The following is a 131,420-nucleotide window of genomic DNA, read 5'->3' on the forward strand; positions in this document are numbered from 1 at the left end:
TCTCGCCTTATATTTGATCAAATATACTGGTGAGGGCGGCCTCGGCCAGACAGGTGGCGCAGGAAAGGCGATGGGATTGTGGTTTTACGAGACCTGGGCCTACACGATCATCCTTAGTGTCGTATATGGCGCTGTTGTCGGCTGGACTGCAAACCAGCTACTTCACTGGGCAGAAGAGCGGAGGTTCGTCGACCGCGAAAGCTTCCTTGTCTTTGCCATCGCGCTTGCTCTGTTCATTCTCGGAACGTGCGGGATGATTGGGACTGACGACGTCCTTGCGTGTTTTATTGCTGGAAATGCTTTCACGTGGGACGATTGGTTCCGTCTAGAGACTTTGGATGACTCGCTTCAGCCTACAATCGACATGCTTCTCAACTTGTCGGTATTCCTGTGGTATGGGGCCACATGCCCCTGGGAGTTGTTCCTCAACAATAACGTCATTCCCCTCTACCGCCTCGTCTTCCTTGGGATACTGATCTTGGCTTTCAGACGCCTCCCAGTTGTCTTCGCCATGCACAAATTCATCCACCAGATTGATGAAAAGCGACAGGCAGTTTTCGTCGGCTTCTTCGGGCCCATCGGCGTCTCGGCCATCTTTTATCTCTACATCGGACGGGAATTTCTACACGAGATATCTACTGGCGATGCTGAGAGACCAGACGCCGAATCGCTTGCGGAAACGCTAAATGTCGTCGTCTGGTTCCTTGTAATTTGCAGCATCGTAAGTTGCACTTAACCCACTCAACCCTTATCACCCCCATTAACACCTTTAGGTCGTCCACGGAATCAGCATCCCCCTTGGAAAACTAGGCTTTTACCTCCCCCGTACCATATCCAACGCCCTCGACTCCACGCGCGAGTCCGAGATCGAAGACATCGAGGAGCCACGCTGCTTCCAGCTCCGTCGCCGCAACCGAAACCGCAGAGAGCGGAACCACCCGGGCCAGATCTCTGCGCCACGGGATGCCGTACTGAATCGTGGGACTGTGATTCCTGCATTTAAGGACGATACTGCGCCGTCAAGTGGGAGGAGTACGGTTATTGGGAGGGAGAATGTAGCAATTAAGTTTGCTGGAGATTCGATTACGAGGGTGGGGTGAGGAGTGGGCGTGGTTCTGATGCTGGGTATTCGTTTATGGAAGGTGCCTGATATTGATAAGAGGCTCTTGCTCGAATGTTTTACTCCCTGGAGGATTTAGGTTGGAAAGCTTTACAGGTAAAGTGCCATTGTCTATAGGAGGGTCACTTTGAACGAGACTATAACGGTGGGAATATGCATGGGGGTCAAAAGCTGCGTGTGGAACCATGGAGGAGCAGTTGGTTCTAACAAAGTATACTATCACGGCCATCTGTTGGGGGATTTACCTTGGCCAATACTAATCGCATGCCGTGGTCAGTAATTGTTTCTTAGCAGCTATAACTCGAGCAGGGCGAGGCACTTCATCCATATAGACACTTTAAACCGGTCTTGCGAAATACCCCGTACTCATCGTCTCAGAAATAGATTTGACTTATTGGAACGTATTGATTGCAATCACGTAGAAATATAGGACAGTCTATATCTATCTATCTACTAATTTCTACAGTTACGTGCCGGCAATTCTCTCATTGGCTTTAAGCTATCATATCCATGCTGCATAATCTCTCGGAATAGTTGTTTGATGACTGTTTGCATCCATCCAGTTGATACTGACGTGGAAGCTTTCATCTGTTGGTGACCGAAGGAGTGCTGTGTGCGGCCCTAAGCTTCATTGGGATATAACTACATATTCTAGCTGCAGAATAGGTAAGTGCAGAACTTGTGGGGGAAACAGGCAGATATTGGCGAATGGGTTTGATATGTGTCTTCGACGGCCAAGGGTCGTTTCGCGCAGCGTCAATTGGTAGAATGCGGCTGCCTGCATTCCTATGCATGAGTACGCCGGTTCTGGGCATCCGAACGGGCGACTTTTGCAACATAGTACTTTACTGGATTCGTTTTGTTGCCCTGCTGCGTAGATCAATTCAGCCTCGCCATTAATGCGGGGACACGTAGGACTAAATCCCAAGTGCATGGTCAGGCTCAAAATGTGTCGCCCATAGCTATTGAATCATCTGACTTCTGCGTCTAGGCAGACGCTCCCCCACATCCAACCTCTCGGTGATGGTGCGACGAATGGCCAATAGAGTTTCTCGATGGTACACCCTTGAATATCTTTTTGGTCCATCATCGTCACTGTCCGGGATGCTTTTTATTGGTGAAGATGTAAGGGTTGGCAACTGAGCCGTCTTATCTCGCCGATGCAATGCAATACGACATCGAATTACTCGAGAGATTATGGCTCAACCAGTGGCATAGAGGCACGTTCTAAAACCTGCAAGCCTTGATTTATTATAGGTGAAAATTGAATGGGGGTAGCCGAGGCTTTATTGAGGCACACTGCTTCCATCAAGAGATTACAGGCGGCCTCGTTATAAATCAGATGATGTTCTGTTCCGTTATCAAACTAAATGATCAAATGAGCCATTGGTCATGAAGCTTTATTTCCTCAAATTCTTCTCGCTGAGAATGCACGCTTGCAATTCCCAAACAAGCTCGTAACTTATTAGCTATCAGTTATTGCCTTATGTCACGGAGTCAAGATCTGGCCAGGGCGCTAAGAACAGAGAAAACCCGTAGAGAAGCCCCATTGACGTCTGGCATTAGCAGCTTCAAACGGAATTTCTCGAAAACTATTAGAATTGGTAGAACTCGCAGCCAACAGGACGACACAATTTTAAGAATGGTATGAAATTGGTAATTCTAAGTCGCATTGGGAATTTGATCTAATTGTCATTGATGATAGTCTACTTCGCAAAGTAAACAACGTACAAAGCGAAACAAACCAGCCATGGACGACGAGCTACCGAGGACCAACGGACACACCGGTAGCCAGTCTAATAACGCTCCTTCGGTTTCCCAGCCCGAGACGGACCTCAGCCCTCTAGCTCAAGAGCTTCGCGGGGCGTCTGAGCAGTTGTCAAATATCCAAAACGCCATTAGAGCCATAAGTGCATCGTGCATCCAACATGCAGACCATATTACTCAGATTCCGGAGTGGAGAGAGAGATATGAGAACCTACGGAAGGAAGTCGAGAACAAAGACATAACGATTGCAGATCAACAGACTACCCTCAACGTCCTCAATAAGATGGCTTCCGAGAAAGATAAAGCTGCCGAAAGGGATGTTGAGGACTTTTTAGCAAAGAAGAAGAGTCTGGAACAAGATCAAGTAGAACTCGATCAGCAAAAGCGAGCAGCCGCTGAGGCGCTAAAGGAAAAGGAGTCGAAATTGAAAGCCGAAGTTATCAAAACAATTTCGCGGCGAGCGGAAGAACAGGATAAGAAGTTCCATGCCCAAATGAAAGCCCTAGAAATTGACATGGAAAAGCAGAAGAAAGACCAAGAGGAAGAACTTGGAAATTTAAAAGCAAAAACCAAAAAGGACGCTAAAACGATTACTGAGCTGAAAGCACAGATTGACGAGCTGCGACTTCAATCGAAAAAAGAGGTTGAGAGGTATGAGGATGAGAAAAGACTGAAGGAAGTATACAAACAGGACATAGAAGGACTTGAGGAGAAGTTGAAGGATCTACAGGAAGAATTTTCGTTGAACAGCGAACCTATCGAATATTAGTAAGTCAAACCTTAACTGATACTTTGCAAGGTAATGCAACTCACAAGAAAAATAGCCAAGGCGAATTCCTCAATATCTCACGCGCAATACAGGACATTTCTGTCCGATATCTAGCTAGAGACTTAAACAAAGAGGTATTCCACCTTTTACCGTTCTATATCTCTAACTGACAAACATAAAGGAAGTTGTAAGCTTGCCTGGTGCAATTTCTGTCGCTGACTCGACATTTTCCGATGTCCCCTTCTCGAATACCGATACTTCAAAGCAGCTTAGAATTGCCCATGGCCAGCGGGTAGTTGCAGACGCTATATGCAATATAGTCTGGCAACCATTTTCTTCCGATATAACGTCAGAAGATTCAAAATTATCTAAGCTTCTTCAAGACATAGGAGGCGCAGTTGGTACCGGTCGTTCCGCAGATGTCTGGAGAGCAGTCACAATGCGTGCACTAAAATCCACATCCATTGCTCATACACAGCCACAGCACAGTCCGTCCCAAACATTGAGCGCGGTACCTGCTATCAAGAGCAGGGAAGACAAACTTATGGAACTCGTTTTATCTGTTCTTGGCCCATTACTAGACCCGTCAGATTTGCTTCAGTTCAAAGCCAACCTTCTACAGATCACCAAACAAGCAATTTCCGTCTGGACCACTGCTCAAGCCGACGAACGAACGTTCACTGTCAATCCAAAACTTAACCAAGGGAACAAACGTGACTGGAAGATCGCGGCCCTTAATTATGCCGCGTTATATTCTGACGGTGGCAGCCAAGTAGTAGGTCCAAGGAGGCGAAATGCAACGAGCGTTTTCACCTTATTTCCAATCATCAGTGCTACGAAGCGGGTCCAGGCTCAGAAAGCAGGTCATGGACCACCTGGTAGTTGGCCCGACCAAGACCAGCAGCAAGTTCTAAATCCAGAAGTTACACTCATCCATGATGGTCTTGGCCTTCCGCAGGAGTCAGATATAGTTCGGGAGGGGATATCGGAAAGGGAAGAATTTATAAAGATGAGGTTGGCACACGAAGAATTATGGGACCAGAAAATTGCCCAGAAAGTCGCCGAGAAAGGTCCCAGTAGAAACAACTCTACGGCTGGTACTATATCTGGACCGCCGAGCCATCATAAGACCGGCAATTGAGGGAAAGGAAAACAATGCACCAGTAGCAGTGGACTTGGTATCGGAGATCCGAAATAGTATTCTTGCTGGTTTTTCATAGGAGTTTGGTAGTATATCAAAATATTATATGTTCAAAGACAATATGGTTCCATTTATTATATTAATGGACATGTTATGATGACTTTGTTGCTTACGATATATGTCGGGAGGAGGCTCTAGGAGAACCGGAGAGCCCTTCTGCGATGCCAAACTACAGCTTCGGATGATTCTTATCCGCTTCTGTCTCAATTCCAATCTCAGTGGTGCACAAAATAAACGTATCCCTCAAGCTCCCTACCCTATACTTCCGATTGACAGCCTGATAATCCTCGCTGGCCAACATGTTTGCAAAATGCCAAATGCTGGGATAGTGTGCTAGAGCGACCTCATCCCACCCCTCCCCACCGTCACCGTCCTGACGCACCACAGTCCCCACGATCTTTGCAGTCCCGCCCCTCCGCAAGCCTACCGACTTCGCGAACTCGGCGCCATACTTCAGATAATCTCCCTTCTTTCCTTCCTTGAAAGCGAGAAGGTTGAGCATTGATACGGCGCCTTTCCCTTCCTGGGCGCTAAATATAGAGATCCACTCTCTCAACTCAGGGCTCAATTCGAGGTTCTGGGAGGAGCTTGCAGTGCGCGGCTTAGTTAATGAGCCGATCAATTCTGGCACGTCACCTGCTTTAGGGTGGAGCAATTGGGCATTCTTGGCCTCAAAATTTTGGAGAAGGCGAGAAGGACTGTAGAGTTTGATTAGTCTGCAATTCTCAGGGTTCGATGAGAGGTCAGGGTGCATACACTCCGGCATGGACAATCCATTGGTGCTGAACCAATGTCTGCAGGTCCGAAGGAAGAGGATCGGAATTAGGGAGGGTCAGAAGCAGATCCCAATGTATATTTTGTGCGAGTAGTTTATCTGTAGAAGTCGAATTTGGCAGGATGATCCAGCGCACGACCCTTCCTATCGTGAGTGGGGTGGTGGAAGAAGATGAAACGGCGGAGAGGAATTGGGGTATTGGCACTGCGAGAGAGAGAAGGAGGACAGTGCAGACTGGCATTTTGAAGATTTATTTTCTTTATAATTCAATGTGATCTTTACAGGTACAGGTCATGTCGAATGAGGGGCAACGATGGATATCAGGATTGGGCCTCGGCTTGATAGGCGCCGCTTAGTCATCCATAATCGAGAGAGTTAATAGTGAGTTCTACTATACGGACCCCGGTGTCCGAATACTAAGCGAACGACATCGCAGACACCCCCTGGATTTGTAATCAGTTATGTAAGCAACCCCTAGTAAACCGCTCTTGCAACCCTAGAATCTTAACTATATGACATTATATAGGCGAGGCCCGAATGATTGGCTGTCAATTGGCGTAATTCGGGATTGGCTGGCTTAGGTTTACGACCCACCTATTACTACCCTAGGTTTAGCGTCTACATTACTGCTTTAGACCTACGGTCCGTAAGGCTTCGTAATGCTTTGTGTGCTGAGTTTTCCTTAGGGTTATTACCGTTATACCCCTATCCGTAATACCCCTGTCCGTAATCTGTAATCTATAGTAATCCATAACTTCTGTAACTGCTATATTTCCATAGTGCTACTTGGTTTAAGGGTCTAATGAGTTCGTCACCTGCTATTCGGTGTGTGCACTGCTGTTTATACCAGGACCCGTCGCTCTTCCGTACTAATCAGCTAGGTCGCCGCTATACTACTTGCACTTTATGCTCTACCTGTTATGATATCAAGTGCGCCTTGCAGCTCGAGTGGGGCTTCAGGGGTGTGGGGAGCTTTCCGGGGTTGGAGCGAAGTTTTCAGTTGTGGAGTGAATTCTCAGAAGAGGCCGAGGTTGTAGGCGACAAGGCCGCCCCCAGTGTAGTCCCCCCAGAAGACAACAGCATTAAGGCCCTTCGGCCAGTCCTTCCACTCCTTGTGGGCGCGCAGGTCCTCAGAGCTACCGATCTGCCGGTTGACGACGGTGCCGTGCCATGCGCCCCCGAGCCGGTGCTGGCTAGGGCCGAGGTGGCGGTCGACGCGGCTGTAGAGGCAGTAGAGCTCGGGGCTGAGGAGGCGTAGCTGGTGGCCTAGCCAGCGGTACAGCTTGTCGTTAGCCTGGAGGAAGGCCTCGCTATGGGGCAGCTGCTTCTGGTACTCGCTACTCATCATGAGGTCCGGGGAGGAGTCGGCCCATAGGGCGAAGTGGGAGCACTCGAAGTGGCCGCGCCTCTGGCACTGTACGCTCTTTGGGGGTAGCTGCTCGCTCGAGCTGGCTAGGGTAGCGATGAGGTTGAGGGGGACGCGGAACTTGTAGGCTAGGATGCGTCCGTGGGGGTCGAGGACGAGGTGCGTCTGGGGGGTCGAGGGGATGGAGTGGTAGGAAACCAAGGCCTTAGGGTCGGGGGCTGGCAGGTCATAGCCCTTCATATCAGCCTTAAGCTGGCGCCAGGTCCGCTCGGCAGTGATGATGTCGCAGCCCTCATTGAACTTATACCACCGCTTTAGAGCCCTATGGGCGAACTGGCGGCGACTCTGGCCTAGTGGGAGCTTCGCGTCCCGAAAGGCTCCTGTCTGCAGTAGGTGGTTGAGCCGGGACTCATGCTGGTCCTTATCCATGATCCACGACATGATGTTGCTTGGTTGTTTCTTACTTGGTTGTTTGTTGGTAGTAGGGGGTTCCCTGTATAAGATATCTTGGGGGGCCCGGCCCTTTTTCCGGGACCATTGGAGAGGATTAATCGTACAGTCCAATCTCGCCAAGACGATGTCCGATTAGTCGATAACACTGCTAAGCCGATATTTTTTTCAACGTACGAACTTGTCTAAATATTGTAGATACATCTGATGATTTAAATGCTGAAGAGTTAGAATAATTTAATTAATTAATTGTTAAGATATTTTATAATTTTGTACGATGCCAAGAAAAATATGACGGGTCGCTTGTGAACTACGTTTAACAAAATCACAATATTCACAATCATGCACATATTGCTTAGCAGTTACTAAGAGGTCTTATAAAAATATTTGATAAATCGGCCGCTATTTCATTATCCTAAGCTGTTAACTAAAATACTTATAAACCTTTCATTTTATCATTCATTATAAGTGATAAAGTGCATGATCGACATAAATTGATGCACTAGCGTAGAGGGCAGTGGTACGGGCAAGGCTACCAACTGTATTTCAGCCTTGTCTTGGCATCACCCTAGCGTGGCGGCCTCCGATTGAACGAATAATAATTTGGTGGGCAACGAGTTGTTTCCATATTTATATCAGCCATCTCAGTCGCTACTGCCGCCACAAATCGATCGCTCCTTCTGTTTGAATTTGTAGGATTATTTGTATAGTTAGTATAGGGACGGAGGATAAGATGGACCGCGATCGTGGTCGTGATAGAAGGTTTGTCCTTCCTACATCTCATTGTTTGCCCCCTTCTTCAGTGTTTCGGCATGGACATGATCCTCAACTACGACGACGACTACGACGGCTACGACGACCAAGAAGTTGAAGGCGGTGAAGATGGTGAAGTCTTCGAAGTTGCCAGAGTCCAGCGATCAGTCAAGGAATTCAAAACTCGCAGTTTCTCGGAGCACATTGCGAACGAGATGGGATTGAAGGCTGAAAGAGGCGCATTAAAGAGACACCATGGAAGCTCTGCCACACCGCCTTCGCGAATCTGTATCATTGGAAAGCCGCAGTTGCCTGCTATATCTACATCAGGCGACGATACGGCTGTAGATCACGATAAAGGATGTGGTGTTGGTGAACGTGGAACCACTCAGACCTCATTTTCGCAAGCTGGCACACAGATCCCACAACCCGGCCTCGCCAACCAGACCCAACCCGAAAATACCACGATAAACTCAGTCTCCCAGCTTTCTCAGACCATACCCGAAACCAATACCGTGCCAGACAAAGGAGAGATGATGCCATGCCTCCCAGCGAAACCAAGCTTCCCCAATATACCAGCTCCTCCAACGATGCCAAATCTTCCGAGCCACCCAGCAGCCCGAGTGGGCAGCGACCTGATAGTCATCCTGCCACCCCGTCGACAGCAAGCGCTGAGCCGACGCCAAGCCCTAGGAGTGCCTACCAGAGTGTCTATCGACCGCTACCGCCCAGCACAATCACTAACAGGCCTCCGCAGATACGCCCCTCGTGGCGATGGCGAGGTAACGAAGATGGGCGCTGGGGAGTCGTACCGCCCTTCTGTGCGTCCGCGCTCCCCGCGATCCAACACCTCGCGATTCGATAGAGACCGGGATCGCTCGCCGCGGCGCGAGAGGCCGAGGAGCCCACAAGCATCGGATGCGTATATTCCCGGTGGCAGAGATAGGTCACCGCTGAGACGGCGGTCGAGGTCACCGGGTGCGTATCGCTCGAGGGATAGAACACCCCCACGAGATGTGCAGAATTGGAGAGATAGAGAGAGGGCGAGAAGTCCGCAGCGTCCGAGGGGCCCAGTGCGACCGAGGAGTCCGCAGCGGATGAGGAGCCCAGTGAGGCCAAGGAGTCCACTTAGGGCCATGAGTCCTGCCAGAGCAAGGAGTCCTATGCGGCCGCGAAGTCCTGGGAGACCTAGAAGTCCAGTGAGACGATTTTCGCCAAGACGAGGTGATGATAGACGCCCCAGGTCACTGCCAAGGAGGTCAGATTTAGACGAAAGGGATATTAGGTGAGTTTTACCATGTTGTGGTTTTTTTCCCCTTACAGTACAATCTCGGATCGTGTTCTATACTAGTTGTTTAGCTGTAAATTCGCGTCACGAGACCTCTTTGTTAATTCTTTGTTTGCTCCCACCATACCTTTACCTTTTCTATATTTCCAATTCTTAACAACCTCCCACAACCCTAAACATTACACAAACTGGAATAATTTCTGACAATGGGTTACAATCGTTATAGACGCAGGTCGCGGTCTCCATTTGACAACCGTGGCCCATTACGAGCTCGATCACCTATCTCAAGAAGATCTCCACCAGCAGGACCAAGGGGAGGTGGATGGCGACCAAGGTCTCGTAGCCCACCGCGCCGTGACGACCGCGTCGCAGTTGGCCAGATGTCGCTCACTTGGAGACGACCGCGATCGCCATCACCTTCGGGAGATAGATCTTCAAGGAGAAACTCTGAACACAGCACACGGCGCCCATCACCAAGACCTAGCTACCGCCCAGCGCCACCTGTGGATGACCTTCAGAGTATGCGTTCACCCTTTCCACGAGACAGGTCTCCGCGCCGGGACTCCACGCGATCTACGCCACGGGAACGATCGCCAGCACGCGCAGCGTCTCCGATGGTGAGATCCTCAGCGGTACAGGGTAGATCACCAGTTCGACTTGCACAACCCTTCAGAGCGCCTACTGGCCCAAGCGCCAACCGCAACTTCAGCGCTCCAATTCGGTCGCCGTCTGCATCTGGCCAATCTACACCGCTGTCGATGCCTGCGCCTAGTCGCCCCGAGGGTACGGCAGCGGTGGCACCACCATCGGGACCTCGCAACTTCAATCCCTCTCCTGCGCGTGGAGGGTTTCTCCCAAGAGGCGGCAGAGGCTCCTTCAGTGACCGCCGCCCAGAGCCAGGATGGGGAGGTGTACACAACAACAGGCCACCCCCTGTGCAATCCCCGACATTGCCCGCCACAACACCATCTGCGACCCCAGCCATTCCTACCGGCCCAAGAGTAAGCTCCTCAGGTAGCGATTGGAAGACGACTGCACCTCCATCCCGGTCCTCTTCCATCTCCTCGGGCCCCTTCCACGGCCACAACACCAAGATCTTCACACCTTCTCTTCCACGCGTCCACCCCGCCATCGCGAACCTTCCTCCCATAATCCCTGGTGGAAAGATTGACCCGACTTACTCGCCCGTACCGAAGGAGCTTGAGGCGCGCATCCGCAAGACCGATGAGGATCTCGAGCGCATGGGTGAAGATTTGAATGCGAAGGAGGAGAAGTTGCGGAAGGGTCTGGCACAATGGGATCGTCTGGCGAGGGAGTCTGCGAGTATGGGTCTCAAGGCGGAACTGAGCGAGAGGCATGTTCGGATGTTGGCTGGGGAGGGGGTTGGCGGGGCAGCATTTTAGGGGAGGTTACTGGTGTGGATTGTGCCTGGCCCATGATATTACCGGGACTCAGATTGGGGGTATGGATGTAATTCTAGGTGATTTGAGCGGGACATGGCGTTTAGTTTACTATGTGGACTGTCATGGCCTGGGAAGTTTACACTTTGCTGATTGGGCTTGGGGAGTAACGGAAGGGAGGCAGGTTGCAGTATAATAATGGACTCTAGAAGCGCAAAATACACTTGATGACGACAAAGTGAAATATTGTTCAGTTGACGACGCGTATATCTATAAACTTTTCGCTGTGGTAGTTACTGGATATCAAATGCCTGACGCCTCCCCACTAGCGCCACAATCCCCTGCCCCGCCTCACGTCAGCGCGTTCACGGCAACGCCACAACATCCATGCAGGTCACAGTTGCCTGTGGCTGAACCGTTTTATGTCCTCTACGTCTCTCTCTCCCCGCTGAAACTGTGTCGACGAGTTCACTCAACAAGTTCACCGCCATCCAGCATACAATTGCTACGTCGCTATTGCTTCTACATACGATATTTTGAGTTTTGGAGTACGCTGGATTGGTATATGGCTTGCGGCGCGACAGATTGCTCTGGAAACGACGAGCGCTAACGGGAAGGCTGGGACGGGGCTATCGCCACCTCAGGGTCCAGGGCGCTGCTGCGAGGGTGCCGGTTGTGGAGAGGGATTGAGAGCGACGCGGAGGACCTGAGGTGGTTCTGAAGCTCGGATCTGGCTCAATCGACGACACGGCGGCGACATGGTGAGTCGCAAGCAGGAGCCTGATGAGGGCGTGCCGACGGGTGGGGGCGGAAATACCGCTGGGGCGCCACAGACACAACGCACTCAGGGAGGTGGCGAGGGAGCCGGGAGTGAGAGGAGGGAGCAAGGGGGAGGCCCAGCATGGAATGAGATACCGGAATCGCTACGATCTGGGCCGCGGGGAGGGGCAGAGTCAATGAACCCGTTTGCGAGAGCTCAGAATACTGGGAATCCGCCGGCTTCGGGGTCGGCGGCGGAGGTAAATCCGTGGGTTGGCGAGGAGGAGAAGGGTGGGCCTGGTTCCAGCGTGCCAGACGCCAATGCTCCAGGACCCAGGGCGCCGGATGCCAGTGCGCCAGGTGCCAGTGGTCCTTCGCCACCCAGCCAACATCAAGGTGAGGGCCATTGGGGCTCGACTAGAGTGCGATTGAGTTTATAGCCATATACTGACTTCTCATAGATTCCAATGTGACTGATCAATTCCAGAACCTCAACATTGCGGACCAGAGTACAAATTCTTGGGAAGGCCCGGTTGAACAAAAGTCGACTGCGGAAGAAAAACCACAGCCAAATGCGCAACCTGTACCACCGTCGTTTGGCAAGGAATATTCTGGCAATGATGCCTGGTCGTCGGTGCCACCGCCGACAAGGGCACCTCCACCTGTCAATGTGGACGATACAAACGAGTCCTCGAACTGGGATGATGACCAGATGGATTTGTTCCGCACTCCAGCTGGAAACCGAGTGGTGACGGAGGAAGCAGAAAGTGCGTCGGAGGAAGCTCCAGGAGAATCATCTAGGCAGGACGCTGGACCTGCCCCTGTTGTGCCACAAAAAGAGCCGATGCGCGAGGATGGCGGGTCCGAGCCTACAGGCGCGGGGGAGCAGCAGAGCGGCGTTATTGATGCTGCAGGACATGAGGCCTCATCACAGAGACCCATTCCTCCTCGGCCACCGAACCTGCCACCGCGAAATATTGGAGATTCCGAAGAGGCAACAACAAGCCACGATGAAAACAGTGGAGGCGAAGCGAATGCACCCCCACCGCGCCAAGACGTCAGGAATAGTGAGGAAAAGAGCAAGGAGACATACGCGATCAGGAATATCACCTGGTTCGATGTAAGAGCGAGGGAGAACCCGCGGATCACACCGGTACTAATGCAGAATGCGAATGGACCGTGCCCACTGTTAGCTCTCGTGAATGCACTTACGATATCTACGCCCCAAAATCTGGCTACACCGTTGATTGAGACGCTCCGGACGCGGGAGCAGATCAGCCTCGAGCTGCTGCTCACTGCTGTTCTTGACGACCTTATGTCAGAACAACGTGAGGATGGGACAGAAGAGCTTCCGGATATAACAGATCTTTATACGTTCCTCATCACCCTCCATACCGGGATGAACGTTAACCCAAGTTTTTTCGCACCAGCCGCTACAAACTTGGCGAACGACCCAAGACGCTCAATGTCCCACATACATCCCTCGGAGCGCGAAGATATGATCCCGGGAACCTTTGAGCAGACGCGCGAGATAATGCTATACGGCACTTTCCTGATCCCGCTCATCCACGGCTGGCTCCCCGAGCCCGGATCTGATGCTCAGGCAGCTCTCGCGCGCTCGGCGCGCACCTATGAGGACGCACAACACCTCATGTTTCGCGAGGAAGATCTGGAGATGAAGTTCATCGGCGAAGGCCTTACGTTGGAGGAGCAAACGACGCTCGACGACATTATGACTATAAAGACCTTCTTATCCTCCTCTGGTACACAGCTCACAAACTCTGGACTAGAGACTATTCGCAAAGCGCTAGCACCTGGATCTGTTGCTATCCTATTTCGAAATGACCACTTTAGCACGCTTTATAAGAACCCCCAGAACGATGAGCTAATGCACCTCGTTACGGACATGGGGTTAGCTGGCCATGATGAGATTGTGTGGGAGTCGCTGCCTGACATCAATGGGCAGCATTGCGCGTTTTACTCTGGAGATTTCAGACCCGTTGGCGGTGACACACAGTCGCGACAGGCAGCAAGCGATGGGGATAGCCGCCTGGGGGGCTCAGAAGCTTCGACCGATACCAATGCGGCTCCATCTGGTAGACATCGGCGTGTGGCATCCTCCTCAGCCGAACAAGAGGACCACGACCTCGCACTAGCGATCCAACTGCAAGAAGAAGAAAACGAGCGCCATGAAGAAGAGATAGCCCGACGGAGACGCGAGAGCGGGAACACCCAGAAACAGCAGGGTAAATCATCCCGCGCCCGCAACACTAGCAGCAACGACATTCGCTTATCACGTTCTGATGGCGCTGGCAGCAGCGGGCCGCGCGGCGGAAACGCTGGCGGCTCATCACAATCCCAAGCAGCCCCAGCCGAATTTCCGCTCGAATCTCCGCCCCTGCAGACGTCCAACCTGCCCTCATCGCCAGACGAAACCTTGCCGAGCTATGAGCACGCGGCGACGCAGCCGGCGTTTGATCCGCCTCCGCACCATCCCGCGCACCCCAATGTGAGTCCGGAGGTTGGACGGAGGCTACGAGGCCTGTCGGCGACTGCGAGACAGGCGGAGAGAATTAGGCTGGCGCAGGCTCGGCCACAGCCACGGGTTCAACCTCTCGGGGGGGGGGGAATCGAAGGCAGAATCAGGAGGGGCGGGGGAGAGGAAAGGACAGGGATTGTGTTGTTATGTGAGGGAGGGTAGTTGACGCGGTTGAAATGATAGCAGGGAAGGTGGTGAACAAAGTAGTGACGAGGATATGAAAATGGGAAACGCAGCGTTAAGCTTCTGAGAGGCATGGTTATTGGGGCTTTTGTTGTTTTGGCGAGCAAGCGGTAATAAAGGACGCTTCTTTCGTTTGGCAGGGTGATTGAATATGCATTATGGAGGATAGATTAAGTAGGAGTATAAATTAATTCTTCCTCGGCTCGAACAAAAATGCTGAAACTATTTCGATGGTTTTGTACGTCAATAGATTGTGAAATTCTCTTCTAAGAAATATTATCCCCTTTCCGATTATTCTATCCGCCATCCATATGAGAAATTACTCCCTTCTTTTCAACTCTCCTAGAAGCACCATATATACACCCCTACACCCCAACCAAACTTTCTCATCGCATTTATACATCAATATTCTCGTCCCCCCACTAACCCCCTACCACCCCTCTAAACAGTATCTGTTGAAGGAGGAGGTTGCTCAGACTGATTGGTTAGGCGTGTGGCTCGCCAACCGAATCGGGTTGCGGACCACCCACAAATAGTTCCGTAGATAGCTTCACTCAGAACAACAACAATACAAAAAACATATATTCAAGTGAACTGTTGTTCAACTCAACGTGATAACTATGCCGCTGCAGATACAGATACACCACTGATCTCAACAGGTTATGAGCCCGGCTATCGCAAAAGCCAAAAAAGTTATCATATTCAGAGAAGTGCTCATTACAGCACATACAATCTGAATTCGTGGACAAGCGCTAACATACAGCACATACACTCCACGAAAACCTCAAGACGAACTTGCAGCCTCTAGCAGATGATCGATTCAACTCAGCAAGAAGAGGCAGAAGAAGATCAATTCTACAATCTAGGAAGCCCCAGATCGAATTCATCATCCATCATCCAACTCTCACAAACTCGAAATTCCTTATCCAAACACACAAGACCTTTCACAATGGGTGAAGGCAATGGAGGTCGGAATAACCTCCCAGAGAACATGAAACTCCGAGGAGAGGAGAATTACATACAATGGAAAACTGCGATGGAGGACCTCGCGGATGCCAACGACCTTGTCCGTTTCGTACACCCAAAAGGCAAAGCTCCTCCACAAGCAGATGAGTTCGATGAGAAGGTGGACATTGAGAAACTCGCCACATGGAAAGCGTGGAAAGCAGGAGACGCATCGATGAAACTCATCATCCAAACTAATGTGAAGAAAACACCATCACAGCTGCTTGCAGGTTGCAAGTCAGCACGCGAAATGTGGGTGATCTTACAGTCTCAATATGAAGGAACTGGCGCATCTCAACTTCAATGCAATTGAAACATACACCAAGATCAAGTACGAAGACTACGCAAACCTTGAACAATTCATCATTGGGTTCAAGAAAGCAATTGAGAAGCTCGCCAACCTCGAGATCTCTCCACCAGATGCGTGGCATCCAATTCTCTTCATCATGGCACTTTCAGATGCATGGCCAATCTGGGCAGAACGCCAGCGCTCGAATACCCGTAGTGAAGTAACAAAGCTCACACTCTCCGTGCTTATTGAGGATATTACGGATGAAGCTCGCAAGAAGGACAAGAAAGCAGATGGAAGCATACACTACAATGGCAAACCACCTACGAAGGGCAAACCAAATTCGAAATTCAAAGACAGTGCAAAAGGGAAGAGTGGAAAGATGTGCAAGAACTGCGAAAATCCAAACGCAAGGCATGAACCCGAAAACTGCTTCGTTACAAACAAGAAGCTCCGTCACGAATGGGAACAACGGACTGGAAAGAAGTTCATGCCATTTAAACCGTCAAACTCAAGTAGCAAATCAAACAAGCTAAAGAAGGCAAAGAATGACAACTCATCAGATGAAGAAGATGAATATCGTCAATTTGGCAAGAACACCACCACATACATTTGTGTTCAACTCAACCACTCAAGGTCGTCAATTCAAAATGGCACATTATTTGACACTGGAGCAGAGACACATATCGCCAGCTCAATCGAGGAATTCAACAGTGGCTCATACGAAACCTCATTGACTCTTCCATCCATTGACACAGCAAGTGGCATTACCAAGCCACTTGGCCAAGGCGAAAGAACATTGCAATGCGCAACAGATGATGGAGGCATTCACACCCTACACCTTACCAAAGTTCAATATCTTCCAAACTGCGGAATGAACATCTTTGGAGCTCGAAAGCTCTTAGGAAGGGGTGAATTGCATATTATGGACAAGAACTTGGTTGTAAACAAGAAAGGTATTCCAATGTTCCGTTTCGATGAGAATATGATGATAATTGAAGCATCACCTCGAGCCTATGCATTCCCAGCAACTACTCACAAAAATGAGAAGAATCCTCCACACTCAATTCGACTCTGGCATCGCAGATTTGGACATCTTGGCCTCGCGAATGTACAGAAGACCTCGAAAATGGTGAGAGGCATGGCGATCTCTGACGAGGAAGACCTTACGCCACAAGAACAAGAAGATGAAGCTCTCCAATTGTGCGATCCATGCGAGAGAGGAAAGGCGAAGAAACACATTCGCAAGCAAGCTGTAACTCGAAACTTGCAACCGTTCGATGAAGTTCACATTGACGTGGTCATGATCACGCCAGAAGGAATTGGAAAAAAGAAATATGCAACTATCTTTACAGAAAAGGCAACAACTGTTCGATGGGCATACTTTCATCGCGCGAAGAATGAGGCATATGATGCACTCATCAAATATCAGAAGATGGTCAACACACAATTTGGCAAGATCATCAAGAAATGGAGAATGGATGGAGGAAAGGAATACAGTCCAAAGAAGCTCACTGAACTTGCAGAAGAACTTGGGCAAATCATCGAAATGACAACTCCTTACAACCCAGAGCAGGATGGCACATCAGAGCGGTCAATTGGCATTATCTGCGAGCGTACGCGGACTGCGATGATCGACATGGCTATTCCACAGTTCCTCTGGCCTCTCATGCCCACTATCACAGCGAGGAGAACTCGAAAGGTTTATATCCCAAAACCTGAGTTCAACAGGGTCACCCGCAACCAAACCCGGGAGCGACCACAACAGCCATATCAACCACAACAGCCACCGCAAGCTATGGAGCTCACTCAACAGTCACAGAACCAGAATTCGAGCTCAGCATTCATTGCAGCATTCACAGCTGGAGCACATACATCTATCTACGATGATCCAAGTACAATTGAAGAAGCAAAGCAGCAAGCAGACTGGCCAGAATGGCAAGCCGCCATCCAAAAGGAATACCGAAACCTCAAACACAAGGGCACTTGGAAGCTTATGCAGCGAACTCAACTACCATCACACGCGAAAGTGCTACCAGGAAAGCTAGTCCTCAAAACCAAGAGAGACAAGAATGGCTCTATCATGAAGCGCAAAGCGAGATGGGTTGCAAAAGGTTTTAGACAGAAACAGGGAACTGATTTTGATCAGACATATGCTGGAGTGTGCAAGACAACAACATGGAAACTCGCAATCGCAATCGCAGCATTTTTCGGACTTGAAATTGAGCAAGTGGATGTGGTTGGAGCCTTCCTGTCATACTGACATTCGTTGCACTCAGTTTGCTATCAAACTCAAGAGCAAACTTAGAAATCTCCTCCTCAAACCTACAAGTCACCATACATATCTTGGCTTATCACACCAACAACAGAAGCAATACTACTCAACGATTGCTGCAAACTCTTCTACTACATCTGTTTATGCTACATACATCACGGCATATCATTTGGACACTCATTGAACAAGTTATTAAGAAAATCTCCTCCTTAAGGGGGTGGGCCAATACTACCACATGGCATATCTCTACCAACTAGAGGCCTAGGAACATGAACGATAGCTCTAGAAGCTTCTACAACCCTCTATGATTCATTACACGTCATCGCTCCTTAGTTACCCACAAGATTGGTTAAGTTATGACATAATTTGTCTATAGGTACTCTGACCTTGGACCTCCTTTTCACTTCCTATAGGCTAGGAACCCAAGAGATGGTTCTATGGGATTCTCTTACGTTCACTACATGATTAGCAAGCTAGTTGTGGGTCGCACTTGATTTCTAATACATTTACCAAGCCTGGTTAGTCATGGAAAGTCATGGAAAATGAGAGAACTACACTCCTTTGGCATAAATAGGATTGCCCTTTCCTTAAGAAAGGGCAAGCAGGCAATACAGTAAATCGACTAGCACATACTTCTACGTCTTTTCCAAGCTTCCAAGCATTGATCTTGTTATTCTCTGTTTTTGAAAAGTCAGTGAGGTGCTAACCTCTGACTTACCCCTGAGTTCTCAGACTCAACATTTGTTGCAACTTGTCTAAACCACTTCACCACATCATACACCTGATTGCTGCGTTGTGGAATAGTCTAAGCTACAACCCTTTGGCTCTGTTTCCTAAGACAGTGTGTTGTCTTAGTAAATTCATCCCTTCCTTGGGTGGCTAGATTCTCATATCTGGTGCACCCACCATTACACCTTGCCTGCTTCAAGCTTCAACTATTTCTATAGCAGCACTTCGATACTACAATGGAGGACGACCAAGCTCCTACAACTACTGCTGAACAGCAGATGCAACAACTGTTTGCCTTTATACAAACTATAGCAAACAAACTTGAGAATTTGGAAAACACCTTTCAAGCCAACACTTCAGCAACACAATCTTCAACTCAGACACATCATACAGAGCTTCCCACAGCTCCTCTGGCTATTTCGAGTACCCCAGGTGCACTTCCTAAAGTGCAAACACCAGATTTATACCATGGAGACAGGAGGAAGTTGAAGGGATTTCTTATGCAACTGGACATCTACTTCACCCTCAGGCCTCATCAGTTCACCTCAGACATTCAGAAGATCTATTTCGCTGCCAGCTACCTCCGTGGATCTGCATTCAACTTCTTTGAGCCATATCTTAGAAGACTTAGTGGCAACAACCAAAATACCACTACACCTTTGATTACCTCTTATGACCAGTTTCAAGAGGAACTTACCAGGACCTTTGGAGACATCAACGAAACTGCTACAGCAGAAAGAGAGCTACAGAAGCTATGTCAAAAGACCTCTGCTGCTCAGTATACAACAGAATTTAGGAGAATCACTTCTCACTTGACTTGGAATGAAGAAGCCTTAGTCTTCACTTACTACCAAGGGCTCAAGAGCTCTATTAAGGATGAACTCAGCAAAGAAGAACGCCCTACAACACTTCAAACGCTTATAGAGAAAGCTGTCAGACTTGATGATAGGCTTTTTGGAAGAAGAAAGGAGAAGAACCAAGACTGGCATCCAACAAGAAATTTCAACAATTACACCTCTACACCAACTGCTAAGGACTCAGCACCTGAACCTATGGACTTAGACGCCTCTATAAAGAGATCTACAGCAAATCCAGCACCTCAGCCTACAGGATACCCTCAAAAACTGAAAAGGGGTAAACTTACCCCTCAAGAAAGAAAACACAGAATGGACAACAACCTTTGTTTATACTGTGGCAAAGGGGGACACAGAATTCAGGAGTGCTATTCAGCACGGGGGAGTGCTGATTCAAAACATATAGCAGCCTCAGACACAGTCACAACTGCTATTCCTGAAAAACTTGAAAAATCCCTAGCAGGCACAACTTCAACTGAGACTATAACTTCTCCCCTAGACAACAAAGATGTGTCGATGGTGCTTTCTCAGAGTCTCACACACCTGTTAATCCCTATTCAACTCCATTTCAAACAACAGGTGTTGTCTACAAGGGCTATGATAGACTCAGGGGCAACAGGCAACTTTATATCTCAAGACCTCATCTTGACACACCAGTTACCTACAATTCCCAAACGCACTCCAGAGTTGCTCCGAGTCATTGATGGAACTCCTATCAGTTCAGGTTCCATTACCTGCAACACCCCAGTACTCAAACTTGAGATTCCCCTAGGAAAATCAACATTTTCAGACACCATCTCTTTAGATGTTATACCAATGAAGTACCCAGTTATCCTAGGTCTTCCATGGCTTCAAAGGCATGATCCAACTATCAATTGGAAGCATTTATCGCTTGGGTTTAGCTCAAATCCTGAGCTCAATACTGAAAAAACCCTTCAAGCCTCAGTTACCCCTATTCAGGTCCAAGACTCAAACTTGTCCCAGATCAAGGATTTTGACCAAACTATGGACGATATATCATCTCTGATATGGGTTAAACCTTTCCAACCTGTCCTGGAGATAGCAGCTACTTCAGATTTGGAGAAATCATCTCAGGAGGTCATTTTGCCTTTAGCATACCAAGACTACCAACATCTTTTTGACAAGGCAAAGGCATCAATTCTGCCAAAGCACCAGCCTTATGACCATGAGATACCACTCGCAGAAGGCTCAATGCCTCCCTACGGCCCTATCTACTCTCTATCTGAATTAGAGCTGAAAACTCTCAGAGAATACCTAGATGAGAACCTTAGTTCTGGCTTTATCAGACCTTCTTCCTCACCAGCAGGAGCTCCCATTCTCTTTGTCAAGAAGAAAGATGGCTCCTTGCGTCTCTGTGTTGATTATAGGGGCCTTAATGCAGTCACTGTTAAAAACAGATATGCTTTACCCCTTATCCCTGAGCTCATAGATAGGCTCTCTTCAGCAAGGATCTTTACCAAGTTATATCTCAGGGGAGCTTATAACCTGATACGCATCAAGGAAGGTGATGAGTGGAAGACAGCATTCAGAACACGCTATGGTCATTTTGAATACCAGGTAATGCCTTTTGGGCTTGCCAATGCACCTGCTTCTTTCCAAGCTCTCATGAATGATATTCTAAGACCTTACTTGGATATCTTTGTTGTTGTCTACTTAGACGACATTCTTATATACTCTTTAGACACTCAAGAGCATGTTCTACATGTTAGACAAGTCTTAGAGAAGCTATCTCAAGCACAACTCTTTTGCAAACTTGAGAAATGTCTTTTCCATATGTCTCAAGTTGATTTCTTGGGACATAGAATTTCAACAGAAGGCATTCAGATGGACCCTGAAAAGACAAAAGCAGTACAAACGTGGCCTATTCCTTCCAGCATTAAAGAGGTTCAGTCTTTCCTTGGGTTTGCCAACTATTACAGGAGGTTTATACCAAGATATACATCCTTGGCTTTACCCCTTACTCAATTACTTCACAAGGACACTTTGTATCACTGGGATAAGACACAGCAAGATGCTTTCGATGCTCTTAAAGGAGAATTTAAAGAAGGGAAAATGTTACTACACTTTAACCCCTTGAAACCTGCCACTCTTGAGACAGATGCCTCAGATTTTGCTATTTCTGGAATCTTATACCAAGCTCCAAAAGACAAACAAGAAGAGCTACAGCCTGTGGCATTTTACTCAAGAAAGCTATCAGCAGCTGAACAAAACTATCCCATTACAGACAAGGAACTGCTTGCCATAGTATGTTCTCTAAAGCATTGGAGATGCTACCTTGAAGGGGCAAACTATCCTATCACTATTTACAGTGACCATTCAAACCTCTTGACCTTTACAACCACTAAACAGCTCAATAGACGACAAGCAAGGTGGTCTGAACAACTAGGAGGTTTTGACTTTGTTATAAAACATGTCTCAGGGGCCAAGAATCAAAGAGCAGATCTCCTCTCAAGAAGACATGACTACCAAGATTCTGCTAAAACTAGCAATACAAAGGCTCTGCTAGACTCAGCAAAGCTTATAGCAGCATCTTTAAGCAACCCTAGTACTACAGAGGACTTAGGGGTAAACTTATCCCCTCAAGACCAAGTTGCCCCCATTACCTCTTCTCAGGAACCAGAGACCTTTAAAGACTATACACCCTCAGCAACACTTCTTAAAGCATTCAAAGATGCTTACAACCATGATCCCTTTGCGAAAAGAACTTTGGAATACCTCCAGAAGAAAGGTTCCTCTCTTGAGAAAGTTGGACTACAGAATTTCTCAAAAAATCAGCATGGACTTCTCTTATTCAAGAACTATATCTATGTCCCAAGGGATAAACGATTACAGCTACACCTCCTACAGCAGTTCCATGATGCTCCAGCTGCAGGGCACTTTGGCTTTGCAAAAACTTATGAACTTCTAACAAGAAAGTTCTACTGGCCTAGTCTAAGGACTACTCTTCAAGACTATATATCTTCTTGCACTACTTGCAACTTGAACAAACCTACACGGCAAAAGCCCTATGGCCTCTTGCAGCCTCTACCTATACCAGAACGCCCATGGGACTCCATATCCATTGACTTTATAGTCAAGTTGCCTCCTTCTATCCCAAAAGGGGGTGCTACCCCTTATGACTCTATCCTTGTGGTGGTAGAAAGGCTCACAAAAATGGCACACTTTGAGCCTTGCAATGAGACTATCACAGCTTCTGAACTTGCGTGGCTATTCCTCAAGGTGGTCTTTAAATATCATGGAATTCCTGGACACTGGATCTCAGATAGGGGAGCAGTTTTCACTTCAAACTTTTTTAAGGAGTTCTCTAAACTCTTAAACATGGAACAACGCTTCTCTACAGCTTATCACCCTCAAACAGATGGCCAGACAGAGAGAGTCAACTCTGTACTTGAACAATATCTAAGAATTTATACAAACTATGCTCAAGACAACTGGGCAGATCTTCTCCATCTTGCAGAATTTGCTTACAACAACACGGTCTCTAACACCACAAAAGAGACACCTTTCTATGCAAACTATGGTTATCACCCTAGGTTTGAAGTGGCAGAACTGAATTGTCCTGAAAATTTCAAAAACCCTTCTGCTACTGAAAGAATCATCTACCTTAAGGGCCTCCAGGACTATCTCAAGGTTCAAATACAGCGTGCACAAGACGAGCAGGCTCAGGCCTTTAACAGGGGGGTGGTTGCACCACAATTCAAAGTTGGTGATCAAGTCTTTTTGTCTAGAAGACATATCACAACTACTAGACCTTCAGACAAACTTGATACTAAAAGACTTGGACCTTTTAAGATCACAAGGACTATTGGCAAGAATGCTTTCGAGCTTGCATTACCACCTACTTGGACTATCCATAATGTCTTCCATGCATCTCTCTTGTCTAAGGCACAAGAAAGTTCCTTAAGACCACTTCAGTCTCCTCCACCTCCTGTTCTGATCTTGGATCAACCAGAATATGAAGTAGAGTCTATCCTTGACAAAAAGACACTTAGAGGTCAGGACTGCTTCCTCGTTAAGTGGAAAGGCTATCCTACAAGTGACAACACTTGGGAGCCTAAGAGAAATCTAAAAAATGCATCTAAGCTCATTCTAGAATTTCTTTCTAAGAAAGCCAACTGGCTAAAGGGCAAGCAGACAGCCAACAAACGTCCTTAAAAGGGGGATCATGTCATACTGACATTCGTTGCACTCAGTTTGCTATCAAACTCAAGAGCAAACTTAGAAATCTCCTCCTCAAACCTACAAGTCACCATACATATCTTGGCTTATCACACCAACAACAGAAGCAATACTACTCAACGATTGCTGCAAACTCTTCTACTACATCTGTTTATGCTACATACATCACGGCATATCATTTGGACACTCATTGAACAAGTTATTAAGAAAATCTCCTCCTTAAGGGGGTGGGCCAATACTACCACATGGCATATCTCTACCAACTAGAGGCCTAGGAACATGAACGATAGCTCTAGAAGCTTCTACAACCCTCTATGATTCATTACACGTCATCGCTCCTTAGTTACCCACAAGATTGGTTAAGTTATGACATAATTTGTCTATAGGTACTCTGACCTTGGACCTCCTTTTCACTTCCTATAGGCTAGGAACCCAAGAGATGGTTCTATGGGATTCTCTTACGTTCACTACATGATTAGCAAGCTAGTTGTGGGTCGCACTTGATTTCTAATACATTTACCAAGCCTGGTTAGTCATGGAAAGTCATGGAAAATGAGAGAACTACACTCCTTTGGCATAAATAGGATTGCCCTTTCCTTAAGAAAGGGCAAGCAGGCAATACAGTAAATCGACTAGCACATACTTCTACGTCTTTTCCAAGCTTCCAAGCATTGATCTTGTTATTCTCTGTTTTTGAAAAGTCAGTGAGGTGCTAACCTCTGACTTACCCCTGAGTTCTCAGACTCAACATTTGTTGCAACTTGTCTAAACCACTTCACCACATCATACACCTGATTGCTGCGTTGTGGAATAGTCTAAGCTACAACCCTTTGGCTCTGTTTCCTAAGACAGTGTGTTGTCTTAGTAAATTCATCCCTTCCTTGGGTGGCTAGATTCTCATATCTGGTGCACCCACCATTACACTTCCTCAATTCTGATACGGACACAGAAATCTTCATGGATGTTCCACCAGACTGGGAAGTCAATGGCAGCATACTGGAAAATGCGCCAAATTGGATGTGCCATCTACAGAAAGCACTTTACGGATTGAAGCAAGCACCTCGACTTTGGCAAAGAGAGCTTGCAAAGGCACTTCATGGACTTGGATTCACTGCATGCGCAAGCGATTACAGCGTTTATTGCAATCAGAAGACAGGAATCCTCATCGTCACATATGTGGATGATATGCTGATCATTAGCAAACAAATCACAACAATCCAAGGGCTGAAGAAGGAGCTGATGCGAAAATTCGAAATTGAAGACCTTGGGCCAGCAGCATACTTTGTAGGGGTGAGGATCACACGCAACAGAGAGGCAGGAACAATTTCCCTCTGTCAAGATGCATACATCACAAAGATTCTGCACCGCTATGGCATGGAGAATTGCAAGGCAGTGGACACACCTGTGGCTACAGGAGCTGCAGAAGTCATGATCCCATTTAAAGACTCGACCAGATATCTCATATGGAGTCTCTGTTCTGTCCAGATTCCTCACTAATCCTTCGCCAGCTCACATGAAAGCAGCAGATCGAATCCTTCACTACTTACAAGGCACAAAGATGCTTGGAATCGAATATGGCATGCAAGGCGATACGCAGCTCCATGGATACTGTGACTCAGACTATGCAAGCGATAAAGCAAACCGTAAATCGGTCCTTGGAAATGCCTTCTTCTTCGCCGGAGGTGTGATTTCACACACTTCAAAGCGACAACAGACCGTGGCACAATCGACCACAGAAGCAGAGTACTACGCACTCGCAAAGGCGGTGTCAGAAGCACTATGGCTACAACAGATCATGAAGCAGATGATGTACACAGGAAATGACATTCAAGCTACGAAGATCTATGGAGACAACCAAGGCTCATTGAGCTTGGCCGAAAACCCCAAATTCCACCAGAGAACCAAGCATATCGATGTCAAGCACCACTTCATTCGGGAGCACATTGAAAATGGGTCAATTGACCTCTGGTATGTGGAAACAGCCAACATGGTAGCAGATGGATTGACCAAGCCGCTACCCGCCACACAACATGAGAAGTTCATACAGCAGCTTCAGATGAAGGTGATCACGGCCTAGGAAATGGGAATGGCCTCAATTCAGTCATGCAAAGGGGTGTGTTGAAGGAGGAGGTTGCTCAGACTGATTGGTTAGGCGTGTGGCTCGCCAACCGAATCGGGTTGCGGACCACCCACAAATAGTTCCGTAGATAGCTTCACTCAGAACAACAACAATACAAAAAACATATATTCAAGTGAACTGTTGTTCAACTCAACGTGATAACTATGCCGCTGCAGATACAGATACACCACTGATCTCAACAGTATCTCTCTCCCACCACCCTCCCTCCCCCTCACCCCCCAAAAGCAAAACACCCCCCCAAACTAACTGTAAAAAACATCAACAGCAAACAAGCAACTCCCGTCCACCACCCCTCCACCCTGGCCCTAACCCCTCTCTTCCTCACCACCCCCCCCATCCCCGCCTCCAGATCCCTAGAATCCCCCAGCGGAACCGATTTCAGGTCCGCGTCTGCGGCGACCGCGGCCGCGGCGGCGAAGGAGGTTACGTTGTGGAGGTGTGTGTTGGATGGGTGGGATGGGCTGGTGGTTGTGGTTGTGGTGGTGGTCGGGATGGCGAGGGGGAGGGAGGTGGTGGTGTTGGGGCGGAAGGCGGGGTTCCAGACTGCGTGGGGGTGGAGGGGGGTGGACATTGTGTGAGAGGATTGACTGTGGTTTTGGATGTTGGCGGTGGTGTTGGTTCTTTGAGGGGATTTTGGGGGGTTTAGGGGGATTGGGAGGTGGCGTGATGTTGGGGGTGAGGGGTGGTGATGGCGTCGGTTTTACGTAGTTATGGTGACGCGAGTGGGATGGACCCTTTGAAGTGGCTTTCTATATCCTGTTTAGACTAGTGACCCTGTTAAATGTTAATCTGCTGCCTGTTTTGTTTGTTGTCTCTTGCAAAATGCAACGAGTATCAATTCTCAAAATGAGAGATGGCGAGATTCTTGAGTGGAACGATTTGTGCTGCTAAGGGGCATACCATCAGGACATCCCTACGGCAGCGTTGTAAATTCGCACAGAGTAGACATAAACTGCGGGATTCGGCGGACGATCCACGCCCCATTGATGCAATTAATTATCTCCAACCATAATGGTACACTATCCCAACACCCCACCCCATTACCTCGCGCTCCTCCTCTCTTCATCCCTCTTCTGCCTCTTCCGACTCTCCTTCTCAATCATCTCGCTCAAATCCTCCTCAGTCCCCCACTTCCCACTCCCCTGCACACCCGCGACATCCTGCTCGCGCCTCGCGCTCTCATATCTCCTGCGCAGCTCCTCCGGCCCCGCCTCCAGCGCCTCAGGATCAATAGCCATCTCCACATCTCCCGGCTTCTTGCGCTTGCGCTGGTCCTCCTCGCCGAGCACGGGGACGTTAGGTGGTGGGCGATTGATCGAGGAGACGTCGTAGGCACGCTCGCCGCCGAAGAATCCCTCGGCGCGGATGGCGCGCTCGGGGATGACGGTGTATGCGGTGCGCGGGCCGGTGTACTCCTCGGTCTCGGTGCCCTTGCGGGATTTGCGTAGGTCGAAGGCGCCGCCTGCGTCGATCTCGCTGGGGTACTCGGAGGGGACGGCGGAGGCCATGCCGCCGGGGGTTTCGAGGCCGGTGGTGTCTTCTTCCTCCCCCTCCTCTTCTTCTTCCTCGGACTCTTCCTCTTCCTCCTCTTCTTCTGGTGCTTGCAGTTCGCCCCAGAGTGTGCGCTCGATGGGTTCACCGGCTTGGTTGTTGACTTGCGGTTGGAGCACGCCGAAGATGTCGCCGCCGTATAGAGGGCGGTTGAACTCGTCGACGGGAGGCTTGCCGTATCCACCGGGATGGAAGCCCCAGGCTCCACCTGGTGGAGGAGGTGCGTTCAGGCCGGGAATTTTTAGGGACGGGTAGGATGGTGGAGGACCGAAACGCTGTTGGTTGATGAGCCATGGCGGTGGTGCACCTGGTGGAATATTGAGTGCCTCTTTCAGCTCCTCCGATAACTCTCCAGGGCGCAGATGCCTGAGGTTCGTCTCGTACTCTTTGCCCTCGTAGTATACCTCGCCGTACCGTGTCAGTTCCGGCTTCGTCTGGTGGCGGAAGAACGCCTCGTATAGTTTTTGATAGTCGATGTCGAGCTTGCCCATTTTCGGCTGGACGCGCTCGCGCTGCTTCGACTTGAGAGAGGCGTCGGCTGCCTTCTCGAGAACGGCGTCGCGCATCTCGGCAATGCCCGTCTCTTGGATGAATTTGGGGAGGGCGAACGGTGGCTTCTCAACACCACGCTTCGAGGAGAGGTATTCGCGCTTCAGCGACCAATGTGTGGGAACTGGGACAACGTTGCGGTAGGATTTGATGTGGACGAGTAGTCGAGGGTCGGGGGCTGAGGTGTCTGTCCAGTCGACCAGTTCTGGCTTGTTGACAAGCGCTTTTAGCTCTGCGACGGACAGCTTGTTTTGCGCCTTGCGCGCCCTCTTCGATATCTTCGGCTCAACCTCTTCCTCCTCGTCTGGGATCTCCTCGTCATCAGAGTAGTAGATCTCGCCCTTGTCTCCATTGGCCTTCTCGTCGGCGTCCTCTCCCTCCTTGTTCACCTGGAAGCGGTCGATGATGGCCTTGAACATCTCATAATTCGGGTCATCTTCGGAGATGTCGAGTGCTGAGATTTCAATCTGTGAGATGTCTTCGTCGTCTGCCTTGACTGGTGTTGGTTGTTCGTCCGTCTTCAGTGGTGGCGCGGGAGATGCCTCTGGTTCTGGTGTTGGCTCGACCTTGACTGCTGTGTCCTTGGCTGTGTCAGCTGTAGTCGTCAATGCGGACGTACTGCCAATGCTCACCTCTGCCTTCTTCTGCTCCTTCTTCTTCGCCCTCCTCATCTGGTTCTTGGTCATCTTCGGCGCCATCTTGGACGCTGAGGGCATCGCGCCCGGGGGTGCCGTGTGAGGGATACTGGTGCGCTTTTTGTGCACTATGCTGTCTGCACTATGCTGTCTGCTGTATGCTGCTGTATCCTTCAATGCCCTGCTAGGAAACAATGTGTTGATATACAGGCGTGTGGTGGTGCAGTAGATGCTATTCTGTTGGGTATATAGCTGTCTTTCTCGATATTTGACAATTCGATATTCACGCGGCTGTCTCGACGCCAGTCCCTAACCAGCCTAGCGCCTATAATCAACTTAGTTCGTTCTAGCGTGCCAAGTCAAACATTCCATCATTTAAGCGCTAAGCGCTAAGCCATCCGCCAAGCCATTCGCCAAGCAATTTGATTAAATGTCTACTTGGGTGCATGTACTTCGCTGGTTGTACTCCGTACTTCTTGTACTTCTTGTACTTCTCGTCCCTCGTACTCATCCGGAACTCGGACTCTGAATGGTCCGTGGTCGTATAACTCCAGCTAACTGGATATTTGTCCCGCCGTTTGCGTGGATATCCCGATATATTGACAATTCTTCAGCTTCTTCACCTCTCACAACGTCTACACACGTCTACAACCCCCCGTTATCTTCTTCAGTTAACACTCACTGTCGCTGCCAATAATAACAGCTCTCGAAGAATGAACCACTGACGATAATGCCATCCTAAGCTTTCTCCAACCCTCCCAGCTTTCTCAGCTCGCTTCAATCCCCCCCCTTGACTGTCGCAATGCCGCACTCGACATCCCCTCCACTACAATTACGGCGAGAGAGGTCCTTGAGCCACGCCATCGCACCCAAACCTGTTGCTGAGGTGCGTATATCGATGGAGAAGTTTCCCGACATGGACCCTTCGTTTCTCGGGGGACAGGATGACCAAATCCCTGAGCCGCCGAGAGCGAATGGGACACTCAATGGGGTAACACCATCGCCCTTCGAAAGGTGGCAGACACGCAGAGAACCCATACCGCCGAGCTGGACTGGCAAGGCGGCATATCATCCCACGGGGAGAGTACACGGCAGACAGAAGAGCTTGACAGACGCCTTCAGAACTATCCGCTCGAGGAAGGGCAGCGTTACTGCAAATGCCCACGAGATTGCGGGCGCTCTGAAGGCGCCCGTGTCACCAAAGCTCATTGTAGGCCTCCAATTGCTATCCCCAGACCTTGCTGTACGCTGATAATCGTAGACACTCTGCATAGTTTGGTACTTCTCCTCTGCCCTGACGAACACCTCCTCAAAGACCATCTTGATGGCCTTCCCGAAACCCGCGACCCTCACACTAATACAATTCGGTTTCGTCTCGTCGTATTGCCTCCTTTTCTCGGCGCTGGCCGACAGCTTCCCCGCCATGAAGAATACCATCCCCGCTCTCAGGTTTGGCATCAGACCACCGACTCGCGACGTCATCGTCACCACATTGCCGCTCGCACTCTTCCAAATCGGCGGACATCTCCTCTCCTCCTCCGCTACACAACGAATCCCCGTCTCGCTCGTACATACCATTAAGGGCCTCTCACCCCTATTTACCGTGTTTGCATACCGTATCGTCTTCGATATCCGATACCCCCTTACCACATACCTCTCTCTCATCCCGCTCACCCTGGGTGTGATGCTCGCCTGCTCTGCCTCCTTTAAGGGCAACTTCATCGGCATACTCTACGCTTTCTTAGCGGCTATAATATTTGTCACGCAGAACATATTTTCGAAACGCCTCTTCAACGAGGCCGCCAAGGCCGAAGCAGACGGCCAGCACCAGCAGTCGCGGCGGCTGGATAAACTAAATCTACTATGCTACTCGTCAGGGCTAGCCTTTCTCCTTACAGCGCCGCTATGGCTGTTCTCGGAGGGATTCTCTCTCATCTCTGACTTCCTGCACGACGGAGCGCTCGACCTGGAAAACACCTCGTCGCCTGCCGCTTTAGACCACGGCCGTCTCACACTAGAGTTCATCTTCAACGGCACCTTTCACTTTGGGCAGAACATCATCGCCTTCGTCCTACTATCTATGGTCTCACCAGTGACCTACTCCGTAGCCTCGCTAATCAAGCGTGTCTTCGTCGTTGTCATCGCCATTATCTGGTTCCAAAACGCCACAACCCCCATCCAAGGCTTTGGCATCGCCCTCACATTCTTTGGGCTATACCTGTACGACCGCACCGGACACAGCAACAAAGCTGACCGCAAAGCGCGACTGCTGGATATCAAGGAGGAGGCGCTACTGCCGATCCGTGAGCTGAGCGGGGATGTCGAGGCCGCTGCATCGGTGGAGCCGCAGTCGGTGTCGAGCGCGAGTAATCCGTATGTGAACGGGTATAAAGTCACGCTGGAAGGAAACCGGTTGCGCAGCGATAGCGAGAGCGTGAGAGGGGGGCCTGGGGGAGCGGGGCCGCCATGGGTTCCGCCTGTAACGAGGCCAGAGGAGCGGTGGCCGAGGCAGGATGTGAAGGCCTTGTGAGGGTGGGCATGGATTATGGTTATATGATGAGCATGGGAGGGGTTTATAGATGGCGTTCTTTGGATCTGGATCTGGGTGTGCTGCACTGTACACTGTACGTACATAGAGAGTATGAGTGGAGCAGGAGCAGGAGCAGGAGTAGGGTAGGGGGGGGATGGACGAGGACTGCCTGTCTGTCTGTGTATAGATTGATGTAATACCTCAGTTTGATAGACTGGCGTGCGGGGGCTAGTGTATGTGTGACTCCAATTCCTGTGCACGGTTTATATATTGTTTATTATAGATATACATGTAACGTACATGTATAGCGAAAGCGCCAAACAAGCGAAAGCGCCAAAATGATGCGGTGACCAAACCCCCCAACTAAATGTTAAATTCCTCAACAACAAAACATGCCCCATAAAAACGATGAAAGCCAATTAGTGCTAGCTATCCAGGCTATGCAAAGCGACCCAAAGTTACGCCTTCGAGTTGCTGCTAGGATCTATTCTGTGGACCACCGCAAGCTAGGTCGTCGTCTAGAAGGTGTACCTTCACGACGCGATATCCAAGCCAACTCACGGAAATTAACTAACCTAGAGGAGTCCGTCCTTGTTCAGTATATACTCGACCTAGCTGCCAAAGGGTTTCCTCCTCGGCTGTCTGTTGTTGAAGATATGGCAAGTCGACTACTTGCAACACGCGACGCGTCACGCGTTGGGTCGCGTTGGGCTTCAAACTTTGTTAAGCGGCGTGTAGAGCTCCAGACACGCTTTCAGCGCAAATACGACTACCAGAGGGCTAAGTGCGAAGATCCAGAAGTTATTAATGGCTGGTTTGAGCTTGTGCGTAACACAATTGCGAAATATGGTATCGATGAAGCAGATATCTACAACTTTGATGAGACTGGGTTTATGATGGGCGTTATCTCAACTGCTATGGTTGTAACAAGCTCAGACGGGCGGGCAAAAGCAAAGAAGGTACAGCCTGGTAATCGGGAATGGGTTACAGTAATCCAAGGCGTTAGTTCTCAAGGTTGGGCAGTACCACCATTTATCATTGTTGCAGGCAAAAACCACCTTACATCTTGGTATGAGAATAGTGGATTTTCAAGCGATTGGGTGATTTCTGTTACTGAAAATGGCTGGACTACAAACGAGAGAGGCATGGATTGGATTCAGCACTTTGAGAAGCATACAAAGGCCCGGAGTGTTGGTGGTTATCGCTTGTTAGTCCTTGATGGTCATGAGAGCCACCACTCAGATGAGTTTGAGGAGTACTGCAAGGAACACAACATTATTACGCTTTGTATGCCTGCTCACTCTTCTCATCTACTCCAGCCACTTGATGTTGGCTGTTTCGGCCCGTTAAAGCAGGCCTATGGTCGGCAAATTGAAGATATGATTGTAATGGTGGGTGCACCAGATATGAGAATCTAGCCACCCAAGGAAGGGATGAATTTACTAAGACAACACACTGTCTTAGGAAACAGAGCCAAAGGGTTGTAGCTTAGACTATTCCACAACGCAGCAATCAGGTGTATGATGTGGTGAAGTGGTTTAGACAAGTTGCAACAAATGTTGAGTCTGAGAACTCAGGGGTAAGTCAGAGGTTAGCACCTCACTGACTTTTCAAAAACAGAGAATAACAAGATCAATGCTTGGAAGCTTGGAAAAGACGTAGAAGTATGTGCTAGTCGATTTACTGTATTGCCTGCTTGCCCTTTCTTAAGGAAAGGGCAATCCTATTTATGCCAAAGGAGTGTAGTTCTCTCATTTTCCATGACTTTCCATGACTAACCAGGCTTGGTAAATGTATTAGAAATCAAGTGCGACCCACAACTAGCTTGCTAATCATGTAGTGAACGTAAGAGAATCCCATAGAACCATCTCTTGGGTTCCTAGCCTATAGGAAGTGAAAAGGAGGTCCAAGGTCAGAGTACCTATAGACAAATTATGTCATAACTTAACCAATCTTGTGGGTAACTAAGGAGCGATGACGTGTAATGAATCATAGAGGGTTGTAGAAGCTTCTAGAGCTATCGTTCATGTTCCTAGGCCTCTAGTTGGTAGAGATATGCCATGTGGTAGTATTGGCCCACCCCCTTAAGGAGGAGATTTTCTTAATAACTTGTTCAATGAGTGTCCAAATGATATGCCGTGATGTATGTAGCATAAACAGATGTAGTAGAAGAGTTTGCAGCAATCGTTGAGTAGTATTGCTTCTGTTGTTGGTGTGATAAGCCAAGATATGTATGGTGACTTGTAGGTTTGAGGAGGAGATTTCTAAGTTTGCTCTTGAGTTTGATAGCAAACTGAGTGCAACGAATGTCAGTATGACAATGATGCAGGCTCATATTTCTCATATTACAAAGGATGACTTCTTTCCTGCCTTCCACGCTGCATTTAACACTACAATGACGGAAAGTAACATTCGAGGCGGGTTCCGAGGGGCAGGGCTTCTTCCATTTGACCCTGAGAGAGTGATATCTACACTTGATCTTAAGTTAAGGACACCAACGCCTCCAAGCTCCCGCCCAGGTACTGCTCAACCTTGGGTTTCTCAGACACCAAACAACCCAATTGAAGCTATGTCACAGTCTACATTTATTAAAACTCAGATTTCACGCCATCAAAATAGCTCTCCAACCTCAATCTATGCAGCTGTTGACCAGTTTACAAAGGGTGCATCGCAAATAATGCATCAATTAGCACTGCTAAAGGGAGAGAACCAAAACCTACGACAGGCAAATGAAGTACTAAGCAAGCGCCGGAGAGCTAGGAAAACACGACTACAGCAAGGAGGATCACTTAGTCAACAAGGGGCGCAAGAGCTACAGGATGAGAGGGATGTTGTGCAGCAGGTAGAGCAGGAAATAAGGGCAAGCCGTGGTCGGAAGCCAAGGGAAGAAACCCGTGCCCGTCGCTGTGGCAAGTGTGGAGAGACTGGGCACAATGCGCGCACGTGTCAGATTGTAATAGACACCTCTGAGGAAGAGGACTCCGAGTAGTTTCAATTGATTTCTAATGTTGTGGTAGATTTATCGCAATGTTTGTCGTGAGGGTAGATAATTTTGGCGCTTTCGCTTGTTTGGCGCTTTCGCTATACATGTACGTTACGTTACGTATATATATATGCAATAGTATATGATAAACTCGGCAGCGATCTCAGCGGCGGCAGATCTTCACGCCGATGGCATCTTCTCTCCATGTTCCTGGCGGCGGCTGGCGGCCGACGGCACGGAACACCCTGGTTTGGGACTAGCGTGGGTGTAAGTACTAGCGGTACTTTGGTTGGTTGTACTTGGTGGGTGGGCGTGATGAGGCTGCGACGGCCTGGACGCCCATTTTCGGTGTGGTGAGTCGTATCTTTGGAAGTCACGTTTAGCTTTTTCATAAGGCCAAACTGTACTTCCTGTCTACCTCTGTCCTACCTTTCTCCAGTACAACAAAGAACAAAGAACACAAGTACCGCCCGTCTAAAGTACGGTACTTCAACCTTCCCTTCCCTTCCCTTCGGCCTCTTCACATATACCCTGGATACCAAATATCCTCTTCAGCCTCACTTTCTCCTCATTCAGCGCATAATACACGGGCCGCATACTGTCACTTTGCCTCTTGTCCTTCTATCTACATATCGTAGCTTTGCATATCGACTCTGCTGCTGCTCCTGCTCCTGCCGCTAGCTACTGTCGCCATTGATCCTCGTCGATCTCCCGAATCCCCGCGCTTGCACATGAGGCGCGGCGACGTATTGTCGATGGGTTGAGCGCCTGACGACAATACCAACTGGGCCTATTGTCGCCGCCACGGCCACGGCCTATCTTCAACACTTGCCGACGCGGGCAATTGGCGACAATAGGACTTTACCTGGCCATTCACACCCACCCTCCTACCACCGACTCATATATAAGGACGCACCTTCCCTGCGCACCTCGTCCTGTTGCGGAGATCGCGCAGTCTCAAGGACGCCTTCAATTACACATGGATCAATTGCAAAGCTCAACGCTCCTCCAGCCACCACCGCAGTCGACCACCAGACCAACACCAGCCACGAAGCTGCATGAGCTCCCCAACACAAACATGAGCGACGCCAGGACTCCCAACGGCGACTCCAACATCTCCCCCACGATGGAAGCTATCAACGGCGCGATCGACAGACTCAAGAGCAAGTTCCTACCACCGATACCGCACCTCCTCTACGTCCCAACCAGCGATCCATACCGCGGCTCGCGCCCGTGGGAAACGCACCGCAACTCACCCTTCGAAGCCTACGAATACGACGACCTGCAGTACATGACGCTCGTCACCGGCGACAATCGCGGCGTTGCTCGCCCGCGCGGCGGCTGGGAGGACGAGATCAACTCGCGCTCGCCGTATAATGTGTCGCGTTCGCGCAGCGGCACGGCCACGCCGCAGCAGGGCGAGCGGGGCGGTGCGAAGCCGCGGAGTAGGATCACGCTCGCTGATTATAGGAGCGGGAAGCGCGTGCCGAAACCTTCGTCTGAGTCGCAGCAGCCTGCTGGCGAGTCGAGTAGGGACAAAGATAATGTGAAGGTGGCTATTAAGTCGGAGCCAGCGAAGGCTGCGCAGAATGGAGCCGTACAGTATGTGATCGGGGATCTGATATGTTTGTCGCATTTGTATGCTAATTAGTATTTTTAGTTCCTCAGATGGTAGGCGCTCTGGTGCTGTCAAGAACGAAGATGCGCCCAGGCCAAGCGACTCGCGCCTGCCTCAATCGAAGCCCGCTGCTCCCCAAGCCAAGGATAATGATCGCCATGCGCCTCCACCAAAGGCAAGGGAGCAACAAAACACAACTCCTAAACCTACATCAATGAAGCAAGGAATGTCACGCCCACTCCCTCATAAACCGGCAGAGTCGAACCATGCGCCCAAGAGGCCGCTCGAAAAGCCCGAGCAGTCGCAGCCGGAGAAGCGCCTAAAGGTTGAGCCAAAACATACGCCGAGTGGAGCTGCGAAGGGACATCAGAGGAATACGTCTGATCCCCTGTCCAGACTCTTTGGGACGGCTCCGAAGTCGAAACCCTCAAATCCGAAGCAGTCGCAGCCGACGAGCGTTGACAATACTCAAACAACGAGGGTGGATGATAAGAAGGCTCCGGAGCGTGGGCCTGCGTCCGGGAGCAAGGCGAAGGATACACAATCTGCCACGAGAGTCCCTGAAATGCCTAAGCTTTTGTCGCCGCTGCCGGAATACCTTACGAGTCCGACCCTGGTTAGTTTCAGCTCGGGACATGGAGTTGAGAAGTCGAGCAATAATGGCCGCCATAGCCCTTCAACTATGAAGGCGGAATCTTCATCAGCAAAGAGAAAGGAACAGAGTAAGAAAACATCGCCTTTCCGTTTGCCGGAACTGCTCCCGAGGGAACTACCGCCTAATGTCGAGGAATTACTGGCCAAGAGCAAACAACCGCCGACCAGGAAACTCGATACTGTCCAAGCTCGCCATGAGAAGAGTCGCAACCCTGATACTCCCGGCGTGGCGAGAAAGGCACCCAAACTTAGTGCGGCAGAGAAGCGACGTGCATCTAAAGCTTCTGACACTTCTCCTCCTGAGATCACCTATGAGCCGTCACGGCAAACCGTCAAGCTGAAGTACAAGAAGAGCATGACAAAAGACATACAGCGCATCCTCAAAATGAAGCCAATGCCAAACAGAGCCGTACTTGAATTGGCTGACGGCATCGTTCCCGAGAAGCCGGCCGTATCAAAGGCGAGGGCAGCCGAGAGCAAACGGCCGCGCCCCGTACCCGATGAGCAACCCGAGCTATCGATAAAGCGAGCGAAGGTCCCTGCGAAAATCGACTCCGATAAAGCTGCCACTGGTCAATTACTCCCGCCGTTTAAATCCCCAGGCCAGCCTCCGACTTCTGGAAAGAAGCTTCCGAGCGCGAGCAAAGTTACACCAAAGAAGGGTGACGCCATGAAGAGCGTTGCGATGCGTCGCGTCGACTCTGCGGATGACAACACCCTCACCCCGAAGACGGGCGCCACCTCTACGCCCGCCAGCATGGAGAAGCCGAGGCAGAACGGCGGCGACAAATCCGCAGAGGTGGACCGCTGCCGTGCTGCGAACATGAAGTACTCCGAGATGGGAAAGACGCTCAAGCGCAAGCGCGACGTGTACATCCACTCCAAGGAGAACCAACTGGCGACCCTCGCAGGGGCGGAATCACTACTGGCATACCTCGTCGCCTTCGACGCCTTCGACACCCAGTACCGCAAGATGGGGCGACCCAACACAGGCGACAACTGGCTCTCCCTGTTCCCGCTACTGCAGGCGAACCACGACCACGGGAAGATGCACCTACATCTGGACATTGTGATCCTTTTGATCGGCGGGGTAGCGACGAACGCGCTACTGGCCGTGCACAATCAGCGCTTTGCGAAGGAGACGCCGAGTAATTCCCCCGACTACTTGAGGTTCCGCGACGCGATGAGCGAGAATATCCGCCGTAGCCGGGAGTTCTGGGCGCAGTACCATATGGCGTGCGAGGAGGTTGCGTCGAGGGAGCCGGAGGCTGTGCGCGAGGGAGGGGGGATGGCATTTGTGTGTGCGCCGGGTGGGCAGGCGTTACCGGTTAAGACGGTGAAGGTGGAGGCGGCGAGGATGCTGAGGGAGTATGTTAAGAAGCATAAGTTGGAGTGGGAGATGCAGGTTGACTTTTAGGGAGGGGGTATGGCAGCTGGGGCGAAACTGTTTTATGGACGGCGTTGGCGAGAAAAATGGAGGGGCGAATTTGGAGGACGGAGGGGGGGTAAATAAAGATTGACGGATGATGGCGTTTTTTTTATGGTGGTGAGTTTATATTTTAACGATACCCGATATACCCCGGACAGAGGAGGATTTCGACGGCGAAGATGAAGGGGTTGATTGACTTTTGGCGGCGAGTGGACTTGGTAGGTTGTGGTGGTGATGGGGGACGACGAGGATGAGATGATAATATGTGAACTGAGGAGGATGGGTGGATTGCATGTCTAGCACGGTGGAGGTGTAGAGCATGAAATACGTACGTATTTTGAGCCTTGCGTGCTGTAGAGCGACCATAGAAGCAAATGGCCATTGAATTAATTACTTCGTCTTCATGGTCATGGTGTAGTGTTCCTCAGAGTTGCATCTCGAGACCGTGCCTGACTGTCCACATTTGACGACCTAAGATAGCCAGTATAGCCGTATATTCCACCATCTACCTATTCTTCGTGCGTATTAATTCCCAAAATACCCTCATCATCAGTAACTCCCCATAAACCGTTGATAGACAGACGGGCTGCTATCACGTGCACACCCGCCATCCCCTGAATGCTTGGCGCGTCGCCGCGACCCGCGTCCACGGCTGTGGAATTTCCTCAGCCTCGCCTACACGCGTCTACACCAGCGACGAGGCCAAACAGACCAGGCTTAATCACCACGCAGCGAAAGCACCAACGATACGATTACAATACAGGGCAGGCAGGCACAGCGGAGTGTGATTATATTTTTAGTAGCGGGGTTGGAAAAGATGTCTACCTTTGCGCTACCGCGCGAGGCGCTGGGGAGGTTGGCGGAGGAGATGCCGGAGAGGTCGAAGCAGATCGCTGCGCTGGGGGCGCTGGTGGGTGTGAGTTCCCCTCCTTCTTGTGGTGTTTGGTGTATAATTGGGGATATGAGCTGACCGATGTAGCCGCTCTGTGCGCAGCCGAGGAATATAGTAGTCTACGGCCTCGCAGCAACGGGGAAGAGTGCCGTCGTCGGCGGTGTGCTGGGCGCATTGTCGACGGGTGAGGTGTCTGGGGGGAATGGGTTGAGGTACGCGATTGTGAGGAGTAAGGAGTGTATTACTGGACGACATCTACTGGAGCGGACAGTGTGTGCGGTGGCTGCCGCGGTAGATTGGGAAGAGGGCGCAGGCCGGTGCGAGAACCTCGCGCAGTTGGCTGTATTGCTTGGGAAGATGCTAGAGGGCCGTAAGGGACGGTTCGTGCTAGTATTCGATGGTGTGGATAAGCAGAGGGATGCGCCGCCGACGTTGGTGCCTGCGCTGGCGAGGTTGGGGGAGGTGGTGAGTTTTCTTTCCCTACTCTGGGGGGGCAGTTGAGGGCGGAGCTGACGTGTGAAGAACGCGAATCTGACGACGGTTTTTGTGGTTACGTCGCCGAGACCGCATTTTTTGCATAATCCGGGGGCGCCGCATGTACATTTTCCAAGCTATACGAAGGCGGAGGCTGTGGCTATCGTCTCGCGGTCTGTGCCGTCGATATATCCTTCCTCGCCTTTAGAACCGACGTCCGTATCCGACGGCGATAACGTGGCAATCGAGGGCGGAGATAACAACGTAGGTGCCCGCCCAACAGCAAAAGAGACAGCAGATCTCTATTCCCGCTTCCTCTCCGCCGTCTGGGATACCTTCGGCAAGTACGCTGGACGCGACATCCTCTCCTTTCGTCGCATTGCGCTCACACTCTGGCCGCGCTTCACCGCTCCAATACGGGCTGGCGTCTACGGCCCAAGAGAGTTTCAGCGACTTCTCACATCTCAACGCCCCCTCTTCCGAGACGAATCCGTCCTCCTCCCCTCCGTCGTCACCACATCCCTCGCTCTCTCACCATCCACCACCCCCTCACAACCCCAACTCCCCACTCCCACAATAAGCAAACCAGCCGCCACCTCCCTCGCAACCAAACACGCCCTCACCACCCCACCCCTCCCCTATACATCCCGCATCCTCCTAATAGCCGCCTACCTCGCCTCCTACACCCCCGCCCGCCTCGACCCCCTCCTCTTCGCCAAGTCCTCCGCCCCCACCAAGAAGCGCCGCAAGAACCTCGGCGGCGCCGCCACAAAGCCCCGTCCCGGGACCGCGGCGCGGCGGAAGCTAAATCGCAAGCTTCTCGGGCCGCAGGCATTCGTGATGGAGAGGTGTCTTGCGATTTTCTGGGCGCTGAGGGAGGAGGCGAATGGGGCGGGGAGGGCGGAGACGGGGGGGGCGGATATTTTGGCTGCGGTGGCGGCGTTGGGGAGTCTGAGGTTGTTGGGGAAGACGAGTAGGGTTGCGGATCCGTTGGAGGGGGGGTGTAAGTGGAAGGTTAATGTTGGGTGGGAGGTTGTGAGGGTGGTGGGGAGGAGTGTGGGGATTGAAGTTGAGGAGTGGATTATTGAGTAGATGAGGGAGGATAGGGATTGAGGGCTTATGGAAGTGCTCCGTTATACTCCAACTCAGTGCAGAGTTGTTGGTGGTAGCCCATGGACAGGCAATGGTGGGAAAAGCACCTAAATAATAAACTACAGATACTAGTGCCACTTAAAGGCTAAGGGACAGAGAGACTGTGTATCACGGCCACCAAGAGGGTTAGAACAACCGACAAAGATTATTGTTGTTTAGGTTATTTACAGGAACTGCAAATAAAACATAATTAGACTGTTAATATCTTAGAAGCTCTCAAATATAGCTATCAATTCTCAATTATTTTAGGCGGGCAGTAGTACGAGCAAATCGCCACACCATGCCATTTCCTATCCCAGCCATATAGATGAAAGCAACTTTAATACAGCCCAATACCTTCTCATGCCCCGTATAGCCATCCACCTTGGTATCATAAAATCATTCCCCCTCAAACGCCTATAATACAGAAAATCTCCCTCGGATACAAGTAGCGCCACGCTTCCCCAACAGAAGGTACAAAAACAAAGCAAACCCGTCGTCGTTGCAATCAAGCAGAAAGATCCATTCGATCCAGCTGAGTTTCGACGTTCAGTCCCAACCCCTCGGCAGCACAGTCACGGCAGTACCAGGGTTTACCCCGTGGTGGCGGGTCCGGGACACAGCGGCGGTGGAAGGTTCTTGCTATACAGTACTGGTGGTATGTTAGTAGTGAACAAAAGAGATGCAGGACGGCCACAAATTAGGTTCTTACTTCAGCTGCGCACATCACTGATCCACCAGGCATTGCGTAGCCGCCACACTCACACTCGCCTAAAGCTCGAACATTGCGTGGTCGGGGCGGGTTGAGTGGGTCGGGTGTGATCACGAATGGTGCGGATGCGCGTTTTACATGTGCTGCGGCTTCTTTTCCCTTTCCCTTATTATGAGGATCTGTTTGGGATCCTGACGACAGGTTATCAGCAACAGCTGCATCTGGCATGTCCTCATCAGAAAGGTAGGCACTCTCCATCGTCTCTAGGTAGGTGAGAATATTCTCGCGGATCTTCAGAGTGATCTTCTCCGTCCATTGTAGTTCCTGGAGGTGCTTCTTGGCCCACTGGAAGCGCTGAATTTCCTCGAAGAACCACGCGGTATTATCTCCTATGAAGGAGAGCATTAGTTGCTCTAGGGATTTTGTCTCATCTGGAGCCGCCTTGAAGTCCTTTTCAAAGCCGTTGAAAAAGCGGACATACTCGGACTCGGCCTCAGTAGTCGGAAGTGGAAGATTTGACTTGTAAAAAATGTTGTCCAATGCCGGTATATCTCGTCTCGAAGTACGGCCGTAGTAGCCAAGGAAGAGTCGAAGCATAGCGACGGGTTCACCGTTCGATACGTGCGCGCTGCGACCGCTTCGTAAAGTCTTTGAGACACGGAGGAACTTTTCAAGAGATTTTGGTTTGCTATCTTTCACGTACCTATCCCACGGCTCTATCAATGCCCGCTCTTCGCGCGCTATTGCAGATAATTTGCTGGCCTGTCTTGCTTTTCGAGGAGAGATGCGCTCGGTCTGAAACATCTCTAGGCATTCCCATAGACACTCATCTTCGATCCTGCCACTCATTTTGAGGGTAGTAAGATGTTTCAGTAGTTCTTTCTTGCGGCATTGTTCCTCGTCGAACCACTGACGGTTAACCTTGATAAACTCCTTGAGAATCTCGGGCATAAATATCTTCGACGTTGATTTCTGGCCAAATATGAAAGGGTCCCAGCGATTTATGAACTCCTTCTCTGCGGGGGTCATGTCACTGATATTGTTAATCAATTCCTCCTGTTTTCTGATCCGCCAGTCGTGACAGACAGTCGATGGTGGCAGTGGTTCTCCAGGTTTGAGCATCCTTTTCGTAGCGATATCATATAGTGGCTTCGCAGTTTTGGGGACAACAAGCTTGGGCGTTCCATCGTCGTCATCTTCGTCAACAATGACGCTGCGGGAGTTCTGAACTCGAGTCCGTTTTCGTGGCTCAATGGGCTCATCAGAATCAGATACGGCATCCGGCGTTGTATTTGGTGAACTTGTCTTCGATTGAGGCTCGGAGACAGAAGCTGATATAGAAGGGTCTCGTGCAGGTAGTTGCCTAGGGTTGGAAAGGTTTTGCGCAAAAGGTGGCTTAGGTGTCGGAAGGGGATTGGTTGCGATGCTATCTGAGGATGAAAGGTCGTCTTCAAAGTCAAAGATACTCCTCATGATTGCGACTTCTGGCACTTTGTTGACTGTTGCATCTGGGTCAACTGATGGAGCATTATTGACCGGTGAACCGACGCTGACTGGAGTGTTGACTTGAGATAGAGTTGTTGGTGCTTTGTTGACTTGTGCATCTGTGCCAACTGATGTAGCGTTATTAACTGGTGAACCAACGCTGACTGGTGAATTACAGCGGATCTGAATGTCGACCTTGGGCAGTATTGTTGATTCTCCATGAGAAACTGTGATAACAAAATCTTTTTTGTCACTTGTTGATTTCGTGAGGGTGAATTTAAATTGAGTGTGACTTGCACGGAGATGGTGCTGGAGAGCTTTGACTGAACGAAGTTTGGCGAGGCAAATACCACAAGAATAGTCGTTCATTCTAGACTCTGAAGGCACATAGGCAGGCGTTTGGTCGCCAAGTTCAATTTTCCACACAAAATTTGGCTTGGAGGACGTTTGTAGTTTCTTGCTCTCCGGTTGAGTAACCTCTGGCGTCTCCCATTTGGCATCAAGCGCGAGCTGGTATTGTGTCGTTTGACGATCAGGTCCAAGTTTGATTTTCAGAGGCATTTTCATAGATAGTGACTCCAAAGGTAGCAACTCCGTCTTCGTGACCATTTTTAGATCCCTTTTGTTAGAAATACCATGCCTCAGCTGCTTGCCAATAGGGCTACCCTGAGAAATCTCACAGTCAAGTCCCAATGGAGGCCATGGTCCTATGCGAACAGTTGAAAAACTGACATGGCAAAAGTACTTCTCTGCCAGGCCATATTCTCCCTCGTCGAGAGGCTCATCAGAATCATCTTCCGAATCTGATATCTCGCTAGGCGAATCGACTGAGGGCCCCTTTAACTTTTCGGCGGGGGGCTTGGGAACATAGAGCTCCCTAATAGGAACTACGAACGATCGAGGTAGGTTAATCTCGGTTTCTGGATGCCCTGTTGCTGGGTTCCAGGCCGTGCGTATCTCGCCTTCTTGGGAGATGTGGAGAAGTTCTTCGTGGATATCTGTCAAAGTCCCATTCTGGCACTCGCTCGTGGGATGGTATATCTGCATAGAACAGCGGGCCTTTACCGGGACACCATCTAGACGACGAGGGATAAGAGATTCATGCTTGTCTCCATACTTGTCCAAGATACCGCTGAAAGTAATTGCGAGTGAGTGTGGCTCTTCAAGCCTATCGGGGGCAGGGTGATCTTTCTGAGCAAGCTTGCTCTCCTTCAGTTTCTTGGCCAAGTCCAAGCCAACAATTCCTATCCGCTGCCGCTTCGACGCCCGTGGGTTCTCCCGACTCGCCAGCCGTTTGGGGTTCTGAGGCGACTCCTGACGTGAAACAAGTGATCCCATGTCACGATTGGATTTATCCAGGTTCGCTGCATCTATGCAGTCCATGGCTCATCAGGAGTGCTGCTTTGCATGACAAACATTGGCACTGCAAGGCTGGCGGATGAAATTGATGTAAACAAACCCAGCAGTGAGTGCGCGCCCCTCGATCTGACCACTCAATCCTTGGAGAAGCCTCCGAGTCGATCAATATAAGCTGTTCTTGGCCTCACTCTTGGCCTTGGCATGTAGTCTCGTTGATGCTTGAATATGAAAACGTGATTTTGTCGCGAGATGGGGGAGGTGGCAGTGGCTTGAACGTCGTCTAAACTGTCAACCCACAGCCTCACGCGCGGCCATATTTCACCCCCCAAGGCTACGAACCGGGCTTGGAGGAATTCTATACTAAGTTAAGTAAAATAAAGGCTCTTAATCACTTGGGGCTATATCATCTAAGCTGGTTACTTCAAAATAAAGCAAAGACAATAATTTCTATTAACTTGGCTTAAATACTAGTATTAATCACCGCCAGGCGGCACGAGTAAAACGTCCACAGAGTTGTGGCCTTAATCTAAAGGCCACAATTTATAGTTATCCAGCCTTGCTGTGCACTAACACCCAAACGACGTGAGGCTGACAATTTTCTTTTTGGCCCGCAAGAAATCCAGCCTTCCAGCCTTCCAGCCTTCCAAGCCAACCAGCATATAATATTGTATGCTCAACTACACATATTAGGACATTTTTATATGCTCGTTGAACTTGCGAGTGTATTTGAAATGTACTCCTATGTTCAACCGGACGCGTGGGTTTGCTTACGGCTGCCCTCCGATACCCTCAAAGTTGTCCAAGTGACCCCAAATACGTGAGTGTCTACGATTGGAGTGAGCGCATCACACGTCAACCTCGCTGTGTCGCCGTCTAGAAGCTGATTCCGGGTAGCACTATCTCCCTAGGAAAATACGGTGCTTTCCAGAGCAACCTCATCCTCGGCCGTCCTTACCACCTAACCTACGAAATCCAAGACCGCAAAGAGGCCTCGGCACCGTCACTACGCGTTGTCCCTGCTTCGGAGATACACGCTGACACTATCGCTGAAGAGGAGGCAGCACAAAACCCCACATCGGACTCTATAACACTGGGCGGCGATGGCGTGCAGTTTGAGCTTGTCAGTGAGACGGGCGAGGTTGTCATGCGCTCCAATCGCGAGACCATCGACAACGCAGCGCGACAGACAATGACTATGGAGGAGATTGAAATCCTCAAACGCGACGGCACAGATGCTGGCAAAGACCTCATTGCGAAACTCATGCTGTCGCATACAGCGCTTGACGAGAAGACCGCCTTCAGTTTAGCCAAGTATAAGCTGCTTAAGACTAAAAAATACCTGCGGCAGTTCACCGTACTCCCGCTCGACGTCCCAATGCTGACGCATTGGCTGGTCGACCAAAAGGATGCAGCAAGGATATTGGAGATACGCAACGAAGTCCTGGCGTTAGTAGGATGCTGGGCAAATGTCCACTTCTCAGGCGACCCATACGGACTACCCACGCCGGCCCTATCACCCACTGTTCCTGGCCAGGGCCGCTGGCTCGTTGTCGACGAAATAGGCGGTCTCCTTGTCGCCTCTATGGCTGAGAGGATGGGGATACTCCATGCACCACCGCCGTCAGCAAACCCACCGACACCCGCTACAACCACCACTTCCAAAGACGCAGATGAAGACGACGAATCTTCCCCACACGACTACCTCTCTCGTCCGCCATCTGGTTCAAATACCATAACCCTCATCCACGCCAACGCCCAACCCAATATGTCCCTCCTCAAATACTTCGACCACAACCCTGACACCCCATCGCCCTCGCACCCCCTCACCACCCACCTCCACACCATCTCCTGGCTGCAGCTCCTCGACCCCAACGCCGACACCACCTACAGCACACCACTACCCTCTCTCGCCCCCGCCGAGTTATCCACCCTCAAATCCGGCAAGCGCGGGCAGTACTACAAGAAGCGCCGGCGCCTCGCACGCGTCTCCGCCATCGTGGACTCCACCCGTGCCGGCTCCTTTGACGGCCTCGCCATCGCAGCATACATGGATCCTCTCACCATCCTCCCGCATCTCATTCCTCTCCTGCGCGGCGGTGCTCCCGTCGCCATCTACTCGCCTAACGTGGAGCCGCTGACCCGTCTCGCGGATTGCTATAGCACGAGTCGTCGCGCGGCCTTTGTGGCTGCGCCACCCGCAGAGGGTGACTTGACGAATTGGCCCGGAAACGAGGATTTCCCGCTCAACCCGACGTTGCTGCTCGGAGTTGGTGTGCAGACGTCGAGAGTGAGGGAGTGGCAGGTTCTTCCGGGGCGGACGCATCCGCTCATGACGAGTAGAGGTGGAGCAGAGGGGTATTTATTTACAGGTACGCGGGTGATTCCTGTGGAGGGCAAAGTTGAGGCGCGCGGGAATTACAAGAGGAGGAAGACGGATGGGGGGAAGTCGGGAGAGGTGAGCTCCGTACAGACTCCAGCGGTGCAGACACCAGATGTTATAGAGCAGAACATAGACGATGTAGTCATGGGACAGGATGTAGATATATAATAGCTCTCCTACTGAGAACAATTGCATCGATCTATCCGCACAATCGTGTTCCGGTCACGAAATTTAATTTGCTTTTGACGCCTCAAATCAGTTTCAACCGCCAGTTGCACCTTTACCCCGTCCTCTTCATCGTTCAACCTAGCGCTGTATTCTTTCTCTGCCCCGTCGCGACGTAACGCACATCATAGGCTCTTCCCCATAAACTTCCTCTTCGTAAAGCTTAGCCACCATTTACTTGGCCTATCAGACCCATCTTCATAGATCCTTGCCAGTAGCCTCTGTGCCAGCTCCTGGCGGACTTGCATCAGGTATTGTTTCAGGACTTCGGCATCTTGGCGGGAGGCAGGTGCTTCAAACATCTATGTTTTGTCAGTACTGTCGTATACTGTGGCAGAGAGAAGTGACAAGGGAGAAAGCATACCTGGTTCAAAGGGAAGCCTGGGTCGCCTGGGATGGAGAAGTTGGTATCGAGCGCAATGTTCTGGACTTCCTTCTGTGCTTCCCTAGATGACGATAACAATTAGCAATTGGTCCAATCCAGGCACCCACGAGCACACGAGCAAACCCTCGCCTGCCCCCCAAACCCCAAACGGAAACCAACATACCTAGCACTCATCGCCGGCCTGATCTTCCCCAAACACTCGCTCACCCACAAAATCCCATATACAAGCAGACGATCCGCATATCCCTGGATCTCAAAGTTTCGAAAGAACGTGTTGGCGCGGAACAGGCCGAGCACCTCGTCCAGCGCATCATAGGACTCGCTATCTGGCTCTGGCGACTCGGAGGCCGCGAGGGAGGGCTCGGCGGGGAGAGCGAATGCTGGGCCGCGGGTGCGCGTGCGGAGGGGGAGGAGGGGGAAGTTGCCGATTAGGCGGGGGGAGGGCTCAGAGTTGAAGATGGAGTTGTAGGCCTGTGGTGAGGGCGGGTGTCAGCAGGGTGGGTGTGCGGGGGGGGACCTGGGGGATTGTAGTAGATGGAGAAAGGCAGAGGTGCGTGGTGTGATGGGATTGAAGAGCTTCAATGGGGATATTGCTTACCGGCATCGTGGTGGTTTGTTGATGCGCATGCGTGTGTGTCGAGGTGGGAGGTTGGACCCAGGTTGGTGGGGTATGCTCGTCGTCATCTGTCGGCGGCTGGACCCGCTATGTATCCGAGAGTATGAAAGGCAAGAGCCGCGCGCATAATGGCAACCTGTTCTAAGTAAGGTACGAGAAGGTCACAATTAATAGAATCTAGTAAAATAACGCGGTTGGCACATAATATGCTTTTCATATACACGTTAGTCGTGCACTTATCGTATTAATGATACTATTTACAATTATTACCGCCTGAAATCCCGCTCATCCATATGTCGTCTCTGCTCCATCTGTCTCCTGTCCTCCATCATCCTCCTCTCATCCAACTGCCTCCTCTCTTCTAGCTGCATCCGCTCATCCAACTGTCTACGGTCATCCAGCTGTCTTCTCTCATCCAATTGTCGTCGCTCATCCATTTCTCTCCTCTCATCCATCATCCTTCTCCCCTCCATCAACCTCCTCTCCTCCATCAACCTCCTCTCCTCCATCAACCTCCTCTCCTCCAAGTCCCGCTGATACGCCTCTTCCGTCCTCCGATCGATCACCGGACCAGGCCCACCATACCCATCCCTCATCGGCTGTCGTCTAAGCATCGCCTCCTCATCCTGCCTCTGCTGTTGCAGAGTCAACCTGTCCGGCTGTGGCTGTTGTGGAGGCGGCGGTGCATACGGACCCGGGTGTCGGTCATACGAAACCGGCGTATACGACCTTTGCGCAGCTGGTGCCGGGCTAGGTTGTTGAGCACGATGGGGCGGCAGTTGGCCATACGAGTGCTGAGCAGCTTGTGGCGGCATCTGCTGGGCTTGCGCGCTGTGTTGTCCAAGGGGAGAGGCTCGGGTTTGAGACGACGGAGGTGGTTGGCTGATATAGCGCGGAGGCTGAAGAGAGTGTTGCTGGGGCGCCTGTTGCTGGTATGGAGGCGACATAGCTGGTCCTGGATGTTGGGTAGTGCTGTAAGCGGACTGTTGCGGGCCCTGCGTTGACGTTGGAGGGGGTCCTTGTTGCTGTCGGGCATCAAAACTACCGTGTCTAGATCCGTGATGGGATGTATGAGAGTATCCCATACTGGGAGATGCGGAACGATGGCTGGATGTACCAAACGCCATTTGACGATGGCTTGGGTGCTGAGGTGGTTGAGATTGCTGGGGGGGCTGCTGGGGTTGTTGAGGCTGGTAAGGAATTGGCGTCTGTGGCGAGCTAGCTGGAGGCTGCTGGTGCTGCTGGTGCTGCTGTTGCTGTTGCATCATGTATTGCTGGTGGGCATAATACTCGCGGTCAGGCGCAGTTGAATCTAACGGGGAGCCAGCATGTTGCCTTGACTGTGACTGGTTTTGATTTGAGCTAATAGGAGAGTATGCCATGTCATTGTGTCTGATAGCTGGTGCTTGTGACGTGCTAGGAGGGCGTGTTGACTGAGGTGCTGCTTTTCCGCGAATATCAGTCAACGACGACTCTCGTCGAAGGTGCGTTGGTGGTGGCCCTGCTTGACGCGGTTGATACAGCGGCTGATGCGGAGGGTGTGTCGGAGAGGGCTTCATTGCCGACTGTAGTTCCGGAGCAAGTTTTGAAGCCACTGGTTCGCTTGGTTCATCGTTAAGTAATGACATAATGCTGGATGTTTTCCGGACAGTCTCTTGTTGACGAATAGCCGCAACAGGCTGTGGCTGTGGCGGAGGTGCTGATGGAGGCTGCTGGTGGACTGGAGGAGAATGTTGATGGGTTGGTGGTGCAATTGGGGCACCTCGAGACGTCACTGGCGATGCTAATGAAGATGGAGTCGATGGTCCTGTGCTAGCTTTCAAATCACCAAGTGCATTTCGTGATGGCTGGAAATTTCGTGGCGGGTATTGGCCAATATTTGCACGTCTACTATCCTCAGCGCGAACAGGTGACATTGCTTCGGTACGTGGATGCATCGGAGGGCCACGTTGCTGGTGCTGTGGTAATTGTTGGGGGTACTGTTCGAACTGAGTCGTACCTGGCACATCGGTTTCTTGCTTCATCCTGTACTGTTGCTGGCGGGCCTGCAGGCGTTGCTCCTCTTCCAAGCGTAGAGCTTGCTGCCTTTCGGCCTGGGCTTCTTGTGCAACCAGGTGGGATCGCGATGTGGTTCTAGCTTGATCGGAAGCAGGAATTGGCTGAGGAGACGGATTTGAAGTAGATGATGCTCGTACAATAGGTCTGTTGGTGTCGCTGTTGAAATAACCAAGCGTCGGTCCTCGTGGCGGGCGTTGCTGCTGCATTTGCTGCACAATTTGTTGTGCTTGTGGTAAGTGCTTACTAGGAGCAGTGACCGAGCGAGAAGGAGCATTTGACGCCTGAGAAATAGAGCCTGCTTGAGCCAGAGGGGCATATCGTGGGCCTCCTGGTTGTGGCGACGGTGCATGCTGCCCAGCCAAGGCATGCGAAGTTGGGGGTTTCTCGTCTTGTTCGAATGTGCCAATAGAACTATTTGGCCGGCCAATCGGATTCGTAAACCCATCGTATCGGTTGGGGGGCATTCCTCCAGTGAATAGCATGCCCGTCGATGTCTGCGGAGGCAACTGTCCACCAAGATACATCTCGTCCATATCATCCATAGAGGTGAGGCCAAGAGGCCGCTGAGGCGATCCAGCAGGACCGTCGTATTTTCTTTTGATGGGATGGTTAGTCTGGGCAGGTGGAGGGCCTAGGTTTTCTCCTCTGGCTCGTTTGTCATCAGCAATCCGGGCCATCTCCTCCAAATCGGATCTCCCGGAGTCGATCTGACGTTGATAATAATTCTTGACCTATTGTCGGTTGTTAGGAACAGCTAGCTTTGCATTCAAATCAATTGGTGCTATAAAAGGTACATACCATGATATGGGTCTTGGAAGCCATCCACTTCGCAATTCCGTGCCAATCAGTCCCATAGTATTCAATGAGCATTGGAAAGTCGTTCTGCTCAGGAACACTCCAATAACTTGATGTTGGCGCAGCTGTATTCCGCTGATTCTGGGGATCTGAGTTGTATGCTGATCCTGGTGGTAACGCTCCAACGTGCTCCGGGACAGGGTAGCCCTGAGGGACAATGTCGTTCCCAGAAGGAATTGGTGCTGTTGGTTTCTCGGCAACGACACTTGGCGTGGCATAGGGAGGGAGTATTGGTGCGGGTCCATCCCACGGAGCAACTTGGCTAGTGAATCGGACGGGCTCGGGAGGTGAAACAATTGGCTGCTGCCATTCCTTAATTATTGGCATGGCATGTGGAACCTTCGTCTCCTGGTTCTTTGGAGCGGCGTTAGGAGCAGCGGCCAATAGTTGGTTATTCTTCGGCTGCTTAGTGGCCTTCTCGCGGGTACCAGCCGCCTTCCCTTTGCGTTTTCCAGTAGCCGTAGGCTCGCCCTCCTTTGGAGTCGCAGCACCGCGCCTCGCAGGTGTTGGTGCTGGAGTGGTATCAGACTCGCTTGGGGCAGGCTCGGCACCACCAAAGATAGGCGCAGCTGCTCTTCTTGGCCGGCGACGGTCAGTTGTGCCCTCAGTGGGTTCTTCTTCGACCTCCTCTCGCCCAAGGGCAACTGTGTGCACACTCGTCTTGGGCTTGCGCTTCCTGCCTTTGCCCCTGATTTGCTTCTTCAGCTTTTCTTTGAGCTTCAGCTCATGCTTGACAAGATAATAGTACTGAATGCAATGCTTGTAATTCCGTCCAGGCAACGCTTCTGCGATCTTGCCCCATTGTTTTGGATAATCCAGCATGGTTTTCTCGAAGGTTTCTCGTTCCCACTCTGTGAAATCTGCAATAGGGGGCAAGACTTCGAACATAGCCAATGCGCGGTCAGAAGCGACCAGGTTTGTATAGTCACCATAACGAGTGGCTTCTCGGTCCTCTATACTTAGCATATCGGGAATTCCGGCTTCCTTCTCGCTGGCGGCCTTTGCCTTAGCAGCGCGATCCTGGCGCTTGCGCTGCTCAGTCGCCTCAATCTGCGACTGTCTCAGCAGCCTCTCAATATCACGTTCTGTAGCAAATCTGCTCACAGCCCGTCGGCCTTCGGTTTTGCTTTCAGCCGGCTGAGCGCTGGCGGCACGGCTTACTTCTGCAGCTCTGTTAGCTTCCCACCTTTCCCGGCACCGAACCGCAAGCGGATTATCAGATCTGTGAAAGTCGATCCAATCCTTATACTTTTGCTTGTATATCTGCGAATTCTCTTCGATTTCCCTGTCGCGCATATCGGCTTTAATGGTGAGGCTTGCAACTAGGAACTCCATCACATCAGGATCCGATTCGATCCCTTTCAAGAAACCTGTTTCTTGTTGCCAGGGGGTAGTGACTGCGAATGGTAAATCTGCGATCGGGGGCGTCGCCATTCTCTTTCTGACTACTTCCAGCATTGGCTCAGTCATGATGCTGTCTTCGACTGGTTCGATTTCTTCGGGTTGAGCTATCGGCTTAACATCCAAAGCAAGGTTTTCCAGCTCGACTAACGGGGTGGAAACCTCGGGAGACTTTTTCGCGGCCGGCGGCAAGATAGCGGCGGGCACCTCGACATCTGCGCTGATAACAGGGACGTCGTCTAATGCCATAGGGGTTGGCGCCTCCGTCGTCTTTACCGGAACATTCTCCTTTGCCTCAATAGATGGCTCTAGGAGCGCGGGTGGAGGAACTGGTGACCGTAGTTGTGACATGTTATTGAATGGAATGGAAACCGATTCGAAGATTTCGACGGTGTTCTTGGCAACGCCCCGGCTAAGCTGGCTCTTCACTTTCGAAATCTCGTCTTCGAAATAATCATCGTCGATATCGGAGTCAGACGCCTCGTCTTCTGGAGTTACGTAGTTTGTTGGTGGTCTCCAAGTCAGCGTTGTGACTTCTTCCACTTTGGGTGATTCGTCCACTTCGCCCGCCTCCATCATAGTTGAATCGTCGCCGGCGGGAGCTTCTGGCTCGCGATTTTCAACGACATCATTTGATACATCCTTTGGTGGTTCTGAAGATGCAAACTTTTGCTGCTCCTCCGCCTTCCTATCAATGGGCGATGTGGTCGTTGCATCAGGCTTTGAAGGTGCAGCTACAAATTTTGGGTTAGTCCACTGTATGCTCCCTGGGTATTCTAGGCGCCCGCCATGCGAGGCAGGGGGTCTCTCACTTCGTGGGCCAGTTGGTATTGCGACTGGAGCTGATCCCACCGCCGTTTGCCCACCGCCCGCGCCACTAATAACTGATCCAAAAGCCGGCACCTCGGGTGCCTGCGGAGGAGGTGAAGGGTTCTCTCGTGTTTGCAATACTGAGACTGAAGAAGTAGGTCTCTGTGGGTATGTCTTGTCCCAAGAGTCCGCCGGGCGATCCTGTCGAGGTCGGTCGCCACGCTCCGGTGAACGGCTGCGTCGTCCCCGAGGCTCGCCACGGCCATCAAAGTACATGCCACGCCCTCTTCCAGCACGAGGCTCCCAGTCGTCACGACCACGCCCGCGGCCCCTTGTAGCATCACGGGAATCATTACGGACAGGTGACCGTGGTCTCCCTCGAGGCGAGCTGGGGCGAATCTTCGAAGCGCGGCCGCCCCGAAAGCTGTCGCGCCTATCTCGATCAAGTCTATCCCGGTCCTCCCATTCCCTCTCGTGGCTCCTTTCGTCACGAAATGGCGGTGGCGGCCCTCTATCGTCTCGTCTATCGCGAAAGTCGCGATCGATGTCGCGTGGGCCTCTATCCCGGCTATCGTCTCGCCACCCACGTCCTCGTCCTCGTCCGCGGCCTCTGAAGTCGCCGGAGAAGCTGTTGACGCGTGGTCCGCTAGGGATATTGTCGCCAAGTGCCTTTGGGCCTCGAGGGGGTTCTCGACTCGGGAAGTCTCTCATCGAGCCACGACTCGAATCGCGATAGTTGTCGCGGGGTGAGAAGTTGCTATTGCTTCGACTGTCGAGACCAGGGCGGTAGTTGTTTTCTACTCCACGGGCTGGTCCATTGAATTGTCCTCCATCGCGCTGGTCGCTGTGGCGAGCTGGTGATCTGTCGCGAGGAGAGCGCCGAGAGTCGCCAGCCGAATCAGGCTGCGCATATCGAGACCTAGGACAAACGTTGTCAGAGTCTGGCGCATACACATACATAGTGAAGCACCTACATTCATATTTAGGGGCGATGGCCCGGATATGTTTGAGACCAGGGCAACCAGACCGCGGCAGTTGAAGCTGGGGTGGAGCGACTTGGCTTTCGGTACCTGGAAGGTACTCTGGGGTTGTGTTAAGTGTGATGTAGACAGCCAAACGCCTCGAAGCTCTTGAGGTTACAAATAAGACAAGTCCATAAAGAATATTAGAGGCGCCGCGATGGTTGTTGATGGGCGTTACAAGAGCAGAGGTCGTTGTTGACGGTATTAAATGCAATTGAAGATGGACTTGTATACATCGTCCAGCGTTTGGCGTTTGATCTCGAACGGCTGTCGACTAGATCGTATTTGGTTAGCGCAAGGAATCCATGCAGAAACTTGCATGTTGTGGTCGCTGGTGGTTGCATGGTAGCCGCAACAGGCGGCCGCTAGCGGCTGCGGGTATCATTGTGACTCCGTTCGCCGATTAAGCGCGATAAAGATTTATATCGGCGGCCAATATTCAATATTCGATAGCAGTCACTACCAGTCAACGAGGAAGGAGCACAGATACCAGAGACGCCTGTTTAGATCTCAATATTTCTGATTTATGTATACTTGCTGAAGGTCTAGTATTGCCCTATTCTCCTTGAGTTATCAGACCTTTTCTTCAACGTTTATTATTTTAAAGTTTCGTCGCTTTTAGAGAGGCAACGTGGGGTAATTCGGCACTATTTCGAAGCTTCTCACCCCCTGCGCCTCTAGGATACTGTCCGTTACTATATCTTCAACATACTACCGCATGGGAGGAGATATTTGAATTCTACATTCCTATATCCATTCAGACATCCCTCGCTGACCATGGCGACCAATGGAGGTGGGGCAGTACCTGCGTCGGTGGCCGCGGCGGTTCTCGTGAAGTCTGAGGAGATGCCAGCCGGCTCCAAGAAGGTTGAGGAATTAGACTTCAACGCCTTCGCTGGCAGCAAAATTACTGTGGAAGACCTCATCGCAGGAATGACCAACATGGGTTTCCAGGCAAGCTCTATCGGCGAAGCAGTCAAAATTATAAATGACATGGTAAGTAATCCTGCTCTCTCGTCGTTACCTCCCTAATCATCTGCTAGAGAGAATGGCGCGACCCTGAGACGTCTGAGAAAACGACAATCTTTCTCGGGTATACCTCCAATCTCATCTCCTCCGGCCTCCGAGGCACACTCCGATACCTCGTACAACACAACCATGTCTCGGCTATTGTCACAACGGCAGGCGGCATTGAGGAGGATTTTATCAAGTGTCTCGGAAACACTTACATGGGTGCATTTTCAACCCCCGGAGCCGAGCTACGCGCCAAAGGCCTAAACAGAATAGGAAACCTTCTTGTTCCCAATGCCAACTACTGTGCCTTCGAAGACTGGGTCGTGCCGATCATCGACGCCATGTTGTCGGAACAAGAAGCTGCCAAGGGAACCGAAGCGGAATTCCACTGGACGCCATCGAAGGTCATCCACCGCCTAGGAAAGGAGATCAACAACGAGGAAAGCGTTTACTACTGGGCCTACAAAAATAACATCCCTGTGTTTTGCCCGGCACTCACCGATGGCAGCTTGGGTGATATGCTGTATTTCCACACGTTCAAGTCCTCGCCAGCGCAACTACGCATCGATATAGTCGAGGATATCCGCCGCATCAACACCATTGCAGTGCGCGCAAAGAGAGCGGGCATGGTGATTTTGGGGGGTGGTGTCGTAAAGCACCATATTGCGAATGCATGTCTAATGCGCAATGGCGCTGAGAGCGCCGTATATATCAACACGGCGCAGGAGTTTGATGGAAGTGATGCGGGAGCGAGGCCAGATGAGGCAGTCAGCTGGGGGAAGATTAAGGTGGATGCTGCAAGTGTAAAGGTATGATATTCTCGATGCTTGAAAAGACTGCATGCTGACCAAAACTAGGTATACTGTGAGGCCACAGCCGTCTTCCCCATGATCGTCGCAGCTACATTTGCCAAGCCAGGGAGCAAAGATTCGGCACAGAAAATAGAATTAAATACAATATGAACTCCATCGGGTTTAGTTAAAAAAAATACAAATACAGCTCGCCATTCTCAAGAACCGTTCCATTATACAGCTTACAGTCGGCTCCTCGCCCGATTAGCAGCAATTTTTGCCTCATATCTGGCATTTAACGCAGCCGCCCTACGCCGTGAACGCTCGTTCCACTTCTTCCTGTCAATATGCGCCGGCCTTACAAGACCGTTCAGCCACGGCCCCCAACCGTTCTTCTGTCCGAGCCAACAAAAGTCGCGCCACTCTTTAATTAAATCCTCCAAGTCCACCTCTTCCAGCCCCTCTCCACCCTCGCCGCCCTCTTCACCCACAGTCTCATCATCCTCAGGTTCCATCATTGAATACAACCCCGATCCCGCCGCTACAACATCCCCATGCCCCATCTCTACGCCGGACTCCGCCCGCGCAGTCTCATCATTGTCATCGTCCGTCTCTGAGTCCAACTCAACTCCTGCCGCCTCGGCATCAACGCGTGTAGCCCACGTCTCCGCGGACATCCGTCCACGCACGTACGTTACACTCTTCCGACCGCGCGGGAAGCGCAGAGGCCCGATCTCGAACATGCCATAGGGGCCAATGTACCAAGTGTTGCGGTCGTCGGGGGACTTGAGCAAATTGACGGCCGACATAGTCAGGCTGACACAGTTGAGGCACACATCATTGCAGCGGTCACAGGATGCGGTTGGCAGGCCAGGTATGTCAAGGCTCCCGCTGTCAGAGAGGTAGGCTTCGGCGGCTTGCGTCGCGACGGTTTCCGATGTGCCTGCGGATGAGGGTCCTGCTTCGACCTCTTTTGGCGCTTTGTCACGGCCAGTGTCGGTGTAACTCGCCTTAGCCGCTAATGGGTTGGATGCCGCCGTGCGCGGTCGTTTGGGCAGGTGTTTTGTCGCCGTTTTCGTCTTCGGCGGTTTAGGTGGAGGAGACACCGGTTCGGGGGACATCCTCGCTATCGGCTTCCTAGCCCGTGCCGAACGACGTGAGCCGTCTTCGCTGAAGGTGGTGAAGAAATCGGTCTCTGGAAACCCTTTGTCTGGAGCGAGTTCTGCGACTAAGTCCCTCAGTGGGCGCTTGGTTAGGCTCCGAGATTTAAGGGGGTTTGGAAGTTCGTCGGCTGTGGAGCCAGGCTTATTCGAGTCCTGGGTTCTAGACGGGCTTGAGCCGGTTGTCGGGTTCTGAGGGTTGCTCATGGTGCTGTCTGTAGCTAAAGAAGGGCCTGTCGAAGAAGGGTCTGTCGATGACAGTGCTTGAAATCCTAGGAACTGGTAATAGAGTTGTAAGGAGGAAAGTGAGACCTTAGGCAATATTACTCTATACTTCTGTAATAAACGCTGCGAATTTCGACACTAGCATGCTTACTTATGACACCGGTGCTGTCTTAGCCTCTTTAGTATTACTAGACTAGCACTGTGAGACAGGTTTTAGGAGGCAGGAACGATCCGCTTGCCACGGATATTAAAGAAGCTGCAGCTTCGTAGCGACTGGCATGGAACACCAAATTTAGCTCTTTGATAGTATATATCGGCGTGAAAACGAACGGAGGTTCTCAAAGAAATATGATATATATTTCATCAGATCAGAGTCGCCGACCCCACACCGTAGCCAGCCACGCGGAGCACCTAGTCAAACTTAAATATGATAGTCCAGACCTTATTTCTATCCTCAAGCCTAAACTACTCACAGTCCATCCGCAGTATCTCTCTCAGCTCCTGTGGAATAGTATATGGCCTCTCTATGGGAACAAGCCCCCTGTCGACGAGCTCTCCAACGCCCAGTTCCTTTTCGCCATCAACCGCCTGTTTCAGCTTAGTCGCCATTTCCGTCACATCCCCAATACTCTCGATGCACTCCTCAGACCACTTTTTACTAATATCCCTCGAGATCCCAATCTGAATGCTCCGATATGGAAGCTGTCCCAACGCTGGATCCCGTTCCGGATCCCACTGCACGCGCACCGCCCTCGCTCTATCCTCCTCGCTCAGCGCTCCGCCCCCACAAACTACTGCAAGACTCAAGAGTTCCTGGAAATTCTTGTGTGACATCTTGAGCGCGAGGATGTGTGATTGTCGTGTGTCTTTGGTTGCATAGCCTGAGCGATACATCATCCACGCCCAGCTCGGCTTGATCCAGGTCATGCGCTGGAGAGAAAAGTCTGGCGAGGCAGAGAGTTTCTGTTCTTTTACTGCGGCTTTGGCGATTGATGCGGAGTAGGCTTGGTAGACTGTGATTGTATCGTCGTCGTACTGCGCGCGGATTTCGCGGTACGGAACTTTTGGTTTTACTTGCTCAGGCATATTGGCGCTCATATAAATGATATTTCTCTTGTCGACTATTATTCTATCGGGGAGAATTATTAATTCGCCTCTTTATATAATTTGCCTTGACTCAGCGTTGAGGCTTGGTTCGGTTTGGTGATGCTCAGCCCCTCCTCGCCGGTGAGAGTCATCAGGCAGACCGAGTTAAGGAGTTAACCAGGTCTGATCAGTGAAAAAATTTGCCATAAAATATCAGAGATCCAGAATTGTTATCTGAATAATAAAATAGTAAATTTAAAACTATTCAGTTATTATGGAAAATGATAAACAGGAAGTGATATGGTCGTGGTTATGATATAAGTGTCACGTGATATGTCCATACAGCCTCGCAGATGAGGCTACAAGAGCTTGTTTTTTGACGACCAACCTTCTGTCCCCGAGCAAGAACAGGACAATTGCAGCCTTCAACCATCTGGTGCGACAAGTCCGAAGCGTCGACAATCTCCCGCGATGTCCTCTCTATATAACCTCGAGCCGCAACCCACGGCCTCATGCATCCTGCACACCACGAACGGCGACATCTCCCTGGAGCTCTGGGCCCAACAGGTCCCTCTCACATGCCGCAACTTCCTGCAACACTGCCTCGATGGGTACTACGATAACACAATCTTCCACCGTCTGGTGCCGGGGTTTATTCTACAAGGTGGTGACCCGACCGGTACAGGATCGGGCGGGGAATCGATATACGATGGCGGGGCGTTCGGCGAACCGCGACCGCCTGAGGGGAATGGGATCTGGCCGATGGAGGAGCGCAAAGGCAAGAACGCCGGGGCGCATGGCGCCGGGTTCAAGGACGAATTTCACAGTCGGCTGAAGTATAACAGGAGAGGCTTACTGGGGATGGCCAACGAGGGACCCGATACGAATGGGAGTCAGTTCTTCTTGACGTTGGAAAACACCCCCGAGCTGCAGGGAAAGAACACTCTTTTTGGAAGGGTTGTGGGAGATACCATATATAACTTGGCCAAGATTGGAGAGGCAGAGGTGGAGGATAATAGGCCTATTTATCCTGTGACGCTTACAAGCGTTGAGGTGCTGCAGAACCCGTTCAAGGACATGGTTACAAGATCACGCACAGCTGCGCCCACGATATCAGAAAAACCAGCACCGAAGCCTAAAAAGAGGAAGCTCACAAAACAGCTCCTCAGCTTCGGCGCCGACGAAGAAGAAGGGGACGACGCACCTGTGCTGAAGAAGGCCAAATTTGACACTCGAATCGTCATGGACGCTGAACTTGCGGCAGCTCCGACGATCTCGGGATCTAAACCAGAGAAGAAGGCGGAGAAGAAAGCCCAAAAAATAATCAAGAAGCCTATATCCGTCAAATCGTCGCCCGAGCCATCACCAGCCCCTAAATCGCTGCCCTCACGGCCTTCTAAACCCGTCACCCGCGAGCCCTCATCCTCCCCAGAGCCAGTCCAGAAGGTATCTTCCCTCCTCGATCGCACCAACGCACAGATTGCCGAGCTCAAAGCCTCGATGAAACGCACTGTCACTGCCGCCCCCGTGGCTGCTCCCAAGAAATCCGCTCTCGAGTCTATGATCCCGTCGACTTCGATCCGTGGGCGGAAGCGCAAGCCCGGCGGAGGTGGCGCGGCATCCGACCAGCAGGCTCTGGATATTCTGAAGGCGTTTCAGGCGAAGCTTGACAGTGCGGGGCCGGAGAAGGAGGTTGAGAGCTCGACGCCCCTGGTGGGTGTGGAGAGCAAAGAAGACGATGGTGATGGAGATGAGGAGGCTGCGCTCTGCGATTTGCACTTCATTGCTGAGTGCCAGTCTTGCAAGTCGTGGGCTGCGCAAGCTGAGGGCGCCGATGCCGAAGATGAAGATGACGGCGCGTGGATGTCACATGCACTGTCGTTCCAGGCGGATAAGCTAGGGAAGGACCTGAGCTATCGCAAAAAGGCGGAGGAGGAGTTGGTGGTGATTGATCCTAGGGAGAAGGCGAGGACGCTGAAAGAAGAGAAGAAGGCGCAGAGAGATGCGAGGAGTGGAGGGGGAAGTAGGGCGTGGGATGCGGCGAAGAATGAGAAGATGTCCAGGGCAGCGGGGTTGGCGGGGAGGGGGGCGAAGTGATGAGGATTTCATGGATCTATGTATATGATAATGCGGAGATTCTCAGAGGATGGATTTTCGCCCGGGGTGTTATTTCAAACCGCTGCGAGGAAATCTGCAGGAGCGATGGGTTGTTACCGTTCCTGCTCTAAATCCAGCCAGCTATGAAGTTATGACAAGAGCAGTAAGAGCTCATCGCCCCTGCCACAAGAAACATAGTCCAAGTGACAATGTCCCACTCTGTTTACAATTGAAACAGAACAATATATTAGAAAGAATCCATGAACGGGGGCTTTATTATCCATAGACAGTGGGATGTACAATTCCCTCTTCAATCTCTACCGGCCACAACCCCATTCAATCCGTCAGGCGGCAATATTCTCTACATACCACGAGGTTTCTATACGCAACGAACTCTTCACATATCACGAACACTTCACCAACCACACGGTATCACTGACCTCAAGAGGCGTTTGCCTATCGCCGCAAGCACCCCCTACCATCTTAACTGAGCTCACCCGCTTCCAATTCACCCAAATCTCATCGCCTTTACCAAGCAACCCTCCGGATCGACCAAGTCTAATCGTCTCCTTCACCAAAAGCATCCACCTTCCAAATCAACCAGACCCAATGGCTTCCTCAGACGTAGAGTCGTCAGTTTATTTTCATACCAGGTATGGAATCTACTCCATTCATCGCAAGCGCAAACTAACACGCACTCCAGCCTCTGCAAAACCCTCTGCGACACCATCGACGATCTCATCTGTGCTGGCCGCATCGAGCCACAGCTCGGCGCGAAACTTCTCAAGAACTTCGTGCCGAGTGTCAAGAAGGCATTTGCAGAGCATGTGAGGGAGGTTGTGAACATGAAGGTACAATTCTCCATTCCTTTCCCAAGGTGCAAAGCCACGTGAAAGATCTACCTACAGAATAACATTACATCACCTATACTGACACTGTACACACAGGGCCGGCTGCAGTACTACCGCAACTATGAGGACAAATGGTGGTGGGTTGTGCGCGACTGCACAGTCAAGCTCCGGGCAGGAGTTGACGCGGAGATGTTGCGCGTAGATAAGTTGCGGATTGTAGGGTATCCAGCTGGGGATGAACTGAATGGAAAGAAGGGAGGCGGTTTGGAGGCGGTTGAAGGGAAGATCAAACAGAAGATCAAGCGGAAGATCAAGGGGGAGACCAAGCAGGAGACCAAGCAGGAGACCAAATAAGATGTACAATGGGCCAGGCTGAGGTGGATTTCGAAGGGCAATGGTGCATATAAGTGCGGAGGGGTTTGAAGGAAATGGACGTCGAGCCGGACCCCTATGTTTTATGGTTTGCCCTAAATTATTAGATACAGGGCTCGTAATCGTTCGAAACTGCATCTATATATTACGGATATAGTCTGAGTATCATCGCCGTAGGCATATATATTCTGGTTATGTCATGGCATATGGAAAACTAAACTTCATTATAAGCCCTCTTAGGATTGTAGCTCTAAAGGCAATTGGACTAAAGTATCGCATTTAGCACATCAATGGTACTACGTAGTTGTTACGACGGAACAAGAAGGCTGGCCAACTACAGGACAGGAAGGAGGGAGGTCGCATGAGACCGGCCCTGGTACCTGGAGGGGCAGCGGGGAATAGTAGTTCCGAAAGTATCACGTGACGGACTCGCAGGATGATGAGAAGAGTCCTAAGAGTCCAGGACTCCGAGGACTCGAGTGAGTTCCCAGGAGTCCACTAGGCACGTGACGGACTCGCAGGATGATGAGAAGAGTCCTAAGAGTCCAGGACTCCGAGGACTCGAGTGAGTTCCCAAGAGTCCACTAGGCACGACGCCACTATATAAGTAGATAGTATTTCCTTAGATAGGAGCTTCGTGCTCAACTCAATACAGTATTTGTTATATACTAGTAACGTGTTACTTGAAGCCTTTGTGTCTGATCCCCTGCCTCCTCTGATAAGTAAACCTTTACGCAAGAGAACCTCTGTGTCTTCTATCGTTTAGAAGTCAGCGTTACAGTAGTAACATGACGTGATGGTTACAGGGCTAGTAGGGCTAGGCTCTAGTAACATGACTCATAAGTCACAAGGCTAGTAGGGCTAGGCTATAAGGCTAGTAGATAGTATTCCCTTAGATAGGAGCTTTGTGCTCAACTTGATATAGTATTCTTTACAATACTATAACATGTTGTGCTACTTAGTAAGCAGTGTATTAGATAGTATTATATAGCCTGTATACAGGTTCATTTTTGTAATTAGTACGTATACGATATACAGTCATAATCTGTTAAGTCGATATGCGTTTATCTGATATTTATGATATCTCGATATATTTTGCAGGATCCATCCTTTTTACATACAAACCCTAATATACATGATATCGTGCCTTTTCTTTAGATTATCAACTTATACTAACCTCTTCTTCACTTTACAGGATGCCTCTAAAGAAGCTCAATTCGATGACTCTCAACTAACGACATACTATCTAGTGCTAGCAGTGCGAACAATACCCTCAACCTTCGTAGAAAGCTTGCATCACATGGTTCTAAGACCAATACTAGACTTAAGTCAGCTAATCTACTGTCTCTGAATGTCTTAGTGCTCGATTTGCCTACCTTGATGTAATGGTGGGTGCACCAGATGTGAGAATCTAGCCACCCAAGGAGGGGATGATTTTACTAAGACAACACACTGTCTTAGGAAACAGAGCCAAAGGGTTGTAGCTTAGACTATTCCACAACGCAGCAATCAGGTGTGTGATGTAGTGAAGTGGTTCAGACAAGTTGCAACAAATGTTGAGTCTGGGAACTCAGGGGTAAGTCAGAGGTTAACACCTCACTGACTTTTCAGAAACAAGGAGTAACAAGATCAATGCTTGGAAGCTTGGAAAAGACGTGGAAGTATGTGATAGTCGATTTACTGTATTTTCTGCTTGCCCTTTCTTAAGGAAAGGGCAATCCTATTTATGCTAAAGGAGTGTAGTTCTCTCATTTTCCAAGACTTTCCATGATTACCAGGCTTGGTAACTGTAGTCGACGTAAGAGAATCCCATAGAACCATCTCTTAGGTTCGTAGCCTATAGGAAGTAAAAGGAGGTCCAAGGTCAGAGTACCCCTATAGACAAATTATGTCATAGACAAATTATGTCATAGACAAATTATGTCATAACTTAACCAATCTTGTGGGTAACTAAAGAGCGATGACATGTAATGAATCATAGAGGTTCGTAGGAGCTTTTAGAGCTATCGTTCATGCTCCTAGGCCTCTAGTTGGTAGAGATATGTCATGTGGTAGTATGAGTGATGTCATGTAATGAATCATAGAGGGTTGTAGAGATATGCTATGTGGTAATATCGGCCCAGTAACTAAGGAGCGATGACGTGTAATGAATCATAGATGGTTGTAGCAATCGTTGAGTAGTATTGCTCTTGTTGTTGGTGTGATAAGCCAATATATGTATGGTGACTTGTAGGTTTGAGGAGGAGATTTCTAAGTTTGCTCTTGAGTTTGATAGCAAACTGAGTGCAACGAATGTCAGTATGACACATTACACACATGATTCTAACATCATGTGATAATCATGAATATTCATGATTATCAAAAACTTATAACGTATTCCACCAGTAAGCCGGTAACACCCGTAAGCCGGTAATCGCGTCGAAAATCAACCCACAAACCATCCGTAAATTACAAAATGAATTGAATTGAATTGAATTGATTACTTTGGAATTGAATTAATTACAATTAAGCTTCTGAGGGCATACTCGAGCATTATGCTCAAGTGATGAACATATATTGCACCTAGGGGGTGCGCGTATTCGTGGCTCTTGCAGAATGCTCGTTAGCTCCTCAACATGCTGAATATCAACCATTTGTGAGCGATTCAACCCTTCTTGAACTGTAAGAACTCCTCCTGTAGCTATATATGACCTCCGCTTTACTCTCTTCTTCTTCTGCCTCTCGTTTTCAGCCCGTAATTGGCGGTTCTCCTCCGTAAGAAGCACAGCACTATGCATAGCCATTTGACAACCCTTGACTAGTTGATTAAGTGCAACCTCTGTAGGACTTGGTGGACTATGCGTACGACGTTGAATGTACTCCTTAATCGTTTGTGTTTGACGCTCAAGCTCTCGAATATTATGCGAGAGCTTTGCGGATGGTTTATAGGTGGAGTTGTTGTCCGTAAAGTAATATGAAGCTTTTCAAGTACGTAACTTGGATTGTACGGAACAAGCCCAGCAGCCATGAAGCTATTTTGAATATTGTTTGTATTTAGAGCCTCTAGTCAAGTACTTAAATAAGCTCTAAGGAAGTCGGGCTTGTCGATATGGTTAAGACCATTACGCATAAGGTTTTCAATCTGCCGTCCGTAAATCCATTTTACAGCCGCAAAGCAACCAACATCTAAAGGCTGTAATAGGTGTGACGAATGCGGCGGCATACAAAGCGTAATAATTGAGTGTTCCTTGCAGAATAAGTCGAATTCAGGAGTACTGTGGCTTCCATGACCATCTAGAATTAGGAGTCTGTATACTCCTTTTGTACGATCTCTTGTATGCTTCTCAAATACCTCCGTAAGCCATGTAAAGCCAAGGGTATCGTTCGTCCAACCGTTTTCACTAACACCAATCACCCAATTCGGTGGAAGAGACTTAGTGTACCAAGTGGATTGATGAAGCTTCCCTTTGAATATCACCATTGGAGGCGTGCTCCAACCATCTGTGCAAATGCCCTCAATAACTGTTACCCACTCCCGATTCCCTGGCTGGAGAGTAACTGGCTTTCCAGCTCTTTCAGACCTGCAAACCACTCTTGCGGTTGTGATCACTCCCATCTGAAATCCCGTTTCATCGAAGTTATATATATCATCATCCGTAATCCCATATTTCGCCCGTATATTCTCCACAAGTTGAAACCAGGCTCGAATGATAGTAGGATCTTCACATTTCGCTCGCTGATAGTCATATTTACGATTAAATCGTGATTGTAAGGTTTCGTGACGTCGTACGAACTTATAGACCCAATTCTGGCCAACTGTAAGATCTTGATGGTCCGTAGCCGTTAAAGTCGAGCTCCGTTTGTCGCGTCTTTCAAGGAGTAAATTGGCCATTTGTCATATGGTATTAACTCGAGGTGCTAGACCACGCTCATCCATTGATAGGATCCAATTTATAAGGCTAGATTCCTCAGTCTCTGTGAGTTTGCGGTGTACGGATCGTAACTCGGTCTTCGGAGCGCGACCGTGAAGACGATCACTAGCAGTTGAATAAGGTACTCCGTACACCTTCGTAGCGGCTCTAAGGCTCTTAAATTGGCCTTTACGGAAGGCTTGAATAGCTAGGAGTATTCTCCCTTCTTTTGAAGCTAACTGAGAGCTCTGATGTTGAGACATATTGTATAGTTTACAGGTTTACGGATGGTTTGTGGGTTGATTTTCGACGCGATTACCGGCTTACGGGTGTTACCGGCTTACTGGTGGAATACGTTAATCATAATCATGCTTATGTAATATTTGACTATTTGAATAGTTATGATTATTATGATTATTTGTGCTAACCCTGATTTGTGTGGTGTTCCCAATCACCTAAAATTATCACTTTGGCATAGCCACACCACCACTTTCCTATCACGCACACCGTCGTTGCAAACTCAATAGTAACAAAGGCAAAGTTACTTATAATGGACTCTCATATTTCACATGAAGTTCTAGAGTTTATAATACTTACACATCAAAACAACATACACTTACATGTGTTTCCTTCTTACCTTATGTATATTCTACAACCTCTTAATGTTACGGTATTTGCACAATATAAACATTAGCACTAGCATGTAATTTAACAAGCAATCTAGAATTTTGACACTAACTACAATGTTTTCCAAGACTTATCTACAATCTGCAAGCAAACATTTACAAAGGGCAACTGCATAAAATCATTTAGAGATGCTGGTATTTAGCCAGCTAACTATAAGAAGATTAAAGAGAAAGTTGCTATATACACAAAGCTGACTGTTTTAGAAACACCATAAGGAACGGTAGAAGGGCAATGCTAGCAGCTGAAATTGTCTCTATAACTGTAAAACTTTGTCTATTCTCTAGAGCTTGTATATAAAGCTATATAGATTAGAAGAATATCATGTAAGGTAAGTACATATAACTTACCTCCTTTACTGCTATAGGTACTAACAGATGTTCACCGGTGCTCATTTCTACTTGGAATCCAACTTCATCAAAGTTATAGATGTCTGCTGTAGTAACATCTAGTTGACTGCATACATCTTTAAATTAATGAAACCATTCTTCAATAGCTAATACTTCATGAGAAACAACACGTGCTGCTTCAATTAGCCGGGTTTTGATGGTGTGGAAAGTCTTGTGGAAAGTCTTAATCCATGTTTAGAACCACCGTTGTGATGGTGGTGGACGTGTCGGGATTTCAGCTTTCGAAGTGCCGAATCGCTTTCGCAGTGCCGATCGCTAACCGCCTCTAGGCGGTGGTTTGGAAACCAACGATTAATAATCATGATTATAATTGATTTTCTAACCCTGCATGCTGATAAACCACGTTATATTCATGATGAATTCATGAATTTGAAATATTCAAGCTTACGTAATATTTAAATATTTAAATATTCCAGAATACGTTGAATAATTTTGCTAACCCTGCTTTTACTCATAAATAATTCAAGACATCAATAAATAGCATGTATGTATTCTATAGCAACTGAGAAACTCATAGTAATTAAGGAATCGACTGAGAAAAGGCAAACATGGGAAACGCCCTCACTATTATTAATTAGTATTGGCTGATACGAGCCCATCGTCAGTACACCATATTCGATGGACATGCACATTCAAACACATACCCGCATCATAGAAATTTTGCTATTCATTCGTACTGACTACCGTTACAAGAGCCATAGCCCCATCCATCCACCCATCCCGAACCCTCGATTTCCATCCGTCCATCCATCAAGCCACGCAAGCCATAGCATCGAGCAATGAGCAACCCCCCGCATCATCCCCTCTGCAGCGCAACAGCTAGCTCTCCAACATCCTCTCGGTCCAATACCCCCTTATCCCATCCTCGCGCATACGAAGAAGTCACAAAAAAGCGACCATAAAAGACTCAAAAACACAAGAAAAAGCGCGATAATATCCCCGTACACCATCAAAAACCGTAATAACCCTCAAGGCGTGAGTGAGAAAAGAAAAAGGGAGACGCGCAGTTGGGGCGCATCTAGGCCTCGATGGCCTTGTTCTTCTTCTTCTGCTCGACCTTGAGCAGCAGCGCGCGGTTGATGTGTGGCAGTACACCTCCGAAGGCGATGGTCGCGCGGATCAGAGTGTCGAGCTCCTCATCACCACGGATGGCGAGTTGCAGGTGGCGGGGTGTGATGCGCTTGACCTTGAGATCCTTGGCGGCGTTCTGTGAGAGGCGTTAGTCATTGGATAAGGTAAACGGGTGAATGTGTGACTTACTCCTGCCAGCTCGAGGACTTCGGCTGTGAGGTACTCGAGAACGGCGGTCACGTAGACGGCGGCCTTGGCGCCGACACGCATCTTGTTCTGAGTGTTGTTCTTGAGGAAACGCTTGACACGACCGCAGGGGAACTGGAAAAGGTGTCAGCATGGGGATCCGTCAGGTGCGCAAAACAAAATCGATGGGGTGGTGCGGATGCGATGTTGTTCTGATTCATGGGTACGACGTGTGGTGTGAGCTGCGCTGTGCTGCCTAGGTGTGTAATGTAAAGTATCCGCATGCATGTCCAACATCACAGTTCGATTCTGACGCGCCACGGTCGCCTTTGGTATAGCTGTGTGCATGTGTCTTCGGCTTTGGCGACTCGAGCGATGGTTATGTTGTCGTGAGCTCGAGATCGAGTGTCGAGGTAGTCATGACGCGACTGGCGGGGTATGCGACAACGGTTCTCTCGGCCGATCCAGGGCAGGAAAACGAAATAAACCAACGCGACCACCCATAAAATCATGTACTAACCTGAAGACCAGCCTTGCTAGAGTGGCTCTGCTGTTTCTTGGATCCATCGACGCCCGTCTTGCCTCCCGAGGACTTGCCACCAGATTTTCCCTTGCCGCCAGCCATTGTAGCTTGTTGTGGTTGAGAAGACGGAGTGCAATAAAGCGGTAGTTATCGGTTGTTGATGGCGACGTTGTTGTTGTCGATGCTTTGTTGATGACGACGAAAGTTGAGGTTGGTGATGTTGGGTCGGGATTGTCGATGGAACTTTGTTGTTTTGGTGATTGGGGAAGTTGCTCAAGCGCGTTTCTTTTGCTTGTTGCTTGCGGAAGGAGAGGCGGTACGGTAGGCGAGTAAAACATTTCGCGCAGTTTTGGGATGAGGAGATGATGTGGGCAAAAGAATGACGTGAGAAAAACAAAAGGGAGAGATGATGGTATACCGTCAGAGATATAGGAAGAGATATTATATATCTCGCTCTCTATCCTCTTACTCTCTGATATAATAGAAAGAGGAAAATGGGAGAAGGGAGAAGGGGGAAGGGAGAGCATCATCTCCTGGCGCGGCTAACTGACTGCTTGACTTGCGGGGATTCACCTCGGGTAGCCAGAGCCATAGATAGTAATTGGCGCCATAGGCTTCTCACCGTCAGAGATTGATGCTCTTGAAGCCCTTGATCTCAAGTATGTCGGTATCAACATTATGAGTTGACAGATGTTGACTTCTGCCGCCGTTGGGCAGTTGGAAGACGATGAGTTGTCGTCGTTGTCGTCGTTGTCGTCGTCGTCGTCGTCGTCGTTGTCGTCGGTGTCGTTGCCCTGACCTTGGACTGGTGTTTTACCCCATAGTCACGTCACGTGATATGGATGGGATTGTCCGGTCCGTTTGTTTTACCACCATCACCTGATCGAGATGCCTGAATCCCGCACTATGGAAGACGCTAAAGCTATATTTGCGTTGAAGACCCTCAATGGCGTTGATATGGACGAGATCACCGTCGCGGACATCCAACGCCATCTCAGCTCCGGCCGTTTCTCTTCCTTGGAACTGACACAATGGACTCTAAGCCGGATTGAACAGGTTTAAAGCCTTTAAAAATAAAATCCCGCTCTCAGTTACCCATCTAACTGTCCTCGCAGACAAACTCCTACCTCGGCTCCGTCATCGAGGTGAACCCAGATGCCGTCGCAATAGCCACCGCTCTCGACGCCGAGCGCGAGCAGCGCAGGCCCCGTGGGCCCCTCCATGGAATTCCCGTCCTTGTTAAAGACGTCCGCGCCCCCCCGCCCCGTTACCCCCGCTACCCACTGATAGCTCCCAGAACATGGCCACCGCAGACAAAATGCAAACCACCGCCGGCTGCCGCGCCCTCATCGGCTCCATCGTTCCCCGCGACGCACACATTGTGCACCTCCTCCGCGCCTCCGGCGCCATTATCCTCGGCCACGCCGGTATGTCCGAATGGGCCTCCATCCGCGGCAGCGAGGAATCCATGGGCTACTCCGCCCGCGGCGGCCAGGTCCGCAACCCCTACAACCTCTCCATGAGCGCGTGGGGCAGCTCAAGCGGGTCGGCTGTCGCGGTCGCGGCGGGGATAGTGGTGCTGTCGTATGGCACGGAGACGGACACGTCGATTATCTCGCCGGCTAATTATGCGGGGCTTGTGGGGATCAAGCCGACGGTTGGGCTGACGTCGCGCGCTGGTGTAATTCCGTGTAGTGAGAGTTTGGATACGGTGGGACCGTTTGGGAGGTGTGTTAGAGATGCTGTGGTGGGGTTGCAGGCGATTGTGGGGGTTGATGAGAGGGATCGGTATACGGCTGAGGCAGCGGATCATGTCATGGATTATGAGAAATGTCTTGCGTCGAAAGAATCGTTGAAGGGGGCTGTGTTTGGGCTTCCTATGAAGAGAGTCTGGGAGAATATTGATAAGGCTATCCTGCCGCGTTTTGAGGAAGTATTCCAGATGATCAGAGATGCAGGGGCTAAGATCGTTGAAGTGGACTTTCCATGTTGGTTAGTAGGTCGCGCTTATATGGCGTCACATTTGCTCACGAGTAACTAGGGAAGCCATGATTGATGAGAAAGGATGGAATTGGTTAGCCTTGCCTACCTACAATACGACAGCGAATACTATTCAACTAACTTACGCCCAGGAACTCCAGACCAGATGACCAGTCCGAGTACCTCGTCTGCGGCGTCGAATTCTACCACGGCCTCCGCGCATATCTAAAGGAGCTCTCAAACACCACCATCCGCAGCCTCGAGGACGTGGTAGCCTACAACATCGCGCACCACGACGGCGCAGCCCCAGGCGACGACCCCGGCTTCCCAAGCGGCCAGGACCTTCTCGCAAAACTCATCGACAAAAAGGACGTCAAGGATGAAACCTACCACGCCGCCCTGCAGTATATCCGCGAACAGACCCGCAAGAATGGCATAGACGCCGCGCTGACTTACCAACCCGACCCCTCCACGCCCGCGATCCAACTCGACGCCCTGCTGCTCGCTGACCGCGCGGGTCCTGGGCAGCAGCTCGCTGCGCAGGCGGGGTATCCGGTCATTACTATACCGGTTGGTGTTGATAGCGATGAGATGGGTGGGAGGCCGTTTGGATTGAGCTTTCAGCATACGGGGTGGAGTGAGGGGGGGTTGATTAAGTGGGCGAGTGCGGTGGAGGATTTGCTGGGGGTGGAGAATAGGCCAAGGCCGATGTATAGGGAGTATTTTGCTACGAATATTCCCATTTTACCGTAGGGGGTTGACGTAATGGAATATTTGCCTGACTCGCGTTCTGAGTGGCCGTGACTAGTCGTCGTATTGCTGGGAAAAGTGGAATGTTGATGCTATTGATATCTTGGTATTTGACCGAGATGCGTACGATAGTAGACTGAGAAATAGAAGTCTTGCGTATTATTTATCCTTGAAGGAAGTCTCACGTTGTTTCGCGTGATGGGCACAAGAAACACTGTTTTCCTAAAAATATAAAAATAAAATATGAACTAAATGTCTCTTATTCTTTAAATAGGTGCCTTTCAAAGAACAGACAAATGACGATACTTTGTCTATATAGGCGGCAACATTTTCAAATCAATGAGCATGTTATTGTAATATTTTTATTATCATTTCCATAAAGAAATGTAATTTTAGCTGACATGTCACGAATGAAATATCTGAGAAATCTCGATATATCACGTGATATAGATCGCTATCGTGAGCTGATATGATTGACAATGGTGATCCGTTGAAAAACCAAGACATCAATAGCATCAACATCCCAATTTGCGCGACAGCAGAAACTTACGACCGCTCACGACCATTGCGCCCCATCCCTCAGACGAAACGGCGATGGGAATCCCCTGAAAGATACAATAATACCTGAGACTTTCGCCTCAAAGCCTCAATAACCAACCTTCAGACGCTGTCCCACGCATCTCCTTGCGCCCGCCCAACAAAGTCGATCCTGCAGCACAGCTGCAGCTCCCCGAACAGCACGAACAAGTCTCATTGACACGAATAACTGAAACACAGATGACGCACAGCCTACCTTAAAAAATCCCATACGGACAATAGACGCCGTCTGAAGCGCCTGGCATTGACGAAGACATTCCCTTTCACTCTGCCGATTTCAGGTGGACATTTAAGCGGTGACGACCCAGAAAGATAAAAGCAACCCTCCACGCTCCTCCACGATCCGCCAGAACAACCCACCGGTTGAAGATACCACTTTCTGGATACATACCCTTGGAACGCAAACCGATCAGTCCGCCAGCTACATCGCGCTCATTGTCGCCCTCGCTAGGCATCCTACATATACCCTCGGCGACCAAAAACAAACTTCACCCCGCTACGATAACGCCGTGCCACAGACGCCCTCTCGCTGCCGCCGGTCCACTTCCCTCACCTAGATGACCGCGTGGATGCCTCCGCCTGTCAACACACGAAAACGACCAGCGCCCGGTGCGTCCCCCGTCCCGAACCTCGCCATGCAGAACCAACCCTTCCCGCCGCCGCAGCAGGCTCCGAACGAGCAGTATATGAGGTGGAACCAGGGCGCGGCTGACAACGCGGTGTTCTCGGATATGAATTTTGGAATGGCGCCGTATGGCACGAATGGGGTGTCGAATGCGCCATTCCAGCAGGCACAGTCGACGCAGCTTGCGAGGCGGCCGATGAACCAGCACTTGGTACCGACGGCGTCGCGGACACAGTTTGATAACTCGAATGAGTGTGGATTGACCGAAGAGTTGTTTGATCCAAATGCGCAGATTGGAGGGCACGCCGAGAATGATAGTATTGAACGGCTCGAGGAGAGAGCGCAGGTGGCGAAGAGGGAGGCACAAGCGAAGCGGAAACAGATCCCGCCGTTTGTGCAGAAGTTGAATAGGTAAGCAGTTTCCACGCCACACAGACGTACACAGCTGACAACATTCTAGCTTTGTCGATGATGCCAAGAACGATGAACTCATTCGCTGGTCGGAGCGGGGCGACTCATTCGTCGTGTTGGACGAAGATGAGTTTGCGAAGAACCTGATTCCGGAACTATTTAAGCACAACAACTATGCGTCATTTGTGAGGCAGCTGAACATGTACGGCTTCCACAAGCGCGTGGGCCTGTCGGACAACTCGATGAAGGCGAGCGAGCGAAAGAACAAGAGTCCGAGCGAATACTACAACCCATACTTCAAGCGCGGCCATCCGAACCTCCTCTGGCTCATCAATAAGCCCAAGACCCCACAGAAGAAGAGCAAGGGTGGCCAGACGAAGCAGGAGGATGGCGGCGCAGAGGAGAGTGACGATGATAACCGCGACGGCGTGGAGGAGACATTCAGCGGCGGATACGAACACCCCAACACTGTCCGCGCACTGTCTGCCGCGCCCGACAATGGGCAGTCCGGCGGCACTGTCGCGCTCACGGTCGTTCAGAAGCAGCTGCGCGACATCCAGCAACAGCAGGGCAGTATCTCGAGCATGATAGCGCGACTGCGCAAGGAGCACAACGATCTATACTCGCAAGCCGTCGCCTTCCAGACCCTGCACGACCGTCACGAGTCATCGATTAATGCCATCCTCACCTTCCTCGCGACAGTCTACAACCGCAGCCTTGATGGCCAAGGAGGCCCGAATATCACACAGATGTTCGCCAACTCGCAGGATCAGCATCATTCAGGTTCCGTCGTTGATCTGGGGAACGTGAATTCTGGTCAGCCCAATGCGAGTCCCATCCGCCACCAACAACGTCTCATCATGCCTCCGCCGTCTGCAGACGGTACCTCTACCACCCAATCAACCGTATCGACTGGGAATTACCGCCTAACCTCCCGACCCGGCGCCATCGAAGAACTCTTCGAGCCGTCAACCACCAACTCTCCCCCTCTTAAACCCGAATCCTCCTCGCCCGCTACAAACAACATCATCGAGCTAATCAACTCCACCAACGCCAACGCACCGCAAAACCGCGACATGGCCTTCCCCGACGCGCTCCACCACTACGAGAACTCCAACGGCGCCTCGCCCCTCTCCCCCGCTCAGCGCGCTGATGTTCTCCGCGCCATGGCGAGCAACAGTGCGCCCGGCATGGATGCCCTCGCGCCGCCGCTTGCGCCACCGCAGAGCCTCGCGCAGATGGGCTACACGGACTCTGAACTTGAGGAGCTGGCACGTATGCAGCGTCAACAGGACGGGCGGATTGAGGAGGTGGAGAATATGCTTAGTCCGTTGACGCCGCGGCTTGGGGGTGGTCCGGAGCCGGGCGCGGATGCGTATTTTGGTGATGCGACGCAGGGGAGCAATCTTGACCTCGATATGTATCTTGATCCTGGGGCGTACTATGGGGATCCGGCGACTGGGGATGTGGGTGGTGGGGTGTTTGGGGGTGGGTATGGTGATGCGTTTGCAGATGGGGGATTGGATTTTGGAGATACGGGGACGGGGACGGAGGTTAAGGATGATGGGGCTGGGGATGGGAATGAGGGGAGTCCGAAGAGGAGACGGAAGCAGTAGTGTGTGTGTGTGCACTTTTTGGCGGGAAATTTTGGGGGAAACTGGAAAAATTAGAGGTTTTTGGCGCGATAAGGGGGGGGATTATAGGAGGCAGCGATACAGTTGGAAGCGAAAATCGGGATGGGAATGCGTAGGCATGCATGGGTTAACGAATCGAATGGCGGATGCAATTGCAGGTATAGAAAGAAGTAATGAATAAATACAAATGAAATAGCTTGAAATAGTGGCATTGGTCTTGTAATTATGCTGCTGAGATGCTCGTGCCAGTGTGATAAGGGGACTTGACTTGAGGCTGTGGTACTCTAGGCTGGGTCATCTGCGAGTTTGGTGGTGTAGGATGGGATGGGATTGGTGTTCCTGTATATATAGGCTTAGGTCTACGATAATTCTATTTGTATTGACATTTTACACACTTTTCTTTCTCTCCAACGCCTTTCCGTTGCTAGGTGAGATATAAAAAACAAAAAAGGGTCAACTCCGGCGCGGAACAACCTTCGACCGACACCACAACCCGCCCAGAGAGCTAGTCCTTTTAGCACGACAAAAGATCCTCGCGAGCTTCTCTCCCCCTTCTTCTCTCCCTCCCCTTTCTCGCCGCTTCAAATCTCTCCCCCCGCCCGCCCCATTTCTTTCGGCCGCCACGCCGACTCGCTGGCCTCACATAGACGACTCTCTCTTGCTACATCTGCCGCTCGAGAGTCTTTTTTATATACCCCAACCAAAACCCGCCATCATTTCTCTCACTGCGTCGTGTCGCCCTGACTACGACCGACGCCAATAGGAAAGGTTTTGTCGTGGGGGTCGAAGCTACAGAGCAGAGAGCTAGCTGCCAAGCGTGCCCTGTTAAACCAGCATCACGAAAATCCATATAATCCCCTGCTCACGACTCTCTTCTCCAGCGATCTTCTCTTCTTCTTCTCCTTGTTCCTCTTCTGTTCAGGTTTTCACGACGCACAAACAAACGAAACCGACGGGCGAGCGAACTGCATCTATCCGCCGCCGTTGCCCGGCATGACCTCTCAACTGAATTACGACGAAATGTATCACGACCCAACAAACCGCTCGACTCCCGCAGGAAACGCGAACCGCCCATACCCAAATATTGGTGGAGGCGGAGGTGGCCAGCGCGCCGTCTCGAGCAACTTTGACCCCTACGCACAACAACAGCAGGGCCAGGGATACCTGCAAAACGAGTACGCCGCCATGCGCTACGACGCCCAACGCCCCGATCGCCTCCCCCAACCCCAGACGCTCTACCAGGCCCCGGCCTTCAACGCCTACGATGGCGCGCAGACATGGAGTAACAATCCTTCCGCGGCCTTTAGCACAACCATGGGCCCGCCCTCGCGGAACCGAGCACAGGCGCGGAGGGGAGCCCTGCCAGCAGTGAGTACACCGAGAGACCGCCGCTCGTGGCACGCCGCTGACATCCAGAAGACCTGGTTAGACCAGCCACAACAGCAGAATGCGCCGTACCCCAGCCTGCAGACCCAGCAACCAATGCAGGGCATGCCGAACGGACACCAGCCGTCGATGTACCACGCGTCCCAGTTGGCGCAGCCGCAGCGACAAGACCGCCAGGCCGCATCGACCGAGGACAGCGCCTCCGAGGAGCTCATCCCGACGGCTATTGTCATAAAGAATATCCCGTTTGCTATCAAGCGCGAGCAGCTCACGGATGTGATGTCCGAAATGCACCTGCCCCTGCCCTACGCCTTCAACTACCACTTTGACAACGGCGTGTTCCGCGGACTCGCATTTGCGAATTTCTCAAGCCCAGAGGAGACGGCGGCCGTCATCGACGCCATGAACCACATGGAGCTGCAGGGCCGCAAGCTGCGCGTCGAGTACAAGAAGATGCTACCGCTGCAGGAACGGGAGCGTATCGAGCGCGAGAAGCGTGAGAGGAGGGGACAGCTCGAGGAGCAGCACCGTCCTATGCAGATGGGCGTGCACAACTCGGCTTCCATCTCCTCTTTGTCTTCTGCCCTGCCTGCTTCGCCATCGCCGGTGTCCATGCGCGGCCAGCAAGAGACGAGTAAGTAGACTTCCAGCCACCGTGACATGATTGCACTACTAACAGCAACAGAAATCGACATGAACGATGCCACGACGCTTGACTACTACGGCCGCCTCGTTGTCTTCAAAGACGACGAGACCAGACGCATGTTCGTCGTCGAGCCTCCCGTGCCCGCGACCTACCGCCGCGTCCTGCACGAACTGGCCCACAAGCTTGGCCTTGAGCACGAATCCGCCGGAACCGGCGACATGCGCCACGTGCAGATCTTCAAAGACAAGCGCAGCAACCCGCTCTCCATGTCATCCGGCCTGCTCTACAACGACACCTCACGCCGCGGCCTCGCCCGCGCTGCCACAATGGACTTCAACGAGTCGCGTGACCCCCTTTACCACACCCTGCGCAACGCCTCCTCGGCCCTCCTCGATGTGCCAAGCTCTCCCGGCACCCTGAACGGTGCCCCACGCTCGCTGCGCGAAGCTAAATCCTTCGGCGACCTACAAGCGCGCACCTCGTCTCCCGCGCTCTCGAGCTCCTCTTTCCCCGCCAACCTCTCCCACAACGCAGCGCGCTACGCCGATTACCAAAACACGGCGCTTCCCCCGCGCGACGACTACCTGCCCACCGCCTTTTCCAACCTGGCGCTCGGCTATGAGCGCGGCGGCACGGCACCACGTATCCCTACCGCCGGCGCGATCGGGTCGCAGCGCTCGTCGCACGGGCTGGCGACGTACGAGGATGTGCAGCGTGGTGGGGCTGCGGGAGGCGGGGCCGTGGAGCGGCAGCCGCGCGGGCCGGGGTCGGAGTGGGGAGCTGGATTTGCGAGGGCGCGTGCGAATGGACATGCGAGCCGGGGGAGTGGAGAGTTGGATTTAGGCGAGGTCGAGGCGGAGACGAGACAACAGCAGCAGAAGCTTGATGGCGGCGGTGGTGGTGGTGGGGTGTCGCTTTTACGATACGATGTTTCCTCATGAGACGATGCTTTTATGACCGCATGATGGATGATGGGATGATGGGGGTGCTAGAATGAGGTTTGTGTTTGAAGATGGTGGAGGTTGGTATACGATGAGAACTCTGCAACGCAAAAAGCTGAGTTTAGTGTTGAATGAACGCGCGACGACGGACGAATTGATGGACGAAGCCCGATGATTGAAACGGATCCTGAAGTTACATTGTGCATTTTTCTGCTTTTTCGGAACTGTTTTACGTCTTCTGTTTTTGGCTTATTTATTACGTTTATTTGGGGGACACAGAGGAAGTTGGGGGTTAGTCGTCGCGACTAGGGGGGTAATGATACCAGGACAAGCCCGGGTGGGGTAGTCAAGAGAAAGCTGTGGACGACTGAGGAGACGCAGGCTATGTGCGCTTTGGGGGCCTAGGACGCGGGGTTGGGTGGAGAATATTATACGTTTATATGCGGCGCGTGCTTTGGGAGGAATCTGTAATAATAGTGCACAAATTTGCGAAACGGGGAAAACGGGAAACAGGAACCAAGATACGAGACAGAAGGGGAGAGCGCTAGCTATCTATGTTTTGACGAAGGGGATTGGAAGGATGGGCGGCTGGCTGTGGAGATTTAATACATGTTGACTGGATCGATCGAATTATCTTTTTGTGGTGTCATCTATCTTGTTGTGTTCGTTTGATGCGGGGTTTTTTTTGTGGATGTTGTGGTTTCTGTCTTCTCTCTACTTCTTTTCGATTTCGACCTTCTTCTCCTGGGGGGTTGCAAGAGAGGTTTTGTGGCTATGATGCCTATGTGTGGATTGGATGTGGCGTTTGTTTTTGGAAGCTAGAGATTCCGTGGGCGACCTGTTTGCTTGAATTGATGATGATGATGACAATGATGCGTGTTTTGCATGATATTTGCGTGATGCATGATTTTGATGCATGATTTTGATGCATGATTTTGATGCATGATTTTGATGCATGGTTTTGATGCATGATTTTGATGCATGGTTTTGATGCATGATGTGTGTGTTAGTTATGTGAGCGACGATTTTTGAATCCTACCGTGTTGGATTCAAGCTGTCTGTTTGTTGTAGGTTCGAATAGGAGGCGCGCTTGCGACGGGAAGTATTTTAAAAATGTGATTTGCTTGCATACCTGCATGAATCTTCGTGTTTTCCCCTCTCTTTCCAACTTCCTGCCTACTAACTTAGCCTATTATTACTACTCAATGTGTTCATTTCAGGATTCCATCTGTGTTTTGCCTGGTACGCCCCCTTTGAAACCCAAGGAATTGTTTGCTACGAACGAAAACCACCCTGGAAAGTCTCTGAACAGAGGTTGGAAGTGCCTCCCAGACGCAACAGGGCCCAGAAACTTTGCGGAGGCAAACAGACAATGCTGAGTGGTGGCAGTGGATGGAAAGCCGGAGTAACATCCGGTGGTAGTGCTCAAATACAACATCTCCATTTCACGATTATCAATAGCTTGGAAAGCAGCTCGCAGTGACCATATGATCAAGTCCTTCATGCCATTGTAGTTATGCGTTCTCAACAGTCCCATCCATGAATTACCACTTCCCAAAGAGCCCCTGACCAACCCCCAATGTCCTGTTGCTGTGATATTGGGTTTTGAGTCAAGCAACTGTATATATCATCGCCGGGGATCCCCTCATGAAACGTCTGGGAATGGTAAATTCCGGCTTATGCACAGTTGAAGTCACTCACTTTCACTTCTCTAGATGTTTGTAGCCTCGTTTGTGAATGTTTCATGACTCCCAGCTTATTTTATTTGCGAGCCCTGTTTGGATATGTATTGCTGCTACTCTATCCGCAGTCGGTTCCCGCCGGGACTGATGAGGTTATCCAGTGCAACTGTAGGCGTAGTAGCGACACTAGCAGACAAACAGAAAATACCTCTTGGATTATTATTTGAACAAAGGGGGACGGCGGGTCATTAAAAAGGTCGACAGCCTAGTATCGTTCGTAAGTTCAGGGTAAAATATTACAACCAGCATTTTTGGAGCCAGCTATTACTCCCACCATCATTCAACACAAAGCCACCACACAACCAGAGCAAAACAATAGCTATTGCTTCAGATGGATGCCCATGATGTTACCACACAGTATATGGAGCCCTTGAGGAAGTTCAAGAAGATGTTGGAGGAAGCCAAAAAACGTCAAGGCGAGCGACCCAACGATCGAAAGCCTCCCGAATATGCGTGCATGAGGTTCATGATGGCGTTTGGGACCCTGGGACAAAACAAACCCGGCCATTCTATTCATACATCATTCGTTGCACCAGCATACTCTCCATGCATCATACCAGTGGCCGATCTCAAACATGTCACGATTGATGAGCTTCTACTCGAGACGCATCACCGAGGCACCTGTATACTGCTACGATGCATTACACCCCCCAACCGGATGACGGCCATTATGGTGCTGGCCGAAGACAAAAACAATGATGTTGTGTGTCTACAGATGTACCAGCAGGAAAATGAGGAAACACGGCCTGCAACTGACATCGCAAATCCGGGGGTTGTACTCCTTGTAAAGGAACCCTACTACAAGATTATGAGCGATGGAGAGTATGGGTTGCGCGTAGATCATCTCTCTGATATTGTTCACCTCAAGAGCGACGATGTTAGGATCCCATCAGATTGGCAGCCGCGTGTTATCGAAGTTGAGCAGTCGGCCGAGGCATTGAAGCTGAAGGGGAACTCGGCAATGAAAAAGGGAAAATTCTGGGATTCTATTGCTATGTGAGTATAGCCTATGAAGCATGCATATTTCATACTAATGGCCCTGTAGCTACTCTGATGCACTTGTACAACCTACTTCGGTCGACGAGGCAGAAATTATCAAGCGCAACAGATCTCTCGCCTTTCTCCGAACAAAACAATTCGACGCAGCCCTATCCGACACAGGATTTCCCAACTTTGGCGAGAATGCTTCTGAGAAAGCAATGTTCAGGGCAGGAGAGGCCCTGTACTATCTCGGGCGCTTTGATGAATGCCGCAACGTACTTGCGATGCTTTGCCGCCTTTATCCACTCAATGCTCTTGCTCGTGCATCGTCAGACCGTGCCGAAAGCCGGCTCAGGGAGCAGAAGACAGGAGAATTCAACTTCAAACTTCTTCAAGCAGAAGCTAAAAAGCTCAGGCCTCCTCATCTGGACCATGCTACCTACATTGGACCTGTCGAAGTCAGGCAGACAGCATCCAATGGCCGAGGTCTATTTGTCACAAAAGCGGTGAAAGCGGGTGACTCGCTTTTGTGTGAGAAAGCCTTTGCCCACTGTTACGCCCCCGAGAAATCAGATGCCGAAAAGGCAGGCGAATCGATTATTAGCATCCTGATGAACCCTGAAACCAATACAGCTTTTATGGGAACACAAGCTGATCTTCTTATGAGTGTTGTTCAGAAGATGTACCATAATCCTTCGGTTTCTTCAGCTTTCACAGCTCTTTACCATGGGGGTTACAAAGGAGTTGATGCCACAGCTGTTGACCAGACACCAATAGTTGATACGTCAGTACCCTTCTAAAATATACTTTCTCTACTAACATACTTACTCTAGTTTTCAAGTGGAGCGAACCATCTCCTTCAACTCTTTTGGCTGCCCACTCTCCAGCGTCAACTCGCAAGCAAAAGTTCGCGACCACAAGGACGAGCCACACACTGCCTTTCATTCCACCGGCATTTGGATTCAAGCGTCATATATCAACCACAGCTGCACCAGCAACGCCCGTCGAGCATTTATCGGCGACATGATGATTGTCCGTGCAACCTGCGACCTAAAGAAAGACACCGAGCTCTCATTCTGGTACCGCTGCCCCATCAAACACAACGCGGCAGACGCCCAAAGCAAATTCGAGAATTGGGGGTTTGAATGTGCATGCTCCATATGCTCTGATAACAAATCTACAGCTCCTCCAGTCTTACGGAAGCGAGAAAAGCTGAGGACGAGCATAGAGAAGGCATTTAAGGTAGCTTCATTGGGAAGTGGTTTATTGCAGAAGATCGAGCGCTTGATTGACGAATTGAATCAGACATATTCTCAACCTGCAGACAAAGTCCCTCGTCTTCTAGTCTGGGACCCACAATTGGCTTTGGCACAAGCTTATGCATCTTTAAACCAGACGAGAAAGTGCATCGTGGCCGTCGGAAAAATTCTTACTTCGCTAGGATTTCTCATAAGCGGCACAGACTCTCCACAGACGCCATTTTCAATCGACCGATGGGGCATGCTCCAGGATTATCTCGTGGAAGCTTTTGTGCTTCTCCGAAATATGTTTTTGGTAACCAAGGCTGTAGAAAATTCGAAGAAAGCAGGCGAGTATGCCAGAACTGTGTACAGGATGGTAGTCGGTGAGGATGCGACGTTTGAGAGAGTATGGGGTGCAGAGGGACTCTGATTTACTTCCACGCTCAGCCTAGTGGTTTCAGGTAGATCTGTAGGATAATAGGACAATAATATTACCGGTCTCTATCTGACAACTGGGGTCATATTTGAAACCCGTAGTGCTAAATGTGTCTCTCATAATCCACCCGCAATTGCCGCCCATAGAGCGTGGTAGACCTGGCGGAGTGTACAGGAGTAGATACTGATACAAGCATGGTAGATAATAATTATGCCAAATAAATCACATGGATTAAGTGATGCGAATTGTAGATTGAATTTTCTTATACCTTGTCCCACAATTAAGCCCTTCTCATCTTGGCTCTCTCGGCCTCTGCATTTACTTTGATAGAATACACCCCAGTTGCCACATCCCTATCAGTCTCTCAAGGAACAAATAGCACGCGGAGATTGAGGGTCTCCCCCTTAGCCTTAATATTTTTACAGACTTCATCCACCGTTTTGATCGTAACGAGGTCCGCCTTAACGAAGATGTACTCACCCTCCGAAGAATTTCTGTAGCCTTGAGGTGTCTAATTGCTGCAAATAACATCGTCTTTGAGGCTCCGTAGCCAGCATGATAGGAGTCTTCTATATATTTATATAGAGCCTTAATTTGAGCCTCTGATAACATCTTATTATGTCCTCCATGTTGTGCCTTCGGTGTTGGGTTTTTCAATCGGTGAATCTTTACACATGGTAAATCCGTGCAGCTGTTGTAGGCTTTCCAGTCGGATTCTCGGCCAGGAATTGGAGGGCTTGAGAAATAGGGGTATCGTCGGTCATGATACATTGGTTGGAATCATAGTTCATTGAATGGATTTGTATGGTATTTCCTACGAGAAAACTTCTTGGCTATGGGGCGTTCCAACTTGCTTTCCCCTTCCCACTTGCTTTCCCCGACCAGCGACGATTATGTCGTATTCGCCTGAACCATGCCGAGTACGCGATCCTTGATTGAGCATGGTGGATAACGTCCCGACTTCAAAATATTTTTGATTCTCCTCTCCTCCCACCTTCGAATTTCCCACCAGGGTTTCACTACTAGAAGTCCGCGCTTTGAATTCCCTCGCTGCGTCTACCCTGCCTCCGGGGCTCGTGGTCATCTTCGCCAGTGCCACCAGCGGTATTGCTGAGGCAACGCTGAAGCAATTTGCAAAGCACACCGTGAGACCGCGCATCTACTGTATCGGCGACTTCGAGGAAGCCGCTGACCGCGTAGCTAAAGATGTGAAGAAGATTAATAATTCCACCAAAGCCACCACCCCGTAAGCAAGTGTCCCCTCTCAAAACCCACCACATACCAACCACCAACCACTACCACCCACCACTCCACTACGAATAATGTCTGGTCAGAAAGCTGTTCTACGTGAGGCATAAGAATGGCCCCTTCAAAACCCAAACGAAACAGCTTCAGTTGCAGCTATGATCTTCAAAGTGCATCCTAATAATATCTACAGCCTGCTTAACGGACGGCATATCCAAATCTTCATAAAATGGCAATTGATATCCTATTGATACTAGCAATGAGCGCAGAGCCAGAACGGCTATTCTTGGGGGCTAAGATTACAGTCACAGATCGCCGCAATCGATTGGGGGTAGATACTATTGGGTACTTAGAGTGCTTAAAGTCTTGGTTAGCTATTACAGATACACCTTAGGCAGGGATTAAGATAGAATGGTGAAAAGGGGCGTTAGTGCGAAGCAATTGATAGTACTATTTATAAGTCATATGGTTGACACTGTTTACACTGCATATCATAATACAATATACTGCCAAGCTATATGGTGACAATATAATATAGGCACTCGCCATATGGTGACAATACAATATGCCTTTTTCTCGCAATATATTGCCAAGAATTACTATTGACAACACTGCTTCTGTAAAGGTTCCGCCCTTGTCAGGTTTGAGAGTCTAAATTGGGAAGAGCATAAAATTCGCCAACATGACCCGAAGAATGTACTACGACTTAAAGATATTTGAGAAGGAAGGATGCCGCCCGCTAAAGGAGTTACTACTGGATGATCGGTCGCTTCCCACCATTCTGAGAGCATTCCAATATAATCCCCTAGTTGCGAGACGCCGAGCCCTGTAGGTGTCGTCGCCAAAGCACAGAGTAAAAAGACCTCATGGCCAACATTGAGTTTGAGATTTAGGAGAATAGTGCGTGCCTTTCTCTGTTTGTCGTTCAAACCTTTCTTTCGATGAGGTCATCGGCTTTTGTGCACCTTGCTTCTTATTATAGCCCTGTATTTTTAGCGTGGTATCATAATTCAGTAAGGGTGTCGAGAGAAAGAGAAAGATCCAAGCAACCTCTTCTATAATATTGCCCAAGCACCAAAAGCCAAGTGATTCCGATAAAAGGCCTTCTTGGGAAATTGGGCTTAGAAATACTGGTATCTCCACAGGGTCAAATACACAAATAAATAAAGAACATTCCCCCCTTCTTCCCCTCAAATCCTCCCCCAGTTGCGAATGTCGTGTAAGTCTTTCTCCATCATCCTTTCAAGCCTTAGCGGTACAGCACTGAAAGACATAACTTAGCGACTTCAAGTTCGAATTCAAATTCAGTCCACTTTACCTGAAGTTCCGATTAATATCATTATGTCAAGTCCCTGGGTTGCTTGACATTGTTGTGTGATGCATGTGCCAGTAAGGCTCGAGTGCTTCAACGCAAACTGTAACCCAAGGGACTGCGAAGGTATGATAGGCAAAAAAATGATAGAAGACGACTAAATTGGGGGAACCGTGACTATTTAACTAGATTGTCAAAATAACCACCAGGAACATTACCAAGAACAGCTAAACGAATTTCCCTGATATATCCTGTATGACACAGAAACTTGTCAGAATTCCTTGTTAATCCAGGTCTAGACCACATGTAAGCAGTCGACCGGTTACTCCTACATCTCAAGGAGACAAAACACCTAGCTCTCCAATTTGGACCAAATATTAAAGAGCCACGTTTCCAATGCTGTAGTGATGCAGATTGCGAGTCTACTAGAAAGAGTACAGAGGGGTATTTGTTCACTCTTTTTGGAGGAGCTATAGACTGGCGCTATACAAAGCAAAAGACCGTATCAACCTTAACAACAGAAGCTGAGCTTCTAGCCTATCATATAGTGCAAAACAGCTCTATTGGTGTCAGCGTTTCTTCTCAACTATCAAACTAGACCTAAATGAGCCATACTCACTTTGTGATAATATGCAAACTGTACGGCTCTTACTTAAGGAGTCTCCAAAGCTAGTTACAAAGCTTAAACATATAGACGTCCATTCACACTGGTTAAGACAGGAGGTAGAGCATCGAAACCTAGACATTAAGTGGATAGCTACGTACGAGATGCCAGCAGACGGTTTTACCAAAGCCCTACCTTAACATAAGCACAAGGAGGTCATTAAACATTTGAACCTTGTAGACATAAAGCACCTCCTATAGAGTGCCTACTCAAAAGCACAACTCCGTACGAAGCACTAGCTACCTTTGTAACCCGGAAAGCAGCCCCTTGAACAACAGGATCCAACTATCTACTTCACCTACTGGAAAGTGAGGCAATACAAGAAAAGCTTACTGATGAGTCCCGACGAAGTTAGAACTCTCGAAAGCACCAAAGCCGCCTACAGTCACTTCGTTTTACTATGCGTTCTTATTTTTTCAACTTTCCCATTAGAAAATCAAACATGCACTCTTTTGGACAGAATCCTAACTCCGTACGAGCTAGATACAACACTATACACACGAATTTCATTATTATTTTTTCGAAATTTCAAAACCCATTTCAACAAAAGGGGGAAACAGAGGGGAATAGGAGAAATCCCCGACTTTCACCATACAAAAACAGGAGAAAAAGCGACTTTTCTCACAATTACACCTACGTACGTACGCACATGTCACAAGAATGGCACACGAATCACTAAGAAATCTACTGCCATTTTGGTCTATCTTAGGCAAAGAGGCAAAAACAACGAAAACCCACTGCACCACAAGTCCGTACGCCGAAATCCCAACCCAAACAGCATTTCCACCACCATTTCTCTGAGCTCCCTCCAACGCCAACTTCCGTGCGTGGGCCCGAGTCCCAGCACGCTCCCCAGGACGAGGATTATCATCCTTCGGAGGAGTAGGCTCCTGGTCTTCTTGAGAGGAATCTACTTAAGTTAGCTCGTACGGACATATGAGAATGTCCAAAGGTACATAAGTAAACAGGGAAAGGAAGTACTCACGAAGAGATCAGCAGGCTGCCCGGTGTTTCATGACGCAGGAAGCGCAGGCACCACCCTGCAAATTCCCAAAGGATATGCATACTGTGAAGAAGGGAATCTGCCGAGATCCCTCCTTCTGCTTGGCTCTCCCCCCCCACGCCGCGTATTTCCCTCCAAACTGTGCTCCAAAGCCCATCGCAAGGCATAGAGCAAATAGCAAGACCTAGCTAATAAGGCTAAAACGTATCGTAACACCTCATCTGTGGCTGTGGCGTGGTTCATACACCCCCTTTCAACGCATCTATATCATCATAATAATGCATCGCTAGCATAGCGGTAAGCCCAACAGCACACGGCACCGAGAGCCAAATCATAGTTGGCAGAACAGTGAAGAAACCAACTCCCTCCCCACATAGCCGTTCGTGTCATTCATACACGACCCTCATTCACTCCTCAACAGCCACAACAAGCACTTCCCCATCTACACCATCATCGTCGTCTGCGGCATCAGGGCTTGCGCGGCGCGAGAGCATGCTCATACCCATGTGCATAACCGGTGCAGGGCTCCTGAAGACGCATTAGTTTTGATCTTACACCAAAAAAAAGGGGGGGGGGAATAAAACCCACTCAGACTTCCTCTTCCTCACAATCAGCCCAACACTCCCCCCTCCCCCACCCCTCCCAGGACTATTACTACACCCCCCCGACCCCGTCGGCCCGGGACTCCCACTCCCCCTCCCCCCCAGCCCCGGACTCCCCCGATGATGACTAGGACTACACTTCACCTTCCTCGCCTTACACTCCCCACACGCCCCCAGCCTTCTCACCGCAGCGGCATGCTCACGCTGCTCTTTGCTCAACTCCCTCCTCTTGGGCCTCTTCTCCACCGAACTCGCCGGACTGCCACCTGCTGCTCCGCGTCCCTCGTCTGCACTACCAACTCGCGCAGCTACGCTGGGTAACGGCATCCTCGCGGCCGCCACCATCACTCCCGCCCCCACTCCCTCCCCCGCCGCAACCCCCACAGCAAGAGGCCTGCGATAATAACTCGCCAACTCCCTCTCCTTCTCCTCCTCACTCTTCGGGGGACTCGCGACCCTCCACGCCGCCGACGCAGCCGGAGGCGGATAAGGCGGTAGCGGCGCTCTCCTCCCCGGGGTGGCATTCGTTGTCGTCATCGACGGCCCCACATCCTCTGCTAGCGGCGACTTGACGGGTGGATTGTCGGTTGCAACACCGCTATCCGTCCTCCTCCTCTGCGCTGGTGGCGCGAAGCCATCACCACCCCTATACCCCACCTCAGCACCTCCATACCTCATAGCGAGGAACCCATTAAACCCCCCTTCTACATTCCCCGCCCCAAGACCGAGGAGGAAATCCTTAGTGTGCCGGATACAGCTCTTCGCCCACCCATCGCGATTCACGAGACGCTGTGTCGCGACGAGCGCGTCGCGGATGGGTGGTTGCACGGTGGGGTTCGCGTCACGCGACCAGTCCCTGAGAAGAGGGTCGCGGAGCTCGAGGGGCTCTTTGGGGCACCAGGCGGAGAGTTTGGCGGACCATGCGAATACCGACACCAGGATCTTATGCGCGGTCGCCAACCTCGCCGCCGCATCATGCGGGGACGATTGGTGCGGTACCGGTGTGTCGATCAACAGCGTCTTGGTGATTGAGAAGAGACACAAACTGTGAAACGCGGCCAGCCATGCGGAGGGGGGGAGTTCTTTGCGGTTCGTGAAGCGCGTGTCGAAGGCGAGGAGGAAGGCTGTTAGGGGGGTGGTTAGGGAGGGGGGGTGGTTGGGGGGGTGGAGGCGAGGGCGAGGCGGTAGCGGATTGCGGTTAGGAGGAGGGATTGGGCGAGGGCGTAGAGGTGCCAGCTTGAGGGATCGTTCTAGGGTGTGTTAGTTGGTGTTCATTTTATAGTTTGGACGGGGTTAAAGAGGGGGGGGGTGGTGACAGAAAATAAAAGGGGGAACATACACAAGCACCCATAGCATCCCTCCCCACCCTCAAAAGCGCAAACGGATTATAAGCCGTTCGTCCCAAATACACCCTATCCAACACCGTCGCCTTCAGCAACCCCACCGCAGGCCCATACTCCCCCAACAGCCGCTTATACGCCACATCCGTCAGATCGGGCGTCGTATCCATGACGTCCGCGCTATTGATGGACGATAGCTTGTGTCGCGAGTCCCAGAAGTCGTCGTCGAGTGAGGCGAATCCGGGGTGGGATGTTAGAAGGTAGTCGAGCTCGGCGGCCCAGAAGATGTCGGTGGTGGTGGTGGTGTCGGTTGCGGAGTGGGGGGGTTGTTTGAAGCCTGGTGGGGAGGGGTTAGGATGCGTTAAATAAGATGTAAAGGGGGGACGAACCGTGTAGACACTTCCTCACCATCTCCGTCAGCGGGCCGTGGAAACAACCCAGCGCTTTCCATAGATCAGGCGCCATCACATCCTGCTGCGGACACTCTTTACAAGGGTTCTGGCAATCGCACTGCACAAGTCGAGTCGTCAGCAACCACGCCACACCACACCCCCCCACACCCACCCACACCCATCGATCCACCAGATCAGATCAGAAAGACATACCTTCTTCTTCAAAACCTTACACCTCAAACACGGCCCCGCCATCCTCACCGCCCCCAACCCCCCCGCCCCCCGGGCAAACTCAACCTCCCCCCCCCCTCCTCCTCCCCTCCGCCTCAGGGGTAGGGAGTAACGACGTCCTCTTTGAGAATGGGGATGCAGGCATATTCCCATTCCCATTCCCATTCCCATTCCCATTCCCATTCCCCATTCCTGCCACACTCCCCTTGCGGCCATTAACCCCCTCCATCGTCTCTCCCTCGCTCGAGCCTTCACGACTTCCCATCCCCCCAACGCCAGGAACGCCGTCTTCGAGACTCATACCCGATGTGTGGTGGCGGACTACATCTTCCCTCCTCGCCTCCTCGGCGTCTTCGTGCAGGCCCATATGTCTCCTCAGCGCCTCGACAGTCTCAAAGCCATAAACGTAATGTTTACACCCCAGCTCATAACACTTGTACTTGCCGCCCACGACAACTGTAGCGGCCCCCTCCCCATCCTCTGCGTCTCCATCCCGCGCCTCGGTCTGGTGGCTCAGCATCAGAGTCTTGAATTCCTGGTTATTAGCCAGCCAATCCTTGAACCTCTCGAGGTGGTCTGGTGACGGCTCGTTCTGGAGGCGTCGGTCGAGTGCGTCGCGCGCTTCTGTGTCGTCGCCTAGGGGGTGTTAGTATCAATGACTGGTGGTGGTCAAGGGGGTGGGTGATGGGTATCACGTGATGGTGATGGTGATGGTGATGGTCATCGTCGACGGAGCTGGTGAGAAGGGGGGGGGGGGGGGTTGGAGGTACCAGTGCGAGCGAGCGAGGCGTGGATACTCTGGATCTGATACTCTAGGTATCTACACTCCTCGGCGTGGAGCTGGATATCGCTTGTGAGACCTGCTCGGGGTTAGTTTGGGATTATATATATTGCTTTCTTTCTTAGTAGAAGGAGGAGGAGGAGGTGGTGGAAGGGTGGAAGTCACGGGATCTCAGGTGAAAGAGAGGGGCGGGGAGGTGTATGGATGTGAATGGCGATGAATGGCGATGAATGGCGATGAATGGCGATGAATGGCGATGAATGGCGACGAATGGCGATGAATGGATAGTACTACCTTTTGCAGAAAGAAAATCGTGCATTAGCGACAGCCTCAAAGAAAGCATGTCCCGCTCCCGCGCCCAGAATGATTCATCTACTATGCGCAGGGTGCGGCCGTGGCGGGGGTCGCGACGACGCGCCGTGGTGACCATGGCGTGGCGGATGTATGTGGGATGTGGGATGGGTTGATTAGGTAGGTTGGGTAGATGGGTGGTTCGGTGTGTGAAGTGTGTGTTTGTTCGGCGTGTATTTGTTTGTTTGCGTGGAAGGTAGGACGATAGTACAGTATAGGTGAATATGCTCGGTGTCGGTGTGCGTATGTATGTACTTCCCGATGCAGTATAGTAGTCCTCGGTCTCCCTCTCTCTCCCTCGGTGAGGCCCAGCAGTCAGCAGTGAGCAGTCAGGAGTCCGCAGTCAGGAGTCAGCAGTTAGCAGTCAGCAGTCAGCAGCAGTCAGCAGTGTAGCTAGCAAGCTCGGAGAATAGCAACAGTAAGGTAAGGATCGTGGGGAGAAAAGGGTCGAAGAATTGTAGGGTAGAAAGGGAGAAAGGGAGAAAGAGGAGAAAGAGGAGAGAAGGGAAGGGGAAAGGGGAAGGGGAAGGGGAAGGGGAAGGGAAAGGGAAAGGGAAAGGGGAAGGGAAGGGAAGGGGAAGGGAAGGGGAAAGGGAAAGGGGAAGGGAAAGGGGAAGGGGAAGGGGAAGGGAAAAAAGGGAAAGGGGAAGGGAAAGGGAAAGGGAAAGGGGAAGGGAAAAAAGGGAAAGGGGAAGGGGAAGGGAAAGGGAAAGGGGAAGGGAAAAAAGGGAAAGGGAAAGGGAAAGGGAAAGGGAAAGAGGGAAAAGAAAGAAACAGAGTCACGCCGACGGGCAGGTCGGCGTGGGCTGGGCTGGGCTGCGGTGTGGTGGTGTGCGCGGCGAGCAGCGTCGGCCTGTCGTCGGGCGGTCGGCAGAGGGGAGGGGAAGAAGCGGGAGGAGAAATAGAAATGTTAGAAATGTTACAGTGAAGAGTTACGGGGACACGCTGACGGACGTCAGGGCTTCACACTCTTTTCAGCTGGACCCCTGGACCCTTTTCTTTCCTTTCCTTTCCTTTCCGTTCCCCGCCGCGCCGATGTCTAGCCTCGGGGTGGATGTACACTCTCATACTGAGTAATATCCAAGTGTACATCCATATTCTCAACATATTTATTTACCTTTGGCCGACCTGTGCCGTGTCTGGCGTGGCTGAGCCGCCCCCGCCCCCGCCTCCGCCTCCGCCCCCGCCCCCGACCCCGACCCCGATCCCATTAATTGGGTTAAATGGGGGCAATTTTATCGTAGGGGGCGGGGGGGAATGGCCGAGGGAGAATGGCCGAGGGAGAATGGCCGAGGGAGTGTCTATGCCCCGACAACATGTGAGTGGGTGTCCAAGCCAGGCCACGCACGCACCCATCTTACTATCTTACATCCGGTATCGATGCCCGTCTTGATTGGTGTCCCCCCCCAGCGCGTTCGGTCTCGGAGGTGGCCGGGTGGCCGGGTGGGGGAATGCGCTGTGCGCTGTGCGCTGTGCGGTGATGCGCTGTGCGGTAAGCGGTGATGTGCTGTGCGCTGTGCGCTGTGCGCTGTGCGGTGGGGGAGGGGTGCGGCGTGCGTGGCCGGGCTGCCCGGGCTGAGGCGGGCTGCGGCGTGCCGAGATTGGGATTGGGAAGAGGGGGGTTGGTGTGTGCGCCGGCGAAATGAGGGCAGTAGTGACGGAGAGGGTGAGACACATCATCATCATGGCTAACTCGGTCTGTCTATTCCGATGAGGCACGTGATGGCTGGTTGGCTATCTATCTGTTCGCGTGTCTAAAGACCAAAAGACCGCCAGTAACAGGCGGCAGCATGTCACTGTGTGGCTGTGATCCCGTGACTAGCCGCGGCCGGCCGCCTGTATTCCGCCGTGTTGATAAGGAAGTATTCCCTACGAGATCACGTGACTGTTACAACACACTCCCCACGAATCTCTGTACGATTCCCATAGTAAATTGTATGAGGAAATCGGAGAAAGGGTTGGCTATCCTCCCCGATGATTCACAGCTACGCCCGTTAAATAGCGGAGAGGCGGGGTCTTCTGACTGGGTGCCGCCGGAGTGGGAATAAATGATACCTTGGAAGATCAGCTCAGATCGATTTCTCATTTATAGCCAATATATAAAAGGCGGATATACCATCTTTAGCCACGGCGATGGCGACGGAGATGGGAATGACACGGTTAGGGCCGCGAATTGCAGCTTTGTCGAGCCATTGCTCGAAAGCAGACATATCACTTAGAGAGGCCATGGTTATCAGAGCTACAGGAACACATACTTACATAAATGATAGATCCTTGCCATCTTACCCACTATCACGATGATCTCGCCATCGTCATCCCACGTTGAGTTTCGGCTGTCATGTTACCACATCATACATCCTTATATCTACATGCGCAGACATGTGGTGGGAAGAGGGGGAAGGAGGGAGAGAGATATGAGGAGAGGTAGGGCGAAGATAAGAGATGCCGATGGAGGCGGACAAACCTACTATTATAAAGCCCTCACCGAGGGTGTGTCGAGTCCACATATCTGCTCTTTTGCGGTCCAATGGCCCGCAAAAGAACCCGATATCTGTTGTGAGAATAAGAAAAGATCGACCAGGGACGTGCGAAATCACACGTGAGGGGGGCTATATAAGAGTCGGAATTATCATACAAGGTACAGTTTTCCTTTTTCCCGCCCTGCCCAAGACGTCCTATCGTATATCTACACGAGGCCAACCATGGTTGTGCCTGCTTCGGCATGCTGTTATGCATCAACTAGAGCTAGCCACAGTAATTTCTGTTTCGAAGATCTCTTTGCGCCTCGTAAACTGGTGGGAATACCACACCGGCCTATCACTCGGGGGTGTCTTCCCGACTCATTATCTAGGAGTGATGTAAATCGCAGCCTATCACTATGTCCTGCCGCGCGGACACGTAGCTAGCAGGGTCCGTCTAAACGCCCGTCATTCCAGGGGGCGATGGAAATGGTAGCCAATACCATATTCTGCCGTGTTGACATGCACCAATGCCTCACTAGTGATATTCATCCATCGGTTCCTTCCTGTTCTGCGATACTAGGATCTCAACCCCAACATTATTGGGGCGATCCCTAGATGAACAAGCGCATAACAGGCATTTCAATACGAATCCCGGTCCAGTTCCCCGGAGTTACAACTCCACCTCCTCCACCTCCATCCCACACTCCACACACGCTCTGACCGTCCTCCCCGCATCCTCCACCGTTGCTCCCCACTCATGCTCATGCTTCCCTCCGCCAACCTTATCCCCAAACGTACCCCCCGCGCCCCCTTCTCTCGCCGCCCGCCTATAATGCTCCGCCCTCGTCTTCCGTTTCAGTTCTACCAGCTTCGACCTGAACTTCTCCTCCTTGCGCTTCTTCTTATCCGCCTCGCGCCTCGCAAACTCGGCGTCGAGAGCTTCTGCCGAACCCCATTTCGAGGGCCCAAGCGCGTACTCCTCAACCTGGTACCGCAGGAAGAGCATCATGTCGTGCCAGTGAGATTTATGCGGGTTGGGCTTGGACAGATGCGGGAGGAGTTCGGGATCCTTGAGTTCCGCTGCGCCTGTCAGTCTATCATCGATCTCGGTAGTCCAAGTCCGCAGGTACCAAGGGGCATGCGAGCAACTGCCAGCAACCGCCAAGGAGGTCGGGGAAAGGGGGGGAACTCACGATCCGTCAGGAGATAATCATCCTTCACCTCCGTCTTGGTCAACAAGCTGTATTTCTCCGGGAACTTTTCCTTACACCTCGCGCAAACTTCCGTCCCAAACACCTCCTCCCACACCCAATCTATCTCCCAACTCCCACACTCACTACACTTCTTCCTCTTCGCCCCTTCCAACACGCTCAACCCCGGCTCAAACGGTCCTTCCTTCCTGCGTTGCAGTGACTTCTTCAACTGCAATCTCTCCCACTCCGCGAGTGTCATATGCGCCGGCCTCCCTCCATCCCCTGCATCACCGCCCACATTCCCCCTCCCCGCACTTCCCACCCCTCCATCTTCTTCCGCCAGAAAACCTCCCTTCGTATCAACCACAGCGCTAAAATCATGATCCACGAACTTCCTGAACTTCCTCGCTGCCTCTATCCTCGGTTCTCCTGCTGTATCTGCGCGTGCGTCGCGCGACGTCGAGGGGACGGACGAGGCGTATGCGCTGGTTGAGATGGCAGCGGCGGGGCGTTTGAGGGGGGAGACGAGGAAGCCGGAGGGGGTTGTTGTGGTTGTTGTTGAGGGGTCTGAGCCTGCGGAGGCGGCGGCGAGGCGGCGGCGGTCGTAGAGAGATTTGGCTTTGAGGCGCTGTTCTTCCTGTGAGAGGGTTAGAGGGGCTATTCAGAATGGGGCGGCGGGCTTACCAGGTGGCGGGCTGCTTCCGGGGTGCGTTGAGGAGGATGGGAGGAGGCGCGCGGAGGAGTTGAAGGGCGCGATGGGTCGGTCATGGTGGGGTTGGTATATGCGGTGTTTTTGTCGTTATGTATAGTGTTGTGAAGTTGGGAAGTTAAAGTTGTGGTAAGTTAGTGGTTTCGGGATTCATGTTTCGGCGAGGCTGAGGGTGGCGGCACATTGACTCACGCGGCTGAGGGCGGATGCCGCCCATGGCGAAGGCAACATCTTTGTAGGCAAGAGGCTAACTATCAGCCTTGGGACAAGTCTCATAATATAATAATATAATATTACTATATTGCATTGTAAGGGCATATTATATTATTTCACTCGATCATAAGCCTGCGGCACATGTGTGGCGTTAGAAAGACTCTTAGTATTATCTAGTTCACAGTAATCGTTAAGTTTTATGACATCGTACTGTACAAACGCTACTACGAAAGCCCCTAAACCATTATGAGCTTCCCAACTTCAATGCAAGTCTATTCCCAATCCCCACGTCTACAACCCCCTACTCCTCCTTAGCACCACCACGGCCGGCCCTCTCGGCAGCCTCAACAGCCTTCTTATCGCTCGCCACCTCGCCGCCCTGCTGAAGTGCGCTCATGAACGAGGCCGCGGCCTTGAAGGGTCTCTTGAGATCGCCCTCAGCTGGCTGTCCAAAGAGGTGGATCTTGACGAGGTTGCCCTCGAAGGCGCCCTTTAGCGGGATGATGGACTGGATGAGGAGCGGGTTGGTATACTTCATGTACAAGTGCATCACGGCCATCATGCCAACACCCATGAGCTGCGACTTGAACAGAGCGCGGAGTTGCTGGATATCGTAGGCGTGGACGGTCGTGGTGACGAGCTTGGGCTCCTCGGTCGAACCCATGGCGGCGGGCTCAACGTACTTGAGAGTCCTAAGGTCTGCACGATGGGGTCAGCAAGGGTATCCTTTTGATATCGTGCTACATATATGACATATAGAGCATGGGACAGACGCAACGTACCCTTCTTCTTGTTGATCTGCGACTGGACGTACAAGTACACCATGACGATGATCACATTGGATGCAACGTACAGTCCACGGACAATGTTGAGGACATCTGGGTTCTCAAAATCGACCTTCTTGGAGACCTGCATCATCCCGAGGATGATGACCAGGTTGGAACTAGATGGCCAGCCGTCAGTATTTCCGCACGGCGCATTGGGGGGGGGGTATTGGTATGCCCTACATTTGCGGACTGATACCCATGGTGACGAGTGCTGCGGATGAACCGGACGAGAGTCAAAAGATATATTTATCTGATGAAGGAGATATTCGGCGACGGCGTAGAGGGATTCGACGTCGATGATGGGGTTGGGGAGAGCTGGGTTGAAGAACCTGAGATATGGAAATGTATCCAGAGAAACGCTTCGCACCAGGTAGACGTAGAATCAACGCCGCACATCACGTGCTCACTCAGCCCATTGGGACTTTTTCGATGTGTACGCGTGTTTTTGTACTTTTGTGTTTCAAATGTCACGTGCGTATGAGGGCAACTTTGTAATTTTGTGCAGCTATCACGTGCCCAGACAAAAGACCGTACGTCAAAGGAAAAAGCAATGTCGCCTCAGGCATCAATCAAGGTCACCCACCTAAATGATCATCTCCCGTACTGGAAGCTCAACAACGCCTTTGGAGGAATCTCGCGCCAACGAAAACTTTCTTTGAACGACAGATATCCACGTCCAAGACAAATTCTCTGGGCGTCAAAATACCGATTTATATCTCAACATTTCTGATTCTCTCGGCCACTATGCGCTGAGAGAAATTGGGCCCGACGACAACCAGCTTCCCGTCCCCTGACGCACGAAGCTGTGATTTTCCGCGTTTCGCAGCCGATGATTGACGATTCGAATCTTATATAAGGTGTCTACAAGCGTGAGCAGCTTCTACGAAGCGCGTTTAAGGCATAGAGCTGCTGTGTGATGGCGTGGCAGGGCCCCCAGGGCTTGGGAGGCAATGGCGGCAGTGGAGATGGCAGCAGCCAGTCCAACCAGCCCCAGGGCACCGAATATACTCTGCAAGGTAGGAGCTGCAGAAATTGCTAAAGCAGAGGGCTCCAGCTGACGGAAGGCATCTAGGTGTTATGCGATTCCTACAGACCGAATGGCATCGCCACGAGAGAGATCGCAACGGATGGGAGATTGAGCGCCAGGAGATGAGGGTGCGCATCGCGTCGTTAGAGGGAAATGGACGGAGAGCAGATGTACAACAGAAGGGGCTGAGGAAATATGTCAGGATGTTAGAAAAGGCACTTGCGGCCGAGCGCAAGAAGGACAAGACAACCAATGGAGTCGCAGAAGAAGTGAAGGAGGGTGAACTCGCTGAAGCTTCAAAATTGAAGCCTCATACTAGGCGTATGTATTCTAAATCTCGAGCCACTAGACAATTTGCTGACATCTCTGAAGCTGCACCTGAGAAGCCGAGCACATCATTCGCAGTCCAGCAACCAGGCGATGCCGACAAAGAGGAGGACCCAGACCGATTGGGTCTGAAGACCTACCTCGACGGGTGTGCGAACGAGTTCACATATCTCATGGTCTCGCCATCCAACCCCCAACCACCGCGCGAGCCCCAAGCGCAACATAACTTGGTTCTGGAGGAGATTGGCCAGGCGGAGCAGGCGGCACAGAGCCAACAGGCGCTAGAGGAGATGTATCTACCAAAGCAGAGCATGCGTGATATCCCCCGGCAGTCTCAGCAAGCCAACCAGCAGGCCCAGCAAAATCTGCCCTTGCGGAATAATGACGCCCAAGCCATTCCAATGGTCCGGGACCAGTATCAACAGGAGCCCGTGCGAGAGCAATACCGGAACCAATCCCAACAAAGTCAACCAGTCGCGGAGGACCAAGTTGCTCAAGTCAACCATACCTTTGACAACTATAGCAGGCCAGCCGAGAATGAGACTGTAGTAGAGCCTCGAAAGGAGGCCCAGACCGAGGCCGACGGCTGGGATTTTGGCGAAACCTCGGAATTCCCCGCGCCCGAGATAAAGATCATGCCGTCGAGACCAGACACCGATGCCTTCCCAATCGCGCCACAGGAGCTACCAAAGTCGCCAAAGAGAAACGCGCAAAGGAGGCGAAGCTCGGGATCACGCAGGAAGAGTGCAGATGGCGAACAACTGAGCCTTGGTGTCGCACAAAAAGTAGACGGCAACTTCAAGGTCCGCTTCGGCCTTAGAGGTCACCTGGATGTCGTGCGATCGGTGATATTTACCGGCGGCGGCAGCCCAGGTGAGCCAGAGCTATGCACGGCCGGCGATGACGGAGTCGTAAAGCGATGGATCATCCCAGCCAGGTACGAAAACGGAATCCACAGCGGCGCAAACGACCTCGACATCCAGCCCTACTTCACTCACCGTGGCCACAACGGTTCAGTCATGTGCCTCACATCCTACTTTCCGTCCGCAAACTTTGCGAGTGGTGGACGAGCCCAAGGTGACGGCTGGGTCTTTTCCGGTGGTCAGGATGCGTCTATCCGCGTGTGGGAGCGTGGTCGCGTAGACCCCAAAGCCGTTCTCGATGGTCATACTGACGCCGTCTGGGCTGTCTGCGTCCTCCCCACCACGTGCGGCGCCATCTTTGGGCAGAATACCGCCTACGGCCCAGCCGACCGCATTCTACTTGCCTCCGGATCCGCAGATGGCACCGTGAAGGTATGGTCCGTCTCCGCCCCACCTACGTTGATGTCACCATCCGGCAGCACTGGCCGCCGCAGCACAGGCCGCCAACGTGGTAACTCAATGAGTTCCGGCTCTGCATTCCCCACCTCGCCTCAGCCAAGCGTTGCCTCTACCACCCCGTTCAACTATACCCTTGTCCACAGCATCTCTCGCGAAAACAGCACCGCGAGCCCGACGTCCATTGCTAGTCTGGGGCCGCGCGGCGAGAGCTTTTGCGTCTCGTATAGTGATGCCGCGGTTCTGGTGTATGACACTCGCACAGGAGAGGAAATGGCTACCATGGCAAGCCTAGAGACATACGACGGCACCACAGCTACCGGTGTTAATGCCGTTGTGGCTACAACCACCGGGCTCGACTCCTCGCTCACCTTTGACGCGTCGCGCGGGCTGTCGGAGGATGACGTGGTCGTTGGTGGCGCAACAGGATCGCAGGCCGGTATCGAAGGGACAGTCATTAGCGGACATAAGGATCGGTATATCCGCTTCTTCGATGCTAATAGTGGTATGTTTTCTATTCCCCGATTCTCATCTCTTCGTCTATCCACCCCTTGATGTGACCCGTACTGATGTTAGATAGGCCAATGTACATACAACATGCTGGCACACCCAGCTGCGATCTCGTGCCTCTCAATGTCGCCCGATGGACGCGAACTTGTATCAGGTGGCCACGACGCGTCGCTGCGATTCTGGTCGCTCGAGAAGCGTGCCTGTGCGCAGGAAATGACGAGTCACAGACTCATGCGCGGAGAGGGTGTTTGCAGCGTGGTGTGGAGCCAGGACGGACGGTGGGTTGTGAGCGGCGGGGGTGACGGCGTCGTGAAGGTTTTTGCTAGGTAGTGAATGGCGGTATACCCGGTGGACGATGTATATGGTATATGATTTCTTGTGCAGTAGGAGCATTTTCGTTGCTTGCGGTGCGTGCATGGGGTGTGGTAATTAGGGAGCGTGGGTGCTTTGGATCGGGTGTCGTAGGGGGTAGAATCTGGGTGTTGTGGTGGTGGAGGGAGTGAGGTGTATATTAGCACATTTGACTGGCTAGAGGAAGAATGAAGTTAAGTGGATGGCCAATCGATCCATTGTAAATGTGATGTCTACGAATTACGGCCTGTTTATGTAGCTGGGGGCAACTATCACAAGTAGGTCAGGTCCGCACAGGATTTTATCATTAATCGCAGAATTCCATCACGGAAACAAGTGAAATTCCACTAGTAAGGAAACTTTTCTAATTGATATTAGGTAGTATGTACAGTGTATATGGATATGTTCTGGCCATGGTTCTCACAACCTATCCAGATCCAATTTCAAAAAACATTAAACTATTTTGAAAAAAATCACTCCAAAACAAAGGAAATATGCTTTTTCTCAAGCCCTTGGCTCGGCTACAACCTCCTTCGTTCCATTCTCCACACCCGTACCGACCTGCTCAACCTTCTCCCCCTTATCTTTCTTGCCCCCTACCATCCCCTTAACCTTCTCAATAAGCCTCGCTGTCCTGCCACTAGTCCTCCGCACGCGGAACAAGTAATACAGGGCGACAGCTCCGAAGATATTGAATATGATGTAGGCCCACACGATCCCGAAATTCCTCCAGCGCTCACTCCACCTAATACCATTCATGCTCAGCTGCTGATCCGCCACGGTAAGTGGACAGTACTCGCAGTTCGCCATCGCCGACGGGTTCATGATTTGGCCTTGGGCTGCCGTGGCGTATTTCTGGAGATAGGCACCACATGACGTGCCAGGCAGCGGCTGCATGACGGCCAGCTCGCGGTCGGAGCAGACGATCTTGCGGTCGTGGAGGCCTGTGGAGACGATACCAGATACGAGGTACGTGAACGGGGAGACGCGGTACATGAAGATCCAGAAGCCTGGAAGGGCCTGCGGAGGCTGGAAGACACCGTTGAAGGTAAGAATGAGCGAGAAGAGAAGGGTTGAGATGCGGGCTGCGGTTTCGGCATCGGGCAGAGCAGCGATGAGCAGATGCGCGTAGGTGCTGGAGAATATGAAGAGCTGGATGCAGTAGAGCAGGATAAGGCCCTGGCGCTCGGATGACTGGAATCCGCCGAGTGTGTAGATGGGGTAGTAGTAGCTGGCGAAGACCAGGATGCCAAGGAGGACCTGGTAGGGGATCTCAACGAGGATGTTGGCGGTGATGAAAGCAACCCAGGAGTAAGCCTTGCTGGGGCGCTCGCGCACCTCGTACAAGTCACGCTGGAGGACAAAGCGCGGTATGATCTGCTGCACCATACTTGACAGAATGGCCGTCAACATGAAGATCGAGAAGATGATATCCTGCAGGCCCTGGATCGACGCATCTGCATGGAAGAACGAGAATCCGATGAACAGCGCCGAGATGACTCCGAGCACGAACTTACTGTACACGTAGCCTGGCGTGCGCCAGTACTGCGCAAAGACGCGAGTGGTTACGTGATACAGTTGCGTTAAGAATGGCATAGCAAATTCGTTGTGCGAATCCTGAGCTTCTTGCGAAGGCTGAGAGCCCATCTCTGTCTTGATGCGGGCGAGCTCGCGTTGGACACTGACAGATTCCTCGCTCCGTTTCCAGACTTCGTGCCAGTCTTGCGTTGCATGTCCGGAGGCACCTGCACCAACCATTGTGAGCATGTACTCGGCAGGGTTCTCCTCTGGGTCACACGGCGGCGCGCCGTTTCTCTCAAAGTAGCTAAGCAGGGTCTCCGAGTTCTTTCCAATATCCCCAAAGTACACGGTCCTACCGCCCTTTGCGAGGAAAAGGAGTCTGTCGAACTCTTGGAAGAGAATTGCAGAAGGCTGATGGATAGTCGCCAGAACAGCCTGTCCGTTATCCGCGAGCTTGCGCAGGAATGCTATAATTGCCCATGAAGACTGCGAATCAAGACCCGATGTTGGCTCATCCAAGAATAGAAGCAGCCCCGGCTTCGCCGCAAGCTCGACTCCAATAGTGAGCAACTTGCGCTGCTCGACATTCAGTCCCTCACCGGGCACACCAACAACGGCCTCAGCGAAGTCCTCCATATTAAGCATCTTGATGACGTCCTCCACGAATTCTTCCTTCTCCTTATTCGACACGCTCTTCGGCTGACGCAGGTAAGCAGAGAAACGAAGTGCCTCGCGCACGGTCGAAGTTTCCAGGTGCAGATCCTGCTGCTGAACGTAGCCGGTCTTGCGCTGGAATGATGCATCGCGCGCCTTGCCCGATACCAGCATGTCGCCTGTAATGACACCCATGGACACGCGCCCCGCCAGCACATCGAGCAGCGTTGTCTTACCCGCACCCGACACACCCATCAGTGCCGTCAGGGTACCGGGTTTGACCCAGCCACTGACGTGGTCGAGGAGGCGTCGTTCACCGCCCTTGACGGGCACATCGTAGCATACATCTTTCCAGCTGAAGACGTCGGTTTGCGGGTCGAGGACCTTGACGGTTTCATCCTGTTGCCTCTCAGCGGCCTCGTCGTTACGGCCGACCGCGAGCGCGTCGCCGTTCTGGACCTCCTCATCGGTGTTGGCCCCCTTCTCGCCCTCAACCATCTGCCTCGGCGCATGGCCACGGCGGAACACAAGGACCTCGGCCGCGCTCTCAGTGTTGCTGTTGAACTCGGTGGCGAGCATGTACGTGAAGAAGAAGAAGATGGTGAAAGCCATCAGGATACCAAAGTTGCGCCACACATGGCTGAAGTGGTAATCGTACGCGGCAGCGAGGAAACGGTCGCCATTGACGGTGCGCTCGCCCGCGACGGCGCCGGCGGTTGCGCAAACGAAGGTTGGGCCGGAGAGACCGGGGTAGGCGGGAACGAGCTGCGAGCAGTCAAAGTCCTGACCGTGCAGCTCGTTGGCGAGGAGCGCTTCGAAGGTATACTGAACCGGATTGAGATACATGATCCATTTGAACCAGGGGTGCATCAGCGGGCTTGGGATGACGTAGCCGGTATAGATGACGATGGCGAGAACCAGGACACCGGCAATCGCATGGGCTTGGGCTTCGGTTCGCGTGGTGGCTCCGATGGTACGAAAGACCATGCTCATCGTGAAAATGGCGACGAAGTTGAACAGGAAGAAGATGAAGAATTGCCCTGGCGTCCGCCGCAGTCCAGCGAGGAAGTACAGTATAATGTTGAAGGCGGTGGAAATGACAAACTTGACTGGTAAATCTGACACCACGCCAGCCATTGCTTCAGCAAACGGATGATAGAAGGCATACGATGCCTGCTTAGACACGATCGGACGCTGCTCATAAAGCTTATTAATTTCCGTGACAGCCATCAGTGCATTAAGCAGGACCGCAAAAAACAGAACACCACCCTTCTGGAAGAAGCTCTGCGTATTACTGGGAGTATTATAGAAAATACTCCCAATAATCAGCGCCATGATGGTCTGCCCAAAGATAGCGGTCATCGTCGAGACCTTGTCATTCCATAGCCGCTGATACGCGCGCTTCGTGCAGTACTTGACCTGCATCGATACGCTGACCGTGTACGGCGACTTGGGACGCTGGTGCTTCGACTGCATCTCCTTGCGGCTGTCATAGAACTCCTGCAGCGTAGGTCCACCCACCGGGTGCGCCGCCTCGTGCTCCTTGATCTCGGCCTGTAGCATAGCATAGGCCGCGCTGCCGCGCCAGTACTTCTCGAAGTCCTCGGGCGTGCGAGGCACACGGTCCTCAAAGCCGGGGCGCGCGCGTCGCTCAACGGGGTTCGTGACCGAGGTCAGGAAATCACCCGTGGTCTGTCGTGGCGGACATTCGTAGCCCATGTCGAGGAAGTACTGCTTAGCGTTCTCACAGGCGCCAAAGTAGATCTGTCTTCCCTCGTACAGTACAACCGCCTTGTCGAACTCGTCATAGATGGCCTGACTGGCCTGGTAGATAGCAAGCAGGTGCGCTGCGCCTGTCAGATTGCTGCTCATACGCAGGGCGCGCGTGAACTCGAGCGCAGTGGCGGCGTCAAGGCCACGGGTAGAGTTATCCCAAGCAGCGATGGGGGCACGCGAGAGGGCCATCTCGGCGATGGATACACGCTTGCGCTCACCACCTGAGACGCCACGGACGTACTCGTTGCCGACCATGGTATCGTACGTGTGCGATAGACCGAAGACGGCCATCATAACGCGGGCCATGTGGTCGGCGCGTTCCTCGCGGGAGAGGTCCGTAACGTGGGCTTGGGATGTGCGGACGCGGGAGGCAAAAGTGAGAGTCTCGCCGACGGTAAGATGGGGGAAGTGCTTGTCGACTTCTTGGTTGTAGCAGAGTTCTCCCTTGAAGTGCTTGGTCATGAGGTTTTGCGGGATGCCGTTGTAATGGATGATCGAGTCCGAATCGACTTTCAAGCCCTTCGTCTCGCCCATCAACGTCTTCAGTAACGTGGAGCACCCGCTGCCAGGCCGTCCAAGCACAACCAACAACTCTCCTGGTTTGACAACTCCCTCAAACTTATTAAGAATGACCTTCTCCTTGCCTCTCCCAAATACCTCCCCCAACCTAAATGGCATCGCCAGCGTCGATCCAACAGTTTTTTGCAGCATCAGACCCTTCCCCGCTCCTGTCACCCTCAGGTCCTTAAATACAATTCCCGCCTTGCGTTGGGCAATCCCCTTCTCGGTGCCCAACCGCACCATCACACGCGCCCATTTATACGCATCGAAGTTTGGGGACGATGGGTCCAATGCAGGATCTCCAGGCCCGAGCTCAGCATATGTGTCCCGACGAGACAGCCTCGAAGCAAGACGATGCAGCTCATCGCGGTCGGTTGGTCGAACGGAGTCGACAACGCCGCTCCGGCGGCGTTCGCGTGCGGCGGTGGCGGTTGTGGCAGTGGGCCGTAGCGGCGCGTACTGGGTGCCTTCGCCGTCATCGTCAATGTCTACTTCATCAAGGTCGGCTTCCTCGTATGCGAGGGGGTGAGGCCTGTGCTCTGCGTCTGTATATACGCTCAAGTGGCCGATCCCTTCAACCTTTGCGTCATCGAGCCCGTGGTGAGGCGTCGAGTGGCCGTTGGAAGCCATTACGGCGTTAATTATTCTCAAAACGCTCAATGTGTTCTGAATTCCGTATTCAAAGCTCAAAAAAGATCTCGTTATAGCTCCTATGGTAGTTGGAGATGGTAAGATGAGTAGTTGGAGAATTGAGATTTCTCCTCCTTCCTCTCCCCAACGGGGGGAACCATCATCCCTATATCATAAGCCAGAGACAGTTTTCCAATTCCGATCTAAACAATGCCGATCCCCACCATTGACGGCATTGGATTGGCCCTGGTCGCCCTGGATCCTAAGTTCGCCCAGCGCAGACACCGCGCTGGGCTTTAGCTATAAAGCATGTCGTCATAGAAGGGCCCGCCACCACCCACGGATGTCTCGACGGCCGTCTCGCACCGATGTTATGCAGTCGTTCGGAAGTATAATTCGTCCATAATCGATGAATAAACACGTTATCCAGGAAAGACGCTGTAAGGAACACCGGGAGGACGAAAATTTGGTGGAAAATAGTGAAATAATACTGGAGCTGGAATTGGGATGTTCTGGTTCCGACAAGCTATTTTCTATTTTTGTGACTGCGACTTTCTTTCGGTGCCTCGGCCATGATAACCCCCAACTCCGATTCGCCAACAGTACCATGCATTGGCTTAGCCTTAGGAGATGGATTTTGCTTATGAGAGCATAATATCCCTGTAAATGATAAAATACCGGCCGTAAGCAAAAAGCTTATTAAATCTCCGTAAACAAACCCTTCACTCTGCATAAAAAAGCCACGCAATCCCTTCACAGGCCCATTTATATCTCCAATAATTCCAATACTCCAGCTCTTGGCCCACACATGATACGAGGTGAGACGAAGGAAGACGGAATAAGACGTAAGAAGATGAAATAAGATTAACTTTGACCGTTGAGCCGCGAAGACCCGATCCTCTACGATGTCTCAGTGGCAAAAGTGACGAATGCGAGTGACCATCATGAGCTGGCGCACAGTGGAACACTTCTAACCCTACTATCACTACTAAGTACTAAGACTTAGGAGATAGCACTAACATCGCGATTAACACTAAACTTGCCGGGTGGGCTCGACGGAGGAACGAACAATGCGCCTAGATCACGGTGACCACGCTGGTTGAGTGCCGGTCGGAGAAGGCGGCGAAAGGGCCGATGTGGGGTTGAGGTCGGGGTTGGGACTGATAGGTGAAGATCGGGGGGGGTGATGCTGAGGCTGCTGAGGGATGAAAATGGTCACTAGATCGATGATGGATACAGACGGGCGAATGGAAGTATATTAAAACACTATTTCCTCCCCCCTTTCCATTTCACTCGTATTTTCCACTTGTCTCCCATCGCGCCTTCCCTTACACCTACATCCGGTCCTTCGCGCCTTCCCTCACCACATTCAGTGATAAGCGGTCTTCGTCACCACTGGTGCTTGCCACCACTGTCCGACATGGCAACGGCAAGCGCGCTCGATCTCGTCGTCCTGGAAGTCCTTGAGCTTCGGCCACTTGGGCAGGTACGTCTTGCAGCGCGAGTTACCGAGTCTGCCGCCGTAGTTGCCCAAGGGGCCTTTGTCGCCGAGGCTGCGGGCAACCCAGCGGTTCTTGATGGTCGTTGTGGTCGTGATAGCGCTGGATGTGTTAGTACGTGTCTCTCCATGCCGCATCACTGAGATATTTGTCGACTTGGGGGGAAGGGATAAACGAGAAAGAAAAGGGAACACTCACTCAATCTGCTTAACCTTCAACCACTCATAGCAAAACTCTAAGCTATCCTTCCTCTTGTTCCAAAAGCAACCATGGAAATCAAACACCAACCTCGGCGGGCAAGGGGGCGAAGTTGGTGCTACCGTCACCACTGGTGGTGTGGTCCCAGAGGGAGTTGGGTACTGGCAGTCATAGACGTTGATGCGGTCCTTGCCTCCGCACTTCTGGCTTGGGTTGCCTGCACAGGGCATATCGCACTGCTCGTTTCCATCGGGCGCCGGCACACCAGTTGAAGCAAGGGAAGCCGCACACCAGCACTCCTTACCATACTCTGTTCCAGCGAAGCGGAAGCCAAGGGCGATACAGGCAGCGGTGCATGTCTCGTGGGACTGGTTGGCATCACCGCCCTCGACGGAGGTTTTCAGCGTGCGGCCAGAGGTGGAATCCGTGTAGCATCCAAGGGACTTGCAGCCGTTGACGTTCGGCGGCTTGGGGATGGCGGCAGAGCAGTCCCAGAGATCGAGATACTCCTGGCCACCGCAGGTCTTTGAGGAGTCGCCAGAGCAGGGGAAGGTGCACTTGGATGCGTCGATGACTGGGGGGGAGACGTTGTGAAGGACATCACCGCACCAGCACTCGAAGCTGTATTCGAGGCCGGCGTACTTGAGACCGGCGGCTAGGCAGATGGCGCGGCAGGACTCGGGGGTCTGGGCACCCTCGTTGATCTGGGAGTTGAAGGTGAGGACGCGCGATGGGAGGCCGATGGGGTCGGCGTAGCAGCCGAGATTGACGCAGGAGGTTGCTGTGGAGGTTGGGCCCGAGGTAGTGGTAGTGGGTTTCTTGGTCGTGGAGGTGGTGCATGGCGGCTTTGGGTGTCCACCGCCGTTGTGGCCTCCACCAAGGCCAAGGAGACCGCCTATGCCTCCAACGATACCGCCGAGGAGGCCACCGAGTCCGCCGAGGTTGACTCCCACACCCACACCCACACCCACGCCTACTCCCACGCCCGCATTGCCGTTATCGGGGTTTGGGTTTGGGTCTGGGTTCGCTTTCGCGTTGGCCAGGACGACGAGGCCCGCAGCAACAAAAGAAGCAGAGATCTTCATTGTGAAGGTAGGTTCGAGATGTTTCGAGAAGAAGTAAGACAGATGTGGGTGGGTAGAAGGAGGTGCGATCCTAACAGCAGATCCCCCTCTCTAAATACCCCTTTCCTCCTTCACTGACGATGCCTCACCTCACAACCACGTGCCGTTCTTGTCTGAATTCTCGCAGTTGACAAACACAGCTTCAGGCTGCATCCCCTGGTCTTTCTGCCATGGTATGCCTCGCTTCGGTACATTCCGCGCGCGCTCTGTTGTTCATTCCTCACTCTCGTACCTTTTTTCAGCCCCGCTCCCGTCCGTCTGCAGGTCCCCAATAAAGCCTGCAGGGGCAATATTGCCACCTTGCTCCATTGCTTATCCGCATCTGGACGGGCTGACCCCTACAGACCGTGCATGGTCCCCGTCTTCCTATCTGGGCACTCGTGGTCTCTGCCAATCTTCTCTGCAAATGCGCATGTGGACTGGGCATGGTCAGTGCCGGCGCCTTGTTGGGAGAATACCAGTCACTTATCCCACGGTAGATGAGGGCATATACCCAGGGAGGTAGTATTGAGACGTAAGCGCCTGTATGGGGCTCGGACGGGGCCACCAACAAGCTGTCCTGGAAAGAGAAAGGGGGAAATAAAATGAATGGAAAGGCTCGGTAAGGGACGACAGGAATGTGTTGACCACGGACCATATTGAGTATAATTTGCACAGTATGCATATCCTTCCAGTGTGTATGGAGCATATTGTGCATACCCCGTACATAACTATAACTGCATATTCTTCCTGGTTCGCATCTCATCCACACAGCATAGCGTCGCACAAATCTAGCACTTTGCTCGTTTCCGACGAGCTCGATAGAGGTCGATATAAGACAAGTCTGACCTTGGCCAGCGGATGGGTGACAATGATCAAGACCGAACACTTTAGCACAAGTGAACTATCGAAGCGCTAACCCTGTTTAACCCCAAAACCTGTGCCTGTCTGTGCGCCGGCTGATCGTCAGGGTCTGCTGCGCCGTGGTTCTCCAGATCAGCGTGTTTATATGATATGTTTATATTGGTGCCGATGTGCCTGTGTTGCTATGACCTATGGCCTATGGCGGCGGGGCATGTGAGCTCCGATTGGCGGGGGGGAGGATGGAGAGGCGCTTCAGAAGATAGGTCGGGAGGATGCATCGAGTTCAGGGAGATATGCTTCAGTTCGCTAACTTTGTCCTGTTCCGCCACTGACCAGCCGCCTTGTCCGGCTTCAGGGCCCGAGGCCTTCTGTGCCACCACTGCGAAGCTCCCGTGTCCAGCTGCAAGGCTACGCGCCCATCTGATGTGCCCTACAGCGCCTGCCCGATCCGAGCCGACGGAGAAAGCTGCACGTGAAAGATGATCCCTCATGTCTCAGGTCGTTCCAGTGCACCACAACATGGCAGTCACCGGCGAGTCTCACAAACCCACCCGCCAAGTTTGAACCACAAGGGACCCTACAGCGTCGTCCCGAATACTTCTCCGCAAAGGCAAGATGCTCAAGAGCGGGTATATTAGAGGGTTTTAGCTGCTTGACCATCGGTTGAATTGACAATTACCGGTTCTAGTAATTGCCACGCTGCCAAGTGAAGTATTCGCCCTAGCCTGAAGTAGTAGTAGCCTATAGCTTCGGTAATATCGGAATGCAACGCTGCCTCCTCAAACTGCGATTGAGGCTTTAGATGTAGATATATATATATCTAATGTTATAATCACTATGCCAACTCATAGGCAGCGGGTTATAATCGCTAAGTTACAGCTGCTGTAGCGATTATATTCGTAGAGCTCTACGGCGGCCACGATATAGACTACCGTTAGAATATCAGCACCACGAAATTGCATCCAGCCAGCCAGATATCATATAACCACTATCGAAACAACTAAGTTATACAACCAATTAAGTGATTAAATTATTAAATAAAATTGACACTATTCTCACTTTAAACAACCCTGAATCCAAATTCTCTTCTGCCCTGTTAGTAGATATGTCCTCATCTAAACCACTAAATCTTATAAATCCAGGCTCATCGTCGTCATCTACCTATGATCCCAACCACCCCATTGTTGAAATCAATTGAATATTGGCTTCTTCTTGGATCTCTAACTCCTGCACAATTTTTTCAGGATTAGGAATTGGATTAAGTAAATCAGGAGGCACCTTCTGCTTTGCTTTTAACAACTAGGTAAGCTGCTGCTTTCTTAAAAGCTCGGCTTTGCAGGCCTTAACACCACAAATATGAAGCTCCTTTTTGACCTTATTTAAGGCTATTCGTGCTCTGAATTTTGACTTCCACCCTTGAGTTTCCTTCTCCTTTTTAGCCTTGTTAGCTAATTTTTTCCTGAGCATCTTTAGCTGTTAATGGACCACACACACGTTGCTTGAACAACATTGTGGCTTTTAACCTTTGCCTTTTGCTAGCTCGCAACGTTTGTAGATAGTAAATCATACTATAGAACAGCCAACTCTCCTTAAGCAGGGACGTTTTTAGTACTGCGCACCTAAGAATCCCATTCTTGTGCCGATGGACTTTATAAAAGGTATGTTGCCTGCTAATGCTGTAATTTGACCTCTAAATGTATAAATTTTGTAGGAGTCTGTAGAATTTACAGTAGTCTATAGCCTTTTTAGACAGTGTATATACCTTCAATTTTTTCAAGGCTTCTTTAGGGTTTATTAGTCACATTCCAGCTTCATGAAATGCTCCTATAATTGTGCCTTTCTTAAATGTTTCCTAGCGGATTTTGCCTAAGTCTCGAAAAAATGAAGCAATATTATAATCAATATTAAGATTTCGCATTGCATATTGAATTGCCTTCTTGTGCTAGTGTTTGTAAGGCTGAAAAACACCAACATCAATCAGCTGCATCATATGTGTAGGATGTGACAGGAGCGGATATAAATGAATATTCATCGCTGTTGCTCATATGACAAACTCTGGTATTGTATGACTAATATAGCTATCTATAAGAAGGACTTTTAATGGTTTATTAGGCCTAGCACTAGAATGTTTAATGAAATGCTCTAAATAAAGCATTGCTAGTTTGCCATTTGTATAACGTACATGTATAGCGAAAGCGCCAAACAAGCGAAAGCGCCAAAATGATGCGGTGACCAAACCCCCCAACTAAATGTTAAATTCCTCAACAACAAAACATGCCCCATAAAAACGATGAAAGCCAATTAGTGCTAGCTATCCAGGCTATGCAAAGCGACCCAAAGTTACGCCTTCGAGTTGCTGCTAGGATCTATTCTGTGGACCACCGCAAGCTAGGTCGTCGTCTAGAAGGTGTACCTTCACGACGCGATATCCAAGCCAACTCACGGAAATTAACTAACCTAGAGGAGTCTGTCCTTGTTCAGTATATACTCGACCTAGCTGCCAAAGGGTTTCCTCCTCGGCTGTCTGTTGTTGAAGATATGGCAAGTCGACTACTTGCAACACGCGACGCGTCACGCGTTGGGTCGCGTTGGGCTTCAAACTTTGTTAAGCGGCGTGTAGAGCTCCAGACACGCTTTCAGCGCAAATACGACTACCAGAGGGCTAAGTGCGAAGATCCAGAAGTTATTAATGGCTGGTTTGAGCTTGTGCGTAACACAATTGCGAAATATGGTATCGATGAAGCAGATATCTACAACTTTGATGAGACTGGGTTTATGATGGGCGTTATCTCAACTGCTATGGTTGTAACAAGCTCAGACGGGCGGGCAAAAGCAAAGAAGGTACAGCCTGGTAATCGGGAATGGGTTACAGTAATCCAAGGCGTTAGTTCTCAAGGTTGGGCAGTACCACCATTTATCATTGTTGCAGGCAAAAACCACCTTACATCTTGGTATGAGAATAGTGGATTTTCAAGCGATTGGGTGATTTCTGTTACTGAAAATGGCTGGACTACAAACGAGAGAGGCATGGATTGGATTCAGCACTTTGAGAAGCATACAAAGGCCCGGAGTGTTGGTGGTTATCGCTTGTTAGTCCTTGATGGTCATGAGAGCCACCACTCAGATGAGTTTGAGGAGTACTGCAAGGAACACAACATTATTACGCTTTGTATGCCTGCTCACTCTTCTCATCTACTCCAGCCACTTGATGTTGGCTGTTTCGGCCCGTTAAAGCAGGCCTATGGTCGGCAAATTGAAGATATGATGCAGGCTCATATTTCTCATATTACAAAGGATGACTTCTTTCCTGCCTTCCACGCTGCATTTAACACTACAATGACGGAAAGTAACATTTGAGGCGGGTTCCGAGGGGCAGGGCTTCTTCCATTTGACCCTGAGAGAGTGATATCTACACTTGATCTTAAGTTAAGGACACCAACGCCTCCAAGCTCCCGCCCAGGTACTGCTCAACCTTGGGTTTCTCAGACACCAAACAACCCAATTGAAGCTATGTCACAGTCTACATTTATTAAAACTCGGATTTCACGCCATCAAAATAGCTCTCCAACCTCAATCTATGCAGCTGTTGACCAGTTTACAAAGGGTGCATCGCAAATAATGCATCAATTAGCACTGCTAAAGGGAGAGAACCAAAACCTACGACAGGCAAATGAAGTACTAAGCAAGCGCTGGAGAGCTAGGAAAACACGACTACAGCAAGGAGGATCACTTAGTCAACAAGGGGCGCAAGAGCTACAGGATGAGAGGGATGTTGTGCAGCAGGTAGAGCAGGAAATAAGGGCAAGCCGTGGTCGGAAGCCAAGGGAAGAAACCCGTGCCCGTCGCTGTGGCAAGTGTGGTGAGACTGGGCACAATGCGCGCACGTGTCAGATTGTAATAGACACCTCTGAGGAAGAGGACTCCGAGTAGTTTCAATTGATTTCTAATGTTGTGGTAGATTTATCGCAATGTTTGTCGTGAGGGTAGATAATTTTGGCGCTTTCGCTTGTTTGGCGCTTTCGCTATACATGTACGTTATCTAGAATTAGAGAGCAATATAAGCTCATTGCTGCTTAGCTTTTCATGATACCAGGACTCTATATGTTGTCATCCTTATACAATAATCACTAGTGGAATCACTTGTCTAATTGCACAGATTGACTCAATTATAGTAATAGACCTGCGATTTTCAGCCATTAGAACATACATCCTAGTACTGCATTATATAATTCTTACGTGGATATGTGGAAATGGCCCTTTAAAACTACCCTCTTTCCCTTTGTATGTGTCATACGCTTATTTATAATGGAGTGTAAGTTGTTAGCATTATGTTAGTAGATGATACTTTGCGCATGAAGTTGTTTAGTCCTAGTTGTCAATTTTTGGATATATCTACAGACTGGTGTTGTAACAGTAATGTCGTCCTTAATTGTTGAATTAAATAACTTATTTACATCTTGCAGAATTGTGAGGTTTAGGTGGCGAGCTATTTACAAAGACTTAATTAAAAATATCAAATTGTTCTTTCTTACTTGGGTGTTGCATCTTGGGTCATCGTACATGTTACGATCGCAGATCACAGAGCTAGCAACTATGGGAACAGGCAGCTATAGTAACCACTAAGGTTACAAGGGATTGCTAAGCGCACAGCTGTATATAATGAGGAATAGGCTCCCCTTCTTCCTTCCTTTCTTCTTCTTCCCTCTTTAGATTCAATCTAGCTTACTCTACCTAGACTAGCATCATGACCTCTATGACCATCATAACAGTACAAAGCGCTCTTTGCAGATTAAAAGGGATTAACTAGCACTATACTAGGTAGATTCAATGTTTTGATGATTGCATATATCTAATCGCACTCGAATATATGCTTCTATCCATTCATACTTCTATATACATACGAGTTGTGCTTGGTTTAAGTATAACAGTGCTGCTGTTAGTCTTTTTTTAAGAGGGCTAAAAATTGCAACATCAAGCGGCTATAGCAAGTGTGATGTATAAGGCAGTAAGATAAGAAGCACAATTCGATTTTAAAGACAGTGTGATATAAAGCTACCACTTATATGTAAATCATAACGTGTTTCACATGTAAGTGGCCTACATAAGCGAGTGGCCTACACAAGTGAGTGACCTAGCTTATTTTACACCAAAAATCACAAACTTTGTAACTAAATATCTTAACAACAGTTAAATAATAAATTATAAAACAATGTACTTAGCCTTTTAATGTATATGTATAGTGAAAGTGCCAAACAAGCAAAAGCGCCAAAATGATGCAGTAAATAAACCCCCTAACTAAATGTTAAATTCCTCTACAACAAAACATGCACTAGAAAAATGATGAAAGCCAATTAGTGCTAGCTATCCAAGCTATGCAAAGCGACCTAAAGTTACGCCTTTGAGTTGCTGCTAGGATCTATTCTGTAGACCACCACAAGCTAGGTCGTCCTCTAGAAGGCTTATTGTTACGACAAAACAAGAAGGCTGGCCAACTACAGGACAGGAAGGAGGGAGGTCGCATGAGACCGGCCCTGGTACCTGGAGGGGCAGCGGGGAATAGTAGTTCCGAAAGTATCACGTGACGGACTCGCAGGATGATGAGAAGAGTCCTAAGAGTCCAGGACTCCGAGGACTCGAGTGAGTTCCCAGGAGTCCACTAGGCACGTGATGGACTCGCAGGATGATGAGAAGAGTCCTAAGAGTCCAGGACTCTGAGGACTCGAGTGAGTTCCCAAGAATCCACTAGGCACGACGCCACTATATAAGTAGATAGTATTTCCTTAGATAGGAGCTTCGTGCTCAACTCAATACAGTATTTGTTATATACTAGTAACGTGTTACTTGAAGCCTTTGTGTCTGATCCCCTGCCTCCTCTGATAAGTAAACCTTTACGCAAGAGAACCTCTGTGTCTTCTATCGTTTAGAAGTCAGCGTTACACAAACCTACAAGTCACTATACATATTTTGGCTTATCACACCAACAACAAGAGCAATACTACTCAACAATTGCTACAACCATCTATGATTCATTACACATCATCGCTCCTTAGTTACTGGGCCGATATTACCACATAGCATATCTCTACAACCCTCTATGATTCATTACATGACATCACTCATACTACCACATGACATATCTCTACCAACTAGAGGCCTAGGAGCATGAACGATAGCTCTAAAAGCTCCTACGAACCTCTATGATTCATTACACGTCATCGCTCTTTAGTTACCCACAAGATTGGTTAAGTTATGACATAATTTGTCTATGACATAATTTGTCTATAGGGGTACTATGTTGGACCTCCTTTTACTTCCTATAGGCTAGGAACCTAAGAGATGGTTCTATGGGATTCTCTTACGTCGACTACAGTTACCAAGCCTGGTAAGTCTTGGAAAGTCTTGGAAAATGAGAGAACTACACTCCTTTAGCATAAATAGGATTGCCCTTTCCTTAAGAAAGGGCAAGCAGACAATACAGTAAATCGACTATCACATACTTCCACGTCTTTTCCAAGCTTCCAAGCATTCATCTTGTTACTCCTTGTTTCTGAAAAGTCAGTGAGGTGTTAACCTCTGACTTACCCCTGAGTTCCCAGACTCAACATTTGTTGCAACTTGTCTGAACCACTTCACTACATCACACACCTGATTGCTGCGTTGTGGAATAGTCTAAGCTACAACCCTTTGGCTCTGTTTCCTAAGACAGTGTGTTGTCTTAGTAAAATCATCCCTTCCTTGGGTGGCTAGATTCTCACATCTGGTGCACTCACCATTACACTAAGTACATATTTTTATAACTTATTATTAAAGGGTTGTTGAGATATTAAGTTATGAAATTCGTGATTTAAGGTGTAAAATGGATTGGCCGGTTCGTTTGTTTGGCCAGTTCGTTATACATGTACGTTACTTGAAAAGCCTTTGTGTCTAATCCCCTGCCTCCTCTGTCAAGTCAACCTTACGCAAGAAACCTCTGTGTCTTCTATCGTTTAGAAGTCAGATTACAGATGGTTATCAACTCCTAGGAGGGGTTCTAGGTCTGTACGACTAATTTAGAGTATCTAGAAAGCGTCTGGAATTGCTCTAGGCTCATAACTGTTAAGTAACGTGTGTCTTCTTCTGTCTTAAGTATGTAGCTGCCTAATATTTAAGTGAGGTCATACTGAGGTCATGTGACCATCTTACAACACAATTATATTTGTTTATTGCCTTATATATTAGGAACCATCACGTGATTTATGTGACGCCTATCGACTATCGCCAATTCGAGGCCAGTGCAACAACCATGAAGTTTAACATCACAACACATAAACCCGCGAACTTTCTCCTCTCATAACCACCATAAAATACATCATGGGTTCTTTATAACCACTCTTTTTTGCTTATCAGGAAATCTTACCTAGGCGCTATCTGAGATTACACTGAAGCTGTCTATTTCCGTGGTTCGTGGCTCTGGTGGATTGATCTGCAGAAACGTTAACATCAGGTGAGTTTGGTATGAAGCTCAGCAACGTTATATATATCATAGCCCGAGCTCAGATTTTCTTCACCAAATGAGCAACTAGTGTTGCCGATTTCTTTATGCATATTCACCTCATTTGTTAGCGATCTACGATCTACGCTACATTCTTCTTATTGGGCCGCTTCACATTTCGTTGGCTTCACAGTAGTGTCATATTAAACTCATGGCCCTTCTGCGAGAAAACAGCTTTCAAACATCTTCTGTGACTAGATCACCTGTTAAGTGGCTGCGGATTGTTGGCATGTTGCTTTATCTCCTACAACACCGACAGCTAAAGAAGACTGTTGGCTGCGATCTCAGGTTCTATTTTCGTTAGGAGATAAAATTACTGTACTAACTCGTCCATAGACTACCCTACACTCGCTGTATCTGACACGGTGCTCTCATAATTACTTGCCTCCATCCTCGGCCCCTTTTGTCGGCGTTGCAGATGAATTGTGAGCTACAACCTGTCGCGTCGGGAATTTCTCTGGTTCGGGTATCCATCCTAGGACCGGCAAATTCTAGCCGAATATGGTGATTATGGATTCCACAAATGGCAGCGATGTTGTCATGGCCGAGGGCGTTCTGGAAAATGGCGGAAATGGCTTTATCGACCCAAGGGATATGCACCTCACCGAGAATGACGACAGCATTGGGCAACTAAATTTTGGAGAAGAAGACGATGCTGCGGATATGTCAGATATTTCTGAACCCTCAGTGGATTCGCAGGCCTTAACTTTTACCGGGCGAAAGAAATACCTGCCCACTGGGTGTTGTTACGACGATCGGATGAAGTTACATGCAAATGCCGATTTCTCCGTTGATCCGCCGCACCCCGAGGATCCAAGGAGGATCTCATCAATAATGAGGGCATTCAAGGAAGCAAAACTCGTTTATACTGGCCCGGAAGAGAACCTTGCAGGGATCTTGAAGAACTCGCCGACCGCGTATATGTATCGGATCGCAGCGAGAGGCGCTACGCCAGCGGAGATCTGCACGGTCCATACGCCACTGCATTTCAAGTGGGTTTCTGACCTCTCTGGCATGTCATCGGATGAGCTGCGTGCTATGAGCAGGGCCCTCGACACAGGGCGAAAGTCACTATATGTTGGTAATTATACCTATGAAGCCGCACTCATTGCCGCTGGGGGTGCCATCGAGACATGTAAGAACGTTGTGGCGGGCACGGTCAAGAACGCAATTGCTGTGATCCGACCACCTGGACATCACGCCGAAAGTGACGAGGCCTTGGGATTCTGTATGTTCAACAATGTTCCCGTTGCGGCGCGAGTTTGCCAGGCCGATTTCCCGGATAGCTGTCGAAAAGTCCTGATTCTTGATTGGGACGTGCACCACGGCAACGGAATTCAGAATATATTCTATGACGATCCGAATGTTCTCTACATATCCCTCCACGTGTACAAAGACGGATCTTTCTACCCTGGCTTCCCCGACGATCCATCGGTGCCTGATGGAGGGCTGGGTAACGTCGGTGCTGGCCCAGGGTCTGGGAGAAATGTTAACATACCGTGGCACGCGCAGGGAATGGGCGACGGCGAGTACCTCGGCGCCTTCCAGAAAATCGTTATGCCCATCGCCCAGGAATTTAACCCAGACCTTGTCATCGTCGCTGCTGGCTTTGACGCCGCGGATGGCGATGAGTTGGGCAGCTGCTTTGTTTCGCCTGCGTGTTATGCGCACATGACCCATATGTTGATGTCGCTTGCTGGCGGCAAAGTAGCTGTCTGTCTTGAGGGCGGGTACAATCTGAAAGCTATCTCGCGGTCTGCTTTGGCCGTGGCGAAAACACTGATGGGAGAGCCGCCGGAGCGCATTGAGTTGCCGCCGATCAACAAGGAGGCGCTGAAGATCCTACATCGAGTTAAGGAGGCCCATGCGCCGTTCTGGGAGTGCATGCAGCCGGGGAAGATTAATGTGAAGGAAGAGGAGGGCCCGGATAGGGTGAGATTGAATGCTGTTATCCGCGCATATCAACATAAGATTCTCCGACAGAAGTACAAGATGGTCGATATGTACGTTACAAGGGATAAACTAGCCAAGGGGCTGGAGTACCAGGTGCTAATCACGAGCGAGTTTACGACGGCAAAGAAGATTCTTCTTATCATTCACGATCCGTAAGTTGTGTTTGACAAGGTTCCGAAAGCATGCTGATGACTGTTACAGACCTGAACTCTTGGCTATCCCTGATCCCATCGATTACTCCGTTGAGCCACATAACTCGTGGATGGTAAATTCTACTACTTCTACTGCAGTGTGTTTCCGTCGAACTAACTTGCCACAGAGCGATGGTATAATGGCCTACATCGACTGGGCCGTCAACAACGGTTACGCGGTCATCGACGTTAATATGCCCATGCACATCGAAGACGCAGGCGTTTGTCTCCCACCCCAGCCAGCCCCATCCATAAAGCTAACATCAGTAGGTGAACATTGAAGAAGAAGGATTTATCGAGCGCCCAACCGAGATGGTGCATCGCGCGCGTATGAAGGAGCTCATGTGCTACCTCTGGGACAACTATCTTGAACTCCACGACTCGGAGCACGTTGTGCTTATGGGTGTTGGCGACTCCTACAGTGCTGTTAGAGAACTGCTCGTGAACAGAGGTATGGATTATTTGTTTCTATTATCTGGTTTTGGTTTCGCGGGCCCTGGGATACTCTCACACGCTCTCCTGAACCATCCCTACTCCCCTCCGAATGTCCACACACTAACTCTCCTCCCAGAGTCCAAGCACAAAGTTCCCCTTGTCGTCTCCTTTGTCTCTGGCTCCCTGCGCCCCGTTCGCAGCGAGACGGACGCCAGTCTTGCGCACTGGTACAAGAAGCACTCCCGCGTGTATGTGGCAGCCGATCACCTGTGCTGGACGGATCCGGAGTTGGAGCGGAAGGTGACGAAGAGCCGGTTCGGGCGCGTCGTGAAGAGCGGAGTGGAGGGGCTGAACAATATGCTTCGGGCGCATTTGCCGGAGGTGGTGGGGTTGTTGGGCAGTGTTGGAGAGGAGGGAGATGAGGAGAAGGGGCTTGTTTAGGTGCCTTACTCTTTGTTGGGGAAACGGACATTCCTGTGTGTTACGGTGGGGTTGTACGCCCAAAAAATGACAATTTTTTCTGCGGGGAATTGTCTAGCCCCTGCTAAGCCCAGGAGGCTCGGCTTGTTCGGACTTTGGGGGTTTCCCCAGGGCTACAAATAGCGTACGTAGGCCTGTAGATTAGGTAAAAAATTCAATTGATTCTATTCTATATACTGTAATCTACTGACGAGTTTTCGTGCCCGTTGCGCAAAAGCCCGAAGGTCCGGTCACCAAAGACACCACACAATTTGTGTGTAATCGCTATATTTCGGTCCTTCAACAGGTTATGAGCCCGGCGACGGTTAGGAAGCTTCATGTTTTGAACTGAAGAATTGATTCCGAAGTCTCACAATAAAGTGAGAGCATGAGTTACCCACTGGTAATACTCAGTCTAAAGGCAGTGTATTAGATAGCATTATACGGCCCGTATACGGGTTCATTTTTGTAACCAGTGCGTATACGATACGGGTTCAACTTAATATGCAATAGCACTAGTTAATCCGATGCGGAGCCACCCAAGGAAGGGATGATTTTACTAAGACAACACACTGTCTTAGAAAACAGAGCCAAAGGGTCGTAGCTTAGACTATTCCACAACGCAGCAATCAGGTGTGTGATGTAGTGAAGTGGTTCAGACAAGTTGCAACAAATGTTGAGTCTGGGAACTCAGGGGTAAGTCAGAGGTTAACACCTCACTGACTTTTCAGAAACAAGGAGTAACAAGATGAATGCTTGGAAGCTTGGAAAAGACGTGGAAGTATGTGATAGTCGATTTACTGTATTGTCTGCTTGCCCTTTCTTAAGGAAAGGGCAATCCTATTTATGCTAAAGGAGTGTAGTTCTCTCATTTTCCAAGACTTTCCAAGACTTACCAGGCTTGGTAACTGTAGTCGACGTAAGAGAATCCCATAGAACCATCTCTTAGGTTCCTAGCCTATAGGAAGTAAAAGGAGGTCCAACATAGTACCCCTATAGACAAATTATGTCATAGACAAATTATGTCATAACTTAACCAATCTTGTGGGTAACTAAAGAGCGATGACGTGTAATGAATCATAGAGGTTCGTAGGAGCTTTTAGAGCTATCGTTCATGCTCCTAGGCCTCTAGTTGGTAGAGATATGTCATGTGGTAGTATGAGTGATGTCATGTAATGAATCATAGAGGGTTGTAGAGATATGCTATGTGGTAATATCGGCCCAGTAACTAAGGAGCGATGATGTGTAATGAATCATAGATGGTTGTAGCAATTGTTGAGTAGTATTGCTCTTGTTGTTGGTGTGATAAGCCAAAATATGTATAGTGACTTGTAGGTTTGTGTAACGCTGACTTCTAAACGATAGAAGACACAGAGGTTCTCTTGCGTAAAGGTTTACTTATCAGAGGAGGCAGGGGATCAGACACAAAGGCTTCAAGTAACACGTTACTAGTATATAACAAATACTGTATTGAGTTGAGCACGAAGCTCCTATCTAAGGAAATACTATCTACTTATATAGTGGCGTCGTGCCTAGTGGACTCTTGGGAACTCACTCGAGTCCTCGGAGTCCTGGACTCTTAGGACTCTTCTCATCATCCTGCGAGTCCATCACGTGCCTAGTGGACTCCTGGGAACTCACTCGAGTCCTCGGAGTCCTGGACTCTTAGGACTCTTCTCATCATCCTGCGAGTCCGTCACGTGATACTTTCGGAACTACTATTCCCCGCTGCCCCTCCAGGTACCAGGGCCGGTCTCATGCGACCTCCCTCCTTCCTGTCCTGTAGTTGGCCAGCCTTCTTGTTCAGTCGTAACAGTTTGAGGAGGAAATTTCCAAGTTTGCTCTTGAGTTTGATAGCAAACTGAGTGCAACGAATGTCAGTATGACACTTATCCCTGAGTTCTCAGACTCAAATTTGTTATAACTTGTCTAAACCACTCCACTATATCATACACCTGATTGCTGCATTGTGAAATAGTCTAAGCTACGACCCTTTGGCTCTTTTTCCTAAGACAGTGTGTTGTCTTAGTAAAATCATCCCTCCCCTGGGTGGCTAGATTCTCACATCTGGTGCACCCACCATTACACCTTGTCTGCTTCAAGCTTCAACTATTTCTATAGCAGCACTTCGATACTACAATGGAGGACGACCAAGCTCCTACAACTACTGCTGAACAGCAGATGCAACAACTGTTTGCCTTTATACAAACTATAGCAAACAAACTTGAGAATTTGGAAAACACCTTTCAAGCCAACACTTCAGCAACACAATCTTCAACTCAGACACATCATACAGAGCTTCCCACAGCTCCTCTGGCTATGTCGGGTACCCCAGGTGCACTTCCTAAAGTGCAAACACCAGATTTATACCATGGAGACAGGAGGAAGTTGAAGGGATTTCTTATGCAACTGGACATCTACTTCACCCTCAGGCCTCATCAGTTCACCTCAGACGTCCAGAAGATATATTTCGCTGCCAGCTACCTCCGTGGATCTGCATTCAACTTCTTTGAGCCATATCTTAGAAGACTTAGTGGCAACAACCAAAATACCACTACGCCTTTGATTACCTCTTATGACCAGTTTCAAGAGGAACTTACCAGGACCTTTGGAGACATCAACGAAACTGTTACAGCAGAAAGAGAGCTACAGAAGCTATGTGTAACGCTGACTTCTAAATGATAGAAGACACAGAGGTTTCTTGCGTAAGGTTGACTTGACAGAGGAGGCAGGGGATTAGACACAAAGGCTTTCCAAGTAACACATTACAGTATTGTAAAGAATACTATATTGAGTTGAGCACGAAGCTCCTATCTAAGGAAATACTATCTACTTATATAGTGGCGTCGTGCCTCATGGGTAATCTGGATAGTTGGCGGATAGCTAGATATTCAGGATAGTTCGTGGATAGCTCAACTATCCAATATCCACTAGTTTCTGGAACTATCCATTAGCCCCGTCACATGGCAGCCTACCCTGCTTCCCACTGTGACTCACACATCACGTTACTAGGCCCTGGCCCTGTAACCATGACATCATGTTACTATAGCCGTAACACTATGTCAAAAGACCTCTGCTGCTCAGTATACAACAGAATCTAGGAGAATCACTTCTCACTTGACTTGGAATGAAGAAGCCTTAGTCTTCACTTACTACCAAGGGCTCAAGAGCTCTATTAAGGATGAACTCAGCAAAGAAGAACGCCCTACAACACTTCAAACGCTTATAGAGAAAGCTGTCAGACTTGATGATAGGCTTTTTGAAAGAAGAAAGGAGAAGAACCAAGACTGGCATCCAACAAGAAATTTCAACAATTACACCTCTACACCAACTGCTAAGGACTCAGCACCTGAACCTATGGACTTAGACGCCTCTATAAAGAGATCTACAGCAAATCCAGCACCTCAGCCTACAAGAAGCCCTCAAAAACTGAAAAGGGGTAAACTTACTCCTCAAGAAAGAAAACACAGAATGGACAACAACCTTTGTTTATACTGTGGCAAAGGGGGGCACAGAATTCAGGATGCTATTCAGCACGGGGGAGTGCTGATTCAAAACATATAGCAGCCTCAGACACAGTCACAGCTGCTATTCCTGAAAAACTTGAAAAATCCCCACCAGGCACAACTTCAACTGAGACTACAACTTCTCCCCTAGACAACAAAGATGTGTCGATGGTGCTTTCTCAGAGTTTCACACACCTGTTAATACCTATTCAACTCCATTTCAAACAACAAGTGTTATCTACAAGGGCTATGATAGACTCAGGGGCAACAGGCAACTTTATATCTCAAGACCTCATCTTGACACACCAGTTACCTACAATTCCCAAACGCACTCCAGAGTTGCTCCGAGTCATTGATGGAACTCCTATCAGTTCAGGTTCCATTACCTGCAACACCCCAGTACTCAAACTTGAGATTCCCCTAGGAAAATCAACATTTTCAGACACCATCTCTTTAGATGTTATACCAATGAAGTACCCAGTCATCCTAGGTCTTCCATGGCTTCAAAGGCATGATCCAAATATCAATTGGAATCATTTATCACTTGGGTTTAGCTCAAATCCTGAGCTCAATACTGAAAAAACCCTTCAAGCCTCAGTTACCCCTATTCAGGTCCAAGACTCAGACTTGTCCCAGATCAAGGATTTTGACCAAACTATGGACGATATATCATCTCTGATATGGGTTAAACCTTTCCAACCTGTCCTGGAGATAGCAGCTACTTCAGATTTGGAGAAATCATCTCAGGAGGTCATTTTGCCTTTAGCATACCAAGACTACCAACATCTTTTTGACAAGGCAAAGGCATCAATTCTGCCAAAGCTTCTCAAGAGAGGAGCCTTTCTTGTGGAGGTATTCCAAAGTTCTTTTGGCAAAGGGATCGTGGTTGTAAGCATCTTTGAATGCTTTAAGAAGTGTTGCTGAGGGTGTATAGTCTTTAAAGGTCTCTGGTTTCTGAGAAGAGGTAATGGGGGCAACTTGGTCTTGAGGGGATAAGTTTCCCTCTAAGTCCTCTGTAGTGTGAGGGTTGCTTAAAGATGCTGCTATGAGCTTTGTAGAGTCCTACACGGCAAAAGCCCTATGGCCTCTTGCAGCCTCTACCTATACCAGAACGCCCATGGGACTCCATATCCATTGACTTTATAGTCAAGTTGCCTCCTTCTATCCCAAAAGGGGGTGCTACCCCTTATGACTCTATCCTTGTGGTGGTAGAAAGGCTCACAAAAATGGCACACTTTGAGCCTTGCAATGAGACTATCACAGCTTCTGAACTTGCGTGGCTATTCCTGCACATCCATCCTGGACTCGTGAAGACGCCGGAGTTCGAGCACGCCAGGTTCTCGCCGTTCGTTACGTGACTGTTTAACTGGGTGGTGCTCCCGCTGCTGACGCCGTTTCTGCTAGATCTGAAGGAGTCGGGGGAGAGGAACTTGTTTATGGCTACGTCAGCGATGTTTCGAGGGAGATTGAGTGGAGAGGGGGAGGCGGGGACTATGGTGCCGGTGGTAGAGGAGGAGGTGGCGATGGGGGTGAATGGATTGATCGGCGGTGGGGTGTATGCAGTTAATTGGAATGGGGAGGTGTGCAAAGGGAGTGAGAAGTTCTATCGGGAATGGAAAAGGAGATACAGGAAACACAACAGCAAACAACAATAGAAATGAAGGTGGACTTGGAGAGATTCAACATTCCCAGTGGAAATTGAACATGGTCAAGGGAAATCGCAGATGCTTAGCACTCACCTCGCCCCGCCACTGGTGAAGCATCAGATCAGGGATGACGGTTACGACGGCACCAATTTCCAAGGGAGACTTGTATCATGTTTGTTGGAGTATATGTCAGAATATACCAGAATATATCAGAGTAGGACCACAATAGGCCCTTTCCGCATCGGGAATTGTCCTATTCAAGCAATTGTGTCGCCTCTTGGTTTGACGTTGTGGTCGATGACGCTCTAGATGTTTCGGAGCCAAGTGCCTTGGAGATCGCCTGTGCTCACAATTAAGCGATACCAAGACAAGTCGCGCCGCATCTACTCCGTACCCTGGCATTTCCCCCTTTCCAAAATTCACAAAAAGCACAAAAAACACAAAAGTCCATTTTTTACCTTTATGAGAGCCTCAACGGATGTCGCCCTGGGATTCTGATACTGGAACTCTGCTACTTCGTATATCGCTCCACATACGGGCTCTCCCATACGGACTGCTCTCTATACAGACTCGAGAAACTTTCCCCGGACTGTGAAACTGCTGTAGCCAGCAGATCACTCTCCCTTGGATGGCATCTTGGCATCGGCGCTGGTTTGCTTGAACCCCATCATTTATCCCACCAACGGCTGGCGGCAGACAGTGGGGTCTGGCCGATCTGCATCACTCATTACTGCTGTTTAAAGGCACTCAAGCTTTCTCGACGCCATGGCGAAACCCGCCCTGGCCTGGAACACGGGCGAGGTCTGTCGCTTGCGGCTCACCTTTCCTCGATCGGCTATGATAGACTGCGGCATTTCTCACCCATGGGAGAATGCCGCTACGAACATACTGAGTGCACTCCCAAAAAGAGATGTCAACGCTTGAGCACCTGGTGCAACGGTTGGAACACCTTCCGAGACTATCGTGAACTCCACCATGACCCGAACAACCGAATTCCTGGAGGTGAGAGAGTTATAGTACCACGAGCAGCAAAGGAGCTATATACTCCAAGCCCTGAGAATCGTACGTCTATTACAGTAATAGAGACAGTATCTGCAGCTGGAAAAGTGATTCCACCTGTACTTATCATTCCGGACAAAGTTCATATGGATTCGTGGTACCCTGGGAACCTCAAGAGTAGTGAGCTGATACTACTCTCCGAAACTGGCTATTCGAACAGTGAGCTTGCCTTACGGTGGCTACAGCATTTTGCAGAGCATACTGCTCAGTACGATGATGGGAGTGGGAATCCCAAGGTTCTACTCCTTGATTCTCATATAAGCCATACGAGCGATGATTTCATCATTGCAGCAGATGAATTGAACATTATCTTATTCGCCTTTCCTAGCCATCTTACACACGTTTTACAGCAATTAGACGTGGGATTATTCCAGCCATATAAGCACTGGCACCGAGAGGCTGTGCTTCATGCCATACGGAAAATGGAGGTTACGTACGACCTACCCTCGTTTATGAGAGATCTCACCAAAATCCGGGACCAGACTTTTAAGGAGTATAATATTACTTCAGCTTTCCGGAAAGCTGGAATCTGGCCCATAAGCCGTAATACAGCACTCGAAAAGCTCCATACATACTCGCAGCCTACGCCTACACCTACACAGCCTACGCCACCTACACCTACCCTACCAATACGGCCTATTACCCCTAAACCCTCTACTTTTCGGCTACCGGAAATTACTTACCGGCACCGAAGAGGTGGTGGTGGCAGGCCAGCTCCAAGAGCTAGACCTGGTATTCCTCCGGCGCCAGGTGGAGGAATCGAAGAAGCGGGCAAGCCGAAGCCGGGCCCGCCTTCAGTATGGGGGCGAGCTCGTTGCTGCCGAAGCTCACGAGCTTCGGGCCCGTAAAGCCGAGCTTCTGGCTCAGAAGCTCGAAGCCAAAGAAGCCCGGAAACAGCGCCAGGCCAGAAACCGAGCCCGGAAGCAGCTTCGCCGGGCTGGAATTGAGGCCCGGAAGGAAGAGCGCCTACGGAAGAAGGCAGTGGCCCAATTCCGTAAGGAAGGCCTCCCAATTGCTCCTGAGTTTGAGGAGCCAATTCGGGACCCAGAAGCCCCCGAAAGCGAGTGCGAAAGCGAGTATGAAAGCTGTGAGAGCGAGGGTGGGAGTGGGAGTGGGAGTGGGAGTGGGAGTGGGAGTGGGAGTGGGAGTGGGAGTGGGAGTGGGAGTGGGAGTGGGAGTGGGAATGAGGAAGTGATAATTTCGTAAAATGGAATATTTAGGTAGCTTTACATACAAATTACTATGGTGGGGTACTTACGGTCGCAAATTTTTGAGTTGCTGCTCCGCTGACAGTTCTGGAAACGTAGCACGGGGGAACATCATGGCCATCCAAATCCCGAAGTCAGTCGTATGCTGTATGCGCCACCGCCAAACTATCCAGACGATACATTCATGCCCAAACATGAGGCGCTGGCAATCCACATGGGGCGATAAAACGCAGCAGGTCGCAATAACGGTGGTCAATGGTCAATACAGCCAATGCGCTAGAAGAGCACAGTAGAAGAAGCCCCCCAGGCGACATCAGACAGCTCCGCCTCACAGAAGCCACAGAAGCCCCCCAGGCGCCATTAGACAGCTCCGCCTCACAGAAGCCCCCCAGGCCAAGCGTACTGGGCGGATTTATGCGCTAGCATCGGCCGTCATCGTGTGGCTTGGTCTCGAGACCCTTGCGAATTTCGGGGCGGGAGATCCAGCAAACTGCTTCGCCACCTCGCAGGCCACTTACCCGGAGTGGGTCAAGGAGAACACAATACCGCCATTTACCATTGACGAATGGATCCGAGTACAGTAGTCGATTTGCTTAGATATGCTTGGTTTCGGCAGCGTTGGGCGTGGCAGGAAATCTAATTGGGGAACCGAAGTCGCGATATCCTATCAGCAGCCTCATTCCGGAGCCCATGAATAATACCTGCCCATCGTGGGCCCCGGACCTTGCGAAAGCCGAGGAGGCTAAGACCTTGATGTGGCAGATCAGCACTGGCGCTTCTAGAGCTGAGGCACGTTGCTTTGAATGGCGGTGTGCTAGAAGTGCATGGGGTGGTCCGCGGCACTGTTGAAGGATATGTCAAGGCTGCCGGCGCTATTGCAGATGTTGAGAGATTGAAAGTCAGTGGCCAAACGGCTGCAAGATTGCGATATCGACTTGATAGATGAGCTTGTTTGCATAGGATGCGACTGCTTCACCAGGGATCGGCTCAATACGAGCGGCGTGTGGGTCCAACAACGACGCCCATTAGGAGGTGGAGACTCGAATGGCCCCATCGATATTAACCTAAGGAGAGAAAGCAGGGCAACAGCCTTATTGTCAGTGACAACGGACTGGTTGGGAAGGTCGGGGATGGCCGCGAGATGGTCGGAGCAGCGAGACAGGCGATATGATCAGCACTGTACTCGGCCGCAACTCCCCTTTGATCCTTCGGCCGGCCGGTGACGACGCCTATGTTGTCATCACAGGTGCCTTGATAGCAAATCTTTGCGACTCTGTATCTATCCTCGGCCCTCTGCCCTCAGCCGCACTACACCACCACGGCTACAAATGAAACGACTCGTGAAGATCGCCGCTTAGGCCCGCTGCCGCAGGGCTGGATACGGGTTCGGGGTGAGAGGCAGCCTTCACAGCCGGTTTCTGTGGATTATTTTCGCAGCTTGATTCACTGGGATCCGAGGCTGGACGCGGATGCGCTGAGAGATGGAGGAGAGATGGAGGAGAGATGGAGGAGAGATGGAGGAGAGATGGAGGAGAGATGGAGGAGAGATGGAGAGATGGAGGAGAGATGGAGGAGAGATGGAGGAGAGATGGAGGGAGGAGAGATGGAGGAGAGATATAGGAGTTGTGATAAAAGACATTTCTGTTGAAGTAAAAGTGGTATTACCTGACGATGACTTCAGACTGAGCCAAGGCCGGATCGGCGCACATTATTGCGGCGCAAATACGGTTCTTGGTTTTGAGAACGGGACGGGTGAATAACGGCGTATAGAAACGGTAACCCCACAACGCGCTAAAGGCATGCCGCTACTGTTTTGAGAACGGGTCAGTTACCGTTGATGGTTTGAGAACGGGACACGTGAATACGAGGACTCATGCGGCGTATAGAAACGGTAACCCCACAACGGGCCAAGTATAGCGTGTTAATATTTAATGGTCTGGACCACCACGTGGGACATTGATGGATGGACATTTAGCACTTAGATGTTCACATCAGCCATCCTTAACATCCTCAACTCAAAATGAAGGGGATTCCTTTGTCATCTGCAGGCGATGCCGATGATGCCGATGATGCCGATGACGTCCGCATCGCCCTCGCGAAATGGAAACGGAGATACTACACCCTAGCAACCCTCTACATCCTCACCATCCTTCTCGTCGTGGCGTATATCCCAATGTCTGATAGCCCACCGACTGGGGCGGTCCGCTCGGAGGCTTATTTTGGAAATAGTGTGTTCCCGTTCATTGTCGATGGTTGGAGACACTCGGTGGAGTGCATGAAGGAGTTGGAAAGAGGCTAACAAACACCTTCAGTACCGAAGGAGATGGTCAGATTCAGGCTGGACGAGGCGTTTGTCCATGCAGGGTCGGGGACACCAGGGAACCGGTCAGTGTGGAACATGTTGTTTCCGCGTATGCTATTTGTTTTCTCATGTCGCGTGTCTCTCCGAGAGGATCTATTCTCCCGTGTAGCCTTGTTAGGTGCTTACGGGCTTGTGCTAACGACACTGAACTTATAGTTGGCGCGGGGTTCGTAGAGGTTCAGAAACCGTGGAACTACGGTCTAAGGGGGGGGGTTCCGGTCCCAAACACCGAGGAGGCGACAGAGATATACTCCATCTCAATGTTCCATCAGATCCATTGCCTGGTAAGGCAGCTCCTCATCCCCTTTCAACGCACCCCCAGTTATACCGTCTATCCGTTACTAAACGCAGGAATAGTCAATACTCAAGGACGCCTTCGGTCGCGACAGAGACGTGAGCGAACACCAAGCGGCGGAAAGTAACTTGGGTCACTGCTTCGACTATCTGCGTCAGGCGATCATGTGTACGGGCGATACAACGCTGGAAACGGCACTGGTGAACGCTGACGATGTGATATCTGGTTTCGATGGATGGGGCGTTCTACACGAGTGTCGGAGCTATGAGGCGATATTTGATTTTGCGGAGGCGCATCGGATGAAAGATGACACTTGTCTTATGTAGGTTGTCGGATAGGCATACGTTGATTACTTGCCAGAGGAGAATGTATTGATAGAAAGCTGAGCAGGCTGCTGCAGCCTATTTTGGTGGCTTCCATACCGTCTTGTTATAAAAATTGCCTTTTGAGTACCTTAGCTGCTCGATGTTGCAGTTTTTAGACCATTGAAAAAACGCCTCACAACCGCACTATCCCTGCTTAATGATGACCTTGAGCCAAATGCTCCCATTATTATAAATGAGGGCGGGTAACTATCTGCAGAGCATATGGCATTAGATGATACTCGCCTCTTACTACTTAACAGCCATGACTCTCATAAAACAGAGCGCTTTCTTACATTAGCAGAAGAGCATAACATTGTTATTTGCTGCCTTCCTGCTCATACAACACATCTATTACAACCTCTTGATGTAGCGGTTTTTAAGCAGTGCAAACACTTTCATCAAAAGGCACTTGATCAAGCAGTACGTAGCTACGACTATGAGTATAAGCTACGTACGTTCCTTTCAGACCTCCCGCAAATCCGACGGCAATCTCTAACTGTCCGTACAATTCAATCTGGTTGGAGAAATACAGGACTATATCCATATAATCCTCTACTTGTAATTGACAAGATATAAGAGACTTGGAATCAGACACCTGATTATTAGCCATTTTCTTCGTATAATATTATCTCAACACCGAAAACAACTATGCAAAGTGTGCAAGCGGTTGAACATTAGCAGAAGAGAGTAGAGGAAGCTTTCTCATCGCCTTTAAGAGAAGTGTTTCAATCATGTGCACGTAGAACTACAGTTGTTTTACACTAGGCAGAGCTCTATAAGACTGAGCTAAATATTATTACTTTACGTGCAGTAGAGCAGAAGGCAGCAAAGGCAAGGGCACGGAAATCACTACAGAAAGGAGGGCAGTTATATGCATTAGATGCACGGAAAATGCAGGAAGAGAAGGAAGCAAAGTTGCAAGCAAAAGCAGACGTAAGAGCAGCAAGGAAATCGGCTGATTAACGGAGTCACCGAAGGCACGAAAATAGGGCACACACGAAGTGGTATGGGTGATGTGGCACATATATCCACACTTGACCTATTGCAAGAATCCCATGGTGTGTATGGGCGCCGCCATTGTTATCCAGATCGCGGGAGTTGGCCGCTGGGCTCGGTCGAGTTTCTCTGGATGCTGGTCCTCGTTCTGCTTAACCTTTCAAATGCGCCGCACTCCGGCAGTTGTGGCATCCTCTTCTCAGTCTCCACCCTCAACATCATCTCCGACCATCCACTCATCCTCCGGGTCCATATCCCTATCCTCCCCATACAACACTTCGCAAACGCCCCCCAACGGCACATCCAAGCACGCATCAGTTCCCACGCTCCACACAGCCTTCCAATCCTGCTCCTGCCTCAAGCTCTTCATCCTCTTCTTCTCCAATTTCTCCTTCCTCCTCACCTCCTTCCCCTTCTCCACCACCCCTGCGTGCTTCCCCTCCGGATTACTACTCTTCAAGCTCCCTTTCCCATCCAACGTCGCCACATTCGCCGCCTGATCAATAATCGTCTCAATGCTACTCATTGGCAGCGTCAGGTACCCCGTATTGTATGCCGCAAGCGCGACGTAGATGTACACAATACACATGACCAGCCAGGACGGGATCGCCAGCGACCACCAGCGGTTGGGGTAGTAGTATATCCCTAGCGCGTGCAGAAACGGGCTGGGCAGATAGCTCCACAGGATATACATGAGGAACGCGAGCGACGAGAACAGGTATAGCACGAAGCCGTAGTATTCGTAAGTCGGGACCTTGGGGCTGGCCCGTGGGACGGGCTCAAAGTCATCGTTATCGGAGGCGTCAGGTGTGGTAGGGCGGGAAGGCCGGAGGAGGGAGGTGAGAGAAGGCGAGGGTGGCAGTGGGGTCGGCGGGCGGTTGTAGAAAGGAGGTGCGAAGTAGTTGTGGTGGACGAGGGGAGGGGAGGGAGAGGGCGATGGCTCTGGCGAGGAGGAGCTGGGGGAGCCGTTGTAGTGGGACTGGAAGGCAGATTCGTCGTCGTCGTCATCGTCAGCGGAGGAGTAGGATACCATTTCTTCGACACATGCACGAATCTGGAGATGGCGTATTGTTGTGCTGTGTTGGTCGTTGTCGTGGTCAGGATTAAAGTTGGGAGTTCACGCGAGGCTGTGGCTATGTATGCAAGGCTGACAAACACTTGACGACCAACCCGGCGAGATTATGACAGTACTGGAGCAATTTCCTAATGAGAATACATAAAATATATATAAACTGGATAAGGAGTTATATGCCTTCTTTTTTCTTTATTACCAATATACTACGGACCATTAATGCAATTATTATGGTTGGGCGACCTGCAGGACAAATTAACCAAAAAGGTTCATGACTTCCATCTAAACTGAAAATATACAAACGCCCAACGATGCTACAGTTCTAAAAAAAACATCCCCCCCCGGTTAAATGCGAATAGTTTCATACCGTCGTCGTATGATCTTGCAAGTTTAAGACAGTTCCTTTACGTTTCCGCGTCCTGTGCCAGTGCCAAGACATTTTTGGAAGCCCCAATATTATGTCCCAGGCGCATATATCAAACCTCTACATTCCCCTCCTTCCGTTCTTCCCTCATCTTCTTCCACCTCCGTCTCAACCCCCGAATGCACTTTCATCCTCTCCATCCCCACCGCCTTTCTCTCCCACGACGCACACGCAACTAGCACCCCCAGCGCAGCAACCCCAGCAAGCGCCGTCATCTGCACTCTAAACACTCTCGCATACACCGCCTGCACCATCGCTAGCACATCGGGTTCAAACGTCAACGCTCCTAACGGACTTTGATGCAGCGCCTCCATCTGCCCATCTGAGAGGAAACTCCTTAGAGCAGGCTCAGAACGGGCGTTAAACAGCGCCGTAGCGATAGTGAGTCCAATAAAGCCACCCAGCGGACGTAGCTGCGCCGTTGCGCCCTGCGTTGCTGCGATCTCGCCTAGCTCCGAGTTTAGGGTAACTATCAGCGTGCCGGCTGAGAGGCACATTCCGACACCGATTCCGAGGAGGACTTCTACTCCGTATAGGTAGTGCGGGATGCTCAATGTGTCGGGGATGGTTGTTAGGAGACCGAGGGCGAGGAGTTGGAGACTAGACCCGGCTATGAGGGTTGGGGAGGTGAGGTTGCGGCCTGAGGAGATGGCGCCGCCGATGAAGGAGCCGAGGCCGGTGGCGGCGGCGAGGGGGAGCAGGGAGAGTCCTGCGTATAGGGGAGAAGACCCGTTGACGAGCTGGAAGCGTTCGGGCAGGAGGATGGTGGCTGTAATCAGGGGGAAGCCGGTGCAGAAGATGGAGCTGGGTTGTATCTGGTTAGTTCATGGCAATGTCAGAGTAAAAAAGGGTGCAAGATGAGCATACCCGAAAGCGGCAGCCATGACGCTGCGCTTGAGAATGTGCA

General features: G+C 50.6%; 38 protein-coding genes across 38 annotated transcripts in view; 19 read left to right on the forward strand and 19 right to left on the reverse strand.

The window, feature by feature from the left end:
- VC83_00691 (uncharacterized protein) overlaps positions 1-1,543 on the forward strand; it is a 2,344-nt gene extending 801 nt beyond the window's left edge. Inside the window, exons 2-3 of the mRNA XM_024464378.1 lie at positions 1-721; positions 774-1,543. The exon at positions 1-721 is cut by the window's left edge and continues 445 nt beyond it. Coding sequence (XP_024327718.1) covers positions 1-721; positions 774-1,100 — 1,048 coding nt within the window. The 3' untranslated portion in view covers positions 1,101-1,543. The remainder of the gene's footprint in view (positions 722-773) is intronic.
- Positions 1,544-2,428: 885 nt separating this feature from the next.
- VC83_00692 (uncharacterized protein) lies at positions 2,429-4,940 on the forward strand. The gene is made up of 4 exons (XM_024464379.1): positions 2,429-2,765; positions 2,826-3,655; positions 3,712-3,790; positions 3,838-4,940. Exons 1-4 carry the CDS (start codon positions 2,607-2,609, stop codon positions 4,795-4,797), a joined length of 2,028 nt encoding a protein of 675 aa, XP_024327719.1. The 5' UTR covers positions 2,429-2,606; the 3' UTR covers positions 4,798-4,940.
- On the reverse strand, positions 4,941-5,915 carry VC83_00693 (uncharacterized protein). Its single transcript, XM_024464380.1, has 2 exons — positions 5,614-5,915; positions 4,941-5,555 (listed from the first exon to the last, which is right to left on the reverse strand). The coding sequence occupies exons 1-2, from the start codon at positions 5,871-5,873 to the stop codon at positions 5,027-5,029; spliced, it is 789 nt and encodes a 262-aa protein (XP_024327720.1). The 5' UTR covers positions 5,874-5,915; the 3' UTR covers positions 4,941-5,026.
- Positions 5,916-6,116: 201 nt separating this feature from the next.
- VC83_00694 (uncharacterized protein) lies at positions 6,117-7,704 on the reverse strand. Its single transcript, XM_024464381.1, has one exon. It carries the CDS (start codon positions 7,437-7,439, stop codon positions 6,648-6,650), a length of 792 nt encoding a protein of 263 aa, XP_024327721.1. The 5' UTR covers positions 7,440-7,704; the 3' UTR covers positions 6,117-6,647.
- Positions 7,705-8,062: 358 nt separating this feature from the next.
- VC83_00695 (uncharacterized protein) lies at positions 8,063-11,127 on the forward strand. Its single transcript, XM_024464382.1, has 2 exons — positions 8,063-9,486; positions 9,716-11,127. Exons 1-2 carry the CDS (start codon positions 8,261-8,263, stop codon positions 10,890-10,892), a joined length of 2,403 nt encoding a protein of 800 aa, XP_024327722.1. The 5' UTR covers positions 8,063-8,260; the 3' UTR covers positions 10,893-11,127.
- Positions 11,109-14,602, forward strand: VC83_00696 (uncharacterized protein). The gene is made up of 2 exons (XM_024464383.1): positions 11,109-12,044; positions 12,110-14,602. Exons 1-2 carry the CDS (start codon positions 11,648-11,650, stop codon positions 14,347-14,349), a joined length of 2,637 nt encoding a protein of 878 aa, XP_024327723.1. The 5' UTR covers positions 11,109-11,647; the 3' UTR covers positions 14,350-14,602.
- An 11,549-nt stretch (positions 14,603-26,151) lies between these two features.
- Positions 26,152-29,154, reverse strand: VC83_00697 (uncharacterized protein). The gene is made up of 3 exons (XM_024464384.1): positions 28,595-29,154; positions 26,763-28,543; positions 26,152-26,636 (listed from the first exon to the last, which is right to left on the reverse strand). The coding sequence occupies exons 1-2, from the start codon at positions 28,676-28,678 to the stop codon at positions 26,903-26,905; spliced, it is 1,725 nt and encodes a 574-aa protein (XP_024327724.1). The 5' UTR covers positions 28,679-29,154; the 3' UTR covers positions 26,152-26,636; positions 26,763-26,902.
- Positions 29,155-31,429, forward strand: SLY41 (suppressor of loss of ypt1). Its single transcript, XM_024464385.1, has one exon. The coding sequence runs from the start codon at positions 29,922-29,924 to the stop codon at positions 31,125-31,127; it is 1,206 nt and encodes a 401-aa protein (XP_024327715.1). The 5' UTR covers positions 29,155-29,921; the 3' UTR covers positions 31,128-31,429.
- A 3,099-nt stretch (positions 31,430-34,528) lies between these two features.
- VC83_00699 (uncharacterized protein) lies at positions 34,529-38,325 on the forward strand. Its single transcript, XM_024464386.1, has 2 exons — positions 34,529-35,712; positions 35,771-38,325. The coding sequence occupies exons 1-2, from the start codon at positions 35,090-35,092 to the stop codon at positions 37,797-37,799; spliced, it is 2,652 nt and encodes an 883-aa protein (XP_024327716.1). The 5' UTR covers positions 34,529-35,089; the 3' UTR covers positions 37,800-38,325.
- Positions 38,326-38,508: 183 nt separating this feature from the next.
- Positions 38,509-40,555, forward strand: VC83_00700 (uncharacterized protein). The gene is made up of 3 exons (XM_024464387.1): positions 38,509-38,727; positions 38,791-39,168; positions 39,226-40,555. The coding sequence occupies exons 1-3, from the start codon at positions 38,629-38,631 to the stop codon at positions 40,267-40,269; spliced, it is 1,521 nt and encodes a 506-aa protein (XP_024327985.1). The 5' UTR covers positions 38,509-38,628; the 3' UTR covers positions 40,270-40,555.
- Positions 40,556-44,313, reverse strand: VC83_00701 (uncharacterized protein). The gene is made up of 2 exons (XM_024464388.1): positions 41,021-44,313; positions 40,556-40,960 (listed from the first exon to the last, which is right to left on the reverse strand). Exons 1-2 carry the CDS (start codon positions 43,886-43,888, stop codon positions 40,817-40,819), a joined length of 3,012 nt encoding a protein of 1,003 aa, XP_024327986.1. The 5' UTR covers positions 43,889-44,313; the 3' UTR covers positions 40,556-40,816.
- A 170-nt stretch (positions 44,314-44,483) lies between these two features.
- TRM6 (tRNA (adenine(58)-N(1))-methyltransferase non-catalytic subunit trm6) lies at positions 44,484-46,412 on the forward strand (the record flags this gene model as incomplete). Its single annotated transcript, XM_024464389.1, has 2 exons — positions 44,484-44,681; positions 44,759-46,412. Exons 1-2 carry the CDS (start codon positions 44,566-44,568, stop codon positions 46,410-46,412), a joined length of 1,770 nt encoding a protein of 589 aa, XP_024327983.1. The 5' UTR covers positions 44,484-44,565.
- On the reverse strand, positions 46,382-47,586 carry ARC18 (subunit of the Arp2/3 complex). Its single transcript, XM_024464390.1, has 4 exons — positions 47,453-47,586; positions 47,018-47,325; positions 46,834-46,915; positions 46,382-46,771 (listed from the first exon to the last, which is right to left on the reverse strand). Exons 1-4 carry the CDS (start codon positions 47,456-47,458, stop codon positions 46,595-46,597), a joined length of 573 nt encoding a protein of 190 aa, XP_024327984.1. The 5' UTR covers positions 47,459-47,586; the 3' UTR covers positions 46,382-46,594.
- A 111-nt stretch (positions 47,587-47,697) lies between these two features.
- VC83_00704 (uncharacterized protein) lies at positions 47,698-53,811 on the reverse strand. Its single transcript, XM_024464391.1, has 3 exons — positions 53,569-53,811; positions 50,327-53,513; positions 47,698-50,259 (listed from the first exon to the last, which is right to left on the reverse strand). Coding segments are annotated over exons 1-3 (5,712 nt in total). The 5' UTR covers positions 53,571-53,811; the 3' UTR covers positions 47,698-47,736.
- Positions 53,812-54,393: 582 nt separating this feature from the next.
- On the forward strand, positions 54,394-55,592 carry DYS1 (Deoxyhypusine synthase; the record flags this gene model as incomplete). Its single annotated transcript, XM_024464392.1, has 3 exons — positions 54,394-54,612; positions 54,660-55,439; positions 55,488-55,592. 3 exons carry the CDS (start codon positions 54,394-54,396, stop codon positions 55,590-55,592), a joined length of 1,104 nt encoding a protein of 367 aa, XP_024327982.1.
- A 71-nt stretch (positions 55,593-55,663) lies between these two features.
- VC83_00706 (uncharacterized protein) lies at positions 55,664-56,788 on the reverse strand (the record flags this gene model as incomplete). Its single annotated transcript, XM_024464393.1, has 1 exon — positions 55,664-56,788. The coding sequence occupies one exon, from the start codon at positions 56,786-56,788 to the stop codon at positions 55,664-55,666; it is 1,125 nt and encodes a 374-aa protein (XP_024327979.1).
- Positions 56,789-57,271: 483 nt separating this feature from the next.
- VC83_00707 (uncharacterized protein) lies at positions 57,272-57,904 on the reverse strand (the record flags this gene model as incomplete). The annotated part of the gene is made up of 1 exon (XM_024464394.1): positions 57,272-57,904. The coding sequence occupies one exon, from the start codon at positions 57,902-57,904 to the stop codon at positions 57,272-57,274; it is 633 nt and encodes a 210-aa protein (XP_024327980.1).
- A 399-nt stretch (positions 57,905-58,303) lies between these two features.
- On the forward strand, positions 58,304-59,989 carry CWC27 (Peptidyl-prolyl isomerase cwc27; the record flags this gene model as incomplete). The annotated part of the gene is made up of 1 exon (XM_024464395.1): positions 58,304-59,989. Exon 1 carries the CDS (start codon positions 58,364-58,366, stop codon positions 59,987-59,989), a length of 1,626 nt encoding a protein of 541 aa, XP_024327977.1. The 5' UTR covers positions 58,304-58,363.
- On the forward strand, positions 59,908-61,443 carry TOA2_1 (Transcription initiation factor IIA small chain (TFIIA 13.5 kDa subunit)). Its single transcript, XM_024464396.1, has 3 exons — positions 59,908-60,642; positions 60,693-60,840; positions 60,937-61,443. The coding sequence occupies exons 1-3, from the start codon at positions 60,284-60,286 to the stop codon at positions 61,192-61,194; spliced, it is 765 nt and encodes a 254-aa protein (XP_024327978.1). The 5' UTR covers positions 59,908-60,283; the 3' UTR covers positions 61,195-61,443.
- A 5,771-nt stretch (positions 61,444-67,214) lies between these two features.
- Positions 67,215-68,078, reverse strand: HTZ1 (histone H2A.Z; the record flags this gene model as incomplete). The annotated part of the gene is made up of 3 exons (XM_024464397.1): positions 67,215-67,403; positions 67,457-67,588; positions 67,974-68,078. The coding sequence occupies 3 exons, from the start codon at positions 68,076-68,078 to the stop codon at positions 67,215-67,217; spliced, it is 426 nt and encodes a 141-aa protein (XP_024327669.1).
- A 676-nt stretch (positions 68,079-68,754) lies between these two features.
- On the forward strand, positions 68,755-70,892 carry VC83_00711 (uncharacterized protein). Its single transcript, XM_024464398.1, has 5 exons — positions 68,755-69,032; positions 69,092-69,223; positions 69,274-69,968; positions 70,018-70,050; positions 70,109-70,892. The coding sequence occupies exons 1-5, from the start codon at positions 68,865-68,867 to the stop codon at positions 70,707-70,709; spliced, it is 1,629 nt and encodes a 542-aa protein (XP_024327668.1). The 5' UTR covers positions 68,755-68,864; the 3' UTR covers positions 70,710-70,892.
- Positions 70,893-71,096: 204 nt separating this feature from the next.
- On the forward strand, positions 71,097-74,170 carry HSF1 (stress-responsive transcription factor hsf1). Its single transcript, XM_024464399.1, has 2 exons — positions 71,097-72,339; positions 72,389-74,170. The coding sequence occupies exons 1-2, from the start codon at positions 71,861-71,863 to the stop codon at positions 73,953-73,955; spliced, it is 2,046 nt and encodes a 681-aa protein (XP_024327671.1). The 5' UTR covers positions 71,097-71,860; the 3' UTR covers positions 73,956-74,170.
- A 375-nt stretch (positions 74,171-74,545) lies between these two features.
- On the forward strand, positions 74,546-76,946 carry VC83_00713 (uncharacterized protein; the record flags this gene model as incomplete). The annotated part of the gene is made up of 3 exons (XM_024464400.1): positions 74,546-75,341; positions 75,393-75,993; positions 76,045-76,946. The coding sequence occupies exons 1-3, from the start codon at positions 74,967-74,969 to the stop codon at positions 76,944-76,946; spliced, it is 1,878 nt and encodes a 625-aa protein (XP_024327670.1). The 5' UTR covers positions 74,546-74,966.
- A 1,877-nt stretch (positions 76,947-78,823) lies between these two features.
- Positions 78,824-81,407, forward strand: VC83_00714 (uncharacterized protein). Its single transcript, XM_024464401.1, has 3 exons — positions 78,824-79,684; positions 79,734-80,453; positions 80,503-81,407. The coding sequence occupies exons 1-3, from the start codon at positions 79,020-79,022 to the stop codon at positions 81,338-81,340; spliced, it is 2,223 nt and encodes a 740-aa protein (XP_024327665.1). The 5' UTR covers positions 78,824-79,019; the 3' UTR covers positions 81,341-81,407.
- Positions 81,408-82,259: 852 nt separating this feature from the next.
- Positions 82,260-82,596, forward strand: VC83_00715 (uncharacterized protein; the record flags this gene model as incomplete). Its single annotated transcript, XM_024464402.1, has 2 exons — positions 82,260-82,266; positions 82,373-82,596. 2 exons carry the CDS (start codon positions 82,260-82,262, stop codon positions 82,594-82,596), a joined length of 231 nt encoding a protein of 76 aa, XP_024327664.1.
- Positions 82,597-85,244: 2,648 nt separating this feature from the next.
- VC83_00716 (uncharacterized protein) lies at positions 85,245-86,850 on the reverse strand (the record flags this gene model as incomplete). Its single annotated transcript, XM_024464403.1, has 3 exons — positions 85,245-85,477; positions 85,553-86,098; positions 86,159-86,850. 2 exons carry the CDS (start codon positions 86,848-86,850, stop codon positions 85,978-85,980), a joined length of 813 nt encoding a protein of 270 aa, XP_024327667.1. The 3' UTR covers positions 85,245-85,477; positions 85,553-85,977.
- A 461-nt stretch (positions 86,851-87,311) lies between these two features.
- Positions 87,312-88,166, reverse strand: VC83_00717 (uncharacterized protein; the record flags this gene model as incomplete). Its single annotated transcript, XM_024464404.1, has 4 exons — positions 88,118-88,166; positions 87,902-88,022; positions 87,512-87,849; positions 87,312-87,422 (listed from the first exon to the last, which is right to left on the reverse strand). The coding sequence occupies exons 1-4, from the start codon at positions 88,157-88,159 to the stop codon at positions 87,312-87,314; spliced, it is 612 nt and encodes a 203-aa protein (XP_024327666.1). The 5' UTR covers positions 88,160-88,166.
- A 19-nt stretch (positions 88,167-88,185) lies between these two features.
- VC83_00718 (uncharacterized protein) lies at positions 88,186-89,831 on the reverse strand. Its single transcript, XM_024464405.1, has 3 exons — positions 89,211-89,831; positions 88,906-88,995; positions 88,186-88,771 (listed from the first exon to the last, which is right to left on the reverse strand). The coding sequence occupies exons 1-3, from the start codon at positions 89,344-89,346 to the stop codon at positions 88,197-88,199; spliced, it is 801 nt and encodes a 266-aa protein (XP_024327663.1). The 5' UTR covers positions 89,347-89,831; the 3' UTR covers positions 88,186-88,196.
- An 801-nt stretch (positions 89,832-90,632) lies between these two features.
- VC83_00719 (uncharacterized protein) lies at positions 90,633-91,495 on the reverse strand (the record flags this gene model as incomplete). Its single annotated transcript, XM_024464406.1, has 2 exons — positions 90,633-90,955; positions 91,384-91,495. 2 exons carry the CDS (start codon positions 91,493-91,495, stop codon positions 90,633-90,635), a joined length of 435 nt encoding a protein of 144 aa, XP_024327662.1.
- A 269-nt stretch (positions 91,496-91,764) lies between these two features.
- Positions 91,765-93,901, reverse strand: VC83_00720 (uncharacterized protein). The gene is made up of 3 exons (XM_024464407.1): positions 93,607-93,901; positions 92,923-93,559; positions 91,765-92,809 (listed from the first exon to the last, which is right to left on the reverse strand). The coding sequence occupies exons 1-3, from the start codon at positions 93,688-93,690 to the stop codon at positions 92,400-92,402; spliced, it is 1,131 nt and encodes a 376-aa protein (XP_024328010.1). The 5' UTR covers positions 93,691-93,901; the 3' UTR covers positions 91,765-92,399.
- Positions 93,902-93,990: 89 nt separating this feature from the next.
- On the reverse strand, positions 93,991-95,120 carry VC83_00721 (uncharacterized protein). The gene is made up of 3 exons (XM_024464408.1): positions 94,852-95,120; positions 94,627-94,787; positions 93,991-94,543 (listed from the first exon to the last, which is right to left on the reverse strand). Exons 1-3 carry the CDS (start codon positions 94,869-94,871, stop codon positions 94,146-94,148), a joined length of 579 nt encoding a protein of 192 aa, XP_024328011.1. The 5' UTR covers positions 94,872-95,120; the 3' UTR covers positions 93,991-94,145.
- A 51-nt stretch (positions 95,121-95,171) lies between these two features.
- Positions 95,172-98,537, forward strand: VC83_00722 (uncharacterized protein). The gene is made up of 4 exons (XM_024464409.1): positions 95,172-95,687; positions 95,744-96,019; positions 96,071-97,849; positions 97,925-98,537. Exons 1-4 carry the CDS (start codon positions 95,588-95,590, stop codon positions 98,182-98,184), a joined length of 2,415 nt encoding a protein of 804 aa, XP_024328012.1. The 5' UTR covers positions 95,172-95,587; the 3' UTR covers positions 98,185-98,537.
- On the reverse strand, positions 98,530-103,842 carry VC83_00723 (uncharacterized protein). The gene has a single exon (XM_024464410.1). It carries the CDS (start codon positions 103,345-103,347, stop codon positions 98,710-98,712), a length of 4,638 nt encoding a protein of 1,545 aa, XP_024328013.1. The 5' UTR covers positions 103,348-103,842; the 3' UTR covers positions 98,530-98,709.
- Positions 103,843-104,716: 874 nt separating this feature from the next.
- Positions 104,717-106,129, reverse strand: VC83_00724 (uncharacterized protein; the record flags this gene model as incomplete). Its single annotated transcript, XM_024464411.1, has 2 exons — positions 104,717-104,948; positions 105,045-106,129. 2 exons carry the CDS (start codon positions 106,127-106,129, stop codon positions 104,717-104,719), a joined length of 1,317 nt encoding a protein of 438 aa, XP_024328014.1.
- An 8,175-nt stretch (positions 106,130-114,304) lies between these two features.
- HDA1 (Histone deacetylase hda1) lies at positions 114,305-118,298 on the forward strand. The gene is made up of 6 exons (XM_024464412.1): positions 114,305-114,494; positions 114,879-116,647; positions 116,697-116,760; positions 116,815-116,907; positions 116,957-117,137; positions 117,258-118,298. The coding sequence occupies exons 2-6, from the start codon at positions 115,044-115,046 to the stop codon at positions 117,560-117,562; spliced, it is 2,247 nt and encodes a 748-aa protein (XP_024328015.1). The 5' UTR covers positions 114,305-114,494; positions 114,879-115,043; the 3' UTR covers positions 117,563-118,298.
- Positions 118,299-126,968: 8,670 nt separating this feature from the next.
- VC83_00726 (uncharacterized protein) lies at positions 126,969-127,982 on the forward strand (the record flags this gene model as incomplete). Its single annotated transcript, XM_024464413.1, has 4 exons — positions 126,969-127,227; positions 127,312-127,410; positions 127,518-127,645; positions 127,719-127,982. The coding sequence occupies exons 1-4, from the start codon at positions 127,020-127,022 to the stop codon at positions 127,980-127,982; spliced, it is 699 nt and encodes a 232-aa protein (XP_024328016.1). The 5' UTR covers positions 126,969-127,019.
- A 1,234-nt stretch (positions 127,983-129,216) lies between these two features.
- VC83_00727 (uncharacterized protein) lies at positions 129,217-130,050 on the reverse strand (the record flags this gene model as incomplete). The annotated part of the gene is made up of 1 exon (XM_024464414.1): positions 129,217-130,050. The coding sequence occupies one exon, from the start codon at positions 130,048-130,050 to the stop codon at positions 129,217-129,219; it is 834 nt and encodes a 277-aa protein (XP_024328017.1).
- Positions 130,051-130,545: 495 nt separating this feature from the next.
- The window catches only part of VC83_00728 (uncharacterized protein), a gene marked incomplete at both ends in the record, with an annotated part of 1,950 nt that continues 1,075 nt past the window's right edge, over positions 130,546-131,420 (reverse strand). The window contains 2 exons of the mRNA XM_024464415.1: positions 130,546-131,317; positions 131,381-131,420. The exon at positions 131,381-131,420 is cut by the window's right edge and continues 636 nt beyond it. Coding sequence (XP_024328018.1) covers positions 130,546-131,317; positions 131,381-131,420 — 812 coding nt within the window. The remainder of the gene's footprint in view (positions 131,318-131,380) is intronic.

This window comes from Pseudogymnoascus destructans, assembly GCF_001641265.1.
Source record: "Pseudogymnoascus destructans isolate 20631-21 unplaced genomic scaffold scaffold_2, whole genome shotgun sequence".
Taxonomy (NCBI): domain Eukaryota; kingdom Fungi; phylum Ascomycota; class Leotiomycetes; order Thelebolales; family Thelebolaceae; genus Pseudogymnoascus; species Pseudogymnoascus destructans.

Coding starts and splice junctions, on each gene's coding strand:
- VC83_00692 (XM_024464379.1), top strand. CDS start 2,607: ATGTCACGGAGTCAAGATCTGGCCAGGGCGCTAAGAACAGAGAAAACC. Junction 2,766..2,825: donor ACGACACAATTTTAAGAATG/GTATGAAATTGG, acceptor CATTGATGATAG/TCTACTTCGCAAAGTAAACA. Junction 3,791..3,837: donor CTAGAGACTTAAACAAAGAG/GTATTCCACCTT, acceptor ACAAACATAAAG/GAAGTTGTAAGCTTGCCTGG.
- VC83_00693 (XM_024464380.1), bottom strand. CDS start 5,873: ATGCCAGTCTGCACTGTCCTCCTTCTCTCTCTCGCAGTGCCAATACCC. Junction 5,556..5,613: donor TGGATTGTCCATGCCGGAGT/GTATGCACCCTG, acceptor CAAACTCTACAG/TCCTTCTCGCCTTCTCCAAA.
- VC83_00694 (XM_024464381.1), bottom strand. CDS start 7,439: ATGTCGTGGATCATGGATAAGGACCAGCATGAGTCCCGGCTCAACCAC.
- VC83_00695 (XM_024464382.1), top strand. CDS start 8,261: ATGGACATGATCCTCAACTACGACGACGACTACGACGGCTACGACGAC. Junction 9,487..9,715: donor TTAGACGAAAGGGATATTAG/GTGAGTTTTACC, acceptor CAATCGTTATAG/ACGCAGGTCGCGGTCTCCAT.
- VC83_00696 (XM_024464383.1), top strand. CDS start 11,648: ATGGTGAGTCGCAAGCAGGAGCCTGATGAGGGCGTGCCGACGGGTGGG. Junction 12,045..12,109: donor GCCACCCAGCCAACATCAAG/GTGAGGGCCATT, acceptor GACTTCTCATAG/ATTCCAATGTGACTGATCAA.
- VC83_00697 (XM_024464384.1), bottom strand. CDS start 28,678: ATGCCCTCAGCGTCCAAGATGGCGCCGAAGATGACCAAGAACCAGATG. Junction 28,544..28,594: donor AGGAGCAGAAGAAGGCAGAG/GTGAGCATTGGC, acceptor GACACAGCCAAG/GACACAGCAGTCAAGGTCGA.
- SLY41 (XM_024464385.1), top strand. CDS start 29,922: ATGGCCTTCCCGAAACCCGCGACCCTCACACTAATACAATTCGGTTTC.
- VC83_00699 (XM_024464386.1), top strand. CDS start 35,090: ATGGATCAATTGCAAAGCTCAACGCTCCTCCAGCCACCACCGCAGTCG. Junction 35,713..35,770: donor GCGCAGAATGGAGCCGTACA/GTATGTGATCGG, acceptor TAGTATTTTTAG/TTCCTCAGATGGTAGGCGCT.
- VC83_00700 (XM_024464387.1), top strand. CDS start 38,629: ATGTCTACCTTTGCGCTACCGCGCGAGGCGCTGGGGAGGTTGGCGGAG. Junction 38,728..38,790: donor CGCTGGGGGCGCTGGTGGGT/GTGAGTTCCCCT, acceptor TGACCGATGTAG/CCGCTCTGTGCGCAGCCGAG. Junction 39,169..39,225: donor TGGCGAGGTTGGGGGAGGTG/GTGAGTTTTCTT, acceptor TGACGTGTGAAG/AACGCGAATCTGACGACGGT.
- VC83_00701 (XM_024464388.1), bottom strand. CDS start 43,888: ATGGACTGCATAGATGCAGCGAACCTGGATAAATCCAATCGTGACATG. Junction 40,961..41,020: donor CAGTGATGTGCGCAGCTGAA/GTAAGAACCTAA, acceptor ACATACCACCAG/TACTGTATAGCAAGAACCTT.
- ARC18 (XM_024464390.1), bottom strand. Junction 46,916..47,017: donor AGGCCGGCGATGAGTGCTAG/GTATGTTGGTTT, acceptor ATCGTCATCTAG/GGAAGCACAGAAGGAAGTCC. Junction 46,772..46,833: donor CAGGCTTCCCTTTGAACCAG/GTATGCTTTCTC, acceptor GACAAAACATAG/ATGTTTGAAGCACCTGCCTC.
- VC83_00704 (XM_024464391.1), bottom strand. Junction 50,260..50,326: donor CTTCCAAGACCCATATCATG/GTATGTACCTTT, acceptor AACCGACAATAG/GTCAAGAATTATTATCAACG.
- TOA2_1 (XM_024464396.1), top strand. CDS start 60,284: ATGTACAATTCCCTCTTCAATCTCTACCGGCCACAACCCCATTCAATC. Junction 60,643..60,692: donor TCAGTTTATTTTCATACCAG/GTATGGAATCTA, acceptor CACGCACTCCAG/CCTCTGCAAAACCCTCTGCG. Junction 60,841..60,936: donor GGGAGGTTGTGAACATGAAG/GTACAATTCTCC, acceptor CTGTACACACAG/GGCCGGCTGCAGTACTACCG.
- VC83_00711 (XM_024464398.1), top strand. CDS start 68,865: ATGCCTGAATCCCGCACTATGGAAGACGCTAAAGCTATATTTGCGTTG. Junction 69,033..69,091: donor CTCTAAGCCGGATTGAACAG/GTTTAAAGCCTT, acceptor CTGTCCTCGCAG/ACAAACTCCTACCTCGGCTC. Junction 69,969..70,017: donor GAAGTGGACTTTCCATGTTG/GTTAGTAGGTCG, acceptor ACGAGTAACTAG/GGAAGCCATGATTGATGAGA.
- HSF1 (XM_024464399.1), top strand. CDS start 71,861: ATGACCGCGTGGATGCCTCCGCCTGTCAACACACGAAAACGACCAGCG. Junction 72,340..72,388: donor TTTGTGCAGAAGTTGAATAG/GTAAGCAGTTTC, acceptor ACAACATTCTAG/CTTTGTCGATGATGCCAAGA.
- VC83_00714 (XM_024464401.1), top strand. CDS start 79,020: ATGGATGCCCATGATGTTACCACACAGTATATGGAGCCCTTGAGGAAG. Junction 79,685..79,733: donor TTCTGGGATTCTATTGCTAT/GTGAGTATAGCC, acceptor ATGGCCCTGTAG/CTACTCTGATGCACTTGTAC. Junction 80,454..80,502: donor CAGACACCAATAGTTGATAC/GTCAGTACCCTT, acceptor TACTTACTCTAG/TTTTCAAGTGGAGCGAACCA.
- VC83_00718 (XM_024464405.1), bottom strand. CDS start 89,346: ATGGTCACCACGGCGCGTCGTCGCGACCCCCGCCACGGCCGCACCCTG. Junction 88,996..89,210: donor CGATTTTCTTTCTGCAAAAG/GTAGTACTATCC, acceptor AACCCCGAGCAG/GTCTCACAAGCGATATCCAG. Junction 88,772..88,905: donor CGCCTCGCTCGCTCGCACTG/GTACCTCCAACC, acceptor AACACCCCCTAG/GCGACGACACAGAAGCGCGC.
- VC83_00720 (XM_024464407.1), bottom strand. CDS start 93,690: ATGACCGACCCATCGCGCCCTTCAACTCCTCCGCGCGCCTCCTCCCAT. Junction 93,560..93,606: donor CGGAAGCAGCCCGCCACCTG/GTAAGCCCGCCG, acceptor ACCCTCTCACAG/GAAGAACAGCGCCTCAAAGC. Junction 92,810..92,922: donor TGATTATCTCCTGACGGATC/GTGAGTTCCCCC, acceptor TGACAGGCGCAG/CGGAACTCAAGGATCCCGAA.
- VC83_00721 (XM_024464408.1), bottom strand. CDS start 94,871: ATGGGTATCAGTCCGCAAAT. Junction 94,788..94,851: donor ATGGGTATCAGTCCGCAAAT/GTAGGGCATACC, acceptor CTGGCCATCTAG/TTCCAACCTGGTCATCATCC. Junction 94,544..94,626: donor GCAGATCAACAAGAAGAAGG/GTACGTTGCGTC, acceptor CCCATCGTGCAG/ACCTTAGGACTCTCAAGTAC.
- VC83_00722 (XM_024464409.1), top strand. CDS start 95,588: ATGGCGTGGCAGGGCCCCCAGGGCTTGGGAGGCAATGGCGGCAGTGGA. Junction 95,688..95,743: donor CACCGAATATACTCTGCAAG/GTAGGAGCTGCA, acceptor GAAGGCATCTAG/GTGTTATGCGATTCCTACAG. Junction 97,850..97,924: donor CTTCTTCGATGCTAATAGTG/GTATGTTTTCTA, acceptor GATGTTAGATAG/GCCAATGTACATACAACATG.
- VC83_00723 (XM_024464410.1), bottom strand. CDS start 103,347: ATGGCTTCCAACGGCCACTCGACGCCTCACCACGGGCTCGATGACGCA.
- HDA1 (XM_024464412.1), top strand. CDS start 115,044: ATGGTGATTATGGATTCCACAAATGGCAGCGATGTTGTCATGGCCGAG. Junction 116,648..116,696: donor CTTCTTATCATTCACGATCC/GTAAGTTGTGTT, acceptor TGACTGTTACAG/ACCTGAACTCTTGGCTATCC. Junction 117,138..117,257: donor AGAACTGCTCGTGAACAGAG/GTATGGATTATT, acceptor CTCTCCTCCCAG/AGTCCAAGCACAAAGTTCCC.